Genomic DNA, 144,179 nt, shown 5'->3' with positions numbered 1-144,179 from the left:
TAGATACACAGCTCAGCAGACAGTATCACACAGGACAGGATTAGATACACAGCTCAGCAGACAGTATCACACAGGATAGGATTAGATACACAGCTGGACAGACAGTATCACACAGGATAGGATTAGATACACAGCTCAGCAGACGGTATCACACAGGATAGGATTAGATACACGGCCCAGCAGACAGTATCACACAGGATAGGATTAGATACACAGCTCAGCAGACAGTATCACACAGGATAGGATTAGATACACAGCTCAGCAGACAGTATCACACAGGATAGGATTAGATACACGGCTCAGCAGACAGTATCACACAGGATAGGATTAGATACACAGCTCAGCAGACAGTATCACACAGGATAGGATTAGATACACGGCTCAGCAGACAGTATCACACAGGATAGGATTAGATACACAGCTCAGCAGACAGTATCACACAGGATAGGATTAGATACACGGCCCAGCAGACAGTATCACACAGGATAGGATTAGATACACAGCTCAGCAGACGGTATCACACAGGATAGGATTAGATACACGGCTCAGCAGACAGTATCACACAGGATAGGATTAGATACATGGCTCAGCAGACAGTATCACACAGGATGGGATTAGATACACAGCTCAGCAGACAGTATCACACAGGATAGGATTAGATACACAGCTCAGCAGACAGTATCACACAGGATAGGATTAGATACACAGCTCAGCAGACAGTATCACACAGGATAGGATTAGATACACGGCTCAGCAGGCACCACAGTAAGTGACTGTGGCCAATATTATGGGGACACTCTGACTTGGGACAATGTGAGGGGAGACCCAGCAGAACTTTCATAGGTGCCGGTGGTGGTCACAATCGGATTGATGTGCCGTTCAGCTCTGAATGCTGAATGAACCTCCAGCCCTGGAGAAGGCAGGAAAAGGGCGTCCAGAAGGGTGACTCAGTGTCAGGAAGAGGCCGCTCAGCTGCAAATATCCTCTGAGACACATGGATTTCCTGTCTGGGCAGCCGGTGGTGAATGAGGACCAGGACGTTGGGGATCACTATTACTGCTGAGGCCACTATTACTATTGCGGCCACTATGGGGGGCACTATTACTACTGGGGCCACTATAGGGGATCACTATTACTACTGAGGCCACTATAGGGGATCACTATTACTACTGGGGCCACTATAGGGGATCACTATTACTACTGAGGCCACTATTACTATTGGGGCCACTATGGGGAATCACTATTACTACTGGGGCCACTATTACTATTGAGGCCACTATGGGGGTTCACTATTACTACTGGGGCCACTATTACTATTGAGGCCACTATGGGGGTTCACTATTACTACTGGGGCCACTATAGGGGATCACTATTACTACTGAGGCCACTATTACTATTGCGGCCACTATGGGGGATCACTTTTACTACTGGGGCCACTATTACTATTGGGGCCACTATGGGGGTTCACTATTACTACTGGGGCCACTATAGGGGATCACTATTACTACTGGGGCCACTATTACTATTGAGGCCACTATGGGGGTTCACTATTACTACTGGGGCCACTATAGGGGATCACTATTACTACTGAGGCCACTATTGCTATTGCGGCCACTATGGGGGATCACTTTTACTACTGGGGCCACTATTACTACTGGGGCCACTATTACTATTGGGGTCACTATTACTATTGCGGCCACTATGGGGATCACTTTTACTACTGGGGCCACTATTACTATTGCGGCCACTATGGGGGATCACTTTTACTACTGGGGCCACTATTACTATTGGGGTCACTATTACTATTGCGGCCACTATGGGGGGCACTATTACTACTGGGGCCACTATTACTATTGGGGTCACTATTACTATTGGGGTCACTATTACTATTGCGGCCACTATGGGGGTCACTATTACTACTGGGGCCACTATTACTATTGGGGTCACTATTACTATTGGGGTCACTATTACTATTGCGGCCACTATGGGGGGCACTATTACTACTGGGGCCACTATGGGGGTCACTATTACTACTGGGGCCACTATTACTATTGGGGTCACTATTACTATTGGGGTCACTATTACTATTGCGGCCACTATGGGGGGCACTATTACTACTGGGGCCACTATGAGAGTCACTATTACTACTGGGGCCACTATGGTGGGTGGGGGTTAGTATTACTATGTGTTGGGTATTTTGTGTGTTGGCTCTTTCAATGCCTGTAAAAGGAGTGGTTTTGCATGCTTGTGAGGCGCCATGTCACACTTCAGGTCAGGCAGCCCCCATATATACAGGATAACAGTTATTACACATCTGGTGACTGCTGGCATTTCCTAATGAAAAGGTCAAACTGCAGTGTGGAGGGGGATCACCGGAGGGGGGTCTGTCAATCTCCACCCCCATTCTCCCATGTTCCAGCTGCCCTTTTTGCCAAAGGTCAAATAAAGTTTCCTTTTATTTAGGTGACAGGTAAAGGTGAGGGTTTTATTCTTCTACTTACGTTACAACCAGAGCTGCATTCACACTTCTGCTCTTTTTCCACCCTAGCTCTGTGCTGACAGACAGGTTAGTATCGTCCAGATGACAGCACAGAGATTACTCTACATTTCCCGCATTGTGATGTAGTGGAGAACTCAGTTTACAGCTGCTGAACCAGCAGGGGGTGCTTTCAGACGCGCCCCATGCCTCTATGCTGCCTGTGGCAAAGTACCAAATGTTGCTTATCCCATAAAAAGACCAATCATTTTACAAACATTGAAAGCGCCAATCCACAAGACACGCGGCACATACTTCAACCACTGAGACTTGTCTGAGTAAGGCTGCCTGCCCACGGGCATTGCGGTATCCCACGGCGGATCTCCGCCGCGGGATGCCGCCGCCCGGGAGCAGGAATCGGCAGACGGATCTCCGCTGTCAGCCTATCTGACAGATAGGCTGACAGCGGAGAATCACGGCAATTCACAGCATGCTGCGATTTGCCGTCCTCGAGCAGAGAATCACCATGATTCTCCGTTTGTGGACAAGGAGGATGTGCTTTCCATAACAACGCTATGGAAAGCATGCGTTGCGTTCCCCGTGGCCGGATTATTGCCACGGGGAACGCAATTCAATAGCGCCCATGGACAGGCAGCCTAATAGTGCCCTCAGTAGTGGCCCCAATAGTAAGGGTCCCTCAATAGTAATAGTGACCCCCTTAATAGCCCCAACAGTAATATGGTCCCCCAAAGTGGCTCCAGTAGTAATAGTGCCCCCAGTAATGTCCCTTAGGGCGAGCACCCACTGGCGTTTGCGTTTTCCGCGGGAAAAAAACGCAGCGTTTTCGCCGCGTTTCCCGCGTTTTTCCGCCCGTTTTCCGCGGCGTTTTTCGCGGCGTTTTCGCGGCGTTTTCGCGGCTTTTCCATTAATTTCCATGGAGAAAAATAAGGACACATATGCAACTGACAGCTCCTATGTTAAAAACGCAAACGCAACGCAAAAAAAACGCCAGTGGACAGGAACACATGTTATCTCTATGCCTGTGCAGGAAAAACGCAAAACGCAAAACGCAAAACGCAGGTAAAAAAACGCCAGTGGGTGCTCGCCCTAATAGTAGTATTATTTTTGTGTAGTAGTGACCCCAAAGTGGCTCTAGTAGTAATACTGACCCCCATAGTGTTCCCAATAGTGGTTACCCACTAATAGTAATATTGTGCCCCATAGTGGTCCCGGTAGTGATAGTGACCACATGGTTACCCCAGTCATAATGGTGGCCCCCATAATGGACTCAGTGGTAAAACTAACCCCTATAGGGTCCATTATATCTTTTAGCCCCAAGCTGGGTACTCATTTTACTAAACTTGGAGGGATGGAAGGTTCTCATCTTTGAACTGGCTACCTGAACCAAGTGGGGATTGAACCTGCAACCTTCAGTTTATGAGCAAGAGCTGAGGGCTGCATTTCTGCTGCCTTAACACTCTGTGCCACACAGGGCCCTAGTTTTAATATTGTCCCCCAGAAGGGCCATAGTAGCAATAGTAACCCTCATAGTGGCCATAGTGGCCCCTGTAATAATAGTTAACCTCATAGTGGCCCCAGTAGAAATAGTCACCCCAGTAGAAGTAGTGTCCCCAGTATTAATAGTAACTCCATGGCGGCCCCTATAGTAATAGTGTCCCCTGGAGTAATAGTGTCCCCTGTAGTGGACCTCCATCCACGTAGCAACCCAAGGACATCAATCATTTAACTCAATCACTCCTCCGACATCTGCACTGCATGAAGGATCGCAGACTCTGAGGGGTAAGACGTCAGAGGTCATGGACTCATTGCAAAAGTAGTAGCCTCCGTCGGGTTGCTGCCCCGCTAGCTCACAGCTGGCAATTTTTTTAATGGCCATTAGTATGGCCAGTAAGATCTGAATATTGGCCGGGTGGCAACCCACCACCGCCCCTCTGAGTTTCTAGAGAATGCCGCCTGAGGCAGCCAGCTCAGGTCACCTCATGGTAGGTGGGCCCCTGGATGCTTTAACTCTCGGCCAAAAGTAATTATAGCACTCTTTACACCCTGTCGTAAAGTAGGAATTATGGGAAATGTAGTTCTTTACAACAGCCATCTCACTCACAGGAAGCACTGGCAGCATAAAAGCAGCTGATCCGCACAGAGCTGCTTCTAAGCCGTGGTGGCGCCATCTGGTGGGCACTGATATAGGTACTTTTCTATGACTTTTACAGGTAGTAAGTATTTGTGTTTTACTTCACTTGTACTGATCTTAAAGGGCCACTCCAGTGATTTTTTTTTTATTATTTTTTTTATGTAGCTATCCCCCAGTATTTATAAGTGGCCTAGTGTTATCTTGGTTAGTTATTGCTTTCTATTTGAGACCCCTAGCCTTCTTTTCCTCAGATGGTCATGTGATCTCATTCTCACCAGTTCAGATCTACTTGGCTTTATGTGTTCACTTACTAGTCCATTTCTCAGTCTTTGTGATGCTGTTACATGGATCTACCACAGAAACTTCCCTAGAGGGGGGGCACGGGCACTTCTGTCACAGCTACTGATGATGATCACACAGCTCCTGTCACACAGGTATAATAGAGGAGATTACAGCTCATCCCACTGACTGTAGATTTACAGACTGTAGCTTACTTAGACAAATATAGAAGGTATTGATAATTAAATAGTCCCCCTGGCAGGCAGAAATGGTACAGCCTTTAGCTAATGCTGTGCTGATGTATCACGGAATAGATGTGAAAGTAGAAAATCTCACTCTCAAGACAGTGTCTGATAAGCATCAACAGCGGACTACACTGCATGGGAGTGGCTACAATACACAGAGGAGACCTCTTCACCTGGCTATCAAGTGAGGGGGGCAGGGATGGAAAAACGTGTTTTCATTGGAGTGGCCCTTTAAATTATATGTATCTTCTACTCTAGTCACATCCAGAGCAGTAGATATGCTTCTACTCACTGTGGATTCATAGTAGATATAGCTTTTGTCTTTCAGTTTAAGTAAATGACCCCCGTTAACATAAGAATGAGGCATCACTCAGACTGATGTCATATGTCTTCTTGTAATCTCGAAGTAGAACTTTAGAACATGCATATTTCCAAAATATGAGTGATACTATCCCTTTAAGAAGCTACAACATAAGCATCATTGTAAGCTGTGGTTGCACTAAGTCTATCAGCGCCATTTATAGGGATGCAGACATCCAGTTACCATCTCATCCCAGGACATCAGTCAGCAAAGTGCTGCTACAATTGGGCAACAGACAGACAGGCAAACTGGTTGTGTGTCACAGGATGACAGTGCCATCATACAGAGCGGATGTGTCCAAGTAATGGCAGAAAGGTTACCGCGTCCTCCCAGGTTATATTACAGTCATGTCATCACGACATCTCCAAAGATTGTCTTGTCATCACAGAAACCGCAGGGACTCCGAAATACATCTATAGGCACAGGATTTTGTTCTAAAATGAACCATGCTGGTATAACCTGGGTATCTCCTGTATATAATTATATATGTACAGCTGGTATAAGTTATACATCTCCTGTATATAGTGATATGGAGCATGCTGGTATAACCTGGGTATCTCCTGTATATAATTATATATGTACAGCTGGTATAAGTTATACATCTCCTGTATATAGTGATATGGAGCATGCTGGTATAACCTGGGCATCTCCTGTATATAATTATATATGTACAGCTGGTATAAGTTATACATCTCCTGTATATAGTGATATGAATCATGCTGGTATAACCTGGGTATATACTGTATATAATTATATATGTACAGCTGGTATAGGGTATACATCTTCCTGTATATAATGATATGGAGCATGCTGGTATAACCTGGGTATCTCATGTATATAATTATATATGTACAGCTGGTATAAGGTATACATCTCCCTGTATATAGTGATATGGAGCATGCTGGTATAACCTGGGTATCTCTTTATATAATTATATATGTATAGCTGGTATAAGTTATACATCTCCTGTATATAGTGATATGGACCATGCTAGTGTAACCTGGGTATCTCTTGTATATTCTATATGTACAGCTGGTATAATTATACATCTCCTGTATATAGTGATATGGAGCATGCTGGTATAATCTGGGTATCCCCTGTATATAATTATGTATTCACAGCTGGTATGTGTTATACATCTCCTGTATATAGTGATATGGAGCATGCTGGTTTAACCTGGGTATCTCCTGTAAATAATTATATATGTACAGCTGGTATCAGTTATACATCTCCTGTATATAGTGATATAGACTGTGCTGGTATAACCTGGGTATCTCCTGTATATAATTATATATGTACAGCTGGTATAAGTTATACATCTCCTGTATATAATGATATGGAGCATGCTGGTATACCTGGGTTTCTCTTGCATATTCTATATGTACAGCTGATATAACTTATACATCTCCTGTATATAGTGATATGGAGCATGCTGGTATAACCTGGATATCTCATGTATATAATTATATATGTACAGCTAGTATAAGTTATACATCCTGTATATAGTGATATGGAGCATGCTGGTATAACCTGGGTATCCCCTGTATATAATTATATAAGTACAGCTGGTATAAGTTATACATCTCCCTGTATATAGTGATATGGAGCATGCTGGTATAACCTGGGTATCTCCTGTATATGATACTATATGTACAGCTGGTATAAGGTATACATTTCCTGTATATAGTGATATAGAGCATGCTGGTATAACCTGGGTATCTCCTGTATATAATACTATATGTACAGCTGGTATAAGTTATACATCTTCTGTATATAGTGATATGTAGCATGCTGGTATAACGTGTGTGCCTCCTGTATATAATTATATATGTACAGCTGGTATAAGTTATACATCTCCTGTATATAGTGATATGGACCATGCTGGTATAACCTGGGTATCTCCTGTATGTAATACTATATGTACAGCTGGTACATGTATATCCAGAACCTGTAACTTGCAGGTCTGATGGGATAGAGCACTGCTCTCAGGAGATGCTTCTCTCGTCTCCTTGGATCCCACAGAACGTCCCCGGATACAGCAGATCTGCGGAGTAATGGTGACTCAGGCTGCAGCGGAGCGTCCTGTGACCTGAATGTAAAGCAGGATGACTGTCACTGCTGTTATAGCCTCAGCGATGGGATCGGAAAGACACCAGACATTGTGGGGGAGTGATGAAAAGTGGTACCAGAAAAAGGTGCAGGAGTTACCCGTAACAACCAATCAGATTCCAGCTCTCTCCTATCAGGGGCCCTGTGCAGAATGTAAGCAGCAATCTAATTGGTTGCTATGGGAATGCCCCCACTTTTCTCTTGCACCTGATTCGCAGGGTGAGCTGTAGTTTTTATCATTGATGACCTTTTACAGTCTCCACCTTGCAGGATAAACATTGCGATATTTTAGTAGTTCAGACTTTTACATAGATGGTAATACCAAATATGTGAAGTTTTTTTAACTTAAGTTTTTCTTTTATAGGAAAAATATTTTTTCTTTTAGCTCTTAATATTTTTTCATTTTTTAAATGTAAAAAAAAAACTTTTTCTAAACTTTTCTTTAGTCCCACAGGGGAATTGAACTTGTGATCATTTGATCGCTTGTGCTATGGTATATATATTAGAGATGAGCGAACGTGCTCGGCCACGCCCCTTTTTCGCCCGAATACCGCGATTTTCGAGTACTTCCGTACTCGGGCGAAAAAATTCGGGGGTCGCCGTGGCGGCGCGGGGGGTTGCAGCGGGGAGTGGGGGGGAGAGGGAGAGAGAGAGGGCTCCCCCCTGTTCCCCGCTGCTACCCCCCATGCCGCCACGCCTCTCCCCGCCCCCCGGCGCACCCGAGTACTTTTCACCCGAGTAGTGAAGTACTCGAAAATCGCCGTATTCGGGCGAAAAAGGGGCGGGGCCTAGCACGTTCGCTCATCTCTAATTGCAATACTTCAGGACGTGGAGACAGCTCAAAGTGATCCTGGTGCCAGGGGCCTTAGGGCCACCAAGGGGCCCGATGCAGATGCACCATTTGCCCTGTGGATTAAAACAGTCCCGCTACGGGTTTAAAAAAAATGTTTTTTGGTCACATGACCAGCTGAAGCGGCAGAGGGGAGTGGAGACTTGTCAGACAACCCCCCATATCCCAGCTTCCTTCAGCTCCTGAATGTCTGCTATGGAGGAACCGAGATTTACTGCCATGAGGGTGCGTTCACACGGGAGAGCGCAGTATCGGTCCAAGCAACTCGGACCGATATTGCGCTTATAAACTCGCGATTCCGGATGCGAGCGCGATGTGTTCTTGCAGGAAAAGCAGGTTTTAAAAAAAAAATCCGTATGGCGCATTTGTGAATATATCGCATCACCTTCTCGTTTCGTGCGAACATGCAGATGTGCGTGTCCCGCACAACATACAAACGGGGTGTCCGTGTCCTGTGCGACTGGCGCTCATCCGTGTGAATGCTTAGGTTTTGAGGGGAGTTACCCTTTAAGTCATGATTTTAACCCCTTCCTGTCCCTCCCATTATCTTGTCGCCTCCCCGCCTGTCTCTCACGGCTGCCGCCCCCCATCACCGTTGTCCCCCCCCCACCAGCCATTCTCTGGGGTTTGACAAACTGCGTTAGATTTCCTAAGCCTGAAAGAAATGTGAAAATTGGCTTAGCGCACGCAGACAAGACGGGAGGGAGGCCTTGAGGGAAGAGTATGTTTTCTTCCATCTATGTGCAATGAAAATCTCCATGGCAACTGACGAGTCTGTGTGAACGCAGCCCCTTCTTTTTTTTGATTTACAACCTTTTCGCCTTTGCTAAGCAATATAGACATGGTGGACAACCTCGGACACACGGCCAGACAGACCGCCACCTGTAGGGTTCAATTCAGAGTCAATATGCCCAAAAATGGCTGTTAAGTAGAGATGAGCGAACCTACTTGTTTCGAGTAATTACTCGATCGAGCACCGCGATTTTCGAGTACTTTCGTACTCGGGTGAAAAGATTCGGGGGGCGCCGGGGGGAGGCGTGGTGGAGCGGGGGGTAGCAGCGGGGAACAGGGGGGAGCCCTCTCTCTCTCCCTCTCCCCCCCACTCCCCGCTGCAACCCCCCACTCACCCACGGCGCCCCCCGAATCTTTTCGCCCGAAAAGTACTCGAAAATCGCGGTACTCGGGTGAAAAAGGGGCGTGGCCGAGTAGGTTCACTCATCTCTACTGTTAAGATATAACCCGAAAGGATATAAAAACATCTACTTTTGGGCTTACGCCACCTTGGCCATGAAATATGGGCGGCAAGAACGAATTCAGAGGGCTCGATTGCCCACGGGAAATATTTACTAGGATTGGCATCCAACTGAAAAGGACATTTGGGTGGAGCATTGTGAAAGATCCTTGTGTCCAATCAGTGATGGAGAGAACACTAGGCAATGGTGATTGGCCAGGAGGAGCTGATCAGTAAGCCCCGCCAGCGAAGGGGAAAGAAAAGTTGTAAATTTTTTGTGGAGGCGGGGCTTGTGCAAAAAGTTTCAACTTTTCTACACCAGGATTCTGGCGTTAGTCTTGTTACGAAACGTCCGCCAGGTGAACTCTACCGATCCCTAAACTTTACTGCAGGGGACTGTTAGGCTGGGTTCCCACAGGATGGAAATCCCGCGGCTTGGCAGCACCGAAAAGCCGCAAGATTTCCGCTTGAGACCCGCAGCTTCAAAACCCGCAGGCTTTAGATCGGTTCGGCCACCGGCGTTCCATTGCGGCCTTCTCTCCCCATAGAGAGGAGTGAGGCTGCAATGGAAAAAAAAAAAAAAAGAATTGACATGCTGCGGCTGTCAACTCCGCGCCGCATCCCCGCTTCCGCCCGGCTTTCCCACAACGGATTGGCTGCCCTGTGTGGATGAGATTTTTACAAAGTCTAGTCCACATGGCTGGCCAATCCTGGGATTAGGAGTCACGGGCGCATTTGCCGCACGGAATATCCGTATCGGGTGAACCCAATCTCAGTGCCCATTATTTTAACCCTTCATGGGCTCATGAAAGGTGTATAATATATATGTTCTGGAAACGGTCCCTTAGGCATCCAATACTCCAATATTTTTTAAACATTTTGTTTGAGTTCGATAGAACATGGGTGACAACATTTGAATCCCAAATCGCAGGACTTTTAAACCAAAGAGCACCAGAAAATCCTAGACAGGACCTCTTTTATTCAGAAATTTCATAAGCCCTGTCTGGGATTGTTGACAAACAACCTTCCAGCTCCTTCTCCTCTGTCAGTCTTTACTGTCTCTGAGGCATTTTATTCATGAACCAGAAAATCTGTATACGATATTGTAATCACATCTCCAATTGTGAAAAAAATAATCTGATTCTCTCTGAGGAGCCCCGTGAATAATTCATGGAAGCCTTTATAGAGGTGAGAAAACATTATGCAAGGCGAGGCAAAAGTCTGAACACACCTGTTTAACTCATTTAATAATGGGAAAATTGACTTCCAGTGTTTGAAAGTATTAATTATGGGAGATGGTGGGGGGGTGCATTATCTGGTCATTTTGGCTGACCATTGTGAACTCCTCCATATTGAACTCAACTCAGGTTTTGCAATTGAGAAGGGGGGTGATGTGATAAACCAATCTTGGCTAGAATTGACTCTGAAACACACCGGAAGTTTCGGTTTTACAGTGCCGGCACTTGCTCAGGAATTCACAAAGTGCTTTACATCACATGTGCTAGATACACATAGTTTAACACGCTGGAGAACTGCAGGTGATATTTCTTCATAGAGCTGTAGGATTCGCGACCTTGGTGGCCATTCTACTTGATCTCTATGCCCAATCCAGTGCCCAGGGCATTGTACATCCAGCCATCTGTGTCCACAGTAAAGTGCAAGGGGTGCGCCATTCTGTTGAAAGTAACGTGGGAACTCGCTGTTCTCATGGAGCACAGATGGGAATATGGCGTCCTGTAACTTCTGGAGGAACTTCTCACTGCTAAGTGATCCATCAATGAAACAAGCCCCTGGATGTGAGACACAATTTACCAACTTTACCCTCATTTAACTCCTGAACAGGTGTAGATAGGACAAAACTGACACTCCCAGTGTGTTCCTGAGTAAATTCTAGCCTAGACTGATATATCACATGACCTGCTTCCCATTTGAAAAACCTGAACTGAATTCAACATGGCGCAGTTCAAAATGGCCGCCAAAAAATGCAGCCTCCGTCCCATTTAATACTTTCATATATTGGAAGTCAATTTTCTCTTTATTATACCAATTAAATGGGTGTTTTGTTTCACCCTACATATTGAATAGCTGTATAATCCACTGCCACCTCCTCAGCTCTTCCACCTTTAGGCCTCATGCCCACAGCCAGGTCGGATTCCAACTGCGAAATCTTGCAGCAGAATCAGACCCCGTGCCCTGGCATTGACTCACGCATATCTGCCATCTTGTCTTCTTTCTGTTCTGTGGATGTGCCGCCTGGCGCGCCGACGCACACGCGCAGTGCAGAGAGTCGTGCCAGCGATGACACGGATCCACTGAGACTCGCCACTGGACGGACGGCTTCCACTGACTCCAATGGAAGCCAACCGTGCGAGGCTTGCACTAGAATAGGTCATGCTTTATTTTCTGTAACTCTGTGTCCTGCCATAAAAACCTCAGTCCATAGAGCTCTAAGTGAAATCTTAGGTAGCGTTCGCTCCTGTGGGGCTTGAAAAAAGTTGAAAAAAAACATTTAAAATTTCCAATTTACAAAGTTTTAAAAAATTCTAGCAAATCTATCATTTAGATTCCACCTAGTTATATTAATAGGATCGCCCCGGGGAAATCAATCATGATTGATAACCCCATGAGTGTTGGCGCCAGGGATACCACTGTTCCAGAATAAACAGCTAATTAAAAAAAAAATTCCTGTGAAGTTTTTTGAAGAAATTGTATTTTTTTTCCTTTTTTTTAATAAAAATAAATACTGCATACAAAAAATGAGGATCTTTGGGAAACATCTCAACATCCCCAAGTGTCCGTCATCATTTCCTTCTTCCTCATTTCAATTCCCAGCCCCCTTGGTGGAGTTGTTTTACATGTTCGCGGGAATCCCGGCCGTCATTGGTATTCTATGATCCAACCCACAGTTTCTGAAGCCTCACAATCCTTCCCGTCAGTTTCTTCCAAACATCCGTCTGCTTTAACTTTCTTCTTGTCCTTTTAACCTGCTCCACACAACATTCTCATTTTCAGGCTGTGAACCAGCTTTGCTTCCATAGTCTTCCTCCAAAATTTCCCCTCCCCCCCCCCTTTAAATGGAATGGAATGTCCGGACGGCTGATGGCTTTATGCAAAAATACTGTGGGGAGCAAACAAAAGGAGTAATGGAGAGGGGGTGCACTTGGGTTTGAGCGAACAATGGTGCTTTTATCTCAGGACCTTGAACTGCTGGGTATGTAACGACTGGACGCCCGTCAAACTACAAAATGACTCAGATAAAACATAACATTAAAAAGTTGTGCTGTCAGAGGGGGTGACGATAAAGTTTTAAAAAGTCCTGAATGGACGGCCGGTCTTGTTGGGTCTGTGACAAGGACACGAATTTTAATATAAGTCATTAGAAACTGATGGGTACCATAATTTATACTCTAAGGGGTCTCGTATAAATACATTCAATTCTAGAGCTGGTGCCGCCCTTCAAAGGCGGTACTTAACCACTTCCAGACCACAGAGTTTTCATTTTCGATTCTCGTTTTTTTCGGCCCCGCCTTCCAAGGGCCATAACATTTAAATTTTTTTCCATTGACATGGCTAAATAGTTTTTTGTGGAGTGAACGGTAGTTTTTATTATGTGAATATTGCTTATTAACCCCTTGAGTGGCGGGTTTCCTACCACCCTGTCGTGCCCACCAGGGCAGGTTTTTTAAAATGCTCTAATCATTGAATTTCAACTAATTTTGCAGTTGCGTCTCAAGAGCCATAACTTTTTCATTTTTCCATTGACATGACCATATGAGGGCTTGTTTTTTGCGGGACAAGTTGTGATTTTTGTTAAACAGGGGGGAGGAAAAAAAGAAATGGGGAAAAAAGAAAAAAAGGGGCCATGTCATTAAGGGGTTAAATAATGTATTAACTTCCTTCTCTGGGTCATGACGACGCACACGGATACCACATGTGTGATTGTATTTTTGATTTTTTACAAAGTAAAGGGAGACAAGTGTTTTTATTATTTTTTTTATAATGTTTTACCTTTTTTTTTTTTACCTTTTTTTTTTGTCCCTTTAGGGGACTTCCACAGGGACCCATCAGGACCCCCTGATCACATTCCGGGGGTCCGATGGTGACAGCCCTTTACATGCTGCATGACAGCCCTTTACATGCTGCAGTCACATAGACTGCAGCATGTAAGGGGTTAACACAGCAGAGATCGGAGGTTTTCTCTGATCTCTGCTGTAAGAGCTAGTACCTAGCTGTCCTCTGACAGCTAACAACCAGCTCTCCCTGCCACAGAGACCATCGGCTTGCTTCTGACAAGCCGATGGTCTCTATGGCAACCTGTAAACAAACCAGTGCAGGAGATGGCATATCTGCAATATCTTCTGCTGGTTTTTCAAAGCCCTTGCTTTGTTCTCTGTGGGTCTGTGCAGGCAGAGCACACTGTCACAGCTTGTGGCATTGTGCTCTGCAGCTCCCATAGTGATACATAGCCCGGAAATCTTCCGGGCTATGTTGCTATGAGCAGTGGAGCTCATCCCGGAAAATTTCCGGACGTGCCACTCAAGGGGTTAACTGTTAAATAAAACTTTACCAAATCTTTTTTCTAAACTTTCGTTTAGTCTCCATAGGGGTCTTGAACTTGCGATCATTTTATCGCTTGTACTCTATACTGCAATACCCCAGTATTGCATTATATAGTGATTAATAATTTTCTGTCTTCAGTAGGCTCCAGGCTGCTATGTTAGGCGATCAGCACTGTCCAATCATGCAATGGGGATGCAGAAAGGGGTCTCCCCCTCCGGACTGTTTAGACGCACAGTCAACTTTGACCAGGGCACCTAAACCGTCAACTGCTGCAATCAGAGCTAACTCTGATCACTACAGTTATCGGTGGCTGTCAGAAAGAGCTGATAGCCGCTGGCCACGGGGCGGACTCGACTCCACCTACACTTCAGGACTAAAGTCGTTTGGCGGTCCTGAAGTGGTTAAAGCTCCTGGGATTCAATATAAAATCTGTTACAGGGCCCATCTATAATGTGTCATTTATATTATTGGCATTGGGCCTACTTGTAGGCCTGGGGTATAACTATAATGAGTGCGGTGGATACATTCACACCCGGACCCTGGAGCCTAAGGGGGCCCCATAAAGTATCTCGCCCTCACATAAGGAAACCAGGAATGAGGTATTATATTTAAGGGATCCTGTTACGGATTTTGCATTGGGCCCAATAGCTTCAGGTTATGCCTCTGGTGTGGTCTTGCAAGACATTAATCATCAGCGGGACAGTCACGGATTTTGGGTGCTGCCCCCTATCCTGGCAGTCAGGGGGCCATACCCTTCAAGACCAGATGGGAAAGAAGTAAAAGGAAAAACAGGTGGTAAAAAAAAGTTCTACACTCCCCTGGTCACTGAGGCCCACACTGCTCCGCTCCTCCTGCTCACTTCGGGGTACTGCTGGCATGTGATCACTGCAGCCAATCACTGACCTCAGCCATACCTACACTAAGCCAGGCGATTGGCCACTGCAATCACATGATCTTGCTACCTGGAATAGAGCACGGGACTTGCAGGAACAACTTTACTAAGTAGTGACATCATTACTGAGGGGGGCATGTAAGGACATTATTACTGAAGGGGGCAAACGGGGGCATTATTATTGAGGGGGACATGCAGTAGCATTGTTAATGAGCAGGTGCATTACTATCAAGTGGGGCATGCAGGGGCATTATTACTGAGGGAGATGCAATATGGGGACATTATTACTTAATGAGGGCATTATTACTTGGGGAGGGCACACAGGGCATAAATACCGAGTAGAAGAATTATTACTGAGGGAGGGGGCATTATTAGTGAGGTGGGCATACAGGGGTGTTATTGTAGAGGGAGACATGCAGAGGCATTCTTACTGAGTGGGGTAATGCTGGGGCATTATTACTTAGGCAGGAGGCATATAGGGGCATTATTACTGAGTGGGGTAATGCTGGGGCATTATTACTTAGGCAGGAGGCATATAGGGGCATTATTACTGAGTGGCGGTCTTATTAGGGAAAGGTGGCACACAGAGGCATTATAATTTGGTGCGGGGGCATTATTACTGAGCTGGGACATTGATGCTGTGAGAAGGACACTAAGGGGCACTATTATTGGGACGGGTCACCAAGAGCCATTATTACTGTAGGAGGACACAGTGGCTTCAAGTAAAATGGGCACCGCCTAACAAAAAAGTTTGTCGCAAGAGTTCTCCCTCTTTTCATTGGTCTACAGAATCACTTGAATGGCAATTCCATAATGTGCTCTTTGGTCACAGATCTCTGAAGCCTAAGACCGCCATCGGTGGCGCTGCATATTATATACATTATGTGATCTCCATAGCCCTGCTAGTAATTATGGGGACTAATGAGGGAAACCCGCTAGTAATTAGGGTATTGCTATATGAAGGGCTCCTCTGTGTTTATGTAAATGATAGCCCATGTCGTAGAAGCGCGGTTTGATTTCGCCCCCCGCATGGTGTAGCCCACCCCCTCCATGTATTTCCTGGCTTACTCTAGTGAATGGGAAGCGTCCTCATTCAGGGGTTTGCAGTCAGGTTCGCTGCAAGTCATTTCCTATCTGATGATGGAGATTTTACAGCGATCTGAAAGCATTTCTCCTCCCTCCTCCTCTTCAGTCCCACCGAGCCCCATAGAATTCAGGTCAGAAGAGAGATCTGCAGCACAAGAGTCAGCTGACTCCTTCCAACAGATGGGCTGACACAAGGCATAACACTGAAGGGCTGAGCCTCTAAGCTTCTCAATGCAAAGCCCCATCCGAAAGTGGTACAGAGATGGAGCCGTGCCACCACTGCATCCTGAGACATCTCTGTTCCGGACTGCATGCACATTACACAGGCCTGACCCCTTCTGCAAAGTCTCTGACCCCATTAAACTCAAAACCCAAGCCCACAGCAGCCTATGACTGCAGACTCTCATAAACCAAATAAACTATTTCCATTCCACATCACAGAGTGGCACCATTCACAATACATACACAGAAACAAATGTATGCGGTATAGGCATTATTGCTAAGTAAGATGATAAAGAGAACTTAATATATACTGTAATACTGTTCCTTGTACAAGAGTATTACTACTATAATACTGCCCCTATGAACCAGAATATAACTACTATAATACTGCCCCTATGAACCAGAATATAACTACTATAATACTGCCCCTATGAACCAGAATATAACTACTATAATACTGCCCCTATGAACATTAATGTAACTACTATAATACTGCCCCTATGTACAAGAATATAACTACTATAATACTGCTGCTATGTACAAGAATATAACTACTATAATACTGCCCCCTATGTACAAGAATATAACTACTATAATACTGCCCCCTATGTACAAGAATATAACTACTATAATACCGCCCCCTATGTACAAGAATATAACTACTATAATACTGCCCCTATGAACAAGAATGTAACTACTATAATACTGCCCCAATGTACAAGAATATAACTACTATAATACTGCCCCCTATGTACAAGAATATAACTACTATAATACTGCCCCCTATGTACAAGAATATAACTACTATAATACTGCTCCCTATGTACAAGAATATAACTACTATAATACTGCCCCCTATGCACAAGAATATAACTAGTATAATACTGCCCCTATGTACAAGATTATAACTACTATAATACTGCCGCCTAGGTACAAGAATATAACTACTATAATACTGCTCCCAGGTACAAGAATATAACTACTATAATACTGCTCCCATGTACAAGAATATAACTACTATAATACTGCCCCCTATGTACAAGAATATAACTACTAGAATACTGCCTCCTATGTACAAGAATATAACTACTATAATACTGCCTCCTATGTACAAGAATATAACTACTATAATACTGCTCCCATGTACAAGAATATAACTACTATAATACTGCCTCCCATGTACAAGAATATAACTACTATAATACTGCCCCCTATGTACAAGAATATAACTACTATAATACTGCTCCCATGTACAAGAATATAACTATTATAATACTGCCCCCTATGCACAAGAATATAACTACTATAATACTGCCCCCTATGTACAAGAATATAACTACTATAATACTGCCCCCTATGTACAAGAAAATGACTAGTGTAATACTGCATCCTGTGTACAAGAATATAACTACTATAATACTGCCTCCTATGTACAAGAATATAACTACTATAATACTGCTCCCTATGTACAAGAATATAACTACTATAATACTGCTTCTATGTACAAGAATATAACTACTATAATACTGCCCCCTATGTACAAGAATATAACTACTATAATACTGCCCCCTATGTACAAGAATATAACTACTATAATACTGCCTCCTATGTACAAGAATATAACTACTATAATACTGCCCCCTATGTACAAGAATATAACTACTATAATAATGCTCCCTATGTACAAGAATATAACTACTATAATATTGCCCCCTATGTACAAGAATATAACTACTATAATACTGCCTCCTATGTACAAGAATATAACTACTATAATACTGCCCTCTATGTACAAGAATATAACTAGTGTAATACTACTCCTATGTAAAAGAATATAACTACTATAATACTGCCCCTATGTACAAGAATATAACTACTATAATACTGCCCCCTATGTACAAGAATATTACTAGTGTAATACTACTCCTATGTAAAAGAATATAACTACTATAATACTGCCTCCTGTGTACAAGAATATAACTACTATAATACTGCTCCTATATACAAGAATATAACTACTATAATACTGCCCCTATGTACAAGAATATAACTACTATAATACTGCCCCTATGAACAAGACTATAACTAGTATAATACTGCCTCCTATGTACAAGAATATAACTACTATAATACTGCCGCCTAGGTACAAGAATATAACTACTATAATAATGCTCCCATGTACAAGAATATAACTACTATAATACTGCCCCCTATGTACAAGAATATAACTACTAGAATACTGCCTCCTATGTACAAGAATATAACTACTATAATACTGCCTCCTATGTACAAGAATATAACTACTATAATACTGCTCCCATGTACAAGAATATAACTACTATAATACTGCTCCCATGTACAAGAATATAACTATTATAATACTGCCCCCTATGCACAAGAATATAACTACTATAATACTGCCCCCTATGTACAAGAATATAACTACTATAATACTGCCCCCTATGTACAAGAAAATGACTAGTGTAATACTGCATCCTGTGTACAAGAATATAACTACTATAATACTGCCCCCTATGTACAAGAATATAACTACTATAATACTGCTCCCTATGTACAAGAATATAACTACTATAATACTGCTCCCTATGTACAAGAATATAACTACTATAATACTGCCTCCTATGTACAAGAATATAACTACTATAATACTGCCTCCTATGTACAAGAATATAACTACTATAATACTGCCCTCTATGTACAAGAATATAACTAGTGTAATACTACTCCTATGTACAAGAATATAACTACTATAATACTGCCCTCTATGTACAAGAATATAACTAGTGTAATACTACTCCTATGTAAAAGAATATAACTACTATAATACTGCCCCTATGTACAAGAATAGAACTACTATAATACTGCCCCCTATGTACAAGAATATAACTAGTGTAATACTACTCCTATGTAAAAGAATATAACTACTATAATACTGCCTCCTGTGTACAAGAATATAACTACTATAATACTGCTCCTATATACAAGAATATAACTACTATAATACTGCCCCTATGTACAAGAATATAACTACTATAATGCTGCTCCTATGTACAAGAATAGAACTACTATAATACTGCCCCCTATGTACAAGAATAGAAGTACTATAATACTGCCCCTATGAACAAGAATATAACTACTATAATACTGCCTCCTATGTACAAGAATATAACTACTATAATACTGCCCCCTAGGTACAAGAATATAACTACTATAATACTGCCTCCTATGTACAAGAATATAACTACTATAATACTGCCCCCTAGGTACAAGAATATAACTACTATAATACTGCCTCCTATGTACAAGAATATAACCACTATAATACTGCCCCCTAAGTACAAGAATATAACTACTATAATACCGCCTCCTATGTACAAGAATATAACTACTATAATACTGCTCCTATGTACAAGAATATAACTACTATAATCCTGCATCCTATGTACAAGAATATAACTACTATAATACTGCCCCCTATGTACAAGAATATAACTACTATAATACTGCCCCCTATGTACAAGAATATAACTACTATAATACTGCCCCCTATGTATAAGACTATAACTACTATAATACTGCCTCCTATGTACAAGAATATAACTACTATAATACTGCCCCCTATGTATAAGAATATAACTACTATAATACTGCCCCCTATGTATAAGAATATAACTACTATAATACTGCCCCCTATGTACAAGAATATAACTACTATAATACTGCTCCTATGTACAAGAATATAACTACTATAATACTGCCCCCTATGTACAAGAATATAACTACTATAATACTTCCCCCTATGTACAAGAATATAACTACTATAATACTGCCCCCTATGTACAAGAATATAACTACTATAATACTGCCTCTTATGTACAAGAATATAACTACTATAATACTGCCCCCTATGTACAAGAATATAACTACTATAATACTGCCCCTATGTACAAGAATATAATTACTATAATACTGCCTCCTATGTACAAGAATATAACTACTATAATACTGCTCCCTATGTACAGGAATATAACTACTATAATACTGCTCCCTATGTACATAAATATAACTTCTATAATATTGCCCCCTATGTACAAGAATATAACTACTATAGTACTGCCCCCTATGTACAAGAATATAACTACTATAATACTGCCCCCTATGTACAAGAATATAACTACTATAATACTGCCCCCTATGTACAAGAATATAACTACTATAATACTGCTCCTATGTACAAGAATATAACTACTATAATACTGCTCCCTATGTACATAAATATAACTACTATAATACTGCCCCCTATGTACAAGAATATAACTACTATAATACTGCTCCCTATGTACAAGAATATAACTATTATAATACTGCCCCCTATGTACAAGAATATAACTATTATAATACTGCCCCCTATGTACAAGAATATAACTACTATAATACTGCTCCTATGTACAAGAATATAACTACTATAATACTGCCCCCTATGTACAAGAATATAACTACTATAATACTGCCCCCTATGGACAAGAATATAACTACTATAATACTGCCCCCTATGTACAAGCATATAACTACTATAATACTGCCCCCTATGTACAAGAATATAACTACTATAATACTGCCCCCTATGTACAAGAATATAACTACTATAATACTGCTCCCCTGTACAAGAATATAACTACTATAATACTGCCTCCTATGTACAAGAATATAACTACTATAATACTGCTCCCTATGTACAAGAATATAGCTACTATAATACTGCCCCCTATGTACAAGAATATAACTACTATAATACTGCCCCCTATGTACAAGAATATAACTACTATAATACTGCTCCCCTGTACAAGAATATAACTACTATAATACTGCCCCCTATGTACAAGAATATGTCTACTATAATACTGCTCCTATGTACAAGAATATAACTACTATAATACTGCTCCCCTGTACAAGAATATAACTACTATAATACTGCCCCTATGTACAAGAATATGTCTACTATAATACTGCTCCTATGTACAAGAATATAACTACTATAATACTGCTCCCCTGTACAAGAATATAACTACTTTAATACTGCCCCCTATGTACAAGAATATAACTACTATAATACTGCCCCCTATGTACAAGAATATGTCTACTATAATACTGCCCCCTATATACAAGAATATAACTACTATAATACTGCTCCTATGTACAAGAATATAACTACTATAATATTGCCCCTGTGTACAAGAATATATATGGAACATAAAGAAGATCCTTATTTACACTTTTTGATTTGCTAAGAAACAGAATTGAGAACTTTAATTGTTGCCATGACAGTTGTTCATGCCCATCTTCTCTAATCTGACAAGCAGCCTTCCTCCCCAGCTATAGCTGACCACTTCTTTATTGTTCCCCTAGCATCTGTGCTACTACAAGTAGCCATACAGAAGCTGCAGTGTGTACCTGGCAGAGTAAGCAAAGTTAGAGACTGTGGGGCAGCTGTGGACCCCCTTACAGTACCATAATCTGTCTTTTGGCAGTTTATTGATTCAGAGAATTTCAAGATCTACAGATTGTGTGGTAAGGAACGTGTTAATACTGAGGTCATAACACTTCCAGTTGGGGAAATGCTTTTCAGCTGTGGTGCTGCAGTCAATGCGGGGCTGACACTCATTTTTATAGAGGAAGTTAAATCTGTTCGGTTACTCTCAGGTCTGGCCCCCACTTCCTTTTTAGCGCCGCTTTTCATTTCCAAACCAAAATGCAGTACTTGTTTCAGTCCTGCCCATCCTCAGGCATCTTCACATAAAGACGAGTGCATCTGCCCTGTCCGATTCTTTAATTTGGCGACCAGTAGAATCTGTTGAGAGAATGCTTCTCCCTTTTACAAAAATGGAATCCCAATCTCACTCTGGAATTGAATTTTGAATTGGCAAAATTGTGCCCCATGACACATGACAGATCGGTATTAGTGTATCTTGACGCCACTGGAAGCTAGGGTTTTGAGAGGACTTTCATGAGGAACACCCCCTGTAACACCCCTAGCTCCTGATTGGCTCAAGGGCTGAAGGTCCTGCTACCGTGAATTTAGTCCTAAAGCGGCCAGCTCCACTGATGTGACTGCGGGTATCCTGGCATTCCCCTTGCCCGATGCGCTGCACTCCGTCCTGAAGCAGCGCCCCCCCCCACTAATTACTGCTCACTGCTCCAGCACATGCACCACCTGCTGCAGGCAAACAGGTCCACTCATTAAACAGGGTCCCCCCCGGCGCTCCGTCCGACCGACCGTTCCGCTTACTAGCTTCTAAATGGCAGCTCTCTGTGCAGCGCTCACTGCTCCCTGGCACTGCACCACTGTGAATTTCCGACCACCGCCTCACTGTGCACCGCTCACCACTGCGTCCCACTACTGCCCTCAGAAGTCCTGACCGTCATATCTCGGTAGCGTTCACTGCTGTGTCCCACAGCCCCACTCACAAGTGCATACCGCCGGCTCACTCGGCAGCACTCACCACTGCTTCCCACAACAACGCTGACAAATCCTGCTCGCCGACTTTGTCCGCAGCACTCACCGCTCCATCAGACACCTCACATCCTTCCTCCACGTCCACAGCCGGCGACTACAGGACCTGTGAGACCGCTGCCAGAGAGACAGCCGGAGAGCCAGTCAGCAACAGGGGGCGGCAACCCCCTGTCAAACTGCATGTATCTTGGCTCCACCAGTAATTCTGGTGGCGTCAAGATACACTAATACCTGACAGATCTTGGCTAGTTCAGGACTGACGAATACATATAAAGGCCCTGCAGTTGTGAAGTGTGTATTGGGCGGGCTGAGTAGCAGAATCTGCTCCATACCCAGTCAGCAGCCCTTGCAGTGTGACAGGAGGGTATTGATGGACTAGCATGGCAACCCAGAGCCTACTGAAAGCAGGGCTTTAGGCCTCTTTCACACACACTGTCGTTAAAAAGCCACGTTTCAAACATGGCGTTTTAATGCGTTTTCGAGCAGCGCTTGACAGCGTTTTTTAACACACCCCATCATGACAATGCGTGATGAGGGGTGTTAAAAAGCACTAAAGCAGAGCAGACAGCATTTGAAATGCCACATTTGAATGCTAGTCTGTGAAGCCCCATTGACATCAATGGAGGCGTTAAACAGCATTCAGTGCGGCATTGTAATAAGCAGCGAATGTAAGAGTGGCCTTATAGGAAACAGTAAAATCATTCAGTATGGCAGTATATAGTACAAACACATGATCGTAAGTTCCCTATGGGGACTAAATAAAAGGGTAAAATAGATTTAATAAAGTTTTTTAACATTTAAAAAAAAAAAAAAAGCCCCATGTAAAAAAAAAAAAAAAAAAAAAGAATAACTTTCCCCAGTTTTCCAATAAGATCACTAATCAATTGAAAAACCCCACATATTTTGTATCGCCGAACTATTAAACTATCAAAATATTTATTCCACACGGTGAAGGCTGTAAAAAAAAGTCAGAATATCAGAATTGTGTTGTTTTTTTTTTTTGCTATCTCGGCTCCAAAGAAATTTGGATAAAAGTGATTCAAAAGAAGTTTCCCCAAATAATAATAATATTATATCACAGCTCACCCGACAAAAAGTGAGCCGTCACACAGCCCAACCGAGGGAAAAATCACAGTTACAAGTCCTAAAGTATGACGGCTGAAAGCAATTTTTGTTTAAAAAAACATTTTCTTAACTTTTTGAAAGTAGAAAAACATTTAAAACTCTATAAATTTGTTGCCCCGTAACTGTACCGACCCAGAGAGTGAAATTCTTATGTCATTTTAAGGGTGCATTCAGACGACTGTATATCGGCTGGGTTTTCATGCCCAGCCCCTATACCGCGCGTCTCTCTCTGCAGGGGGAGGAGGCTGGAAGAGCTGGGAGCAGTGCTCTGAGCTCCCGCCCCTCTCTGCCCCCTCTCCACCCCCTCTCCACCCCTCTGCACTATTTTCAATGAGGAAAGGCGGGATGTGTCAGAGCTAATTCCCGAAGCTAACTTAGCCCCACCCCCGTTCCGCCTCCTCTCATTGCAAATAGTGCAGATGGGGTGGAGAGGGGGCAGAGAGGGGGCGGGAGCTCAGTTCCTGCTCCCGGCTCTTCCAGCCTCCTCCCCCTGCAGAGAGCGACGCCGTATATCGGCTGGGCGTGAAAACCCAGCCGATATACGGTGGTCTGAATGCACCCTCACAGCAATGTTCACTGTAAAAACTAAACCCCTCCCTACCGCCCCCCCAAAAAAAATTTTTTTGACACAATTGCATTTTTTTTATTCCACCCCACTTTTAAAAACTTTTTAAAGTTTTTAGTCCATTATATGGTACATTAGATCGCACTATTCAAAAATACAGAAAACAACAAACCCGCAGACAGGGACGTCAATGGAAAATAAAAGACTTATGACTTTTGGAAGTGGGGAGGAAAAACCACAATTGGGGAAAAAAAAGGCTGCATCATTAAGGGGTTAATCATTGATTAGTAATCTTTATGTTGCATTACTTTCCGTACTCCGTTGTATCTCCATACAGAGACATCCCGCTGCAGGTGCGTATGTTGCTGCACTACCTGTATCCAGAAACTCCTGTGGGACTCCCCCGCACACATCGCAGCGCCATTTTTCTCCTCGGGGTAATACATCTTTCCTCACTTTCCACTTTAATGTATTTTTTCGTGATTAGAAAGTAAGAGTTTATTGAAAAACAAATGTGAACTTACAGCTCTGCCACGCAGCGCCTTCCCTGACAACGAGCGAGGCGCAATGACTACTTCCATCAGGAGGACGTGGGAAGGAGATGGGGGGGGGGGGAAATAGTCTTAGGCAGGGAGAGGATCCATCTGTATTCACTGCGATCCGTAATATGCTGATCTCCTGAAATACTCTGTGCTGCAGGGAGGGGTCCTTACTCCTTCGGCTGTGTAGTTCTCAGTCATCAATCTTACATGGCCCTTGCAACATTTCCCTCTTGCCTGCATCCCCCCTCCCTTGTCACATGCAGTCCTGTCCATCACATAAGGTGAACGGGTCACTACATCACTTGAGATCGGCACTCCCTCCCCTGAAATACTCTGTGCGGATGAGGACCCTGTTCTTCCCACTACCTGCCCCTGACCTACCTACCTCTTGTCTCCATTCCCGTCCTCACGTTATGACATTGCGCCATAACTTACTGCACTCCTCTCCTGAAATACTCTGTGCCCAGTGTACAAATAATGGAGTCACTAAGGGTTAAACATGCCGGCACCCACTCACTACATTTTAGGGAAATTACTTTATTTTTAGCTTTCTTGCAAAAAAAAAAAAAAGTTTTCTTCCTCTCCTACTGCAACAGTAAAGAAGTATTAAAGTTATTTCACATCTTGTGGATTCGGCCCGCTAAGAGCGAGGACCAAAGATTTAGAGGGTAACTCCACCTGAAACACAAAGCCATACCCTTTGTATTCACTCACTAATAATGTCCTTCAATGAATCCCTCCACAGTAATAGTGCCTCTCAATAGCCCCGCTCACATTAATGGTGCCCCTCAGTGACCCCCTTACAATAATAGTGATCCTCTTACAATAACAGTTCCCCTTAGTGACCATCTCATTGTAATGGTGCCCCTCAATGACTACCTCAAAATAATAGTGCCCTTCAATAACTCCACTCACATTAATGGTGCCCCTCAGTGACCCCCTTACAATAATAGTGACCCTCTTACAGTAATAGTGCCCCTCAGTGACCATCTCATTGTAATTGTGCCCTTCAATGACTACCTCAAAATTATAGTGCCCTTCAATAACTCCACTCACATTAATGGTGCCCCTCAGTGACCCCCTTACAATAATAGTGATCCTCTTACAGTAATAGTGCCCCTCAGTGACCATCTCATTATAATGGTGCCCCTCAATGACTACCTCAAAATAATAGTGCCCTTCAATAACCCCCCTCACATTAATGGTGCCCCTCAGTTACCCCCTTACAATAATAGTGACCCTCTTACAATAACAGTTCCCCTTAGTGACCATCTCATTGTAATGGTGCCCCTCAATGACTACCTCAAAATAATAGTGCCCTTCAATAACCCCCCTCACATTAATGGTGCCCCTCAGTGGCCTTTTTATAGCAATAGAGTCCTTCAGTGACCCTCTTACAATAATTGTGCCCCTCAAAAGCCTGCTCACAGTAATAACTCCCCTCACTGATCCCCTCACAATAATAGTGTCCCTCAATAACCCCCACATTAATGGTGCCCCTAAGTGACCCGCTTGCAATAATCGTGACTCTCAGTGACCCCCTCGCTGTAATATTGTTCCTCAGTGACTCCCTTACAGTAATAGAGCCCTCAGTGACCCCCTCACTGTAATAGTGTTCCTTAGTGACTCCCTTGAAGTAATAAAGCCCCTCAGTGACCCCCCCCCCACTGTAATAGTGTTCCTCAGTGATTCCCTTACAGTAATAGAGCCCTCAGTGACCCCCTCACTGTAATAGTGTTCCTCAGTGACTCCCTTGTAGTAATAAAGCCCCTCAGTGACCCCCCCCCACTGTAATAGTGTTCCTCAGTGATTCCCTTACAGTAATAGAGCCCCTCAGTAACCTTCTCACTGTAATAGTGTTCCTCAGTGACTCCCTTGTAGTAATAAAGCCCCTCAGTGACCCACCCCCCACTGTAATAGTGTTCCTCAGTGATTCCCTTACAGTAATAGAGCCCCTCAGTGACCCCCTCACTGTAATAGTGCCCCTCAGTGACTCCCTTACAGTAATAGAGCCCCTCAGTGAACTTCTCACTGTAATAGTGTTCCTCAGTGACTCCCTTGCAGTAATAAAGCCCCTCAGTGACCCCCTCACTGTAATAGTGTTCCTCAGTGACTCCCTTGCAGTAATAAAGCCTCTCAGTGACCCCCTCACTGTAATAGTGCCCCTCAGTGACTCCCTTACAGTAATAGTGCCCCTCAGTGACTCCCTTACAGTAATAGTGCCCCTCAGTGATTCCCTTACAGTATTAGAGCCCTCAGTGACCCCCTCACTGTAATAGTGTTCCTCAGTGACTCCCTTACAGTATTAGAGCCCTCAGTGACCCCCCCACACTGTAATAGTGTTCCTCAGTGATTCCCTTACAGTAATAGAGCCCCTCAGTGACCCCCTCACTGTAATAGTGCCCCTCAGTGACTCCCTTACAGTAATAGAGCCCCTCAGTGACCCCCTCACTGTAATAGTGTTCTTTAGTGACTCCCTTGCAGTAATAAAGCCTCTCAGTGACCCCCTCACTGTAATAGTGCCCCTCAGTGACTCCCTTACAGTAATAGTGCCCCTCAGTGACTCCCTTACAGTAATAGTGCCCCTCAGTGACCCCTTTACAGTAACAGTTACTCTTAGTGACCCCCTGACAGTAAGAATGCAGTAAAATTAAAAAAAAGTCTATACCTTCACTTTCACTACTCCACCCTCCCAATCCATCCTGCTTCGGGTAGCATGATCATGTGATCTCTATGGCCAATCCCCTGCCTCTGCTTCAGTATGAGGTCATTGGATGCAGGGATCACATGTTAGAGAGCAGGTGAAGGCAGTAGAGAACCAAAGCGGAGCAGACCAAGCAGTGGGGAGAGTTTAGGCCCATTGGACATGTCTCCATACTCCGGGGACAGCAGGACAGCCCCCAAAATCTGTGACTGTCCCACTGAATCCTGGATGATAGGTAGACACGACTGTAGTCATACTTTAATTTTAAGGTTTTGGATGGAGTTGGGCTTTAAATGGTACAGAATTAGCAAACCATGGCTGATTTCTTCCAAAAACAGTGCCCCACCTGTCCACAGGTGGTGTGTGATATTGCAGCTCAATCGGTATCAGCTTAGCTACTTGTTCTAGGAGGACAAGAACAATGTGAGTGGGAATACACGTTAGAACGTATAGATTCCACACGGAATGACAGAATTGGGCTGTGATATACCTCATATATAGGTCAGGAGCTGCTCTTCAGCTTTGTGATTAATTATCCACATTCTTAAAGGGGCAGTAACCTTTAATATAGGTCACGACCGAGTGCGCCCCCCCTTTCTCCCCTAACTAACTTGTTTCTTCCTGTGCTGAAATCCTCCATTCTCGTGCTTCGCAGTGCGACAATCAGTCTCGCTTCCTGCCGGCTGTATAATACTGGCGTTATCTCTACATGGCCGGCCTGCTAATGTTACACTGGAGGAAGCTGGATGCCTTTAATTCCTTCACTCTCAATGCCTCATTTAACACTTTCAGTACCGGCCCGTGCGCAGCTGCCTCGGGGATACAGGCCGCGTCGGTCACATGCGTCACGATTTTAGTGCATGACAAGCTGTATTTACTGGTGCCATTTTGGGGTACATATAGCTTTTTGGATCACTTTTAGGGCTCTTTTGTTTGTCATGCAGAACAAAAAATGTGTTCACTAGAGATGAGCGAACCTACTCGGCCACGCCCCTTTTCCACCCGAATGCCGCGATTTTCGAGTACTTCAGTACTCGTGCGAAAAAAGATTCGGGGGGGCGCCGTGGGTGAGTGGGGAGTTGCAGCGGGGAGTGGGGGGGGGCAGAGGGAGAGAGAGAGGGCTCCCCCCTGTTCCCCACTGCTACCCCCCGCTCCGCCACGCCTCACCCAGCCCCCCGGCGCCCCCCGAATCTTTTCATCCGAGTACGGAAGTACTCGAAAATCGCGGTGCTCGATCGAGTAATTACTCAAAACGAGTATGTTCGCTCATCTCTAGTGTTCACTTTATTGCGCAGGTTGTTAGGGATGCGACAATACCAAACATTTTTTTTTACACAAGAGTGGAAAGTGTTCACATTATTTTATGTCCCTGTAGGGGACTTGAACCTGCGATCCTATTATTGCTGATAATACACTGCAGTACTTCTGTACTGCAATGCATTATTGCTTATGGTAGCAATCACAGGCTATGGGCTTATTTTGGTGTGCGTATATCGGCCAGGTTTTCACGCCCGGCGAATATTCGCTGTCTCTCTCTGCAGGGGAAGGAGGTGGGCCGGGCCGAGAGCAGTGCACTGAGCTCCCACCCCCTCTCCGCTTCTTGCCACTATTTGCAATGGGAGGGGTGGGGGTGGGACTTAGCTCCACCCCCATCCCGCCCCTTCCATTGCACTGCTCCCGGCCCGCATCCTCCCCCTGCAGAGAGGGACAGTGTATAACTGCCGGGTGTGAAAACCCGGCCGATATACGCACGTCGGAATAAGCTCTATGACAGACGCGGATACCATTGAATGGCATCCTGGTTGAGATGGCAACCCACTAGATCTTCGCACCTTGCCTCTGTGAACTTTTTACATGTTGCAATCGACATTAATCATGGCATGCAAGGGGTTAACAGTGGGGCTCAGTGCTCTCACCAATCCCCGCTGTTGCAGCGGGAGTCTGGCTGTCAGTCACTGGACGTAACTGTACGCATATTCCCAAGAAACCCTATTTCAACTAGGGCATAAATATACACTCTGGGTTGGGAAGGGGTTAATATCACTAATGTACGGAAATCGTTTTGTGGAACGATATTAATTCAACAGGATGCAGAGTGCGGCTCACAAGGGAGTCAAATCTTGTCATTATAGAGTATTATTCTCTAATGGGCGGGGAGGGGCTGCGACTTACATGTACGGTTCTGATTCTGAAGACCAGAATATTATATAGTTTCACGAAACACTCTTTTGTAGCACAAGATTTATTTTGAGGCACAGAATGCCCTGTTGTAGTGCAGGATATACTGCTGTACTTGGTGACACAAAACGCACTGCTTTAATTCTGCAACAGAATATATTACATTGCAACTATGTGATACAGAATGCACTGATGTAATAATGTGATACGGAATGCACTGATGTAATAATGTGATACTGAATGCACTGATGTAATTATGTGATACTGAGTGCACTGATGTAACTATGTGATACAGAATGCACTCATGTAATAATGTGATACAGAATGTGCTGCTGTATAATGTGATACACAATGCACTGATGTAACTATGTGATACTGAATGCACTCATGTAATAATGTGATACTGAATGCACTCATGTAATAATGTGATACTGAATGCACTGATGTAATTATGTGATACTGAATGCACTGATGTAATAATGTGATACAGAATGCACTGATGTAATAATGTGATAGAGAATGCACTCCTGTAATAATGTCATACAGAATGCACTGATGTAATAATGTGATACAGAATGCACTGATGTAATAATGTGATAGAGAATGCACTGATGTAATAATGTGATACAGAATGCACTGATATAATAATGTGATACAGAATGCACTGATATAATAATGTGATACAGAATGCACTGATGTAATTATGTTCTACAGAATGCACTGATGTAATAATGTGATACTGAATGCACTGATGTAATAATGTGATAGAGAATGCACTCCTGTAATAATGTGATACAGAATGCACTGATGTAACTATGTGATACAGAATGCACTGATGTAATAATGTGATAGAGAATGCACTGATGTAATAATGTGATACAGAATGCACTGATGTAATAATGTGACACACAATGCACTGATGTAATAATGTGATACAGAATGCACTGATGTAATAATGTGATACAGAATGCACTGATGTAATAATGTGATACAGAATGCACTGATGTAATTATGTGATACAGAATGCACTGATGTAACTATGTGATACAGAATGCACTAATGTAATAATGTGATACTGAATGCACTGATGTAATAATGTGATACAGAATGCACTGATGTAATTATGTGATACAGAATGCACTCATGTAATAATGTGATACAGAATGCACTGATGTAATTATGTGATACAGAATGCACTGATGTCATTATGTGATACAGAATGCACTGATGTAATTATGTGATACAGAATGCACTGATGCAATAATGTGATACACAATGCACTGATGTAATAATGTGATACAGAATGCACTAATGTAATAATGTGACACTGAATGTACTGATGTAATAATGTGATACAGAATGCACTGATGTAATTATGTGATACAGAATGCACTGATGTAATAATGTGATACAGAATGCACTGATGTAATAATGTGATACAGAATGCACTAATGTAATAATGTGATACAGAATGCACTGATGTAATTATGTGATACAGAATGCACTAATGTAATAATGTGATACAGAATGCACTGATGTAATTATGTGATACAGAATGCACTAATGTACTAAAGTGATACAGAATGCACTGATGTAATTATATGATACTGAATGCACTGATGTATAATGTGATACTGAATGCACTGATGTAATTATGTGATACAGAATGCACTGATGTAACTATGTGATACAGAATGCACTAATGTAATAATGTGATACTGAATGCACTGATGTAATAATGTGATACAGAATGCACTGATGTAATAATGTGATACAGAATGCACTGATGTAATTATGTGATACAGAATGCACTCATGTAATAATGTGATACAGAATGCACTGATGTAATTATGTGATACAGAATGCACTGATGTCATTATGTGATACAGAATGCACTGATGTAATTATGTGATACAGAATGCACTGATGTAATAATGTGACACACAATGCACTGATGTAATAATGTGATACACAATGCACTGATGTAATAATGTGATACAGAATGCACTGATGTAATTATGTGATACAGAATGTACTAATGTAATAATGTGATACACAATGCACTGATGTAATAATGTGATACAGAATGCACTAATGTAATAATGTGACACTGAATGTACTGATGTAATAATGTGATACAGAATGCACTGATGTAATTATGTGATACAGAATGCACTAATGTAATAATGTGATACAGAATGCACTGATGTAATAATGTGATACAGAATGCACTGATGTAATTATGTGATACAGAATGCACTAATGTAATAATGTGATACAGAATGCACTGATGTAATTATGTGATACAGAATGCACTAATGTAATAATGTGATACAGAATGCACTGATGTAATTATGTGATACAGAATGCACTAATGTAATAATGTGATACAGAATGCACTGATGTAATTATGTGATACAGAATGCACTGATGTATAATGTGATACTGAATGCACTGATGTAATTATGTGATACACAATGCACTGATGTAATAATGTGATACAGAATGCACTGATGTAATAATGTGATACAGAATGCACTGATGTAACAATGTGATACGGAATGCACTGATGTAATAATGTGATACAGAATGCACTGATATAACTATGTGATACTGAATGCACTGATGTAATAATGTGATACAGAATGCACTGATGTAATTATGTGATACTGAATGCACTGATGTAATAATGTGATACAGAATGCACTGATGTAACTATGTGATACAGAATGCACTAATGTAATAATGTGATACTGAATGCACTGATGTAATAATGTGATACAGAATGCACTGATGTAATTATGTGATACAGAATGCACTGATGTAATAATGTGATACAGAATGCGCTGCTGTAATCATGTGATACACAATGCACTGATGTCATTATGTGATACAGAATACACTGATGGGATAATGTGATACTGAATGCACTGATGTAATAATGTGATACAGAATGCACTGATGTAATAATGTGATGCAGAATGCACTGATGTAATAATGTGATGCAGAATGCACTGATGTAATAATGTGATACAGAATGCACTGATGTAATAATGTGACACACAATGCACTGATGTAATTATGTGATACACAATGCACTGGTGTAATAATGTGATACGGAATGCACTGATGTAATAATGTGATAGAGAATGCACTGATGTAATAATGTGATAGAGAATGCACTCCTGTAATAATGTGATACACAATGCACTGATGTAATAATGTGATACGGAATGCACTGATGTAACTATGTGATAGAGAATGCACTGATGTAATTATGTGATACACAATGCACTGATGTAATAATGCGATACACAATGCACTGATGTAATAATGTGATAGAGAATGCACTCCTGTAATAATGTGATACAGAATGCACTGATGTAATAATGTGATACAGAATGCACTAATGTAATAATGTGATACAGAATGCACTGATGTAATAATGTGATACAGAATGCACTAATGTAATAATGTGATACAGAATGCACTGATGTAACTATGTGATACTGAGTGCACTGATGTAATAATGTGATAGAGAATGCACTGATGTAATTATGTGATACTGAATGCACTGATGTAATAATGTGATACAGAATGCACTAATGTAATAATGTGATACAGAATGCACTGATGTAATAATGTGATACAGAATGCACTAATGTAATAATGTGATACAGAATGCACTGATGTAATAATGTGATAGAGAATGCACTGATGTAATAATGTGATACGGAATGCACTGATGTAATAATGTGATACAGAATGCACTAATGTAATTATGTTCTACAGAATGCACTGATGTAATTATGTGATACAGAATGCACTGATGTAATAATGTGATACAGAATGCACTGATGTAATTATGTGATACAGAATGCACTGATGTCATTATGTGATACAGAATGCACTGATGTAATAATGTGATACAGAATGCACTGATGTCATTATGTGATACAGAATGCACTGATGTCATTATGTGATACAGAATGCACTGATGTCATTATGTGATACAGAATGCACTGATGTCATTATGTGATACAGAATACACTGATGATACAGAATGCACTGATGTAATTATGTGATACAGAATGCACTGATGGGATAATGTGATACTGAATGCACTGATGTAATAATGTGATACAGAATGCACTGATGTAATAATGTGATGCAGAATGCACTGATGTAATAATGTGATACAGAATGCACTGATATAATAATGTGATACAGAATGCACTGATGTAATAATGTGACACACAATGCACTGATGTAATAATGTGATACAGAATGCACTGATGGAATAATGTGATACAGAATGCACTGATGGAATAATGTGATACAGAATACAATGATGTAATTATGTGATACAGAATGCACTGGTGTAATAATGTGATACGGAATGCACTGATGTAATAATGTGATACTGAATGCACTGATGTAATAATGTGATAGAGAATGCATTCCTGTAATAATGTGATACACAATGCACTGATGTAATAATGTGATAGAGAATGCACTCCTGTAATAATGTGATACAGAATGCACTGATGTAATAATGTGATACGGAATGCACTGATGTAACTATGTGATAGAGAATGCACTGATGTAATTATGTGATACACAATGCACTGATGTAATAATGTGATACACAATGCACTGATGTAATAATGTGATAGAGAATGCACTCCTGTAATAATGTGATACAGAATGCACTGATGTAATAATGTGATACGGAATGCACTGATGTAATTATGTGATACAGAATGCACTGATGTAATAATGTGATACAGAATGCACTGATGTAATAATGTGATACAGAATGCACTGATGTAATAATGTGATACAGAATGCACTGATGTAATAATGTGATACAGAATGCACTGATGTAATTATGTGATACAGAATGCACTGATGTAATAATGTGATACGGAATGCACTGATGTAATTATGTGATACTGAATGCACTGATGTAATTATGTGATACAGAATGCACTGATGTCATTATGTGATACACAATGCACTGATGTCATTATGTGATACCGAATGCACTAGTGGTGATCAGATGGCCACTTGGACCTGAGGCCTGCATTGAGGAGCTTGGAGGGTAGAGTTAGCACTTGTCACGATGGCTCTGACCAGACTCCTCCCCGGAGGGACTACGCCACCTTGGCCCAAGTACCACTAGGCCTCTTCCGGACACCCCTGGGACAGGGATGGCCTATAAACATGCAGTGGACTGTAAATATGTCATGTATGACGCCACCGTTCCTTACTCACCGGAATGACCCTCGGAGGAGAAATAAAGGAAGTCCACGCACACATTCACTTTTAGTACCTCAGTCCCCGGAAACGGTCAAGGCCTGGCAAAACTTTACTTGCAGCTTGACACATTACAGCTTAATTGCGCACCAGTGCAGGCAGGACCGTAAACTTTAGGTCAGGGATGTAACTCCGGATGATATCGGTCCTGCACTCCACGTTATGTGTCAGGTACCGCTCCTGGAAGGGGAACACTCTGGAGGGTGACGGGGTATGAGCTCTCCACAGACACTCATTTGACTCAGACTTGGATCTCTGGTATATCGGCCACCATTTGCACGGCCGGCTGATATACGCTATGTTGGAAGAGATAAAACTGGTGAACGAGAGCACAAATCAAACGTTTGTGTGCCCGTTCAGATGGCATAGGTCCCGGCGCATATACACCGAGACTACCATGCCGTCGCCCCTTTTCCCTTCCTCCCCATCGCAGGCTCACCTCTCCTCTCCTTCCCGCTCGTTCTTTGCGTCCCGCCTTCTCCTATTGATGGCTAAGGACAAAGAACGAGCGGGAAGGAGAGCAGAGGTAAGCCTCTATGGACGGCCGAAAGGAGAGTGAGGGAGTTTAGCAGCCACGCTGCTAAACTCCCTCCCAACTCCGGCTGCTGCCATGGGCTCCCATAGGAGCCCATGCAGCAGCAGGCGTATGCCGGCCCAAAAGATAGTTCCAGGACTATCTTTTGGACCCAATGTAGAAACACCCAGCGCTATATCGGCCGGCTGGGCGCTTTTACGTCTCAGGAATACAGCCATGTGATCTTATGCATTGGAATCAAATGCAACAGATCACAGCAAATATCAGCCGGCCGTGAAAATGGCCGGCAGATATGCGCTCGTGGGAAAGAGCCCGAACAAATGGTTTCTGGAATCAGGGAACTTGGGATACTGCTCTTTCTCCTCCATCACTCTTCACCACATGAGGGTTGAAGGTTCCCCTCTGTGGCCGGCACTCCACTCCCCTCTCTGCCACTGGACTGCCTAAAAAAGACTACACTGGTATTATTGCATCTTGTCACCACCCGGAAACTAGGGTTTGACAGGGATTGGATGGAGGAACGCCCCTGTCACACCCCTAGCTCCCGATTTGCTGAATTCAGTACGGTCCTAGCTGCAGCATGTAGATATTGTGCCCATGCTGGAGGATTAGGGATTAGTTTTCTGCCGCTGTCTTTCTGCTGTGTCAGAACGGCACTGGCCGGTGTCCTATGCCGCCTCTCGCTCTGCCTGAGCCGACGCTCCCAGCCTCGCCGCTGTCCTCCTGCCGTGTCAGAACGGCACTTGGGGGATTATTACACGCCCCCAGCTAATCAGAAGCTGGGGTCGTTACTAAATTTTTCGACAGCTGGTACCTTGTCACCACCCCTAACGTCCGGTGGTGACAAGGTACAATAGTACTGAGTACACTTTGCTCTCATACTCATAGTGTCTAGCATAACACGTGACAGGACATAAATTGATACTTTTCTAGACATATCCCAGCCACATGTAGACATTAACCTCTCACTTGCTGCAGCTGTGCAATACACATAACAGGAAACTAGACACTTTGCACAGAGCATCTACACAAAAGACATGACATGTATGACAATTATGGAGGGGCCAGGAATAAAGACTTTGGGCTGCTACACACTGATGTAATTACTAGCGAGGAGTGAGATTGTTTCTGCCATTGAGAGGGAGGAATAGTCTAACAGCGCCCGGATCTCACGAACGCCATAAAAATTCAGAATGGCTGCGTAGACTAATGAAGGCTAAATGAGCGAAGTTGAAGGGACATTGCAGATTTTGGCTGGAGTTACCCTCTAAGTCAGTTTTGTACTTTCAGCGCCTTCTTAAACACGAAGCACGACTGCTGCCGCCCTAGAGGTGGGCATAAGGTGGTCGTTCTCCAACAAGACCTAGCCAGATCGCCATCCCCTAGGGCTCCGTAGATCATGTGACAGCCCAACTGGTCACACCGAGTCCTCACTAGTGGGTCGCCATAACCTGTGGAGAGGGGCTACACGGAGCCCGGACCTGCCACGTCTTTACATTAGGGCTCAGTCACACGTATGCAGCTTAGGTGGTTGATAATTTCACCACCATGTGTGGATTTAGTGCACATTTGGTGTGTATGAGGTCTTTTGCGTATGCATTCACTACGTTTTTCACTTGCGCAAAAAAAACGAAAACAATTGATGTCACTATTTTTTTAACGCTGTCCTCTGGCTTGAAGCGTAAAAATGTGCTTTTTTTTAATGGTCCCATAGACTTAAATGGGTGATTTTGGTGCGTAATACGGATTTTTTTCACACATGTATGATACATGTAGCATATCAACCAATCACAGCGCAGCTTTTATTTTACCTCAGCAGTATAAGAAATGAAAGCTGTGCTGTGATTGGTTGCTGTTTCTTATACTTCTAAAGTAAAATAAAAGCTGCACTGTGATTGGTTGCCCTGGGCAACCAAGATTTTCTGTTAGACAGCTTTCATAAGAGTGTGCTGTTCAAAGCAACCAATCACAGCGCGGCTTTCATTTTACCTCAGCAGTATAAGGAATGAAAGCTGCGCTGTAATTGGTTGCTAGGGGCAACCAAGGCAGATTTTATTTTACACGGACGGCGTTCATAAGAGTGCGGTGCCGGCCTAGTGTTCCGTGGCGCATCCTGTAGGTGCCCCCATAATGAGTGTTCATATGGAAATGTCACGTCAACCTGAAACTTCCCACCCAGCTTCCCGCCACTCATCACATTGAAGGGCATTACAGTCAGCCAACTTGACAACCAGAACTGGCTGATAACAGAGAGCAATATCTTGTACCTACCTGCTCAATATACAGAGTGGAGCTAGAGAACAACAGGAGGTGACAAGTGGCTCCTAAGCTGCAGTTCTCCTGGACGTCCAGCAGGGCAGCAGACTACGCTGGCACTGTCTATGGGGTTACTTTAGAACTGTTAGGCCTCGGGTCCACGGGCGTTTTTTCACCAAGTAGTATGCATGCGTGGCGCGGCCGCGGGATACGCGGTGAATGGAGTTAATGAAAGTCAATGGATCTTTGTTGCCCCATGCACATGTATGTATGGCCACTGCGTGCCGATACGCGCGGGAAAAAAATGGCAGCTATTTTACCGCATGTTACGTGCGTACAGCCCTATTGATCTCTCTGGGTACATGTGTAACACATGTTGCTAGGATACAAACAATGAAGTGAAAAAAAAAATCAGGAAGAAGTTTTTTTGCGTGTGCATTGAAACGCGGTGCATACGCAGAACATACATGTGCAAAAACACGTGAGGAAAAAAACATTCAGCACGCAGTGATACGCAGCTAATACCACACCGCGTTTTACGCATCTGACCATGGGCATGGGGCCTTAGTGTAGGGACTGTGGCCAGTATGGGGCACCTGGTCTGCACTGTTTAGGGGGGCACTTTGGCAGAGATACGAGATGCACAGTGGCTGCCTCAATTTAAGGGGGAATCTCGGCCCTGTAAGTGCAGTTACTAGCCTGACACTTTTTGTGGGGCGCTCTTTCTGTGTGGAGGCACTTCGGCATTGTTGGTGGATGTCCTCTAGCACTGTTTATAGGGGCACCCTGGCACTTTATAGTCAAAGTCTGGCACTCTTTATGGGGCACTCTTGTGGAAACTGCACTTTAGTCGTTAGTGGAAGGACTGCGGCTGTCACTCTTTATGGGGCACTCTGTGTGGCACTGTTGAAGGGGGCACTTTGACAATTTATTGGAGGCACTATGTCTGGCATTGTTTAAAGGGGGGACTTTGGCATTGTGGGTGTACGCACTGCTATGGTGCCCACTGGACACTTAGTGGAAGCCCCCTGGCAGCTTGACATGAAGGCACTGTGACTGACATGGTTTTGGCAGTCCGTGGAGGGACTGTGGCTGGCACTCTTTATGGGGCATTCTGTCTGGCACTCTTTATGGTGACACTTTGGCACTCTGTGTCTGCCCGTTCTTATATCTATGGCGCGCTATAAGTGTCCTCTACTGAGGGGCGGTCATGCAAGCAAACAGGAAATCCCAGTATCCCCAGTGACAGGACCGGTTTAGGCTTACCTTCCTAAATCAGTGGCCCCACTTACTGTCATATATCCACCCTCATTTGTGGGAATTGTTAACCCCTTCCCACTAAATAACATAGACTATCATGTATTATTAAACATGCTCTCTGCAGTTGTTGTCCTGGCTACACCCTATATACCTTCTCCTGTTACCGTATGTTGGGATCAGTACTCCCATATGGGGTCATGTGATGCCAAGTCACTTGTAGTCCCATTGCCCTTGGAGTGTCACCATTTGGCGGTAAGTACCTGGACCATGACTGCTGCCCCTGGAGCTGACAGTCCTAGTTGAGCATTGCTCAGATATGTTGCAGCTTCTCCTTTAAAATGTGTTGTATTCGGCGCAGTGCATATTTTACCGCTGGATCATGCTCGCTGCGTGCCATTAGCCTGTCTAATATTTATGAGTAACACATTTTACATCCACTGTGCTGTCGGCTTATTTATTTGACGTTGTATGGAACGATCAGCCTCTTGTGTGCGAGCGTGACTCTGCTAGATCAGACCAAGCGTGCTGTAATACTCCGGAGAGTCCATTGTATTTCATGTTCTCTGCTTATAGGAAGTGGGTTTGTCAGCCTGCTCTGTGCTGTCTCCCCATCCCACGCCCAAACTTCCGAATGTGACCAGTGCCTTCATTCTGTAGGACACTCAACTATGTAGCTGGAGATTACTGAAGGGCAGTACTGGGACAGGGAGGAGACGGGTGGGAGCACCTTAACTGGCTAACTGACACCCCAAACTACTTACTATTGTGACAGGTAAGTATCCATCCCCGATGGATTCAACATCATGTCAATATCATAAAACCGTTGTTGAGATATCGGTATGAGACTTCACAGAAACGGGATAGATTTTTTTGGTATCAGACCCACCAGAAACACCATAGAGATATCGGTATCAGAAACAATAGAACGTCATCAATATATCAGTATCAGAGCAGATAGAAATGTCACAGATATAACGATATCAAACCCATTGGAAAACGCCATCGATATATCGCTATCAAAACAGAAATGTGATCGATACTTTGGTTTCAGATCCACCAGAAACATCATAGAGATATCGGCATCAGACCAAACAGAACATCATCGATATATCGGTATTAGACTCAACAGAACGTCATCGATATATCCATATCAGACCCAACAGAATGTCATCAATATATCCGTATCAGACCCAACAGAACATCATCGATATATTAGTATCAGACCCAACAGAATGTCATTGAAATATCAGTATCAGACCCAACAGAACGTCATCGATATATCCGTATCAGACCCAACAGAACGAATATCCGTATCAGACCCAACAGAACGTATATCCGTATCAGACCCAACAGAACGTCATCAATATATCCGTATCAGACCCAACAGAACGTCATCGATATCAAACCAAACAGAAATGCCGTTGATATGACTATATCAGACCCATTCAAAAATGTCATGGATATATCAATGTTAAACCCAAGAGAAACATCATCAATATATCAATATCAGCCTCAAAGGAAATGATAAATGGACGACAACGAGGAATATCAACTTCTCTCCCTTAATGATTGACCTCGCAAAGTCTGCCAGATGCCTTCAAAAAGTTCCTTCTCCCCATCCATCTCCATGAAGCTCCTTTCCTACACCCTTCAAATCATCTGCAACTGGGATGGTAGGTAGACCCAGCCCAAAGAATGTAGAAAGCAGGTCAACTCTTTCATAGCAGGCAAAGAAGAGGCGTCTCAACAGCAAAGTTGACTAACTAAATCCACACACTCAAGGAGACCAGAGCTCCATCGCCTGAACTTCCACCGAAGATGGTTTTGATAGTAAGATAGGACAAGCAGAGACATCAAGGCTGGTTCATGCCAAAGCTGTGCCACTCCCAACACACCCCTCTCATGCCGCCATCCCTTGCCCTGCTTTCCTTTTAGTAACCCTTGCTTAAACCCATCCAACAATCCTCCCCCCAAAAAAAGTCGATCCGTCTTACCGTCTCCTTGTAGTCAAGTGGATAAAGTGTTGTAACGGTGTGTGAAGGTTGGTGAGAACTTCTGCAGCCAAGACCAGGACCAAGTGGTTGCTGCACTCTGCGGCTCCTCTCTGCCAGCTGGGTGGATGTGGCTGATAGATCCTCCTGCTGCTGCTGCTGTCTGCACAGAAATTCCCTTCCCCTACAGACAGAACTGATTTCAATGTGGTCTCCCTCACTCCACCCTTTGTACTGAGTGATGTCACATTGTGCGTGTGGATGTGTGAGGGAGCGAGAGGAGAAGAGAGAAGGCTACAGATGTATTCACTGACTACACACCCATTGTGTACAGGGGAAGTATGCCATTTCACATGGTGGAGGGGGGTGGGATAGACTTAATTGCTAGAGAGAAGGTTCACGCTGGGTTAATATCCTGCCTTTTACATTGCCGCTTAGGCTTGTATTATGTATTAATAGGATGCCGAGTGGTGGCGTATAATATAGTATATATACAGTGTAGGTGCACTATGGAGCTTGCAATCTAATCCAGATACATAGAGCGTTGCAGCACTAGTCTAAATAGTTAGCCTGTGGCCCTTGGGTTCAACGCATCATTACTAACGGCCCTATTAGCAGGGTGTACTGAGACTCGTCAAGACAATGCCTGTGTCTTTCCGGCACTACCATAGGGTATGCTGGACAGAACTAGAGTTGAAATCGGCCGGTAAACCACTAGCCCAACTGGTAAATCATTCGCCTGGCGGGTAAACCAGTAGCCCAACTGGTAAACCATTCGCCTGGCCAGTAAACCACTAGCCCAGCCCGTAAACTACCACCCCGGTCAGTAAACCACTAGCCTGGCTGGTAAACCACTCGATCGGCTGGTAAACCACTAACCTGGCCAGTAAACCACTAGCCCGGATGGTAAACCACTAGCCTGGCTGGTAAACCACTAACCCAGCCAGTTGTTTACTCTAGAGACCAATGCCGGTATTTAATTTTTACCGGCTATATTAACCCTCTCCAATCCAATTTGTATACTAGTTTTCCTAGGGGGCTTACTCTTTTTCTGCTGTTATACAATGGCGCTATCTGCTGGGTAAAGCCAGTACTGCATGAGGTGACACGTTGGATAGGCTCCGACAGCAGAGAGGCTGGCAATATACAGTAAGAGAACTTCAACGGATGTACAGCCTTAAATCATAATGTCTTCAGACGTCAGACAGTGGATTGGAAAGGGTTAATGCCTGGTGAAAAATAATTACCTGGTGTGAGCACCTCCGGCTGGGCAGCAGCCATATCATCAAGTACTATAACTAATGGGGGCACTATTACTGCTGGGGCCACTAATGGAGGCACTATTACTGCTGGAGCCACTAATAGGGGCACTATTACTGCTGGAGCCACTAATGCGGGTACTATTACTGCTGGGGCCACTAAAGAGGACCTTATTACAGCTGGTGCCACTAAAGCAAGGCACTGTTACCACTGAGGGGCTGCTAAAGGGGGCACTGTTATTACTGAGGCCACTAAATGGGGACATTGTTACTATTGGGGCCACTAAAGGCCAGTGGAACTAATACTACTAAGGGCCACTGGAATAATGGAGGTAGAAAACATATGTTGTAATAAGCCACACCAATAACCTCAGCCTCTAACCCAAGCCCCCTTTTTTTTGGTGTCACAGGTGGCGACCCTAGATGTAACAGGGAACCAGAATCCCACGTTGTAATGATTGGTGGTGGCCTGACTCATCAATGCATATGTCTAAATGCTTGAAAACAACAAAGCCCAGATGACCCAATAGTTTCGGGCAAAATTGTGCCCCAGGACAGGAGGGGGAGAGTGGTATATTATATGCATTTATTCTTCTCTCTTGCCCCTCTGATCATGCCAGTTTCAGGCATCCAAGATTGCTGGAGTAATTTTCTGACTTCCTAATGCTCTCTGATTGGTAGAACTGATCACATGGGCAGTGCTAGCCAATCAGAGAGCAGATATAGTGCATTGCTAGCCTAACACTACTAAAGTACTGTGGGGAGATTAAATGGGTTTTCTGGCTCAACCACCATTGATGACCCATGCTCAGGATAGGTCATCAATAGATGATTAGTGGGGTCTGCTGCTTAATCCCCACCAATCGTTTAGCTGAAGTAACAGAAGCACTCAGGTAAGCGCCGCTGTCAGTTCAGTACAAGCCAAGCACAGCGCTGTACATTGTAAAGTGGCTATGCCTGGTATTGCAGCTCATTCCCAATTCACATGAATGGAATTGAGCTGCACTCAGACCATGTGACCAATGACCGTGACATCACTGGCCTCACTCAAGCGCCACTGCCTCTTCAATCAGCTGATTGGTGGGGATCCTGAATGATGGACCCCGCCAATCAACTATTGAAAACTTATCTTGAGGGTCGTTCATCAATAGTGTAATGCCGGAAAACCTCTTTAAGTAGTCTAAAGATTGTGTTGGCCATCTTGGATGGCCAAAAACAAGGCTCAGAAGCAGTAAATCAGTGGGCAGAGAAAAGAAACCGACAACGATATACATTCCCTCCCCCTTCCCAGTCCCACAACAGAATTTTATCCTAAAACCGAAGGGTCGATTTAAAGGGATATTCCAGGACTCCAATTTACATGACCTATCCTGTGGGCATCCTCTGCCGAGATCCTGCCGATTAGGAGAGACTGCAATGCTTGGGTAAGCGCCGCGGCTATTTCTCAGGCCTATGATGTCATATTCATCAGTCACATGGCCTAAGAGCAGTCCAGTCCCATTTACATGAATAAGATTGAGCTGCTATACCAGGCACCACTGCTATGGTATATAATATACAGCACTATGCAGTAAATAAGCCGCAGTGCTCACCCAAGCATTGTGGCCTCTTCAAGTAGCTGATGGGCAGGTGTCCCGAGCAGTGGATAGGACATCAATATTGGAGTCTTGGAAAACCCTTTTAAAATCAAAATGATCCCCCGAAGGCCAGAGAGGAGACCCTGATACTGTTAATACAGACTGCTGTCATGATGTTGGAACCCAGTCTTATCCTCATTGGCACTACCACATTGGCAAGCAATAAAAAAAAGGCAACCAGCCTCGCCCTTACATTTTGCAGGTGAAGAAATGTGGCCATAAGCTCCTATGTGCTATATATGCCCGTAATATATAAGTCATCACCGGGCGTGAAAACTTTTTTCATAATCACATGACTTAAAGGCGTAACAACCCTGTTGTGGTGGTGAATGAGGAGGGAGGACTCCGATTAGCAGTTATTGGTGGTCTAGAGTGAGAGTCCTTCGTGGTAGGGGAGTGGGGACTACCTTTCTCCATTAGCTGCGGACATTCCCGGTTAGCTCATTACTAGCATCTGTCTATCCTTGATGATGCATACCACCATCGATGCCTCGTTACTTAGCGTGTGGGAGAGAGGGGGGGTTTGCATTAGGCTTCATGTTAATAAATTGCATTACGACGCATTTCACCGAGTTACTGATGAATCAGTTCATTTGTCAGCGGGCACTTAAGAGTAAGTGGCATTTCGGATTTCCGAACGCCAGGAGGATGTGCAAGACCTGACATCAAGTTATTTTATGGTTCAGCTCGGCTGTTAGTAATGCAGCAAGTCATTATGTTGGCGCCACCTACAGGCCAAGAAACTGCAGTGACTTCCTGTTTTCATCCTCTTGCAGTCCACCGACGTGTAGAGTACAGTATGTGACTTCATGTATTATGCAAATGACAGTGACATGATGAACAATAACACATGGGGCATTGATAGATTCGAGGGGATTGCGGCGGTGCGATAGCGGCGGCGCGCAGAGGTGAACGGTTTTGTCACCTGTCGGTAGGTTTGAAGGCTGCAGGCATGAAATCTAATTTTGTCAAGGAGAGATGATGATGATGATGAAGATGGATATACAATGGGATATGACTCAGCTTTCTACGTAGCTGGAACCTGCTGCCTCATCTGTGGTGTGTTCAGATACCTACCTGAAGGGGGTGTATGTAACCCGCTTAGCCATAATGGTGGGCGATCTACCACCGGTCATAAAACTAAAATCCAAAATGAAGTGTACCCTATTAGAGATGAGCGAACCTACTTGGCCACGCCCCTTTTTCGCCCGAGCACCGCGATTTTCGAGTACTTCCGTACTCGGGCGAAAAGATTCGGGGGGCGCTGTGGGTGAGTGGGGGGTTGCAGCGGGGAGTGGGGGGCAGAGGGAGAGAGAGAGGGCTCCCCCCTGTTCCCCGCTGCTACCCCCCGCTCCGCCATGCCGCCCCCCGGTGCCCCCCGAATCTTTTCACCCGAGTACTGAAGTACTCGAAAATCGCGGTGCTCGATCGAGTAATTACTCAAAACGAGTAGGTTCGCTCATCTCTATACCCTATATAATGGTCTTCTTGTCAGGGAGCGCTCATTGTCATCCCACAGTCTATGGCGTTATCAGCTGCATAAACTGTACCTCCTTCTAAATGGCGCCCTAAGCAGCCACCTACCCCTCATTATGGCCCATAACGAAATAACAAGTGTGTCCATTGGCTGATATATATGGCCCAGTGACATCATCGTGGGATCGTGGCGTTTCCTGCTTCCAAAGATTCCAAGGGGCAGAGAGGAGTTTTGCATGAGCTGTGTACATAGAGGCCTATATATACAACAGATCCATGTAATATACACTAAACGTCCCCTTTATTAGAGCCCCCAGCCTTTTCACGATTGGCACTTCCCTACATGGAAATTCTCCCCATGACCCCGGAGTGCGGCATAAAATCACGTGACAAGTTTTCCGTGGGTCAGTTTAGTGTGAATTCACATTAGATGGGAAAATCCAGCGATCTGAGCAACTTCCAATGAGGCTGGGTCATCGGTGCTAGAGTAGCTGGGGCCTCACGGCCAACTGCGTGGGATTTTCTCATGTAATGGCGTAAGAGTATACAAAGAATGGCGTGAACGAGGAAAACATCCAGCGAAAGGGGATAAAGTGGATAGAAGCAACTTATCACTGAAAGGGGTCAGAGGAGGATGTCAGGAATCGTTCTGACCAACAGGACCTGCACAGTCAGCGAATAAAAAGCTGAAGCTACAACAAATGTGTCCGCATGCACAACTCACCGTTCCTTAGCGGGCAACGAAACTCCAGCGGGAAAAAGAGAGCAAAACTTGTATGACTGAGCAGTGGAGAAACATCTCCTGGTCAGATGGATCCAAATTTCTGTTGCTCCGTGCAAATGGGAGGTCAGAATTTGGTGCAAGCAGCATGAATCGCAGACCCCTTCCTGTCAGCCGGTCAGAACATGTCAGCACCTCCAGACTGCAATTTGAGGGAGCTAAATTTTCAGTGCAGACTAATGAACAACCACTCAACTCAACCCAAGATTAGGGGAGGGGTGACTGCAGACAACATAGTCGGCACATAAAAACTGATACCAAGGATGCCAGGCATAGATGAGTGCGCCACACCACGCGTGGTAGCCTTGCCGTGGCCCGTAAGCTTACGCTTTTTGGCCAAAATGCAAATTAATACCCACATTTATCAGTGTGTTTTTTTTTGCATGCAGTGTGCTATAGATGCCTGGGGAGCCCGGAATGCCCTGCCAGTGTGGCACATGATGGTGATGCAGGGCAATCCACTGCTTTGCTAGTAAGGGTTGTATTCCTGTACGGTGTGGTGCATCCTTGGTATCAGTTCACATGTGCAGGCTATGTTGTCTGCAGTCACCCCTCCTCCAATCTTGGGTTGAGGTGAGTGGCTGCTCATTAGTCAGCACTAAACATTTAGCTCCTCCATATTGCAATCTGGCTCTCTGCATGCTACTAGGGTATATGGTGATTGAGTCTGCCCTGCAGTATCAGCTGGTGCACATTTGGCTTCTTTTTCTGCATGTTATGTCTTTGTACATTGTTCCTCTCACTTCTGTGATTTCATGTCAGCACCGCTATTTAATCTGCAGTAACTACAAGAAGCTTCCTGTCCGCAGGGGCCGATATTCCTGCATAATGATTTCATCAACTAGTGGAATCTACGCCACGATGAATGGCTTACGGTTCTGAAGACCAAAGGAGTCCAACGCGGAAGAGGAACTGGCCCGAGGAGCATGTCCCTACAAGAAGAGGGGGAATGTTGCAAGCACCAGGCTGACTTTGTAGCCCAGGGATGGAGGATACCAGGACCGAGATGAGACCCAGGCCCGTAACTCACCCCTCCATTTTATTACGTACTCCTTTCCCCTTGAATTAACCTCCTGCTCTTTCCTCCACCCCACAGCTGAGTTCCCAAACATTTGACTTGCCTCTCATTGTGATTAAGCTGTTGCCTGATAGGAATGAGATTTCATATCTCTTCTCTGCAAATGTCAGGAGTCTCTGTGATGCGACTGCGAATAACGTACGTAAACAAAATCGCCTTCCCTCACCTTTTCACTGCCGCTAATGTCAGAGTATAAAGGGTAGAGGGGTTATTTGGCTTGATTTTATATAAACCCACGATGAGTTCATCTCTGTTATCAGGGCATAGTTATAAAGGGAGCAGAAGTGGCAGGTACACCTGGGTCCTGGTTCCTGACAGGGCCAAAAAGGGCCATTGGCCACATAAAAAGGCGCTGCTGTACTAAACAGCATACAAGATTTGGGTGTCCAAATTTAGCTCCTTTCAGACATCAAAATATTCCATATCCTGTTTTAGTAATCTTAAACCATCTCAATAGATACCCCCCCCCCCCCCCATCATTAGGATCTTACTTAAATTGCTTGTGCCTGCAACTTAAAATCTGATCTCATTTAAGTATCTATGTCCTTAAGCCACACTTTCAGGTAAATGATGGCGCAGAATAATCATTCCCCAATTTCTTTGTTTGTTTATTCCAGCTTACCTCTATTGATGTATCCTGATTAGGACCTAATGAGATTCATTCTGTCCCCAAACACCAATTATACCGCACCTATTAACGCTCTCACTGCTAGATGGCTGCTCTTCAAATCATTGCCTCCGGTATCGTCACCAATCTCTGCTATGTTTTCCTGCAGAGTACGCCATCAACTTCGTTGGACTGGCCACGTTGTGCGAATGCCTGATCACCGTCTACCAAAGCAATTACTATGCTCTCAACTCAAGAATGGGAGACGGAATGTTGGTGGACAGCACAAGAGATTTAAAGATGGGCATAGACATCGAGAACTGGGAAGCCCTGGCCCTCGAGCGCTCAATTTGTGGGTCAGCCGTTACCGTCAGTGCCTTGAATTTCGAAGAGGCAGGAAAGGAGGGCGAAAAGAAGAAACTTATCAAGAGGAAGGCACGTCAAGCCAACCTTTGTCGGGACGATCTGCCACTTGGAAACTGATGTCCCCACTGCGAAAGAATCTGCGAATCAAGAATAGGTCTCTATAGTCATCTATGGACCCACCCATACTTTGAAGACAATCATGCTTGGCCATGAGTGATAGCCTATGATGATAACTTCCAGTTCCTTGATATAAGTATGCCAGAATATAACTACCATAATACTACCATAGTACAAGAATAGAAACAAACATGTAAAAAAGAGAGAACCTGCACTTGGAGAGTTATCAATTACAAGTGACTTACTTGTGCAGGAAGTCCCCGCCATGGAGACCCCCTATCACCAGAAGGAACGTCCAGGGATGCTTTGGCCCGTGTTTTAGATCAATAGGTTAGTATTTATGGGAAAAACATGGTAACATGTATGTTTTGTATGTTTGCCCACTGTCAAAGACATGAACAGTCTATACTTTTTAGGGTAGGTTAATTTTAACAGTGAAAGATAAAATATCCCCAAAAAATCCAGAAAATCACATTGTCTAAATTATATAAGAAAATGGAAGACATACAAAATGACTGTCAATCGGCATTGATCTGGGGCTCCATGCAAAATCTCACCTCGTGGGGTATCCTTGATCATGAGGAAGGTGAGAGATCAGCCTAAAACTACACGGGTGGGGGGGGACTTGTTAATGATCTCAAGGCAGCTGGGACCACAGTCACCAAGAAAACCATTGGTAACACATACGCCATAAAGGTCCTTCTGCTCAAGAAGGCACATGTGCAGGCCCATCTGCAGTCTGCAAATCAACCCCCTGGATGTTTCTGAGAGTGATTGGGAGAAGGTGCTGTGGTCAGATGGACAAAAATTGAGCTCTTTGGCATTAACTCAACTCACCGTGTTTGGAGGAAGAGAAATGCTGCCTATGGCCCAAAGAACACCGTCCCCACTGTCAAGCATGGAGGTGGAAACATTATGTTTTGGGATGTTTCTCTGCTAAGGGCACAGGACTACTTCACCAGATCAATGAGAGAATGGATGGTGCCATGTACCGTAAAATCCTGAGTGACAACCTCCTTCCCTCCACCAGGACATTAAAAATGGGTGGTGGCTGGGTCTTCGAGCATGACAATGACCCAAAACATACAGCCAAGGCAACAAAGGAGTGGGTCAAAAAGAAGCACATTAAGATCATGGAGTGGCCTAGCCAGTCTCCAGACCTTAATCCCATAGAAAACTTATGGAGGGAGCTGAAGATCAGAGTGGCCAAGCGACAGACTCGAAATCTTAATGATTTAGAGATGATCTACAAAGAGGAGTGGACCAAAATTCCTTCTGACATGTGTGCAAACCTCATCATCAACTACAAAAACCATCTGACTGCTGTGCTTGGCAACAAGGGTTTTGCCACCAAGTATTAACCCCTTCCCGCTCCAGGACGTACATTTACGCGGGGCGACCTCTCTGCATACAGCGCAGGCGTCAGCTGTTTATTACAGCTGACACCCGCGGGCAATAGCCGCTATTGGCCGTTCAGCCGATCGTGGCTATTAACATTTAAAATGCCGCTGTCAATTCTGCGGTGAGATCAGGGGAGCCATACAGGTGTCATGGCTGCCGGGGGCCTTTCCCCAGGGCTGCCTTAGCAGACTGCCTATCAAGCCATCCCTGTGGGGTGGCTTGATAGGCTGCTGGTTAAAAATTGCAGTATGACATAATGCTATAGCATTACGTCATACTGCAGGAGCGATCAACGTATCTCATATTGTAGTCCCCCAGAGGGACTTTAAAGTAAAGTTAAAAAAAAAATCAATAAAGTTTTATTAATTGTAGAAAAAAAAACTAATAAAAGTTTAAATCCCCCCCCTTTTGCCATATCTATTATTAAAAAATCTAAATCATAAAATAAAAATACATATTTGATATCGCCGCGTCCGTAAAAGTTAGATCTATTAAAGTAGTGCATTATTTTTCCCACACAGTGAACGTCGTCCAAAAAAAAAAAAGAACCCCAGAAATGCACTTTTACAGTTACCCTATCTCCCAGAAAAAAAAAACGCAATAAAAAGCGATCAAAAAGTCGTATGCATTCCAAATTGGTACTATCGGAAACTACAGGACATCACATAAAAAATGAGCCCTCGCTCAACCACGTAGACGGAAAAATAAAAAAGTTATTGCGCGCACAAAATGACCGCAGAAAATAATTGAAAAAAATGAAATGTCTTTGAAAAAAAAAAGAGTAATACATAAAAAAAAAAAACCTATACAAGTTTGGTATCGTAGTAATCGTACCGACCCATAGAATGAAGTTATCATGTCGCTTTTGTTGCCGTTTGTGCTCTGTAGAAACAAGACACACCGAAAGATGGCAGAATGTAGTTTTTTGTTTTTTTTTCATTTTGATCCACTTAGAATTCTTTACAAGTTTTTCAGCACATTATATGGTACATTAAATAGCACCATTGAATAATACAACTCGTCCCGCAAAAAACAAGCCCTCATACAGCGACGTCAATGGATAAATAAAGGAGTTACGGTTTTTTAAAGGGGGAGGAAAAAACAAAAATGGAAAAAAAAAAAAGGGGCCGCGTCATTAAGGGGTTAAATATATATAATTTAGACAATGGATTTTTGGGGGGATATTCTATCTCTCACTGTTAAAATTAACCTACCCTAAAAATTATAGCCTGTTGATATCTTTGACTGTGGGCAAATGTACAAAATCAGCAAGGGATCAAATATTTAGGCCGGCTGTCCACGGGCGATGCGGTATCTCGAGGCGAAGCTCCGCCGCGGGAGCCGCCGCCAAATCTCTGCCGGTCAGCCCTATCTAATAGATAGGCTGACCGCGGAGAAATGGGGCAATTCACAGCATGCTGCGAATTGCCCGCCGCGAGCAGAGAATCGCAATGATTCTCCGCTAGTGGACAGGGGGCCTTATTACCTTTACTATATCTATGTGTCTAATATGTTTTTGTTATTGTTACCATTGTTACTATTTATCTAAAATACAGGCCAGAGCATCCCTGGACGTCCTGGTGATTGAATACGCGCAATATTCATCTTTTGAGGGGTCTCCATAGAGGGGACCAACCGCACGACTAAGACCTCCTGCAGACGGCTGGGTCGGATCCTGCTGCAAGAATTCTCGCAGCGGGATGCAAGCCGTGCCCCTGCAGTGACCACCGCGGCTCACCTCCTCCCGGCGTCTTCTCCGCTCTGCTATGTGCCGGTTGCCACCCAACTGACATGTATGCAGAGCCGGCACGTCAGCCATGACGTTTCTTTGCGGGCCTCTGTGAGGCTCATACAGAAATAGGACACTCCGCAATTTATTTACCGCGGGAGTTTTCACACGGACAAATCGCGGCCGTCTGCATAGAATTGCATTATCTTGCAGAAATTCTGCGAGAAATCCCGCCGTGGAATTTCCGCAGTGTGCAGAAGGCCTAAGTCACTTCAATTGATAACTCTCCAAGTGCTTTATCTATTGCTCTCTAAAGAAGCGCAGGATCTCTCTTTTTTAGTTTTTTTCTATCATCCCCTTGGGAATCTATTTTGGTATCTGCTGAAATGTCCAGCACCTCGCTACTACACTGCTTTGGAGGGAGCAAAGAAACTTAAGTTTTGTCTGCTAACAGGGGGCATTTTTGGGTGCAACGCTCAATCCATAGCTTTCAGATAGACCATGTGCACTAGGTGAGTCCCTTGTTTTTACAAATTTGTGTACTTCACGTACTGCATATATAATTTCTGCACTAAGATGGTTCACCTAAGCGCCACTATTAAACTGTTTGTACAAGAATATAAACATAATACTGCTCCTAGGTACAAGAATATAGCTACTATAATACTGCCTCCTATGTACAAGAACATAACTACTATAATACTGCCCCCTATGTACAAGAACATAACTACTATAATACTGCACCCTATGTACAAGAATATAACTGCTATAATACTGCCCCCCTATGTACAAGAATATAACTACTATAATACTGCTCCCTATGTACAAGAATATAACTACTATAATACTGCTCCCTATGTACAAGAATATAACTACTATAATACTGCTCCCTATGTACAAGAATATAACTACTATAATACTGCACCCTATGTACAAGAATATAACTGCTATAATACTGCCCCCCTATGTACAAGAACATAACTACTATAATACTGCCCCCCTATGTACAAGAACATAACTACTATAATACTGCACCCTATGTACAAGAATATAACTGCTATAATACTGCCCCCCTATGTACAAGAATATAACTACTATAATACTGCCTCCTATGTACAGAATATAACTACTATAATACTGCCCCCTAAGTACAAGAATATAACTACTATAATACTGCCCCCTATGTACAAGAATATAACTACTATAATACTGCCCCCTATGTACAAGAATATAATTACTATAATACTGCCACCTATGTACAAGAATATAACTGCTATAATACTGTCCCCTATGTATAGGAATATAACTACTATAATACTGCCTCCTATGTACAAGAACATAACTACTCTAATACTGCCCCCTATGTACAAGAATATGACTTCTATAATACTGCTCCTATGTACAAGACTATAACTACTATAATACTGCCCTCTATGTACAAGAATATAACTACTATAATACTGCCTCCTATGTACAAGAATATAACTACTATAATACTGCTCCCCCTATGTACAAGAATATAACTACTATAATACTGCTCCTATGTACAAGAATATAACTACTATAATACTGCCCCTATGTACAAGAATATAACTACAATAATACTGCCCCCTATGTACAAGAATATAACTACTATAATACTGCCCCCTATGTACAAGAATATAACTACTATAATACTGCCCCCTATGTACAAGAATATAACTACTATAATACTGCCCCTATGTACAAGCATATAACTACTATAATACTGCCCCCTATGTACAAGAATATAATTACTATAATACTGCCACCTATGTACAAGAATATAACTGCTATAATACTGTCCCCTATGTATAGGAATATAACTACTATAATACTGCCTCCTATGTACAAGAACATAACTACTCTAATACTGCCCCCTATGTACAAGAATATGACTTCTATAATACTGCTCCTATGTACAAGACTATAACTACTATAATACTGCCCTCTATGTACAAGAATATAACTACTATAATACTGCCTCCTATGTGCAAGAATATAACTACTATAATACTGCTCCCCCTATGTACAAGAATATAACTACTATAATACTGCTCCCCCTATGTACAAGAATATAACTACTATAATACTGCTCCTATGTACAAGAATATAACTACTATAATACTGCTCCCCCTATGTACAAGAATATAACTACTATAATACTGCTCCTATGTACAAGAATATAACTACTATAATACTGCCCCTATGTACAAGAATATAACTACAATAATACTGCCCCCTATGTACAAGAATATAACTACTATAATACTGCCCCCTATGTACAAGAATATAACTACTATAATACTGCCCCCTATGTACAAGAATATAACTACTATAATACTGCCCCTATGTACAAGCATATAACTACTATAATACTGCCCCCTATGTACAAGAATATAATTACTATAATACTGCCACCTATGTACAAGAATATAACTGCTATAATACTGTCCCCTATGTATAGGAATATAACTACTATAATACTGCCTCCTATGTACAAGAACATAACTACTCTAATACTGCCCCCTATGTACAAGAATATGACTTCTATAATACTGCTCCTATGTACAAGACTATAACTACTATAATACTGCCCTCTATGTACAAGAATATAACTACTATAATACTGCCTCCTATGTGCAAGAATATAACTACTATAATACTGCTCCCCCTATGTACAAGAATATAACTACTATAATACTGCTCCCCCTATGTACAAGAATATAACTACTATAATACTGCTCCCCCTATGTACAAGAATATAACTACTATAATACTGTCTCCTATGTACAAGAATATAACTACTATAATACTGCTCCCTATGTACAAGAATATAACTACTATAATACTGCTCCCTATGTACAAGAATAAAACTACTATAATACTGCCCCCTATGTACAAGAATACAACTACTATAATACTGCTCCCCCTATGTACGAGAATATAACTACTATAATACTGCTCCCGCTATGTACAAGAATATAACTACTATAATACTGCTCCTATGTACAAGAATATAACTACTATAATACTGTCTCCTATGTACAAGAATATAACTACTATAATACTGCTCCCTATGTACAAGAATATAACTACTATAATACTGCCCCCTATGTACAAGAATATAACTACTATAATACTGCTCCCCCTATGTACAAGAATATAACTACTATAATACTGCTCCCCCTATGTACAAGAATATAACTACTATAATACTGCTCCTATGTACAAGAATATAACTACTATAATACTGCCCCTATGTACAAGAATATTAGTACTATAATACTGCCCCCTATGTACAAGAATATAACTACTATAATACTGCCCCCTATGTACAAGAATATAACTACTATAATACTGCTCCCTATGTACAAGAATATAACTACTATAATACTGCCCCTATGTACAAGAATATAACTACTATAATACTGCCCCCTATGTACAAGAATATAACTACTATAATACTGCCCCTATGTACAAGAATATAACTACTATAATACTGCCCCCTATGTACAAGAATATAACTACTATAATACTGCCCCTATGTACAAGCATATAACTACTATAATACTGCCCCCTATGTTCAAGAATATAACTACTATAACACTGCCCCCTTTGTACAATAATATAACTACTATAATACTGCCCCCTATGTACAAGAATATAACTACTATAATACTGCCTTCTATGTACAAGAATATAACTACTATAATACTGCTCCTATGTACAAGAATATAACTACTATAACGCTGCCCCCTATGTACAACAATATAACTACTATAATACTGCCCCTATGTACAAGAATATAACTACTATAATACTGCTCCTATGTACAAGACTATAACTACTATAATACTGCTCCTGTGTACAAGAATATGACTACTATAATACTGCCCCCTATGTACAAGAATATAACTACTATAATACTGCCCCCTATGTACAAGAATATAACTACTATAATACTGCCCCTATGTACAAGCATATAACTACTATAATACTGCCCCCTATGTTCAAGAATATAACTACTATAATACTGCCCCCTTTGTACAATAATATAACTACTATAATACTGCCTTCTATGTACAAGAATATAACTACTATAATACTGCCTCCTATGTACAAGAATATAACTACTATAACGCTGCCCCCTATGTACAACAATATAACTACTATAATACTGCCTCCTATGTACAAGAATATAACTACTATAATACTGCCCCCTATGTACAATAATATAACTACTATAATACTGCCCCCTATGTACCAGAATATAACTACTATAATACTGCCCCTATGTACAAGAATATAACTACTATAATACTGCCCCCTATGTACAAGAATATAACTACTATAATACCGCCCCTTATGTACAAGAATATAACTACTATAATACTGCCCCTATGTACAAGAATATAACTACCATAATACTGCCCCCTATGTTGGTGAATGTAACTACTTTTTCACTCCCCTTTTTATGAAGGCTTTGACATAATTCCTGTATTTTGGGGGACTTACTGCTGTGAGAACCAGTGTTATAGGTGTTAGAGATATAGTGTCCCTTTTTCATCAACATATGAGTAGTCTCCTCTTCTATCAGTGCAGTGAGCTCGTGGTCTTCTGGTTGCCCGACTTTCCATGTTTCTCATCTGCTCATCATGGAGTCTCATACTGGGCACCTTATATAGGATTCTGCACAGCTGGACAATGCTCAGGAAGGAAGTACTATTTATACACTGAAATACTGACTGTCATTGCAAATGTGTTTCTCACAACATGAGCAGCGATGACATCAAATGTATATTCTGAGCTCCTGTGGTGTCATCTCGCCAGGGGAAACCTATCTCATGATTTGCCAGGTAGAGTCACAAAGTGAGAAGTCAGACAACCTCATGCCAGGTCTGTAATTCTCCAAATGGGCATAAATGGTACTTCACAACTTGCAGTGAGTGGGATGAACGAGCTTTATAATTGAAAGAAACGGCAAAGTCTCGATAGTCTAGGTTTCGGATAAAAGAGGGAAAAGTCTACTAGCTTTGGCTATAGGTGGAAGTCATTGTCGAAGGTTGAAGTCAGCTCTACCCTGGAATATACGTTGAGTGGGCACCTTTGTCCCCAATATCTCTTATTGCCTAAGAATCTGGGAAGAACTTTTTGCCTCCACATTTTTGGTAACATTTCTGGAAGGCAGGTTCGTATTTCCCAAGGTCCATATAAAATGATCCTCCCATGGCCAAGATACATTTAGATATTGGAGAACTTGGTGCCCATGGACCACCTTCAGAATGAACAGAAACATGTCTTTAAATATATTTAAAGGTAATAAGTCTCAGGCTGGGACAATGATAAAATTTGATAAAATGCCAAATTCTGATACTACCCGATGATGTCCAGTACGGTCAAGGGTTTCCTTGGACTTGGAAGAAGCAGTACCTGAATTGACCAATTATGGTCCTAATCCGCTAGTGATAATACACTGTACATGGGTGTCTTTGGTGATGATTAATGTTTTTGCCCTATCATGTCCTGCTCATGTGACCCAAGATGTTGTACCCAACGATAATTCGCAACCAGATGTCATGAAACTAAGAAAAGAATCTGAGCTTCTGAGAGTTCATTAGCTCCTGGCAATGTCAGGTCACTGGCTCGTAATACACATCACATTGATCTACGAGACAGCCTACCGTGGTCAGCGAGTCTCTTCTGGCTCCTGACTCTGTTTTATTTATAAACGCTAATGGATGGGCATCTCTCTAATTTATAGATTCCTCTGCCATTCCCGTAGCCTTAATCCGCCCTCATTACAGTCTTTGCAGTTAACCCACAATGCACCTGGCTATTTGGCTAATATTTTAGCATCTGTCGAAAAAACAAATGGGGAGATCAAAAAATAAAATATGAAGCCCATTACCGAGACCGTATTCACTTCACCATCCCTTCCTCATTCTCAAGAGGACCTTCCTATCCTCTCTAGGAGTCACGGACATTGTGACCCCGGTAGACCTGCCAGTTTTCACACCATCAACGGGAAGGGGAGCCAAACAAGCTTCTGCCAACACTGAGCCCCACAGTAGTCAAATGTTGTCTTCATGGTACTAGGTGCTCTTGTCTTGTGTCTCAAAGATTCAGCTGGACCAGTGGTGTACAGTATTGTGCAAAAGTTTTAGGCAAGTGTGGAAAAAAAGGCTGCAGAGTCAGAATGCTTTTGAATATAGAAGGGTTAATAGTTTTTTTTGTCAATTAACAAAATGCAAGGTGACTGAACAAAAGAGAAACATAAATCCCTTCAGTATTTGGTGGGACCGCCGTTTACCGTCATAACCGCATTAGTTCTTCTAGCTACACTTGCACACAGTTTTTGAAGTGACTCAGCATGGAGGTTGTTCCAGACATCTTGGAGAACTTCTGTGGATATCGGCTCGCTCCAATCCTTCTGTCTTTTCATGTAATCCCAGAAAGACTGGATGATGTGAGATCAGGGCTCTGTGGGGCCAAGTTATCAGTTTCAGGACTCCTTGTTATTCTCAATGCCAAAGATCGTTCTTAATCTTAACCTCTTAGTGACCAAGCCTGTTTGCGCCTTAATGACCAGGCCAGATTTTGGAAATCTAACATCCAAGTGATTCTGATATTGTTTTTTTTGCCACATATTGTACTACATTTAGGTGGTAAAAATAGACTGGTAGAATTTCATGTATATTTATTAAAAGTGCCAAAATTGGGAAAATTTTGAAAAAATTATCATTTTTTCACATTTTCAACTGCAATATCTCAAATATGTACAAACATACTGTACAAAGTTTTGATAAGATATAGATTTCCATCTGTTTACTTTATTCTGGAAGCACATTTGAAAAACTTAAGTTTTTTTTACCCATTTAGAAGACGTATACATTTAACATTAATTTTTTTTTTTTTTAATTATAATTTATTATTATTTTAGGGAACATTTTGTTTTCCGGCACCAAGCCAAGATTGTAAAGGCTCATAGGTGTCAGAATAATAGATACCCCCACAAATGACCCCATGTTAAAAACGACACCCCTTAATGTATTCACTGAGGGGGGTCAGGAGTATTTTGATCTCACAGTTTTTTTCAGGAGATAATGCAGGAGAAAAAATAAAATGTAATATTTTTGCAAATATGTCATTTTAAAGACAGGATTTTTCTATAATGTACATAAAAATGAGGATTTAAACCCCCAAATAGATACCCCTGTTTGTCCTGTGCTCATAAACATACCCATTGTGGCTTTAATATTATTTCTGTGTGTATGACGGGGCCCAAAATGAAAGGAGCAGCCGGTGGCTTTCAGAACAGACATTTTGCTTAAAGGGGATTTAGGCCCCATTGCCCACTTGTAGAGCCTTTGAGCCGCCAAAACGACAGAGAACCCCCACAAATGAATTTTGCAAAAATTATTATAAAGCAGGTGAAAAATAAATAACATTTAATTTATTTTCATAAATGTCACTTTCATGACAGTTTTCTTTGTTTCAAGCAGAGAAAACTGAGAGATGCAGCCTAAATTTTATAGCACTTGTTCAGCAATACCCCCATTGTGGCCCCAATCTTCTTACAGGACACGTGGCTCGTCCTATAATAGAGGGAACGCCCGTTAGATTTCAGGACTAGAGATGAGCGAACGTACTCGTTTCGAGTAATTACTCGATCGAGCACCGCGATTTTCGAGTACTTGAGTACTCAGGTGAAAAGATTCGTAAGGGGGCGGGGGGAGGCGTGGCGGCGCGGGGGATAGCAGCGGGGAACAGGGGGGAGTCCTCTCTCTCTCCCTCTCCCCCCCACTCCCCGCTGCAACCCCCCACTCACCCACGGCGCCCCCTCGAAAATCGCGGTACTCCGGCGAAAAAGGGGCATGGCCGAGTACGCTCGCTCATCTCTATTCAGGACACATCTGAATAAATTCCAGGCCCATTGCTCATTTGTGCAAAAAAAAAAATTGACTCCCTAAAAAAAATACCCGCCCTCACCTTTATGGCATTCTCTGTATATCAGTTAAAAAGTAATAATGTAAGCTGTGTCGTATGTCTCAAAAGAGGGGTAATAATTACGGATGCCGGCTGGGGTGGGCACATGGGGCATTAAAACTGGGTATCCCTCCTCCTCCCATGCTTGCTGCAATCCCAACACTTTTTGGGGGGAGTTTCTTGACCTCAGTGGCAGGGATGAGGTGTAAAAAGTGGCGCTCTGTGAGTCTCCGTAATCTTGCTGCGGTGCGGCGGTCTCACACAGAAGGCGCTCAACAAGCTTCTCCTGGAACTGCATGAAGGCGAGCGTTCCCGGGGCTTCTTGTAAATTACGTATTACAGGTAGGGGTATGTGAAATCCGCCTATGAAGGCCCGCAGTGGATTCCAGCTGTGAGCCCGGCCGTGGCGCTGCGTACAGCCATGTAATGTACTGCGCATAACTGCCTACTCACACAGGCGGTCATGCGCGGTACACATTTTTTGTTTGTTTGTACGTAATGTAGTTGCGTATGGGCTGTGGGTATATCTGCGACCATAGAACACAATGGGCTCTATGTCGCAGATATCCGTGGTGAAATACAACATGCTACGTTCCGTTTTTTTGCAAGTTGATTACATAATTCCGACCTGCTAATGTGAGCGGAATTGTGTAATCCAATGCATTTAATTGATCCGCGTATTACCGCTGATCAAGCGCTCTCGGAATCCGCATTTCCTATCCGGTTGTGCGGGACCGGCCAAATGTAGATCGCTACCTTTTATCTGTCAATGCTTTAGTAGCTGAGAGCAAGGAGATTTAATATTTCCCAGGCCCTCCCTGGCTCCTGTGCATGTGTCCATCATTTTGCCAGTGGACACATGTGCAGGAGCCAGGGAAGGTCTGTGGAGGAGGATCGCATCGGGGTTCAAATGCGGAGGCTCATCGAAGTTTCATCTCCCCTCACTGATACAATCAAAGATTTTAAATTTCCCGGGCCTTCACCAGCTTTTGCGCTTGCGTCCGCCATTTTGCCGATGTGCAGTAATTTCACCTGCCCTCATGCATGCGATCGATAAGAAGAGATAAAACTATAACATTTTTACCTTTTTTTTTTACATGTTTTTTTTAATTTTTTATTTACCTGATCACCGTTATCTATTGGATAATGGCAAACACTGGGCCGGGGACCACATACCGTGGCCCTCTGTGACATCTCCTTGCTCTCAGCTATCTTTGCTAGCCAGGAGCAGGGAGATTTTAAATTTACTGAGTTCTCCGGCCTACTGCGCATGCGCCCGACATTTTGCCTTGGCGTACATGCACAGAAGGCAACAACACGTTCTTGCAGGACCACATCGCCGCGGGACATCGCGGAGGCCGAAGGTGAGTAGTTTCATTTCTCCTCATGGATCCAAACCTTTTAAAAACTTTTATGCAATCGCCGTTATGCAGGGGATAACGGTGATCGTGTGACAGGGGGCCACATGCTCCACTGCTCCACTGCTGCCTGCAGGCACTCAGTATTGTACCGCTCTCCATCATGCTTCACTGCTGCCTGCAGACACTCATTATTGTACCACTCTCTATCATGCTTCACTGCTGACTCCCGACACTCATTATTGTACCACTGTCCACCATGCTTCACTGCAGCCTGCAGACACTGATTTTACTTCTCTACCATATGTTTCACTGCTGCCTGCAGACACTCAATATTGTACTGATCTCCACCAAGCTCCACTGCTGCCTGCAGATACTGATTGTACTTTCTCCACCATGCTCCACTGCTGCCTGTACACACTCAGTATTGTACCACTCTCCACCATGCTTCACTTCTGCCTGCAGACACTCATTATTGTACCGGTCTCCACCATGCTTTACTGCTACCTGCAGACACTCATTATTGTATCGCTCTCCATCAAGCTCCACTGCTGCCTGCAGACACTGATTGTACTTTCTCCACCATGCTTCACTGCTGCCTGTACACACTCAGTATTGTACCACTCTCCACCATGCTTCACTTCTGCCTGCAGACACTCATTATTGTACCGGTCTCCACCATGCTTTACTGCTACCTGCAGACACTCATTATTGTATCGCTCTCCATCAAGCTCCACTGCTGCCTGCAGACACTGATTGTACTTTCTCCACCATGCTTCACTGCTGCCTGTACACACTCAGTATTGTACCACTCTCCACCATGCTTCACTTCTGCCTGCAGACACTCGTTATTGTACCGGTCTCCACCATGCTTTACTGCTACCTGCAGACACTCATTATTGTATCGCTCTCCATCAAGCTCCACTGCTGCCTGCAGACACTGATTGTACTTTCTCCACCATGCTTCACTGCTGCCTGTACACACTCAGTATTGTACCACTCTCCACCATGCTTCACTTCTGCCTGCAGACACTCATTATTGTACTGCTCTCCCCCTTGCTTTACTGCTACCTGCAGACACTCATTATTGTACCACTCTCCACCATGTTCCACTGCTGCCTGCAGACACTCATTATTGCACCGCTCTCCACCATGCTTCACTTCTGCCTGCAGACACTCATTATTATACCGCTCTCTAGCCCTTTGGCCAAAAAACTGCCATTTGTTACAACTAAATATTTCACATTGTGACTTTTCAGTCCAGAGCACCTGCTGCTATTTTTCTCCATCGTTGTTCCTATGTTTTCATGCATAGTTGAGTTGCTTGGCCTTGTTTCTACATGGAAGGTACGACGTTTTGGCAGCAATTCTTCCATGAAGACCACTTCTAGCCAAACGTCTCTAAACAGTAGATGGGTGCACTTGGGTCCCACTGGTTTCTGCCAGTTCTGAGCTGATGGCACTGCTGGAGATCTTCTGATTTTGAAAGGAAGTAAGGTCCTTGGCCGACCAATGCTTCTACAGTCCTCAACGTTGACCGTTTCTTTGTGCTTCTTTACAGTCTGCTGTAAAATCTTTTGCCCGGCAGAAACCTTGTTGATGCAGTTTAACTACCTTGTGTCTTTTTGCTGTGCTCACTCTTGTCGTGGTGTACGACCTGTGACATGACGCTGAGTTTGGCTGTCCCCCAACCAGTCTTAGGCCTCCCTCATGCAGAAGTTTTTGTACAGCATTTAACGTTCTCATTCATTTCAATGGGGCTTTTCACACAAGCGTCAAAGTGCAGCTTCTCCAACGCTGCGCTTTGACAGCGATACATGTTCTATCTTTGACTATTTTCAGCCCTGCGTTGCCCATGGAAAACATGGCACAACTTGGTACCACCTATTTGGCAGCGCTAAATGCAAGCATTGGCTGCACTCTCAAAAAAAAAAAAGGAACACTCACATAGCTAGCACTGTTGGGGTCCCCGCTGCTGTTCACTGGAGCTTTGGGCTGGCTGCCGGGCACTTGTCAAGCCGACAAAGCATGTATTGCTAATGACGATGATTGAAATCCCCACCTCCCAGCGAGAGATTGGTCTGATTGGTTCAGGAGCGCCAGCTCCGCCTGCAAAAAACTTTTGCACAGTACTGTATATACCATAGATGTCGGCTACTTCTTTGCTTTCAGGCTGATAGATGATTGGGAGTGGCGTACTCTAAAATTTTGCCCTTTACTGAATCATTCCTAGGACTTGCACCACTTCATAGCTACAGAAGTCTACTCCATATTGGGGTCAGTTGACCGAAGAGCACCAAACACCCTTCTCTATATTATCATGCATATTGTCAAACATAATGTGGTGGAAATGGGAAATTTGGCATAAAAGTTGAGTAAGTTTGGGTGCAATTCTGTGTGTAGACGTCATGTGGCAAGATAATCACCATCTAGCAGATATCTAACCTCCTCAGACACGGAGATGAAAGTCTTCTGCTAGACTCGAGGAAATGAGGGCGGTTTCAATTTCTTTGGTAATTAACTAGCTCGTCCGTATTGTCTTTCCTCTCCATCGTCAGTATTATTGTTTGTAGAGACTCGCTTCCTCCTCTTGGTGTCCCATTTCCATAACATAGTACGTACGCCTTCAGTAGAAACGGTCGTCTGGCTATAGTTACCATATCAGGATTTTCTGTCTAAATGGATACCAAGCAACAACGAAGCTGTGATGGACTGAAATGAGCCGAGTTAGGTTCTATCGGGTTCTTTCGCCCTGTGCCATCTCTTATCAGTCTCAGCTACGATGTAGATCATGCAATACCTGGTGTAACGTGGTGGAGGAAGCCTACCTTTACACCTGTATCAGAGAAACAAGCAAAATGGTGGATACCTTAACAGTAGCTCGTCTGACCCCACTAGCTAATATGGTCCGTCAGGCGCAATTTGTATCTGACATGTGATAAATCTGATACTGCTGATAGATAGATGGATAGTTAAAAATGAGATAGATGGAAAATAGATAGATAGATAGATAGATAGATAGACAGATAGATAGATAGATATGAGATAGATAGATAGATAGATAGATAGATAGATAGATATGAGATAGATAGATAGATAGATAGATAGATAGATAGATAGATAGGAGATAGATAGATAGATAGATAGATATGAGATAGATAGATAGATAGATATGAGATAGATAGATAGATAGATAGATAGATATGAGATAGATAGATATGAGATAGATAGATATGGTATAGATAGATATGAGATAGATAGATAGATAGATAGATAGATAGATATGGTATAGATAGATAGATAGGTATGAGATAGATAGATAGGTATGAGATAGATAGATAGATAGATAGATAGATAGATAGATATGACATAGATAGATATTAGATAGATAGATAGATGTAAGATAGATAAATATGAGATTGATAGATAGATAGATAGATATGAGATAGATAGATAGATAGATAGATAGATAGATAGATATTAGATAGATAGATATGAGATAGATAGATAGATATGAGATAGATAGATAGATAGATAGATAGATAGATAGATAGATAGATATGAGATAGATAGATAGATAGATAGATAGATAAATATGAGATAGATAGATAGATAGATAGACAGATAGATAGATAGATATGAGATAGATAGATAGATAGATAGATAGATATGAGATAGATAGATAGATAGATAGATAGATAGGAGATAGATAGATAGATAGATAGATAGATATGAGATAGATAGATAGATAGATAGATAGATAGATAGATAGATAGATAGATAGATATGAGATAGATAGATAGATAGATAGATAGATAGATAGATATGAGATAGATAGATATGAGATAGATAGATATGGTATAGATAGATATGAGATAGATAGATAGATAGATATGGTATAGATAGATAGATAGGTATGAGATAGATAGATAGGTATGAGATAGATAGATAGATAGATAGATATGACATAGATAGATATTAGATAGATAGATAGATGTAAGATAGATAAATATGAGATTGATAGATAGATAGATAGATAGATATGAGATAGATAGATAGATAGATAGATAGATAGATATTAGATAGATAGATATGAGATAGATAGATAGATATGAGATAGATAGATAGATAGATATGAGATAGATAGATAGATAGATAGATAGATAGATAGATAGATAGATAGATAGATAGATAAATATGAGATAGATAGATAGATAGATATAGGTAAGAGCACGTCTCCATTATCAGTTTAATTTCGTCTCTGTACTGAGGACACTATTGTATGTTGCACCTGTCAGACAGGTATCCTTTTTTTGTTGCACAGGAGCCTGAATCATAAGCTGTGCAGATCCCCAACTAGAGCTGAGGGAAGACATATAATTATAGCATAAGCCCAGACTCAGAAGTGGATATTATATATAATTATTCACCTTGTTGTTTACAGATAGACTGCAGTCTGGTTTAACCCCTCTGTGTACAGTGCATTGTGGGCAAATAATTTTTTTTTCAGTTTTTTAACAATTTATTAACCTAATAACCTTCCAAAAAAAAAATCAAATATAAATTTCACGATGAATCATCAGTGATGAAAAGCGTCTTGGAATGCCAGTGTTGCGGGAGACCCCTGGAAGATATGTTGACAGTTTTAGTGGGGGAACATGTTATATACTTCTCTGATATTACTATTAACCCTTTATATCTGTTACATTCTCTTTTCAATAATCCCACTGTCTTGTGCCAAAGCTCGATTGACAATCTGCTCCATGGAATAGTAGAAGGGGTGTGGCCTGTGGGCTGATTTAAGCAGGGGTGGAGCACAGTAGGATTAAAGAGGTTTTCCTTGACTCAAAGACAGGGAATCATGTACAATAAAGACATAAGCAATATTCACCTCCTTAAATGGCCCCCTATCCAGCACTGGAACCTTAGTCCCTACTTCTCCTATGGTGTAAGAAGCTGCAGCGGTCACGTACCATTCATTGTATACGTGATCACTCAGCCAATCAATGGCTTCAACTGTGCTGTGCTTCTTTATGGCATTGTCACCAGTTAGTGATTGGCTAAACTCTTGTGTAGAATGAACTATATGTGAGTACTGCAGCTTTTTCTGGGTTGAGAGTGATAGGAACCGATGCTCCTGCACTGGTTTGGCGGGCCATTTAAAAAAAGTTGAGCCAAGATGCACAGCCCCTCCCAGAATGCAAGGCAAACAGAGCGGAACCTGGGGCACTGATCTGGCTATTCTGTAATACTAGGATGGCACAAGGTCCACCAGAAGAAGACTTGTTCTTACTTAGCACAGTTGGTTCATGGAGGGAGGTCCCTGCTGTATGATTTTCATTTGCTCCAGCAGGACATGAAAAGGGGTTGTGCCTTTGGGACATCCCCTTTAAGTAGGTGAATTTTGCTTATTTATTTTTTTTTTCTACCATTCCTTTCCCATTAGATTTTTTTAGACCTAGAAAACGCCTTTAAAATGAGCAGCTACTGACAGGGACAAAAAATCAGTTTGTTGCCCTAGTCATGTAACTGTATGTCGTGGCCATGGCCAACATATAATAGCTTGCCCCTCTCATCTGTATCCAGCATCCATCCTGCATCCAGCAATATGTTACACAAGTCCCATCATACACCATGGCCTTTGTATGGCTCCAGCCCCTACATCCTCTATAGTTACACCTATAGCAAACAGCATTAAGGCCTATTTCTATTACTCACGATAGACGAGGAGAGCCAATGAAGGTAGAAGACTCTTCATCTATCTCAGTCGTGGAAATCTCTTAGGTCACAGAAAACTCCATCAAGACCTAAAGTTTCAAGGTGGAGCTCCCTTTTAGGCTGGATCATTGTGAGCAGTTAATGCCGGATAGCTATGATGTATCCTAGTTTCACTGGTAATCCTATTTCACTCGCCTACTATAATACCAAATATGAGAAAATCCTCCAGCTTCCGTTAGTCATTACCATGGCATCTGTGCTGGCAAGGAGTCCCATGAATCTACTATCTCATTAGTCCTACGCAGTTCATATGTGTATGTATTGGTAACTAATGCCAAATGAATAGAAAACATAATAACGGCCAGAGTCCTAGCTTGAAGGAATAGCTATGCCTGCAACTACCGGTGAACTACAAATTGGTGACAACCACTCACAGCATCATTCTGTATAGCACCTATATGATGTATAGGATGACTATATTATTGTGCCTTTAGCTTAACAATGGTCTATGGTCCTGCTCAGTAGGCCCCAACTAGTACCCAGTACCCATTCATAGCTACTCTACCACCACCCCATTCCCCATGAAAGACACGTACCTAGATTTTCTGTTAACATTTCTCATTTTTCCAAATAGAGGGAATTAGTCCATGAGCTTGCCCAGTAGGCCCCAACTGATACATCCATGCCTTTAGCTTAATAATGGTCTATGGTCTATTGCCTAGTAGGCCCAAACTGCCAACTTGATGCCATTAGCTCAATAGAGGTTTATGGTCTTGCCCCGTAAGCCCCAACTGGTACCTCCATGTCTTTTGCTCCTTAGCTGTCGATGGTCCTACCCACTAAGCCCCAACTAGTACTTCCATGCCTTTAGCTTGATAATGGTCTATAGTCCTGCTGAGTAGGTCACAATTGTTACCTCCATGTCTTTAGCTTAATAGTAGTCAATGTTCCTGCCTGCTAAGTCACAACTAGTACCTCCATGCTTTTAGTTTATTAGAGGTCAGTGGTTCTGCCCACTAGGCTCTAACTGGTACCTCCATGTCCATTTATACCACTACTCTACCACTACCCCTCACCCTATGAGATACATACAAGGTTCTGAGTGTTATCATTTTTCAATTTTTCCAAATAGTGGGAATTGGTCTAAGGTTCTGTTCAGTAGGCTCCAACTGATACCTCCATGCCTTTAGTTTGATGGTGGTCTATGTACTTGCCCAGTAGGCCCCAACTGGTACCTTGATGCCATTAGCTTAATAGAGGTTTATGGTCTTGCCCAGTAGGCCTTAACTGGTAACTTCATGTCCTTAGTTTTAAAGCAGTCTCCTCCTGAATAGGCGCCAATTAGTATTTCCTTGCTTTTATCTTGATAATCGTCTATGGTTCTGCCTAGTAGGACCCAACTGGTACGTCCATGCCGTTTTCTTAATATTGGTCGATGGTCCTGCCCAGTAGGACCCAACTGATACCTCTGTGCCCATTTTTAGCTACTCTACCGCCACCCCAATTCCCAATGAAAGACACATACAAGGTTTTGGGTGTTATCATTTTTCTTTTTTCCAAATAGTGGGAATTGTTTTGTTTCCACAGAAGTCACAGTAGAGAACCTTTTAAGACCTTGACAGTGATGCATGAATTTCATAGACTGGATTCTTTTCAATATGAATTTTGTGCAAACATCAAATGTCCAGAGGAAACAATATTTTGTGCAAAATGTCCAAATTTGTATTCGCGCCAGATACAGGGGGAAGGGTATGACATAAGAGGTTGATGTCATATTACAAAAAAAATATTTCCTATACTGTGGGATAAGGGTTAATCACTAGGACTGGCTTCTTTATGTTAAGACAGATTATTGATATCCTAATATTGGCTGCAATTGCGAAGCCCCACATAACCCCCAAAGTGCCAGTCAGGAGGTTGGAAAACAGCCTTTGAATTAAGCCCCTCCTATGAGGAGTCAAATGACCTACTTCCCTTTAGCCTTAACTCCTTAGAATCGGGTTTCAAAGGAATTGGAGCACTTGACCCCTTGATTGGCACTTCAGGGGAAAACTGTGTTCTCTAGTCTGGCTTTGGCATAATTGAAATGGAGTCTGTCCACCTGATGTGTTCTCTTTAGTATATGGGTATTTATGCTGTTTTGAGCCTTAGGTGGTTATCCAAAGTACATAGTCGTCATGAGGTCATGAAATTTACAGTTTAGGGTAGCCCTGGTTGATTATAGAAGATATCCTGAGAGATGCCCTTTGCCCACAGCACCGGGTAACCATGTTGGTTGAAGATTTGTATGATTTGAAGTCGATGTTAAATTATTGGGATCAATTTAAAGCTTCCAAGAATTCATATAAAAATATGTTGTTACTAAAGTTAGATTTCTGACGTGTGAATAACGTACGTATAATCTAGTTAGATGCTAACGACTTAATCAATGACCGTTTAGTCATCGTCATCATCATCGTCATCGTCGTCATCATCATCATCGTCATCGTCGTCATCATCATCGTCATCATCATCGTCGTCATCATCGTCGTCGTCATCATCATCATCATCATCATCGTCGTCGTCATCATCATCATCATCATCGTCATCATCTTCAGTGTTGATATCTCCATCTAGAACATCTTCAATCCAGTCTTCCAGTTCATCAACTGTAGGCAGGTCTTCTTCATCATCCATGTCCATCCAAACACTATCGGCCTGTGGGAGAAATATTAAGTTCTTGTTAAATCTCAAAACGCTCCACCATTAGGAATCACAGATTCTTGCCATATCAACCAAAGTATCTACGCTTAGAAGGGTTGTCCATGTCAGACAATCCATACTAGTTAGAAGAGGATGAAATGTTCCCTAAGCTGAGATCACTAGCGAACAGCTGTAATCTGTGAGAAAGTCTGACAGTAAATGTTCAATTTTCCCTGCAGCGCCACCATATGTGAAATTAAGCATTATACATCATTTACATCAATGGGTTTTCCTTCTAATGCAGAACAGGACAAGTCCTTCAGACGAGAAACGCTCCTTTTAACTGCTCTCCAATCTGGTCAAGAGACTGGGCTCCTGAATGGAGGACTTCCTAATAAGGTTTTGCGCTTTCTAAACTGGACAATTTGGACAAGCTTTAGTTGATACCATATGTGGTGTAATAGTTCTGACTGGACAATAAGGTCTAGGACTGTGTATGGAAAGCTTTTGAGAAACTTTGACAGAAGAGATTGTCAAAAAAATAGAAGGATCAGACTCTCAGACCCCCCACTGTGCAGTTGGCACGGTTGGCATAAAGAGGGCCTGAGAACCATGAGATCTCATTGATTCTCACCATCAATGGTCAATTTTGATGGAAATCAAGTAAAGTAGTCATTCATTTGCTTGTCTCTGAGGGTAGTTGTTAGGTACTGCAGGCTATTACTGCTGAAGATTGTAGATGTGGGATATGAGGTTTTATGAATTTTGATACTAAAACTTCTTCGTTTTAGACTCAGCATGAAGAAGTAAATCTGCCGATCACTGCCAGATTGTTAAATAACACAGCTGTGTAGTCTGAAGATTATAAGTAGACCTCAGTGTGCCGCACACTCACACACAACATTACAGGACGCAGCCGGAGAAAGCAGTAATTATGTTCCACAGAAAGGACACAATATGGAATGAGGATAATAGACAGTGGAGATGGGAGTCATAAAGGCAGGTGGAACAAAAGCTTTACATGCCGTAAACCAAAGGAGACAAAGACTTTAACTCATGGCTAACTTGAAAGGGAAGATGTTACATAGAGGATGGGGGGAGAATTGGTAGCTGAACAAGAACATGTGAAGAGGAAGCCCAATCTCGATGGTGGTGAATCATGGATAAGCTAATTCATTAGATACAAGGATTGAAGGATGGAGCTGGATGCAGGTCCTAGAGCTTGTGAGAGATGTTAACCATATGGGTATATCGAGTGAATGTTATAATGAATAATTGGAAGACAGCCCAAAGGAGCAGCAGTTAGGTTGTAGCAAATGGAAGATCTGAGAGGAGACTATACAAAGGAGAATTCTTAATAGTCTGCATCATGTCTTACTGTAGCTACGCTTGCTGTTTGCCCGGTTTCCTGAAATGTGGGAGTCTCAGAGGTGAGGAGTATAAAATGTACCCTAAATAACAGTGACTTATCAGGTGTGTAGCTAGGAAATACTGGGCCCCATAACAAACTTTGGAAAGACATCCACAATCTGTAGTTTGGACTGTCTGCAGTCCCACACAAGTGTATGTGTTGATATCATTGCATCGGAACAGCCTCCGTGGAAAGCAGAAGCTTGCAGCCACCAAGTAGTCGTTTCTCTCAATCCAGTTGTGAGTTTAACAATGTGATTGGAAAAGCAGGCTTGAACAGGGTGGTTGGGGATGGATGGTTTCTAAAGTGGTGGAAGCCCCAGAGCACCTACCCTTCCTCAAAACAAAATGATGACCATGACAAGAAGTTACAATTCAAGAACGGAAAACATACAAGACAATGACTGTACTGTCTGTAGCTTACTTACATCTGACACATTCACCACGCCGATATGAGGGCGAGACAGGTCAATGCCAAACTTCTCTTCCCAGTATGGAATCAACTAAAAAAAAGCCACGAAACAAAAGAAAGAAATTGAATAAAGAACGCACACAGATACAATTCTCCACACGTCTCTTCTAATTCGCTTCTCCTTACTATTCCCGCACCCGGTTACAGAGTTCTCACATTCTGAAGATACACTCAGGGTGTGAAGAACGCCAAGGACATGCCGTTCAGCTATTCCAAGTGTGCAACCATCTTGGACTGCATCTTATTCAACTAAAAATACAGCCTTTGTTTCAGAAACTCCGTTCCAAGTCCTTGTGAGCTAGGCAGAGATTATGGCCTGCTTGTCAAAGACACCGTCGCCTTCCCAGTACTGTACCAGTGGGAATGACGAATTCTACTGTATACTTAATATCTCCTAAAAATCTAAACATTTTATTTAATTTGAAAATCAAAAATGCCTAATTCCAAATGCTAAGCAAATGTGACACCTCAGTTCATCAAATCAGTAGTAATATATCCAAATACTTGGAGTTTCCTACCAATGGGAAGTCCTCGGGGTCGATCCAGATAATGCTGAGGTCTGGGTTATCTGTATTGTCTTCTGCAACATCTTTGATGATTTCCAGGAACTCATAACCATCTGAAATACAGATTAGCAATAAGACATTTTCTATAGTTACAGGACTTTTATCTTAGTTCCACCTTTAGAGCTAGTAAATGCTAATGATGTCATTAATTCTTAGAAAGGAGAACCATGAGGTCTTTGTAGCCAAAATTGAAATTCTAAATTTCTTTCTTTTTGGAAATTTCAAAAAGAAAAACCTTGATGCAGAAGCTGTCTTGGTTTCGCTACTTGAAAAGATAAGAGAGGGTAACGTTAACTCCAAATTTTAGATGCTCTTTCGCCTGTCTATCAGTAAAGATAGCCATATACAAAACTGGCAGCCAAAAGTTGAATTTGTTGAGATGTTCCTATTCCTTGTAAACATCCGGTTTATGTGTGACTGTGAGAAAACGTTTTTAATGCCTCTAGTGTCTTGAAAACAGGAGAGACAGTAGGATTGGGTGTGCTCTTCTCAAAGTGATTTCACTGTGGAATTCTCTTTTAATGTTTTGCTTGCAACATTAAAATCTGAATTACTTACCGGGATCGTCTTCTTCTGCAAAAGCTACAATGTGGACTCCATTCAAATCATCTTCCTGTGCAAAGAAAAAGAGTGAAAACAATGAAAACAGGCAAACCGTCTCATTTTCTTAGGTTACATACAACAAAAAGGGTTTTCATGCATTCAAAGAGAAGGAATGACTCCCTAAAGATTGTACAAGTGAATGGTGGAGCTGTGTTGATCTGAGCTAAAGGGATCCAGATATGATTCTTAGAAGCCTGAGAAAAGCTTCTAGCTTCTTAGGAGCCTAAGGGGTGAAAAAATCTGATACATGAGCCCACTAAAAGTCACTGACTGGAGTCATTTTGTGGAAACCATGTCACCTCCAGTTATGAGAAATAGATCTCCATTGTGGCTGTGGAACGTTAATGGTCTACCGGACCTGGGGCAGGATTCTCTAACGACCTTCTGTTTATAGGGTCTGGTAGACCCACACTAAAGGCCCCCCATACATATCATTTAGTCTTCTGAACCTGCCTACAGCTCAACTTTCCCGCAACAGATTATGAGATGTTGAATTTTAATGCCTTTTAATGATCCTTTTCTTCCAAGGAAAATAGGCTGCCACGAGAGCTAAATTTTCCATCTTGAGCCCTCCCCTGAGAAAAGGATCATGTAGCAACCAATTGTTCTATGGGGTCTGATGGACAAATACTAGGGGTCTTGCAGATCTTCAGATAAGAGATGAAAAGCAAGAAACCAACATTATGGATTTTGATTGTCTAAGCCTTTTCTTCTAGAGCAGTGATTCCCAACCGGGGTGCCGTGGCTCCCTGGCTGGAAATCACGTCAGTACTGTTGTACCTTGACACAGTGGCATAGCAAAGTGGGTGTGGGAGGGGGGGGGGGCGGCCCCGGGTGCTATCAGTGAGGGGGTGACAGCTCAGCCAGTCAGCTGTGGTCCTGGCGCACAACAACTTGGCAGGGGCGGGTGGAGGACCTACTACTGGAATCTGCCATAAGCCCATCACAGAGCCTGCACTGCCCCCTAGTGCCGGTTAACCCTCCCCCAGCAGTCCTGACATGAGGGGACACACAGACCTGCAGAGCTGGCAGCTTCCAGGACCTCTGATGATGTCATGTCATGTGATACCCTGTGTGGGAGGAGTCAGGGATCACATGACCATAGGGAAGATCAGTAAATGTAGGACTCTGCTGTGTTCTGTGTGTGTGTGTTGGAGCTGTAGGGATCAGGTTGGATGGATGGAGTGAGTGAGTAAGTGGTGCTGTGGGGGTCAGGGTGGATGGATTGAGTGAGTGAGTGGAGCTGTGGGGATCAGGATGGATGTAGCAGAGCTGTGTGTGTGATATCTGGGGATCAGGATGGATGTAGCAGAGCTGTGTGTGTGATGTTTGGGGATCAGGATGGATGTAGCAGAGCTGTGTGTGTGATTTCTGGGGATCAGGATGGATGCAGCGGAGCTGTGTGTGTGATGTCTCTGGATCAGGATAGATGTAGTAGAGCTGTGTGTTTGATGTCTTGGGATCAGTTTGAATGTAGTGGAGCTGTGTGTGTGATGTCTGGGGATCAGGATGGATGTAGTTGAGCTGTGGTTATGATGTCTGGTGATCAGGGTGGATGTAGTGAAGCTGTGTGTGTGATGTCTGGGGAACAGGATGGATGTAGCAGAGCTATGTGTGTGATCTCTGGGGATCAGGATGGATGTAGTAGAGTTGTGTGTGTGATGTCTGGGGATCAGGATGGATGTAGTGGAGTTGTGTGTGTGATGTCTGGGGATCAGGATGGATGTAGCGGAGTTGTGTGTGATGCCTGGGGATCAGGATGGATGTAGTGGAGCTGTGTGTGATGTCTGGGTATCAGAATGGATGTAGTGGAGCTATGTGTGGGATGTCCGGGGATCGGGATGGATGAGTGGAGCTGTGTGTGATGTCTGGGGATGAGGATGGATGTAGTGGAGTTGTGTGTGTGATGTCTGGGGATCAGGATGGATGTAGTGGAGCTGTATCTCCTGTATATAATTATATATGTACTATTGGTATAAGCTAGACATCTCCTGTATATAGTGATATGGACCATACTGGTATAACCTGGGTCTCTCCTGTATATAAATATATATGTACTACTGGCATAAACTAGACATCTCCTGTATATAGTGATACAGAGCATGCTGGTATAATCTAGGTATCTCGTGTATATAATTATATATGTACAGCTGGAATAAGCTAGGCATCCGCTGTATATAGTTATGCCCTGAGGTCAAATAATATGTCCTAATAAGCCACACCCTAGCCACACCCCTGACCACATCATAGCCACACCCCCTAACCACACCCCCTTTTGGTAGGGGTGCACGCCATAAAAAATTTTTCTCAAGGGTGCTCTAAGGCTAAAAAGGTTGGAAAACACTGTTCCAGAGATAGGGATTTTCTAACAATCTATTGCTTATGAACCCTTGTGAACCGATACTGGAAACCTGGTGGACCCTCAGCTGAGAGCTGCCATTGGGGAAAGCAAGAATCCAATAGGTCAGCTTTTCCTGTCCGTGTCTCACTTTATCTCAAAGATAAGGAACAACCCAGTGCTAATGATGGCACATACTAGAGGCCTAGCAGTCCGTCCGCTGAGTTGCCAGTTTGTACTCTGCTCTATAAAAATAATGCATGCAAGTATTAATGGAGGGCATAGGATTGATAACTATTGGCTATGTTTATATTATGTCTATGGTCAACGTTCATTACAAGCATCTTTCTCTTCGCTTGCCTCTTGCTGCTTGTGTATATCTTATCTGTCCATATTTCATCTGTTACTTATTACTTTCATTAGTTCTGCTTTGTATCCCCTATATTAATCTCTGTAATGACACATCATGCTGTACAGAGCTGAAACTCCTGACACAGATAACACCTTCCATTGCCTCAGTGAGTGATTGCTATGTGAACGCAGTGTATACCGCAACATAGTGCACATTAATAAGAACATGAAGATTTAATGAGGGAGATCAGCTGGGACTCAATGTATTGATCTATTTCATACCAAATCAATCCGAGGAAAACTTTTAATTAAAGTCACAAAACATGCAGTGCAGTGTAAGATAAGGAAAGCTCATATATACTTATGTGGCACATTGTGTTCATTATAAGCCCCATCCACATCAATGTCCACAAACATACAGTGCATATGGAAAGTCTTCAGACCCCTTCACTTTTTTACATGTTGTATGTTGTGCTCCATCATTCTGCACTCAGTGCCCCATAATGATAAAGTGACAACAGAATGTTAGAAATCTGTGTAATTTTTTTTAAAAAAGGAAAAACTCCCATGTTGCATTGATATAAGTAGTCACACCCTTTGGTACGACACGTGACAATTAGTTTTGGGGCTCCAATTTCTTTTGATCATCTCTGAGATGTTTCTACACCCTGATTGGAGTCACCTGTAGTAAATTCATCTGATTGGACATAAAAGACCTCCCCGTCTATATAAGGTCTCACCGTTCACAATGCATATCAGAGCCAATACCAAGGAGGCGAAGAGAACTGTATGTAGAGCTCAGAGACAGGATTGTGTGGAGGAACAGATCTGGAGAAGCTACAAAAACATCTCTTCTGCCCTGGAAGTTCCCAAGAGCCCAGATGCTCCCATAATACTTACATGGAGGAACAATCAGGACTCTTCCTAGAGCTGCTGACCCCCAAACTAAGGGAAGAAGGGTCTTGGTAAGAGAGGTGACCAAGAGCCCAGCAGCCCCCATAATACTTACATGGAAGAACAACCAGGACTCTTCCTAGAGCCACGGACCCCCCAAACTAAGGGGGAGAAGGGTCTTGGTAAGAGAGGTGACCAAGAGCCCAATGGCCCCCATAATACTTACATGGAAGAACAACCAGGACTCTTCCTAGAGCCGCTGACCCCCAAACTAAGGGGGAGAAGGGTCTCAGTAAGAGAGGTGACCAAGAGCCCAGCGGTCCCCATAATACTTACATGGAAGAACAACCTGGACTCTTCCTAGAGCCGCTGGCCCCCAAACTAAGGGGGAGAAGGGTCTTGGTAAGAGAGGTGACCAAGAACCCAACAGTCACTCTGGCTGAGCTCCAAACTTCCAGAAGGTCAAACATCACTGCAGCCTCCACCAATCTGGGCTTTATGGCAGGGGGAGGGCAGAAAGAAGCCTCCCAAGTAAGAACTATGAAAGCCACCTGGAGTTACCAAAAAGACCTTAAAGGCTCTCAGACTGTGAGAAACAAGATTCTCTGCTCTGATGACACCAAGATGGAACTTGTTGGCTTCTAAGCGTTCTGTCTGGAGAAAACCAGGCGCCGCTCATCACCGGCCTAATATCATCCCTACAGTGAAGCCTGGTGTGAAGCTGGGGGAGGGGAGGCCAGTCATGGTGGAGGGAAACTAGGCGCTGCTCATGACCTGCCCAATACCATCCTTACAGTGACATCTGGTGGTGGAGCATCATGCTGGGGGAGGGGAGACCAGTCAGGGTGGAGGGAAACCAGGCGCCACTCATCACCTGCCCAATACAATCCTTACATTGATACCTGGTGGTGGAGCATAATACTGGGGGAGGGGAGACCGCTCAGGGTGGAGGGAAAGCTGAATGGAGAAAAGTACAGAGATAATGACAACCTGATCCTGAGCGCAAGGAACCTCAAACTGGATAGAAGGGTCACCATCCAACAAGACAATGACCTTAAGACCCCAGACAACGCTGGAGGGGCTTAGGGACAACTCTGTGAATGTCCTTGAGTGGCCTGCCAGAGCCCTGAACCCAATGGGACATCTCTGGAGAGAACTGACAATGGCTATCCACAGACGGCCCCCATCCAACCTGACAAAGGGCAGAAAATCCCCAAATCTAGGGGTGCAAACCTTGTGGAATCATCCGCAAGAAGACTGGAGGCTGGAATCACTGGCAAAGTGACTACGTACTGAGGGGTGTGAATACTTATGCCACTGCAGAATGGGAGTTTTTTATTTTTAATAAATTTACAAAGATTCCTCCCGTTCTTTTGTCTCTCTGTTATTATGGGGTACTAAGAATGATGGGGGGGGCACAAGGACACAGCATAACAACATGTAAAAAAGTGAAAGGGTCTTTCAGACCCCCCTGTATATGCAAAACCATCACTATGTATGCCAGTTAGGGTGTTAACACTGACAACAATGGTGATTTGGCTCCTCATAATAACACTACAATAGAGTAGAACAGGAAGTGTTATCACAGGGACAGCTCAGTAAGGAGGTGATTATTGGTAAAGTACACTTACCCAAGTTTCATACATGCTATCAGGCTGGAGTTTTCTCAGTGTTGGTCTGTAAGGCAAAAGAAGTATTTTCAAGAACAGTAACTTTAGGAAACATCGGAAGTTGACCCTAGACATTACAGGAAAGTATGACCTCTCACCCACCAAGAACCCTAAGAACATATTGGACTATCGACTCAGTAGAGATCAAATTATGGCTTCCTACCTACGGACTGGAGCCCCTCTCTACCTTACAAGGTGCTGCTATTTGCCCACAAACCCAAGTCAAGACACCTCCATGGAAGAGTCCAAAAAGGCCTGGCTGATCTAATGCTGAAGGAAATTTACTGTGTGTGTGGTCCAAGAATCGCCCTTCCTTCCTATGGCCAGAGGCGTAACTTGAAGCTCCTGGGCCCCAATGCAAAACCAGGAACGGGGCCCTTAACTATAATGCTTTATCCATAGTACTGGGCTCCCTATATGGAGAAGAGAGGCCTTATGGGCCCCCGAAGGCACCTGGGCCCGGGTGCCACCGCATCCCCTGCATCCTCTATAGTTACGCCCCTGCCTATGGCCAAGACTACGGCCGGGTACCTCTTTAGTTTTAAAGACTTATAGTTTTCAAGAATATTGTCCATGTGTGGATAAATATACTATAACTTTAGAGCAGAGTGTGTCAATGTTATGGGGGGCACCATGGCTATTGTTATGGGGGCACCATGGCTATTGTTATGGGGGCACCATGGCTATTGTTATGGGGGCACCATGGCTATTGTGATGGGGGCACCATGGCTATTGTTATGGGGGCACCATGGCTATTGTTATGGGGGCACCATGGCTATTGTGATGGGGGCACCATGGCTATTGTTATGGGGGCACCATGGCTATTGTTATGGGGGCACCATGGCTATTGTTATGGGGGCACCATGGCTATTGTTATGGGGGCACCATGGCTATTGTTATGGGGGCACCATGGCTATTGTGATGGGGGCACCATGGCTATTGTTATGGGGGCACCATGGCTATTGTTATGGGGGCACCATGGCTATTGTTATGGGGGCACCAGGGCTATTGTGATGGGGGCACCATGGCTATTATTGGGGCATCATTACTGTTGTTATGGGGCAGCCATGGTTATTATTATGTGGACACCACGGTTATTGCTACATGGACACCATGGCCTTTTTAATGGGAGCACCATTGCTATTGTTATGGGGGCGCAGTAGCTTTCATGGAGGTACTATCACTTTTGCTATTTGGGCACCATGGATTTTCCTACAGCTGCACCATTGCTATTGTTTTGTGGACACCATGGTTTCTGTTATGAGGGTATAATGGGTTTTGTTATGAGGGAACCATGGCAACTGTTCTGCGGACACTGGGCAGGAAATGTCCATATACGGCCACCTTATTTGAAAATGTGCTCCTTTTGCTACTTTCTCCGTCTTAAAAAGTAAACAAGTGCGATGTCTCCGTCGCCGCTTTCCTCGGCCTGGGGATCGTGCGGCGCTCCGACTTAGTATTAATGATGTGATATATAAGAAACAACAATAATAACGTATTTGCTCTGTGCACGGTGTAAAGGCCTCGCTGTCATGGCAACCGCGGTCTGTGAACTGCCAATATTTAAAGTGTGTCTGTGGAGCGCCGCTTTCATCAGCCAGACTCAGAAATAGCGAGCTACCAGAAGTCTCTTATCTACGGTTAACCCTCCAGAGATCGGGGAGCTGAGACACCTGCTACAAAGAGACGGCTCGTATGAATGCCGAGCTCTGAGGGGCATCACCAAGGCAGACGTACGGTGCATTCACACGGGCCAGAAAATCGTGCGAGTTTGGCGCACTGCGAGACCCACGAGACTCTCATGAAAACACAAACGGGTCTATTTACAAAGAGAGATGAAAGGATTGCGGAATGTTCTGTTTCCGTGAAAATACGTTCTTCCGCACATCGAACGGCACACGAATGGAGTATCCGTGTGTGGTGAGATACCGGTCGCGCCAAAGAATAACAGATGTGACAATAAAAATGCTACTGTGCCGGAGGCCTTAGACCCATATTTTACATGCCAATCTTAGATAAGTGTCAACAGAGTAAGTTGCGCCAAATTTAATAAAAAGCGCTAACCTAAATAATTTTTGCGCATCCTGTGGCGGCCATACATCACTTTCGCAAATTTATGGTTGATCAAACTGACATACTGCATTTGACATGCTGCGGCCGGCCACACCCCCTTTCACCAAGCCCCGCCCACTTTTTACAAAAGACACAGAGGCAACAGGAAATGCCAAAAAGTTGCACATTTTTGCGCAAGTGAGACCTGCACAAAGTTTTCCGACTATTTTACGCCACGTAAATGCTTCTGTGTTTTTTTTTTTTAAGCATAGAGCCCATGTTACACCTCTCGTTCCAGTTTTCTAAAGTGTCTAGAAAAGGGGGCGAGATTTTAATGGGGTGAGGTTTTTACACAGATCTTTAGAATTGCGACTTTTTAAAAATTTTCTAAATTTGTTGTGATCCGACTTCAGTATCTGGGGGCGTACAGGGTGACTCCGCAGCTCTAGACATATTGAACGGAGCGACAGATCATCACACAACATTTGCTAACTTTGTGGCATTTCAGGGTATGTTTACACGTAGCAGAAATTATGGGAAATTTACGCAGTGGACAATTTCGCAGCCAAAACAGAGTCAAAATCTGTACCTTCGTGTGGATTTTGACCCAAAATCAGCTGCAGTTCCGCATCTGATTTTAGAAGATACCGTGTTCCCCTTCACCATCGAAGTCTTTGCACTCTCAGCGCTTCGTTCATTGGGCATAATGCAGCCTCAATTAAGCGCAGTGCCGCTGCTCACTTTCGTGACTGGTGGCAGTGCGCTAAGGAGAAGCTGCCGGGTGCCCAATGAAGAAAGCGTCGAGAGCGTGAAGACACATCAGAGGTGAAGAGGTATACGGTATCTTCTGCAATCAGCTTTGGAAGCCCCGCTGATTTTGTGTCAAAATTCCCATTGCTGTGACTTTTGCGGTAATGCTGCAGATTTTGCCACAGAATTTTCCGCCGTGGGCAAACATACCATTACATAACTGTAACATGAAAGGAAAGCTGCCAGAGAAGTGGCATCAAAAATTCCCCTGATGATAAATTCTTCCTATGCCCCTGAGTTACTGCAGTAAAACTGTGACAAAATGTTCAACTTTTCAAGATGTGACAATTCCTAAATGAATCCAAGAATCTCACCCCACTCAAATCACACTAGCGAGTACCTGCCCGCTCGAGACAGAAAGTTTGGGTGCCGGCGGCGGGCAGGGAGCTGCGTGGAGAGCGGGGCGGAACGGAGGGGAGATCTCTCTCTCCCTCTCCCCCCCCCGCTCCCTCCTGCTGACAGCCGCTACTCACCACTCCCCCACGCCGGCACCCGAACCTTCTGTTTCAAGCGGGGAGATACTCGCTAAAGGCAATGCTCGCTCAAGCAATTGCCTTTAGCTAGTATACTCGCTCATCTCTAATAGTAAATCTATTTATATTAATTTACGCCAAAAAAAGGGATAACTTACGCACAATTCTGGCACAACACCAGTAAGGTTCCTCAGTAGAGACGAGCGAGCACCAAAATGCTCGGGTCCTCGTTATTCCAGACGAGCTTTTCCTAAAATTCGAGAGCTGTATTCGAGTATCGAACCCCATTGACTTCAATGGGAGACTCGAGCATTTTTGTACGGGACCCGCCGGTTGCCGAGCTTTTTTTTTTCCTGTGTTCGTGTTCTCTCTCCTCCGCCAAGCCAGCCACAAACTAGCATTGACATGCACAGCGTCACAGCGGGGAGGGGTCAAATCAGACACATCAGCGACGTGGAGGGGTCGAACACGGCGTGATGCTTGCTCGAGTAGTATGCTAATACTCGAACGAGCATCAAGCTCGGAAGAGTACGTTCGCTCAACTCTAGTCCTCAACTCTCACTCACCACCTGAAGGTTGCAGGTTCAATCCCTGCTTGGGTCAGGTAGCTGGCTCTAGGTTGACTAAACCCTCTATGACCAAAATCCCCGAAACATGACAAGCAGAATAGATTCCTCCCTGCTTGGATCTCCCGTTGGTATCATTTACAATGGAAGCAGGAGCATTTTTGGATCTAATCTCTCCTATTTGTCCTCTTGAGTTGTTAGGAGATTTCGTACGCTTTCCCTTATTTTTCATTTAATAGGGGGGAAGGTGATGATGTCTGTTCCCCTTTAAAAAAATACACAGAATATTCCTGCAAATGCTCATAAACAACAAAGGAAAACGGTGAACTAATGACTAAATAACAGGGCAACTATGCCCCAGGACCCAGACTATTGTCACCGAGAGGGAGGAAAACACATTGGAAGCCACTTATTTCACTGTTGAAGAGCCAGGCACGGCGTGATATGTGATTGTCTTGCTGCAGACTCCATGATACAATGATGTAGGTCTGTGACCCAAAATAATAGGACAATTTCACTGTCAACCTACTTTCCAAACTCAGAGTTCACACTGAATAACACACTTGTATAGAGAAAACCCACCCCAGTCTTATCATTACCGCTGCAAGAATGTGTCTGGTGTTAAGTGGGGGAAGGAAGCGAGCGCTGTTTCATTACGGCTTCTTCACACGACCGTATTTTCCATCTGCATTTCTTCCATATTTTGGACCCCCCTCCCGGGTTTTGGCTTACAAAAAACTGATGAAAAATACTGACGTGTGAATAAGCCCTACAGGCTGCTTCACACTGCCGTATACAGAACAATGCTCGCTGCTACGGAGCATAGTTGCACATAAAGAGTTTTTTTTTTTCTTCTCTGGCTTTTCAAACTCTGCGCCATAACTCAGGAGTTTGAAAAGACCCAGCAGAAAGATAGGTCCTGCCCTACCTTTCATGCATATACTTCCTACATGCCAAGTCCTATCTTTTTTCCCCCTTTCAATTAATGGGTGAGAAAAACAAATTCGCTAATGCCAAATAACACGCCTGTGAAAAGAAGCACTAAAGCTGGGCCCACACAGCGATATGGGGATTCCAGCTGTGAGCCTGCGCAGTCATGCGTAGTACACTTTTATTTTGTTCCCACGCTGTCGCTTAGCGATAATCAAGTACCTGCAGCCTATACGCAATATAATTCCGCAAGTAGATTATGCAATTCCTAACTGCTCCCTCTAAGTACAAGAATATAACTACTATAATACTGCACCTATGTACAAGAATATAACTACTATAATACTGCCCCCTATGTACAAGAATATAACTACTATAATACTGCCCCCTATGTACAAGAATATAACTACTATATTACTGCTCCTATGTACAAGAATATAACTACTATAATACTGCCCCCTATGTACAAGAATATAACTACTATAATACTGCACCCTATGTACAAGAATATAACTACTATAATACTGCCTCCTATGTACAAGAATATAACTACTATAATACTGCTTCAATGTACAAGAATATAACTACTATAATACTGCCTCCTATGTACAAGAATATAACTACTATAATACTGTCCCCTATGTACAAGAATATAACTACTATAATACTGCCCCCTATGTACAAGAATATAACTACTATAATACTGCACCCTATGTACAAGAATATAACTACTATAATACTGCCTCCTATGTACAAGAATATAACTACTATAATACTGCCCCCTATGTACAAGAATATAACTACTATAATACTGCCCCCTATGTACAAGAATATAACTACTATAATACTGACCCCAATGTACAAGAATATAACTACTATAATACTGCCCCCTATGTACAAGAATATAACTACTATAATACTGCCCCCTATGTACAAGAATATAACTACTATAATACTGACCCCAATGTACAAGAATATAACTACTATAATACTGCTCCTATGTACAAGAACATAACTACTATAATACTGCTGCTATGTACAAGAATATAACTACTATAATACTGCCTCCTATGTACAAGAATATAACTACTATAATACTGCCCCCTGTGTACAAGAATATAACTACTATAATACTGCCCCCTATGTACAAGAATATAGCTATTATAATACTGCTTCCTATGTACCAGAAGATAACTACTATAATACTGCCCCCTATGTACAAGAATATAACTACTATAATACTGCCCCTTATGTACAAGAAAATAGCTACTATAATACTGCTCCCTATGTACAAGAATATAACTATTATAATACTGCCCCCTATGTAGAAGAATATAACTACTATAATACTGCCCCCTATGTACCAGAATATAACTACTATAATACTGCCCCCTATGTACAATAATATAACTACTATAATACTTCCCCGTATGTACAAGAATATAACTACTAAAATACTGCTCCCCCTATGTACAAGAATATAACTACTATAATACTGCCCCCTATGTACAAGAATATAACTACTATAATACTGCCTCCTATGTACAAGAATATAACTACTATAATACTGCCTCCTATGTACAAGAATATAACTACTATAATACTGTCCCCTATGTACAAGAATATAACTACTATAATACTGCCCCCTATGTACAAGATTATAACTACTATAATATTGCCCCCTATGTACAAGAATATAACTACTATAATACTGCCCCCTATGTACAAGAATATAACTACTATAATACTGCTCCAATGTACAAGAATATAACTACTATAATACTGCTCCTATGTACAAGAATATAACTACTACAATTCTGCCCCCTATGTACAAGAACATAACTACTATAATACTGCCCCCTATGTACAAGAATATAACTACTATAATACTGCCACTATGTACAAGAATATAACTACTATAATACTGCCCCCTATGTACAAGAATATAACTAATATAATACTGCCCCCTATGTACAAGAATATAACTACTATAATACTGCCCCCTATGTACAAGAATATAACTACTATAATACTGCCCCCTATGTACAAGAATATAACTACTATAATACTGCTCCTATGTCCAAGACTATAACTACTATAATACTGCTCCTATGTACAAGAATATAACTACTATAATACTGCCCCCTATGTACAAGAATATAACTACTATAATACTGCCCCCTATGTACAAGAATATAACTACTATAATACTACCCCTATGTACAAGAATATAACTACTATAATACTGCTCCCTATGTACAAGAATATAACTACTATAATACTACCCCTATGTACAAGAATATAACTACTATAATACTGCCTCCTATGTACAAGAATATAACTACTATAATACTGCCCCTATGTATAAGAATATAACTACTATAATACTGTCCCCTATGTACAAGAATATAACTACTATAATACTGCTCCCCATGTACAAGAATATAACTACTATAATACTGTTCCCTATGTACAAGAATATAACTACTATAATACTGTCCCCATGTAGAAGAATATACCTACTATAATACTGCTCCTATGTACAAGAATATAACTACTATAATACTGCCCCCTATGTACAAGAATATAACTACTATAATACTGCTCCTATGTACCAGAATATATCTACTATAATACTGCTCCTATGTACCAGAATATATCTACTATAATACTGCCTCCTATGTACAAGAATATAACTACTATAATACTGCTCCCTATGTACAAGAATATAACTACTATAATACTGCCCCCTATGTACAAGAATATAGCTACTATAATACTGCCCCCTATGTACAAGAATATAACTACTATAATACTGCCTCCCATGTACAAGAATATAGCTACTATAATACTGCCCCCTATGTACAAGAATATAACTACTATAATACTGCTCCTATGTACAAGAATATAACTACTATAATACTGACCCTATGTACAAGGATATAACTACTATAATACTACCCCCTATGTACAAGAATATAACCACTATAATACTGCTCCTATGTACAAGAATATAACTACTATAATACTGCTCCTATGTACAAGAATATAACTACTATAATACTGCCCCCTATGTACAAGAATATAACTACTATAATACTGCTCCCCTATATACAAGTTTCTAACTACTATAATTCTTCATCCTTTGTAGAAGAAAGTTGATCTGCAGAGGTAGATGAGTTCTCTCTTCCGCAGAAATAGAAATCTCTTTTGTGGCTGTCGGAGAATGTTGGGTTAAATCGACCTCGATATAAAGTAGGTGACACTGTCCCTGTTATTTCAAATGTTTCTATGGCAGCTAAATTATTTTGCCAGGTGCCATGGTAACTTTCCCAGACAATTGCCTCTCGGTCCTCGATGGAGATGGACAGATGATGATTCTACTTTATTGCTTCTTGTGTTGTTTTATATTTGAACCTCTGAGATTCGAGTGTTGAAGGGTTGAAGCTAAGATCTCTCTATGTTCTAAAACTATGGTGGATAAAACTTTCTAGGTTCCAACAGATCTTACCAGCTATGGAATTGATACCAGACCTGGCATGTTCATGGACACAATGCTACAGTTCTAACTCACTTATCTCGGGGGAGCCTGTGAGCAGTTGAGTCTGATTCGTGATGCTTGGTCCTTCACATGATATCATCTATGGTTGGCATTGGTGATAGTAATGGATATCAGTTAAGAAGATGCTAGGTCATAAACCTTCTGAGATCTAGCCGTGACTTACCTCTTATGTTGGTGCAGGAATTCTACAATCTCCTTTTCACTGTTGGGTTTGTTGGGAATTGTAACGGGCTCATCATGGAAAGGTTCATAGTAGTCAATGTCATTGAGCTTCAGAGTCAACTTCTTGGCAACCTGGATTCAGGAACAGAGAAATGTACTTGTCATATGTGAAAATCTAATAATTGTGACAATGGTTTGGCTGACAGCTGTTTCCCTTGGCCCTCTCACACACTTGAACATTTGACTCTGCCAAACATTTGTGTGTTTAGGGAAGTAAGCCATAGTCAGATAGCTCTGGTGCTAGCTTATCTCCCAGGGACCAAAATGATCAGGTGTTGAAATTCAACCTCTCCAAACTTTCTTTTCTCTGACATTTTCTGTTGGGAGAATGTTGAGCTGCCCCCATACATATTGGAGAGTGGTCCGGCCCTGCTATAATGGGCAGGTTCAGTTGATTAAACATTTGACTTTAGACTCAACACAGGATCATTTGACCAGCCCAATTGGGTACTGCAGTAAAAGAGCACCAATGATTGGTGGAAGCCTAGTTGGTAAGGTAAGGGTCCCTGGTGCAAGCACCAAGTCATGAGTAACTTCACATTGTGACATCTTTTTGGCAGACTGTTTTTGCCATTACCTTCCCCAGTCATCTTTACCCCCCAGCAAGCTGGTTACTCAAGGATGGGAGGCTTGGTCAACCTTGAGCTGGCAACCTGACCCAAGCAGGGATTGAACCTACAATCTTCAGGTCATAAGCAAGAGCTTAGAACTGCATTTCTGCCGCTTTAACACTCTGCGCCACTTTTTTTTCATCTCCACTTTTCAAAAGCTTTATCTGTTATTTTTCCGTCCCCGGGGCCATATGGGGGCTTGTTTTGGTGAGTTGTAGTTTTTATTTATTTATTTGGTACATATAATGAATTGTCTAACTTTTATTAATGTTTTTTTTGAGGGCAGGGAGAAAAAACACCTCAATTCTGAGCCAAACACCTAATTAACATAATATATTTTTTCTGCGGGTCGGTACGATAGCAACAATAAGAATTTTTTTTCCACTTTTGCACAATTAAGACCCCTATTTTAGTTGTTTTTTTTCCCAATGCTGTATTTAAAGTCCCGTAACTTTTTTATTTTTCCACTGATGCAGCTCTGTGAGGGCTTTTTTTTTTTTTGCGATGAGCTGTAGTTTTTATTGGTACCATTTTGGGGTACATATGCTTTTTTTGATCACTTTTATTGCAATTTTTGGGAGGTGAAATGAACAAAAAGGCATTTTGGCTCAATTTGTTTCAACTTTTTTAAATAGTGTTTGCTGTGCAGGATAAAAACTGTTTTCATTTTATTGAACGGGTCATTAGGGATGTGACAATACCAAATATGTGGGCTTTTATGTGTTTTTTTGTTTGCTATTTTTTTTTTCACTTTTTTTTTAATGTCCATGTAGCGTATGTGAACCTGTGATGCTATGATTACACTACTAATAATGCATTGCAGTACTTTTGTACTGCTGTGCATTATTGCTAATGATAGCAATCACAGGCCATGGCAGACTGGGATTATCTGGCATCAGGTTACCATGGCAAACTATCGACTCTCCACAATTACATAGCGCATGTCCGACAACATCACAAAGGGGGGCGCCCTACCTCTGTAAACACTTTACATGCCGTGAACAATATTGATTGCACCATGTAAGGGTTTGACAGCGGGGATTAGTGTTCTCACCGATCCCCACTGCCGATGACATGGGCTTGGTTTTTGAGCCCACGTCATCCATAGGACATAAGTTTACGTCCATCCGCATGTACCACTTCCCAGCCAGGACATAAGTTTACATCCGGGATTGGGAAACGGTTAAAAGGGTTCTCCTTTTTGGACAATCCCTTCTTGTTAGAGGAGGTCCTTAATGATAAACTGATCCCAAGCTGGGACTTCCTTCAGTCAGCTGTAATCTGTGAAGAAACCTAGCAAGTCTTCAATTTCCCTACAGCACCTCCACGGGAACAATTATGTACTGCACATTGTCTAGAGCCTTTTCCTGTGTAATACAGGAAGGATCCTCCAGAGTGAGAGACGCTCTATGTATCCAATCTGCTTTCTGGCCAAGAGATGAGGATACTGAAGAGAAGGCCCTTCTTGAAGCATCTAATGGGTTTTCTAAACCGGAGGATTATAACTGCTGGTAAACACTCCATAAACTATGCTTCCTAGGCTTAGGGTTCCATTATCACTATAATGACCATTATGGATGCCACTGGATCACTGCTGATGACAACCAAATATCCTAGAGGTCCTTAAAAAATATCTTTAAAAACTCTTCTAAATTTTGAATCATTTTAATCTGAACCGTCTGGCCACTTTGGTGTCACATATATAATGAACATCAAGATAAGATGTCCCTGGACCATTCTGCCCAAATTTCAAGTCTCTCAGTGACTTGCCTTCCTTCGCCCCTCATGTATAGTCCACGGATAAGATGTCTACTCCAATACCTCATGTGTAGTTTGAGCCTAAAGCAGAAATCAATTGGAATGCAGTACAGCAATTAAATCTGCTTATTGCGTACATGTTTAGGATATTAGCTGTAACTTGTGAAGGCAGACGGTATTTTTATTGGATAGTTATACTATAAAGTGCGTCAGAACTAATCTTGCTGCTGTAGTGTCAACTTTTTTAACCTCTTCCGGATCTAAGCTTGCCATAGTCCTAAAGATATTCCACCAATTACATGAATGTGAAGAACATGCAGTCAAGTGGAAGGAGTCTTCCATGAAGTCATTCAGGTCATCCCAAAAGTCAAGACTTTTTTATGACTTATCTTTGTGGTAATGTGGGATTTTAAGGCGGTTAAGCCAATACCATGACCAATTACCCACCTGTCACCCAAGGCTGTCTCCATATATGACAAGCCGGTGACTAGTCTCATGTTACCATCTAATGGGTCATTAAGACTGGTCAGAAGGCAACATCAGTGGTGGCTCATGATCTGGGACATCTTACTAACCATTCAGTGAGGGGTTGTGCCAATAGCTATTCACTTCTGGTTAGAGTTTTCTATGATTTGGAATCCCAAAGTTGGCACTTCTATGAGAGTGCCATAGATTTACATGGGACTTTACAACACATACCCAACATAGAGCCATTAAAATCAATGGTGGCAGATGTCTGTTGGCCATTATGGCACATAATCACAGTGGGTACTTTCTTTATCTCACCCTCAGCTTGACAAGTGGAAAGCATATGTATCCAGATCACCATGGGGCCAACCATATTCTGTAGCCCCTGTCATTTGCCTGGGCATGTGCTGACCCCAATTGTCCATGGGACAATTTGAACTTTTACATGCATCATCAATGTGTCTTTTTTGGGGGTGGGGGGTGGGGGGGCATACTGTTCAAAGTGGGGGGGGGGGCAATGTTTTTTACAAGGGGCACATACTTTTGGAGACAGCACATACTTTTCAGGGGCAAATACTTTTATGGGGGCTCATACTCTTCAATCCAGAGCATTTACTTTTTGTGGGGCATATATTCTTCAGGAGACACATATCTTTTGGAGAGCATGTACTTTTTGGGGAAACACAAGCTTTTCAATGGGTTACACATTATTTTTTGGGAGGCACCTACTTTTTGAGGGGTACATACTTTTTGGGAGGCATATACTTTTCAGGGATCTTATACTTTTCATTGGAGAGCATATACTTTTTAGGAGGAACATACTTTTCAGAAGGCACATACTTTCGGGGAAACACATACTTTTGCAGGGGGCACATTTTTCAGGGGTTACACATACTTTTCAGTGGGGCACATCATTTTTAAGTTTTATACATACTTTTTGAAGAGCACATACTTTTGGAGGGCACAAACCTTTCATGGGCACATGTAACAGGGTTTCTCTCTTCCCCCCACTGTTGTTTTTGCTATTGTTGTGTGTAACTTTGTGGCCACTGTGCCTTTAACAGAGGAGCACATGGTGGCGTTGGGGAAGGGATTTTTCTGCTTGCGGGTTCCAGAAATGAAGATTGAGTAGTTCTCTGAAAGAGTAACTCGGTTTGGCTGCACGTTTATTGTGTCTTTGACACCTTGGCTATTGAGGTTCCACTTACAAAGCTCCAACATTGTACTGGACTTCGTCTGTGGCCAAGCCCTTTCTGAGGGAAAGACACCCCATCTGCAGGGAGTCTAAAAATCTGCTCTGGAACCTGCGTGCTAGAGAGACGCTGCTGGTCCTGCCGCACGCTCTATTGCTGCAAGCCCCGACCATTTGTGACGTAACAAGTGGTGAGAGACTGTTGGTTGTTTGCATTAAAAGTTTTGAGCAATGCAAGATGTGGTTGCGTTTTGTTCTCCCCATTACAGCTTTGCTCCATGTTCGATATCTGGGCAAATATTGGCAGGGACCTGATTTCCAACTATACCCATGTCCACTTGGCTGCTGCCCTCACTTCCATCCATACTTGCCCAGCCAATTGGACTCTTCAGATACTTTCTTTCTGAGAGGAACATACTTTTAAGAAGAGGGCAGATACTCTTCGTTGGAGGCACATACTTTTCAAGAAGAGAGTCATCACCAATAGTCCTGGCTTTATCTATATATATAAAATTGAATGTATGTATGTCTGTGTGTCTGTCTGTTTGTCCTTTATGCGCTACTACACCATTCATCCGATCGCCATGAAACTTTGGGAAGTTGTTGAGTACACTCCTGGGAAGATTATAGGCATAGTACAACTATCGTACGATAAATGGCGCACGTGCGAGCGTCGTCGACAGTTACGCCCCCCCCCCCACGTAGATCGTTCGATTTCCATCATTGCCACTAATTCTCTCACTTCCCGAAAGCGTAGAAACATGAAATTTGGCAGGAGCATTGATTATGTCATAAATAGGAAAAGGTAATTGGTCCCAACTGCAATATTCAATTCTAAGCGCCAAAGAATTAGCATCCACATTTTACGTACGGAATCTAATTTTCTCACTTCCCAATGTCATAGAAACTTGAAATTTGGCACGAGCATTGATTATGTCATAAATGGGAAAAGCTAATGGGTCCCAACTCGATTTTTCAATTCTAAGCGCCAAAGAAATAGCGTCCAAATTGTACGTACAGAATCTAATTTTCTCACTTCCCAATGTCATAGAAACGTGAAATTTGGCACGAGCATTGAATATGTCATAAATAGGAAAAGTTAATGGGTCACAACTTGCTTATTAAATTCTAAGCGCAAAAGAATTAGTGTCCAAATTTTATGTAAGGAATCTAATTCTCTCACTTCCTGATGTCATCTATATATAAAAACGAATGCATGTGTGTCTGTCTTCGCAGCAACGTGCGACGGGTAAGCTAGTACATATATATAAAGGATACCTTGATGAGTTTTCGGACTGGCATCAACTGACTCTTACCTTGCTGTCAAAAGTAGCGAAGAATGGTATGTAGGGGTGAAATTCTTCAGCTGCATCCTCATAGGCCTTGTAATCTGTAAGAGAAAGAACATACATCTTGTAACTACTGTCTTTAGGTCATAAGAACGCTCTCACCTGTTGGTAGAATCGATTATAGAACAGCACAGGGGACTGAACATTCCACCAGCAGGCACATTGTCAGCGAAGAAGCCGCCATGAAGTTCTGGTTGGCCTCCTTGTCTGACACCATTGTAGTGGCCAGATTCAGGCCTCACTACAGCAGCCGGCTCGCAGATCATTCTTGATCTACATATACATGGCAACTGGCTGACGATGATAAACTGGGTCTTCTGACTCCCTTGGCTAGGCCTACGTAGCTGTGGACGATGATGACAGCTTCAAGGACATTGAATTTCTGAAGATTTTGCCTTCCTCATCCTTCTGTATATTGTACTAGGGAAGTACTATGGCCACCGCGTCTCACAGGGAGCCGCCAACCATTTTTATTGGAGTTTTCTTTAGAAACATTACATTAGCCTCCTCCATTATTAAGCGTGGCACGAGCTGCGTCAGCCTCTCTCTTATCATCGGATTACACATGTCGGAGCATTAAACGTTATGCTGGAGACACTGATAAGAGGACACTGGGCTGATTGACTAGGTCAGTATAAAATCCACTCCATCTTGCCTTTGATAATAGACGGTAGCTGCTGGTCCGGGACCATTGTGGTGTTTAACCTTCAATTCATCCATTGTGCATTTTTGGGAATAGTCCCCATGATAGGCCTCTTTAGCCCCTTCCCACCCCAGGACGTAAATGTACATCCTGGCTGGGCAAGAGTTCCCACGAATGGGCTTAAACTTATGTCCTACGGATGGCGCTGGCTCAAAAGCTGGGCCTGTGCCATCCACAGAGGAAGCTGCTGTGACTGCCGAAACAGTGAGGATCGGTGTATTTGCCGGTTATCCCCTTACATGCTACGATCAATGCTGATCGCCGCATGTTACGTATTCACAGAGAGCGCGCTCCGTCTGTGACATCATCGGCCCTCCACTGTGTAATCGTAGAGGGCCAATGGGTTGCCATGGAAACTGGACACCAGTCAATGGCGTTTGGTTCTGCCATGGTTTGTGATTGCTATGAGAAGTGATAAAACATTGTACTACAGATATGCTGAAATGTACAATCAGTGCGATCATAGCTTCACAGGTTCGGCTCAAATCCCCTACGGAAACACAACTTGTTTGGCATCATTGCATCCGTAGCGGCCCGTACAAATAACTATTGAACACAATTTCTATTCTGCACAGCAAACACTAAACAAAAAAAAAAAAGTTTAAAAACTACCTTGTGTTTGTATCATCATACTTGCATTAAAAATGTTGTTGCTTTACCACTGTAAATCACGTTTGAAGTGTCTGCCACTAGGGGTCACTGTTCCGGCTTCTCTGCAATCTGCTCTCTGACTTTAGGTATAGGGTTTCCTTAGTAACTAGAACACATGGATGTTTCCACAGCAAAAGGCAGCTCCTGTGCCCTCATAGGCTGCAGGCTGACGGATCTGCAGACACCGTGATAATGATCTCCACAGTCTCTGACTCTCTCGCTGTTACAGCATGTGGGTGTGTGTCTATGTGCACACATTATAGTGGGTTTACTAACCATTTGGCCAGAATATCTCTAAAAGTCTGATCATCCTGAGAAAGCAGAAGAGACAGTGCAATGTAGGGACATAAAGTCAATGGAGTTCAGGACAGTGAACTACTAGTAGAATGCTAGGCTTGCTTCATGCCCATCCCTGAAAATGGATTGTAAACTGCAGAACCGCAGAAAAATGGGCAAGAGCAACTGAAAATCAGAGCTTACAGACATGAAACAGGGAGCAAACAGCAGCATATGGGGATAAGGAGAATCTAATATATATATATATATATATATATATATATATATATATATATATATGAAAAGTTCAGTACAAGTAAACTTATGCCCATTCTGGAGTCAGGAGTCCAGTGGCCAGTTCTACTCAGTGACTAGCAGCCTTCCCTATAAGGCTAAGTCCACCCACAGGACTCCTAAGCTTAGAATGAGCAGGGATTTATTTGTATACTACCGTGTTTCCCCGAAAATAAGACAGTGTCTTGTAGTGCTATTGAATCATTTCCCATATATATCAATCCATTCAGCTCAGAACGGGGGGAGCCCTCTCTCTCTCCCTCTCCCCCCCCCACTCCTCGCTGCAACCCCCCACTCACCCACGGCGCCCCCCGAATCTTTTCGCCCGAGTACGGAAGTACTCGAAAATCGCGGCGCTTGGGCGAAAAAGGGGCGTGGCCGAGTACGCTCGCTCATCTCTAATCATCATTATCCATTTCAAGGTCATTACTCAATAGAGGGCAACAATGTGCGCATGAGAAAGTCCCTCTTATGTCAAAAAGTATCCCAAATCTGTGCTGCACCCTGAGGTGTGATGGTTTGAGAGACTCCACAACCACTTTTTAGGGGGTTTGCAGGTATGTTAAGTTTCATGATTTTCCCAGAAGTCATCCCGGTTTTGTGCTCCCTTACCCAGTCACCTGATGACCCCCTCTATTTGCTTGGCTAATAAATTGGTTTCCTTCTTCCACTGCTATGCGATTTCTTAAATCGTAGCCTTCTATCTGTGCTCCTCATGGTGCAATTTCTTCTGTCTGCTCCAGGCAAAGGAGGACCATTTTAAAGAAGAACGCAGAGGAAGGAAATCACACCAAGAGGAGCGTAGAATATTAAACAATTAGAATTGCAGCCAGGGAGATGCAGAGAGTCTTATGGAGAACACAAGGGGGAGGGGAGGGGGGGGGGGGGGCACAAAAAGAGACTATTTCTTTGTGGGGAGCACTAAGGGGGGACTATTACTTTATAGAGACTTAGAAGAGATACTATTGGGCACTACTTTCTTGAGGGGGTATAAAGCAGGCATTATTACTTTATGGGGGCGTAAAGGGAGCACCATAACTATGGAGTACTAAGGGGGCATTACTACTTTGTGGGGGGCACAACAGGGGATAATTACTGCACAGGGCAAAAAGATGGTCACTGTAACTGTGGAGCACTAAGAGGAAGTATTATTATTTTGCAGTGGGCAAAATGGGAAGATTATTACTATGGGGGGACACTATTGCTCTTTGCGTCATAAAAGGTAAAACTGAGAGAGTTAAAGGTAGCAAGCAGGATAGCAAGTAAGTGTGCAGAAATAAGTGGTGGCTGAAAACAATCGACATGGCGATCTGGAACCAGAGAGAAGAAAAACAAAAGTGGACAACTCCAGTCAAAAAAGACATCGCCTGTGATCACTAGAGGTAAGTGCTCTTCCAGGTTGACGTCTCCATATTTGGTTGGATGGAAGATTCAGACAGATATTGTCTCCTCAGCTGCATAGATAATATAGAGGGGGTTCTATAATGTAATAGGCCACTAGATATGATGATGCTGGGCTTTGCCAACCAGGACAAAAGGACCTGGTGATTGTTTCTTCTTTCTCAACCTTTCCTTGGCCCTTAGACCGATGCCTGTTTAGTAATAGTGCCATTCATGGTTCTCACCGCCAACAGCAAGGGGCATGGAACTAACCAAAGCTGGGCCCTTTCTTCCTAACTGTAAGTCTTGGCTCTATGGTCTGCAAGTCATTGGTTCTCCCAAAGGGTGCTTTCAGACGAGCGTGTGCGTACATAGGTGTGTACAAAACCACACCTCTATTAGATTCATTGGTTTCCTATGTTGTGTTCACATGTTCGTGTGTTACAGGCGTACAAATGCACGTACCTGTAAAAGATAGGACATGTGTGCACAATAGGTCCGTGGTGCATGTCAATATTCCCCGCGAGGAGTCCCCTTGTCACTGAACACTGTGACAGCACTGAATGGCCGAGCGCTCCCTTTAATTGGCTGAGTGCTGTAACCAATCACAGGCAGCGCTCAGGTGTCATTCAATGAATGGCTGAGCGCTGCCTATGGTTGGCTGAAAGAGATTCTGAGCAGTGCAGGGAGAAGACGCGGCAGCTGAGGAGAGGTGAGTCAATTTTTTTTAAACACATTCTAGGGATGATTTTCAGGGAAGAGCTTATATTTAAAGCCCTTCCCGAAAAATCCCTGCAGAAGCGCCAGCCCCATTGAACGCAATAGGAGAACATCGCAATCCTCTGCCACAGCTGTGATTCTTTATGGGGAGTAGCCTTGTCACAGTGTTCAGGTGAGTATATATATATATATTTTTTTTTTTTTTCTTTTTACATAAACCGGGGATGCTTTTCAGGGAAGGGCTTATATTTCAAGCCCTTCCCTGAAAATCACTGCAGGGGTTGCCGGCATCCTATTGCGTTCAATGGGGCCTCCGTCAGCAGCCGGGGCCCTGTTGTAAGCAATGTTGCACAGACCTGCATTTACCTGTGTTTGTGCATCGGTTCACGGTTTTTGTGCGCACCTATGAATGCACACGCTCGTGTGAATGTACCCTAACACTAATGGTGACTAAAGCAAAAAACGGAAGTCCCACTATAAGTAACGGTCGGCATCCCGAGGATACAGTTTCTGGCAGTTTGCCAAATTTCAGCAACTATTTAGGTTTGAGCTTCACCAATAACCCTAAAACTTAGGTCACCTAGAAGTGTATCTAAGTACTTCTGAGCTGTTTCTAAGGAAAGTTAATGAAGAAGAAATGAGGAGGAGAAGGTAAAATAAGAACAAGGAAGAAGAATTAGGCCACTCTCACACAACCGTTTTCTACCGCGGTGTTTGGATTTCAATGGAGCCTCGCAGACATGCACTTGAACGCGGTGCTTTCTAGCGTCCGTGTTTTTTGAGTGCTGTCTGTTCTATTTTGCCGCATTTTTTCCCCTCTCTAAAGCACCTCATCACCCATCACAATGTTGGGGGCCATTAAAAACCACGACCGGACGCAATAACCTGCATTCAAAAATGGTGGCAAAATCATGGCAAAATGCCACGATCAAAATCGCAGCGTTTTGCCAATGTTATGTGTGAGAGTGGCCTTAGAGAGAAGAATGTAAAAACGAAGAAGGAAGAATAATTTTTTCCTTCTCCTCCTTCTTTCCCCTTTTTTTCCTTCTCCTCCTTCTTTCCCCTTTTTTCCTTCTCCTCCTTCTTTCCCCTTTTTTTCCTTCTCCTCCTTCTTTCCCCCTTTTTTTCCTTCTCCTCCTTCTTTCCCCTTTTTTTCCTTCTCCTCCTTCTTTCCCCTTTTTTTCTTCTCCTCCTTCTTTCCCCTTTTTTTTCCTTCTCCTTCTTTTCCCTTTTTCTTCTTCCTTATTCTCCTCCTTTTTCTTTCTTTCCTTTTGTTTTCCTCTTCTTTTTCTTTCTTCTTTACCTTCTCTTTTTTTCTTCTTTTTCTCCTTCTTCCTCCTCCTTCTCCTAGTGGGTTCGGCCAAGATGAACCACCTGAGGTTTGGCTACTTGCTGAACCAAGCTTGTAGCCTGTTTATATGAGGTTTTGGGAGCTTGGAGATACATTATACATCTTGCGGGTATTGGGTTTGTTGGGTTCTCCGATGATCCATCACATGCTATTACTGGTATCGGAAGCAGGTACAAGTCATGCAGTTGGTTGCTCATTAGTCAGGGACTGCGCTTACTCTGCACGCTTGTCAGGACTGTGTGGGCAGCGGGAGGTAAGCGCATGCAAATATACCAGGGTTAATGTGCTGTGAAGCTGAATGTACAGCCCAATGTTAGGGGAAGCAGAGGAGCCTGGCATGGACAGGGGAGACGGGTGTATCATTAACCCTTAATATGAATCAGATGACTTTTTATTTCAGAAGGCATATCATGAAACTTTCTCTCATGATTGCACTTGGGGAACAGGATTATGACATTTGGGGTGCAGGATGATGACACTTGGGTACAGGGTGATGACATTTAGGGTGCAGGATGATGACACTTGGGGTACATGATGATGACTTTTGGGATGCAGGATGATGACACTTGGGTACAGGATGATGACATTTGGGATGCAGGATGATAACACTTGGGGTACATGATGATGACATTTGGCATACATGATGATGACATTTGCAGTACAGGATGATGACACTTGGGGAACAGGATGATGACACTTGGGGTACAGGATGATGACATTTAGGGTGCAGGATGATGACACTTGGGGTACATGATGATGACTTTCGGCATACATGATGATGACATTTGGGGTACAGGATGATGACACTTGGGAAACAGGATGATGACACTTGGGGTGCAGGATGATGACATTTAGGCTGCAGGATGATGACACTTTGGGGAACATGATGATAACATTTGGCGTACATGATGATGACATTTGGGGTACAGGATGATGACATGGAGTACAGGATGATTGCACTTGGGGAACAGGATGATGACATTTGGGATGCAGGATAATGACACTTAGGGTACAGGATGATGATATTTGGGGTGCAGGATGATGACACTTGGGGTACAGATTGATGACATTTGGGGTACAGGATGATGACACTTTGGGTACAGATTGATGACATTTGGGGTACAGGATGATGACATTTGGGGCACAGGGTGATGACACTTGGGGTACAGGATGATTACACTTGGGGTACAGATTGATGACATTTGGGGTACAGGATGATTACACTTGGGGTACAGATTGATGACATTTGGGGTACAGGATGATTACACTTGGGGTACAGAATATTGACACTTGGGGAAGAGGATGATGACATTTGGGGTACAGGATATTGACACTTGGAGTGCAGGATGATGACATTTGGGGCACGGGGTAATGACACTTGGGGTATAGGATGATTACACTTGGGGTACAGATTGATGACATTTGGGGTACCGGATGATTACACTTGGGGTACAGATTGATGACATTTGGGGTACAGGATATTGACATTTGGGTAAGAGGATGATGACATTTGGGGTACAGGATATTGACGCTTGGGGTACAGGATATTGACACTTGGGGTACAGGATTTTGACACTTGTGGTGCAGGATGATGACATTTGGGGTACAGGATGATGACATTTGTGGTGCAGGATGATGACACTTGGGGTGCAGGATGATAACATTTGGGGTACAGGATGATGAAGGCCTGTAATGATTTCTCGGTTCTTTCACACAACAGTTACAACTAAAGTTCTATGACTGATCCAAGTAAACAAGGGCGGTGGGGGAGGAGATCGCTGTGACACAGGGCCGGGGTGCTGTGGAAGCATGTTCTGTGTACTGAGGCGATGAATGGAGGGGCAGCGAGCGGCTGCTGACTCATTAAATCTCTTAATACCCCCATTAAATGTGTCTTTCATTTGAGCAATTAACCCTTAAGTGAACGGCTGGTACTTGCAGCGACGGTGGGGATACTTCTCATACAATGCAGAACCAACTATGGTTGTGTCCAGCAATGAATGCATGCATTATACAGCACCCCTGGCACCCCTATAGAATGGCCAGGAGGTGTAACGCCACACAATAGTGTTGTTAGAGGGGAACCAAGGCTAAATGGGAACCTACCAAGACTGTTCTGTCCCAGAAATACAATCTATACTTATATATAGTACATTAGGATGTGGAGATAATATGTGAGGACATATAGATAGTACATGAGGACATATAGATTGTACATGAGGACGTATAGATAATACATGAGGACATATAGATAATACATAAGGACATATAGATAGTGAGGTCATATAGATAGTACATGAGGACGTATAGATAGTGAGGTCATATAGATAGTACACGAGGACGTATAGATAGTGAGGTCATATAAATAGTACACGAGGACATATAGATAGTGAGGTCATATAGATAGTACATGAGGACATATAGATAGTGAGGTCATATAGATAGTACATGAGGACATATAGATAGTGAGGTCATATAGATTGTACATGAGGACTTATAGATAGCACATGAGGATGTATAGATAGTAAGGTCATATAGATAGTACATGAGGACGTATACATAGTGAGGTCATATAGATAGTACATGAGGACGTATAGATAGTGAGGTCATATAAATAGTACATGAGGACATATAGATAGTGAGGTCATATAGATAGTACATGAGGACGTATAGATAGTGAGGTCATATAGATAGTACATGAGGACGTATAGATAGTACATGAGGACATATAGATAGTACATGAGGACATATAGATAGTACATGAGGACATATAGATAGTACATGAGGACGTATAGATAGTGAGGTCATATAGATAGTACATGAGGACGTATAGATAGTGAGGTCATATAGATAGTACATGAGGACGTATGGATAGTGAGGTCATATAGATAGTACATGAGGACGTATAGATAGTGAGGTCATATAGATAGTACATGAGGACATATTTTTTCCTGTTTTCTGATGAGTAAACCTCGGGTGCAACATATGGTAGATAGTAGATGAGTATGTATAGACAGTAGGCAAAGCCTAGATAGTGTGCGGGGAAGCATAATTAATAGATAGTTGCTCAGTATATTTAGATAGTACTTGATGTATAGATAGTATGTAGGAAGTATATATTGTAGATGGACATGTATAGATAGTACCTAATGACATATAGACAGTACCTGAGGACATACAGATAGTAGATGAGGATGCATTAACAGTAGCTGAAGTAAGATAGTTTAGATAGTACCTAAATATACATAGATATGAGAAAGTATACCTTGTAGATGAGGATGCAAAGATCGATGACATATAGATAGTACATCAGGGTGTATAGATAGCCGATAAGGAAATCTATATAACACCTGAATGTGTTTATATCGTATTTTGGGGTGCCAAAATAGTATGTGAGGGAGTACAGATCACAGAGGAGTTTAAGTACAGATAGTACATAATGACATATAGACAGTGCATGGGGACATATAGAGACTATAGGCCCATTTACACTGGAAGATTATCGCTACAAATTTGCTAATTGGCGATCGTTTTAGCAATAATCGTCTCGTGTAAATGGGCACGGGGCACCCACTTTTCGGGCACTTTTAGCTCATTAAAATCAAGCTCACCTAAAAATTATCGCTCACTTTTATCAGTAGTTCTCCACGGGGGGGGGGGGGGGTGGAGGAGTGCTGATAGCATTGTTTTCCCCTGGAGAAATCTTTGGGCGATTATCTGCTCGTGTAAATGGTCTATAAGTGAGGATAAACATAGTATAAAAGGACATATATACAATATATAGCAAGGATGTATATATAATGTGAGGGTGTATACACTGCAGATAAGGATGTGTAGATAGTACATAATGACATATAGACAGTGCATAGAGACCACATGAAGATATATATTTAGTGTTTAAGGACATATATATTGTATGTGAGAACATATTGATAGTATGTGAGGATGTATACATTGTAAATGCTATATTAATTGTATGTCAGGAAGTATAGACGGCAGATCAGGATGCATAGATAACAATGATATACATAATGATGTACATAATAACAAATAAATAGTGCATAGAGACTATATATAGTACATAAGAACATATATACTGTATATAGTGAGGACATATAGATAGTACACAAGGATGTATAGATAGTATGTGAGGATGTATAGAGCGCAGATAAGGGTGTATAGTACATAATGACACAGTATGTGAGGAATTATAGATAGTAGATGAGGATGTATAGATAATATGCAAGGAAGCTTAGATAGTTGGTGAGGATGTATAGATAGTTGGTGAGGATGTATAGATAGTTCCTAAGTATATATAAACACTACTTGAGGGTGTATGCAGTAGATAGTGTAAGGAAGTACAAATGGTAGATGAAGATGTAGATAGTTGACATATAGACAGTACGTGAGGACATATAGATAGTGAGTGTGGATGTAGGGCATGCTTCGTAGAGGAAGCATAGATAGCATGTAAGAAAATATAGGTAGTGGATGAGGATGTATAGATAGTACTTGGGGATGTTAAAATAGTATGTGAGGTAGTACAGACCAAAAAGGAGGACTTATAGAAAGCACATAATGACATATAATTGCAAGGACATATAAATAGTATGTAAGGATACATACAGCACACTGGACATGAGGACATACACATATATACATCATGAGGATTTATAGTTAGTACAAACAGTACATGAAGATGTATAGATAGTGTATAAGGGTTTATAGACAGTACTTCATGACTAGAGATAAGCGAGCATACTAGTTTCGAGTAATTACTCGATCGAGCTCCGCGATTTTCGAGTACTTCTGTACTCGGGTGAAAAGATTCGGGGGGCGCCGGGGGGCGGGGGGAGGCGTGGCGGAGCGGGGGGTATCAGCGGGGAACAGGGGGGAGCCCTCTCTCTCCCTCTCCCCCCCACTCCCCGCTGCAACCCCCCACTCACCCACGGCGCCCCCCGAATCTTTTCGCCCGAGTACGGAAGTACTCGAAAATCGCGGTGCTTAGGCGAAAAAGGGGCGTGGCCGAGGAGGCTCGCTCATCTCTATTAATGACGTGTATGTTTATATATACAAATATATTACACTAGGACAGATATTAAGTGAGGATGTATAGATGGTATATGTGGAGGTATAGATAGTATGTGAGAATAGAAGAACAACCCCAATTCCAAAAAAGTCGGGACGCTGTGTAAGATGGACATAAATCTTAAGAAAAAAAGAAAGTAATGATTTGGAAATCTCATCTAACCATATTTTATATTATTTTTTATAATATATATTTTTATTGATTCCTCTGACCACAGAACAGTTTAACTGAGCTTTGGCCCTCAGAAGATGCCAACGTTTCTGGACTGTGTTGATATATGGCTTCTTCTCTGCATGACACAGCTCTAACTTGTATTTGTGGATTGTACAAAGAACGGTGATCAGACAATGATTTCTGGAAGTATTCCTGAGCCCATGCCGTGATTACATTACAGAATCATGCCTGTTTATAATGCAGTGACGCCTGAGGTCCTGTAGATCTCGAGCATCCAATATTTATCATCGGTCTTGTCCCTTGTGCACATGAGTTTTTCTCCAGATTCTGTAAATCTCCAGATGATATTATGTACTGTAGATGGGGGGTTATGCAAAGTGTTTACAATTTTATGTTGAGGGACATTTTTTTGAAATTGCTCCACAATTTTTAGAGCAGTTTTTCACAGATTGGTGAATCTCTGACCATTTTTGCTTCTGAGAGACTCTGCCTCTCTAACCTGCTCTTTTTATATACAGTCATGTGACTTAGTAGAAAATTAATCCTCCAGCTGTTTTTCATTAGTACCACTTACTTTTCCAGCCTTTTGTTACCCCTTTCCCAACTTTTGTGAAATGCATTCCTGCTATCAACTTCTGAATGAGTTATAATAAATTAAATGGAGAAACGTCTCACCTCTGATATGTGCGTTATGTTCTATTGTGAAGAAGATATGGTGAGCTGAGATCTCCCAATCATTGCATTCTTTTTTTCCTTACTTTTTATTGTACCAAGTGTTTTGGAATTGGGGTTGCATATTACACAAGGACAGATAGTATGTGAGGATGTATAGATGGTACATATGGACATATAGATAGTACATGAGCATGTATAGGACATATAGATGGTAGATGAAGACTATTTTGTAGACAGCGGTCCCCTCGCCCTCATTCTCTGTCTCTCTCCGTGAAGCCATTGTGCTGTGGATCTGCTGAGCATCATCATATAATCTGGATTCATCCCCCACTCACAAGGCTTCATGGATAGAAAATTCTTCCAACAGACCGGCCTGAAATCCTCTGTCAGCATTTTACACGCATCAATTTGTACCCCTGTTACTAGTGAATGCTTGTAGCCAACAGACAGAACGCCTATCAGGATAGATAAGCATCAGATATAACACAATACAATGCCCGAAGCATTGAGACCATGCCGGATTAACAAACTAAAGCTTGTAATTGAAGCACTTGTCTACATCGTCTCCTTTTCCAGAATCTCGGCATGGCAAGACAGATTTATAAACATTTGTGTTGAAAATTGAGTGACCACCTCTATGTTGAGTGACGACCACTTATGGCAGTACTGCTAATACATGACCAACTCATAAGTAAAGTTTAACTTACGCTCTGAGTCCTCATTCTTGAAATATCCAATCAGTTTTGGTTCATCTTCAATATTCTCAAAGGCGGCAAGTTCATGACTTCCATCAATGAATTCTACCGGGTCCTCCAGAACCTGCAGAAGATAATGTCCACTTTAGTTAAGAACTTCTCTTACATTAACCACCATTGTCAAAGATCTTGATGTGTCAGCTCTAAAAGGGGTGAGATGAAAATGTTTGGTCTAATGGGAGGAAGCTTTATGCTACAGCAAGCTACCTCCCAGCCAAAATTGCTCTCCTAGACAACTCTAGACAAATTCTAAGGAACCCCATTATATCCCAGCGGGAAATTACTATACAAACCAAGAGAGATGGGGTTAATTGTATTTTTTGAACGTTGCAGTATATTTACTCAGACCCTGTAGAGTACTTGAACCTGCGATGGTATGATTGTTGTGATAATACTTCTGTTCTGCAATGCATTGTCGCTATTCATAGTGATCACAGGTCATGGCAGAACCCGGATGCTATTGTCTGGCGTCTAGTTGCCATGGCAAACCATCGGGTCTCTGGGATTACATGGTGGAGGGCTGTTTTGCCAACTCAAAAACAACAAGTTCGGATATAGCTTTAAAGAAGGACAAGTGGGTTGATGTAACACACTTTATTAATACAAATGTATAAATGATAGAAATAAAGCAAAGTTACATAAAAATAGGTGATATTGCGTAAATGTTTTAAGTGCCCTCCCTCTGTGTACCCTTTACATGCCAAAATCAACATTCATTGCAGCATGTAATGGGTTAACACTAGGGATTGGTGTTCTCACTGATCCCAGCTGTTTCAGCTGGAGGCTGGCTGTCAGTCGCCATCCACAGGACGCAAGTTTACATTCATTTGCAGAAACTGCTCTCCAGCCAGGACGTAAACTTATGTCCTCAGTCGAGAAGGGGTTAATACACTTGTCGCTTCTAGCAGTACCTCCGTACGTCAAAGTTGAACTCTACACCAGGTAGAAGCTACGTGGGTTTCATCTATAATGTGCATCAGTTTCTGGCCAAATTATAGTAAATCTGAAAGTCCGTACCCTTTTTCCTGGCCCCGCCCATTTTGGAAAAGCCAACATAAGAGGGCAAAAAGTTGCAAATTTTTGCATGCACCGTAACATGTGACTTCTGAAGAGCTGAAATCTGGTGTAAAATAGTTAATACATATTCCCCATTGCTTCCATAGTGTTGAACTCTGATAAGGGCTTTTTTTTACCTTAATGCCAGGTTCTTTTACAATGTGGATGGGGCCTAGCTTAAGGGGGTGTGGCCAAACACGCCTTACATTTACTATAATTTGCACCAAAAACGGATGTAAGTTATAGCTAGAACCTATATTAACTTGCGGTTGTAGGTTTTAGTCTGGAGCACAGATGTGAGAAATGTATTACATGACACAAGCTTCTTAATATATTTGTCGCGATTAGCTAGGCGCAAGGTTTACTTACTGACTTTTGAAATGCTGGTCTAAGTAAATAAGGTGTTATTGGGCATATCTATTATGCTTTGTAGGCCAGATATGCATATGGGAAAATGGCAACTTTCTGGAGATTTACGCCAGGGCCCGTCACTTTTTTAAAAAAGTGGGTGGGACCTATCTTTAGAGGGTGTGGCTACAAGTGACCCTTCACATTTACCATGTTTTCCAAAAACTGGCATACATCATAGCTGAAAACCTTACGTCAGCTCGGAACTGGCATAGGTTTCACTTTGGAAGTGCCGTCAGATGCAACGTACCCCTCTTAGTCCATTCGGGGCATTTACCCTGGTGCACAATTTACTTAGACCCATGTGTGAAGCGTGAGTAAATGCACCTCTATCTGACAAAATCTACAATGTGGAAAACGCAATTTATTTTGTCTCCCGACTTGTGAAGCGCAGTGAATATGTGACCTGGAGGACCTTCAAAAAGAAAAGAGTAATTGTTAGTCTTCGGTGTAATAACCTCCCAGGATCAAATCATGTTATTCCAAACGTGGCTCTTCCTCCGGGAAGGGATTTCAATTGCTTTTTCTGATTGCTCTGTGCAATCTTTCAGATGTCGTTATATTCTGCAGCTGTAATTGGGGTCAGCCGGGATTTAATTCTGTAAACACTGGATTTACTGTCTGTGCCAAGCAGAGTGTGTCCTCTTTAAATAATGCCGCCAGTAACTAGTGGCAAGAGGCATCTTAATTATGAAAAAGAGGTATTAGAGATGCCACAGTGTCGCTGATTTAGCTTGAAATGTAGAATCCAAAGTCTTCCACCTGCAGATGAAGCCTCTTCCATCTTCAGCTCAGGTCTCTTCACCCTCCGAGTCTCCTGCCCTCCCCACCGTCTTCCATCTCTTGACTACCAGGCTGGGATTGTATGTGTTATACCTCTCCTGCTAATGTCATGTTTTTATGTCTTGGCCTCCTGTTGCTCTTGTCTTTATTCCTCTTGGTAGTCTTTGGTCTCCTCACCTCCTCGTTAGCTTTCTCTTCACTGTATTCTTTTCCTTGGCATCTATATTACATCTGTTGCCTCTTTTTACTCCATTCTCTCCTGGTAACTTTTGCCCCCCGTCTTCTCTAATATCTTAGTCTGCATCATATAGTCCATCACCTGATTTTCTAGATTGTTCCTTTCCTTCTTGCTTTTCTCTGTTGTATCTCCTGTTCTTCTTCACCTTCTGTGTCTCTTGTCATCTTTCTTCCTGTTCTCTTTTCTCTTTCACTCCTGATCTTCTCTGCGTATGGGCTATCCCTTTCTTGCCCATCTCTTTTCTCCTCCATTCGGCACTCTCTCTTATTCTTCTTCTCTTTCTTGTCATCATCTCCTCCTCTTTATTTACCTTCTTGTTTCAATTTTCCTTCTTACCTTATTCTTTCCAGCTCTCCACTGCTTGCCATTCTTGTCGTAGTCTACCATTTACCTTGTTTCTCCTTTTCCCTTCCATTCTTGTCCCACTTCCTTATTCCTGCCTTCCAGCTCACTTTTATCTAGTCCACTCTCCTACTAGTCACCTTTAGTTACCGTCTATTCTTTTTGTACTTCCATCTCTCGCGTTACATCTTTGTCTTTCCCTCTAGCTCCCTCTTGTTACCTTAAATCTTCATATTTCCTTATTTCTAACTTCCATCTCTCACTTTACATGTTCAACTTTCCATTTAGCCCCCTCTCGTTACCATCTGTTCTCCTTCTACTTAATTACATTCTAACTTCCATATACCTCTTGCACTTTCTCTTTGGTCCTCTCTTGTTACCTTATGTCTTTCTTCTTCTTCTTTACTTCCTAATTTACATCTTTACCCTTTATCTCTTGCATGTTCTCTCATTTCTCCCTCTCATTACCTTCTGTCCTCCTTCTATTTAATTACTTCCTAAATTCTATCTCTCACTTTACTCTTCCAGTTTCTCTCTGGTTCTTTTTTGTCACTTTATGTTCTTCTTCAGCTTCTTTAAATCCTAACTTTCATTTCTCTCTATAGCTCTTGTACTTTTGCTCTTCTACCCTCTCGTTACCTTCTGTTCACCTTCTGCTTCCTTACTTCCTAAGTCAAATTTTTCTCACTTCACCTCTTCCATTTTCCGTCTGGTCCTTTCTTGTTACATTTTTCTTCTACTTCCCTACTTCCTAACTTCTGTCTCTCACTTTGCCTCTTTCACTTTCCATCTGTCCTATTCTTGTTACCTCATGTCCTCTTTCACCTTCCTAATTTTCATCTCTCATTTTCCGTGTTGTCCCTCCTCGTTACCTTCTGCTTCCTTACTCCCTAACTCCCATCTCAGTTTCCCTCTTCCACTTTCCCGCTGGTCCTTTCTTGTTACTTGACACCCTCCTTCTACTTCCTTACTTGCAAACTTCCATTTCTCAGTTTATTTCTTCCATTTTCTCTCTCTCTCTGTTCCCCTTTCATTTCCTTCTGTCCTTCTGTTTCTTTAGCCCCCCTACCCCCACACACCTGCTAGTTTAACGTCATTGCCTTCTCTTCTTTCCTCATTCTTTCATCACTTCCTGTTCTCTTCCCTTTCCCTTCTGTCTTCTTGTTTACTTCTTTTCATCATAGCCTATTGTAACACCCCAATACACTTACAGTTGGCATGGCCAGAGGCCTTTGGTTGTCACGGTGATGCCACACTCTATTTGGACACTCCGGATGATGATGACGCAGAAATAACGGAGACGAGTCCAGTATGTTTAGTAAACTGAGAGTGAGCAGTTTTACTAACTTTGATATAGGTAAAGAACAGGTTAACTTTACAACTTTCTGTGGAGGACTTTATCTCAGGTGAACAAGGATGCAATACAAGACAGGCAAGATACAGTAAGATTGATTTGATGATTCGCTGGTTCTCAACACTCTCTTTATTATTTAACTGAAGACTGAATTATTAGACAATTTTCTCCACAAGGGAAGTTAGATGAACAGATTTGAGCTTGCCTTAACTGAAGGTATATTTGTGAAGCAGAGAGACTAGTGACAACATGCTGATCCTGGCTTTGATTTCACCGGGTAGCTGTAACTCACTGTTTGATGAAGTTGCACCTCAGAAAAGGTCTTCTGGAACTCTGCTGTGGAATAACAAGGGAGCGGGTTGTATACCTCACTCAACCTTGGCTAGGAATTACTTGCTGAATATTCCTCCTCGTCAACTACGGAAACTGCAACCTCTTCTTACTTTCTCCTGGCTGAGTCTGCTAACTGCTCTGCGTCACTTCCTTTTATCACCTCTCTCACTACCCCGCCCACTTGCATAGGGACTTGTATGTTTGTTTTCCGCCCTTGGGGCTCTGCACCAGTGATATTAAACCTGACTGTCAGCCAATGAGAGGCCAGCTGACGTCAGAGATGAGCTCTAACTTAGAGCAGAAGGGGAGACACAGGGTCTCACTCAACAGATGGCACCTTCTATATACAGGGATGGTATCCAGACAGGTGAGACAGGACAAGTGTGCTGCTAGTGTTCTGTAGTACCTGCTGGGTCACTACACTATTTCTCTCTTTTCCTCCAGCTTCCATTCTCTTTAATTCCCTCTTTTTACCTTTAGTTGTTCTACATTTAATTATAGTCACTCATCCATCTCTCTTTCCTTTTTCTACTTTATCTCAATCTCCTTTTTCTGTCGTCCTTCTTTCTCTGTTCTTTCCTCCTCTTCTACTACGGCTGGTTGCATTAACGTGTTGGTCAGTGATAAACAAGAGGCGATGGTGAAATCCAAAACGGCGGACTAGTCTGATAGCCTGATAGGTTTTTCTTGGATTTTGACATTACACCCAAATTTGCTGCTGGTAGTTGCCATGTTTTTACTATCACTATGAAAGCTGGAAAGATTCCTTGACTACAGTTACCAATTACTATGCACAATACATTTTTTGAACTTTTGTTCGTAGATTACTTGACCTTAGTTTAGTAAATCTAGATCAAAAAGTGTTGGTGCAACGCATTTTATTTAAACCTAGTTGAACAGCTGATCACAGTTTTACTGAACCGGGCATAAATGGCATAATTGGTGCAAGCGGCCCACAGTCAGTCTGAACCCTAGAAATCAGCTTAACTTCAGTACCTAAATGGGAATTAGAAGTTTATTATAGGAAGACTCTATTTAGGGCTCCCATTTCTTAACCAAAGCAGAACGTGTCTGCCAAGGAGTGTCTCTCATTTTGGAAGACCCAGCATATCCATACACTAAGGGCATTGATTATGTTGGGAAATGTGTAATGCTTCATTTCTCCTGTGGAGGCACTGCAGGGGAATTGAATACTTGTTCCTACATTCCTCAAAAGTCTACAACTGTTGATAGATTCTTTTAATAACAACTAGAGTCTATACCAAAATAGAAAAACTTCTAGAAGACCAACTAACATCCTGAAATTGTCTAATTCTCTAGTTTTTCCTAAAGTACTCCAAATGGTCCATTTATTGACCATCTGTGACCATGCCCAGCGTGCCAAAGACTTCTGTTAGTACCGTGTTACAACTCAGAACTTGTATGGAGTTATAATACTGTCATGTGATGCACACATCATCCTTATACCAAAAAATGACTCTCAACGGACTTACATCAAGTAGGAACTCCACCAGAGTGTCTGCTGAAAACTCTCCGTCGTACTCAATCAGCTCGTCATCCTTAAACACATAGATGCTGTCTTCTTCATGAAGTCCTGAATAAAAGAAGTGAGAAAAATAGAGGCCACGTGACTCATTGTGCAAAAACATTCAAAAACTGTAAATCTCGAGAACTGATTTTTTTAAAACTAATTACTATATATTTTTATGGATTTTACTTTTTAGTTTGTGTTTCATAACATGTGTTTTAGAAATTTGCCATGTTTATTTTTAGCAGTTTTTCACACGCTTGCTCATTAACACAGAATTTCCCCGCTGATGTCCCTATTTATTAAAAATATTGCCATACTTTCAGACATGAAACTGATACGTTACAGATTTTAGCTTTCACATCGCACTTGAAAGATAAAATATCATGATTTTTTTTTTTAGACAATTTATAGATTTTTCACATTTTTTTTATAACCACCAGTTGTGGGCAGATTAACTGTACCATAGGCCCAGGGCTGTTTAAAGAACTTGGGCCCTCTCAATATCTTCTGTGCTGTTGTTCCTCCGATCTACCACGGTTCTGGGCCTCAGTCTCAGTTGTTCAAGATGCCAGCCACAATTTTCTAACTTTTTGCTCTGCTGTCTGATTTACCGCCTCTGATCACGTGAGCGGTTTTGGCCAAGAGAGCAGATATAATGCGCTGGTAGTCTAACATTACCAATTCACTGCATGGATTAGGTAGAAGACTGTGGCAGCCATCCTGGGCCCAGAACTGGTGGAATCCAATCCAAGGACAACGGTACAGAAGACCAACAACAGCTAATATAACTTCCACCACTGGTCCCAGGACAGAATTTTATTCCGGGACCAGAAGGTCACTTTGGCAACTCTATAGGCGTTGTCCAAGAGTTACAAATACAGAAAATGTCCAAAAATGTCCAAAAATGAAAATATCTATGGCAGATGCTTTGGGGATTGTTTGCAGGTCTTTGTTTACAGGCTGCCACCGTTGATGTGACCACAGTGGCCATTTTTACTGGCATCACCGCTAAAGCATATGACCTCTAAAGTGATTGGCTGCAGCTGTAAATTAGCGGGTGGTGTTGGATAAGAGGGGGAAGATGGGGTTGAAGAGGTGAGTACTGTTTTAGCATTTTATAATATTTGCTGATACTTTTTAGTTTTTTAGAATGCTAGGACCACCCCTTTATGTAAATGTGCACACCAATAGCCCCAGTTGTATAAGAACGGTTTAAAGCTACAAAGCCCAGCATGCACTAACAGTCTGTAGCTGTTGGCAATGGTGCCGCAAATAGTAATAGCCCCAATAGTAGGTGTCCCCCCTTAGTGGCTGCAATAGTAATAGGGACCCCCTTAATGGCCCTCTCAGTTTCCCCAATAGTAATAGTGTCCCCAAAAGTAATAGTGTCCCCCATAGTGGCCCTTAGTGGTCCCAGTACTAATATTGACCCAATAGGAGCCACAATACTAATAGTGACGCCTGTTAATAGCCTCAGTTCTAATAGTGAATCCCATACTAGCCCCAGGATTATTAGTGACCCCCATAGTGTATCTCCAGCTGGGCCTGCCCAGATAAGCATTTTACTCACTTAGTATGTAGCGCAGTGATGGTGGCCATTGCTGCTGTAAACAGAGTGCAACATCTCCACCCAGCGCCTCATTGCATATAGGCCAGTGTCTGCGTGCAGGAACGCAGACAACGGGGGGAGAGGTCAGCGGTCACTGTGATTACAGCAGCTGCCGGATTGGAGGTACAGAGCAACTGAGTTAAATGCTTGTTGGATTGCTGCCTGGCCGGCTCACTAATATGGCCATTAAAAAATAAATACTGTACAGACAGCAACTCTAGTGACAGCCCTTTGAGATCCTGCTGCCTTAGACAGCGGTCTCAGGTTGCCTCATTTTAGAGACCCTCATGGCTGTTGAGACATGCTGGAAATTGTGATTTCCCAACAGGTGGAGGTTCATGCAGTTACCAAAAGGGTTAGGCCTTGTTCAGACTGGTGTTTGAATTCCATTACAACTTCTGATTTTTGTTAACAGCAGTGCTGGAACAGTCATATGCCGGACACTGACTGCACAACGACTGCACACGACTGCTTTACTGACATCAGTAGGAGGGCAGGTGGCTGGTGACGGGAAGTGATCAGAAGATACTGCCCTGGGGGACGTGCTAGCGCAGGGCAACAAGAAGATTGTTAAAGAGACCAGAGAGAGGGGTGGAGTAGTGTAGTCACAGCCAATCAGCCATGGCGGTGTGGGCTGCTGCTTTTAACTGTCAATTTCCATATTTTAAGATGATGTTCTGATTGGACGGCTGTGTTCTCTTCTGAAGCCTTGCAAACCACCTATATTGTAATCCGCCAGTGCTACCAGCGATCAGAACTTTGGTATTCTATCTCTATGTGGATTGTGGATTAGTCATTCAGTTTCCCCTCAGCTCTTTTGGACCCATTTGCTGCAAGGTATACCAAATTGAGAAAAAAAAATCTTATAGGTATGGCCATCCTTCAGAAGTTCTGTATACTTTTGCAATACCTATTTTTTAATTTCTCCATTGCATCCAAAATAAGAAATGAAGAAACTTTGTAATAGCCTTGATTTAAAAAAAAAAAAAAAAACACTTTCTATGTATCTCCGTAGTAACAGACTACAAGTAAACCTGTGTAGTCTGATCATGCATCAACACTCTTTTTACATATATATGCAGACCTGGAGCTCTGTAGCAGAAAAATGGAGCTCCGATCACTATGAAAATAGATGATGGAATAAATCGGCTAATTTTCCTTCCTACTTCATAAGTATGTAAACATTGCCCTTCTTTCCCTTTGCCCTCTCTAGATTGCAAGCTCTTGGGACAATTTTTTTTATATCAGCCTATTAGCTTCTTTCTTAGCACAAATTGTCTGAAACCAGCTGGGCCGTGTATCAGAAACATCTTCCTGCGGCTCCGCGGATATTTGTTATGAAGTAAAATATTTGATCAGATGGGTGATATTTGGATAAATAAAAACTCCCCTCAAGGTGCCGGCAGAAATATAGGAAGCTATAATCGAGGGGAGCCACGCAAAGGTGCTAACACGCAGCTGAGCAACTTTCAGGAGGAGGCTCAGGCACCATAAAGGAGGGGTGGCCGCTGTGATCTCCTTGGCATCTTACACATTCAAGGGGTTCTCCACTTTGGACAATCCCTACTTGTTAGAAGAGTCAGGTGATAATAGGCTGATCATAAATTTTCCTCCTGCTGGGACACCCAGTGATCAGCTGTAATTTGTGGGGAAACTTTTCATCAAGTGTTGAATTTACCTACAGCACCACCAGAGGTGAAAATAAGTATTACACTGTGGTCATTCAGAACAATCAGTTGTCTGGGTAATGCAGGACAGGACAAGACCTCCAAACATGTTCTTTGGAACTGCTCTCCAATCTCATCCAGCCAAGATGAAGATTTTGAACAGGGGATCCCCTTTATTAACTCAGAATCCCTGATAAGGCATTGGCAGAAATAGACAGGGGCTAATGAGCGTAATCGCCCTCCCTAGGTTTGCCCAGCCAGAAGGGTCATGCAGTCGCATTGCTACTTGCTTTACTTGTTTAATTTCTCTCAATCCGTCCGCTTGAAGAACCAATCCTCCTTGGTCCTGTCTTCTTCTCCCTATGTTGAGGCACCAAAGTAGGCAAAACAGGGCAAGGTGGGTGAATACTTTAAGCTACAGAAGAAGTTGCCACATGGCACAAAGAAGAATTGATGGCTATCACAAGTAACGGGACTTATGTAGAGCAAAGTGGACACTACTATCTTATGGGAGCACTATTACCTTGTGGTGGCACAAAGGGGGCACTATTAGATATGAGGGGTGGTATTGCCTTATAGGGGAGGCAATATTACCTTATGAGGGTTACAAAGAGGGCACCATTACCTTGTGGTGGCACAAAGGAGGCACAATTAACCTGTAGAGGAGCTATTGCCTTATGGACGGGGCACTATTACCCTATGGGGATAACAAATGGGGCACTATCACCTTATGGGGAGGCACAATTAACTTATGAGGGGCACAGAGGGAGCACTACTACCTTGTAGTAGCAAAAATGGGGGTACTATAAACCTATGGGGGCACAAAGGTGTCACTGTTAGCTTGTAGAAATGCTATTACTAAGTGGAGACACAAAGGGGGCACTATTACCTTGTAGGGACATTGTAACCGTGGGGCACCAAGGAGCACTGTTACCTTGTAGGGGGCACTGAAGGGTATTATTACTATGGGGAACAAAGAAGGCATTACTTTGTGGGGGCACAAAGGGGGCATTATTACTGTGTGGGGACACGTATAACATTCAGGAGGGATGAGGCCTTCTTTACCTGAGACTGACAATGTCCAGTAGGCTTCTCTGTACCTAAAGCTCCCCCCCCAAACACATACAAGGAAACCTAGGATCCCCGCTGTGTTAGAGTGTATGAAACCGGTATATATGGCTGCACATACAGCAACTTAGTACATGGGACTCAATGAGAGGTTTACCCCATTCCCCTTCACGGTGAGAGGTGTCAACCCCCATTGGGAGAAAGGAAGCAAGGTCCATGCCCTAGGGGGGAGGCCAAGACTTGTTTTTTTTTATTGGCCCCTCATCTTCTCTATGGAGATGGCCTGTGGTTCCCGCATTGAGGCTCGTGATTTTGTGTTCACGTTCTTATATTCCGGCGACAGCACTAGGAGCCGCACACCTCCCCCGCACTGTTTATTGGAGTGTCATTCACCCCTCATCTCTAATTACAAACCGACTTGGGAAATAATTATTTTAGCTGTCAAATCAGGTGCGAGCGCAAAACTAAAATGACTCTCAAAACAAGGGTTTTTTTTTTTTTGCTGTTATTAAATTCCCCCATCTGGGTGCACAATAAGACGCTTTCTGGTAATTGTGTTTAACAAGCAGCCTTGTCTTTTGTGGAGTCAGACACTAGTAAAATGTTCGCTGCACAATGGGAACGGCTGGTGGAGCGTCTGCCCATCCCCCGTCCCCGTATTGTACAGAGATATACAAAAATAAAGAATTAAAAACTGAAAAAAACTTTTTTCTACAAACGGCAGCTCCATCCACCACATAATTCCGCACGGACGTTATCGGCATCCCCATGTTAATAGAGCATGAACGTAGTTTTTAACCCCTTAGTGACACGCCCTATTCTGGTCCTAAGGACTCAACAATTTTTTGAGGATTTTCATCTTGGCTCTTCAAAAGCTGTAACTTTTTTTTTTTTTTCCATTGACATAGCCATATGGGGGACTGTTTTTTTGAGTGGCGAGCTAGAGTTTTTATTGGCACCTTTTTTTGGGTACATATAGTGTATTGTAGAACTTTTATTGGTTTTTTTTTGCAGGGCAGGGAGCAAAAAAAAAACATTCTGTTATTGTTTTTATTTTTTTTACAGCATTAATCATGCAGCATAAATGACCCAGTACATTTTTTTTAGCAGGTCGGTGCGATTACAACACTACCACAATTATATTTCTTTAGGTTTTTTTTTTTGCTTTCGCAGCATAAAACCCCTTTTTTTTTAATTGCTTTTTTTTTTTCAAATGCTGCATTTAAAGTCCCATAACTTTTTTATTTTTCCAGCTAAGCAAGGGTTTGTTTTCTGTGCGATGAGCTGAAGGTTTTATTGGTATTTTTGGTTACATATGATTTCTTTTTTTTCCCCAACGTTTACCGTGCAGGAACGGGTGAACAGGTTTTTAGAAATGCAGCGATACCAAACGGGGTTTTTTTAAAAATGATATAAACAAATAGGTCAAAATATGCAAAAATTATTTTTTTTAATTATTTTTATTGAATTTTTTATGTCCCTGTAGGGGAGCTGAACCTGAGATGCTATGATCACACTGATAATACACTGCAGTACTTCTGTACCACAACGCATTACCACTTTAAAAAAAAGCGATCACAATCCATGGAAATCCGGGACAATATTGCCTGGCATCCAATTGCCAGGGCAACCCGTTAACTCTCCACGACGACATGGCAGTGCCGCTTTTTAACCGCTGTCCCTCCATCCTGGATCTGTTTGTGAATGCCCCAGCTCCCTATTCCCCTCCCCTAACTTGTTGCCTGTGCCCACCCCTGTTTCTAGTACCAAGCGCACTATTAAGGCGTACAAAGGGCATAGCTTAGCATAAAAAGGGCATGGCCTAACAGAAACATATGCTGCGGTGCGCTATGTGCGCTGCTAAGGTTGTACTTCTTTTCGTTGTTCAAAAGTTGGAAGGTATGCATGAGCTCCACCTGCCCCGACCTCGGCTGGTAATTATGACCACGTCCTTGCTTGCTCCTTTGATACAACGCTTCAGTACCCTCCGGCCCACCCAGGTCAGCTATCACGACACCAGGATACTTTTGCGGAAATAACTTGGGGGTTCCCAGCAGCGGAGACCAGATCCCTCACAAAGGGCTTAAAGGGTGAAAACCAAGGAACCCCTTAGAGCAGCCCAAAGCCAAATCAGTCGATGACGCTGTGGGTCTATGCCTGTCACATTACACCCAGTAATTTGCCTGGCAAATCAAGTGATTGGAAGACTGGCATCAGGCCGTATGGAATTCTCCTTTAAGAGATCGTCATGAACACTTCCTACAATGAGTTGCTGCTTAGAATGCGATCCATCATCGCCGGGCAGCACCTCTGACACCTACAAGGATGTAATCGGCTACTTAGCCCAGCAAGCTCAATCATATTTCATGTTGCGGGCCATATAATGAGGACGGTATTTATAGTGATGTCAGCTTTGGCAGCAGACGGTGACAAATCAAGTGCGTGCAGGTCCATGCATGTCACAGCGGCTCCCATGAGTGTGCCGCGCACTTCTGATAATGACCCGTCCACATGCCGCCAGCAGCCGGGAACATGATGTAGTGGAACTCCACCGGCTCTTAATTATGCTAATGAACTGTAACTCAGCCTGAGCTCGTTGAACACTGAGCATAACAGCCAGAAAAATGTGAGCGGGCCGCAGGGGCACAGGGGACCGTCCGGGGCACACGGCTATTTCTGTAATAGCAAGGCTGAACAGGTATCAACAGCGCTCCGTACCTACCAAGAGTGGCTGACAACTGCAGCGAAGATGTGTCACTAGATTCTGTAATATCCAATGACTGCCAGCTGTGCCAGGCAGGATGTATCAACAGTAACCAGCATGTGCCAAAAGTATCTACCAGATACAGTAACCAATATACCACCAGTACACATCATAGCATATCAATAGTGCCCAACATGTACCAGCAGGGTGCTACAAGAATAGTACCTAACATATGGGCAGTGCCCATTGGAGTGTTTCCATAACCCCAAATGTGCCAGCAGTGACTACAGAAATAATGCTTAACATAATGCCAGTGCCCATCACAGTGTATCCAGAACCCAGCATGTGCCAACGTTAATGTAACGCCAGTGCCCATCACTGTGTATCAGTAGCACCCAACATATGCCAGCAGTGTGCTACATAAATAGTGCCTAACATACTGTCAGTGCCTATCACAGGTATCATATCTATCTATCTATCTATCTATCTATCTATCTATCTATCTATCTCATATCTATATATCTCATATCTATCTATCTATCTATCTATCTATCTATCTCCTATCTATCTATCTATCTATCTATCTATCTCTTATCTATCTATCTATCTATCTATCTATCTATCTCCTATCTATTTATCTCATATCTATCTATCTCCTACCTATTATCTATCTATCAATCTATCTCATATCTATCTATCTATCTAACTCATATCTATCTATCTATCTATCTATCTATCTATCTATCCATCTATCTATCTATCTATCTCATATCTATCTGTCTCTCTATCTATCTATCTCATATCTATCTATCTATCTATTTATCTCATATCTATCTATCTATCTCATATTTATCTATCTATCTCATATCTATCTCATATTTATCTATCTCATATCTATCTATCTATCTATCTATCTCATATCTATCTATCTATCTATCTATCTATCTATCTATCTATCACATATCCTATCTATCTATCTCATATCTATCTATCTATCTATCTATCTATCTATCACACATCTATCTATCTATCTATCTCCTATCTATTTATCTCATATCTATCTATCTCCTACCTATTATCTATCTATCAATCTATCTCATATCTATCTATCTATCTCATATTTATCTATCTATCTCATATCTATCTCATATTTATCTATCTCATATCTATCTATCTATCTCATATCTATCTATGTCTCTATCTATCTATCTCATATTTATCTATCTATCTCATATCTATCTATCTATCTATCTATCTATCTATCTATCTATCTATCTATCATATATCTATCTATCTATCTCATATTTATCTATCTATCTCATATCTATCTATCTATCTATCTATCTATCTATCTCCTACCTATTATCTATCTATCTATCTATCTATCTATCTCATATCTATCTCATATCTATCTATCTATCTATCTATCTCATATCTATCTATCTATCTAATATCTATCTATCTATCTATCTATCTATCTATCTATCTATCTATCTCTCTCATATCTATCTATCTCATATCTATCTATCTATCTCTCTCATATCTATCTATCTATCTCATATCTATCTATCTATCTATCTATCTATCTATCTATCTATCTATCTCCTATCTATCTATCTATCTATCTCCTATCTATCTATCTATCTATCTATCTATCTATCTATCTATCTATCTATCTATCTATCTATCTATCTATCTATCTATCTCATATCTATCTATCTATCTCTCTCCTATCTATCTATCTATCTACTAAAAAGGGGACAATTACTAAGGGCGCCATCTAATGCCAAGCAGAGGAAACACAACTTGCAATGGCCTCTCACCACCCATGAATCGGTAGCAGTATGCGCCAACTTTACTTTGGGTTGAGGATTTTTTCAGACCAGTGTTTTGCATCATGGTCATTGTTCCCAGTTCACTGCGCATGTTGGAAAGGAAAGAGTTAAACCGACATATTAGTGAGGCTTAATGAGCCCAATTCTCTGCAGAGTTTGGAATTGCTACGTCTGTCAGTCTCAGAGAGCAGTTGTATGTAAGAGGGAAGAGCAGACATGGACCCAAAAATGGTGACAACGGCGATAAAAAACCCCAAATCCTGTGGGATTTTGGGATTGTTATTCCTCAGGTCGGGGGGCTGGGATCTCTGGGTCACAGATGGAAGAGAGTTCTGTTTTTCTGCAAGTGTTGATGAGGGTTTGGCAGGGAGAGCGTGCAGATTGGGGGTCATTCTCTATGCACTTCTGTGCAGTTGGCAGGGTCATCGCCATTAGGATACAGTATGTATTGTGTATGTGTTTGTGGAGCCAGGTTGTACATCTCTATAGAAGCGGTTTCCATGACGATGCGTAGCGATGTAGACCCCCCCTCCCCCCAATTCCTGAACTTGAAATGGTCCTTTGTTGAGCAGAGAAGCAGAGACGGCGCATTATGTACAATGAGTCCATTCTAAGACGTATCAATCTAGTGTTAACCGAAGCAGCTGATACATTGTAACAGGTTACACAGACCTTGTACCCCATAGCATGATACAATCCCAAACTGTCATCACACACCATGCCGTCACAATTTAACTCCAGCCAGCAAAATCGCCACAAGTGTCTCGTGCCGCGGCTTTTTCCGCTCGGATTCCACATCAACAGCAGTTATTCTATGGATTTCTTCCACAGATCCGCACGCGGATGTAGATCTTTTCAATGGGCAAATCTGCGTGTGGTTTTCCGGGCATGGAAACCGCGTGACACCTATTGTTTTTCCACATGTGGAATTGAAATCCGCATGCAGAAAAATCCACGTCACAGACTTTGGCGCAGGTTTCCATTAGAAGCAATGGGACTTTTTAGGACACGGATTTCCCAGTGGACTTGTTGCAGGATCCGTGTGACTTCATTGTTTGTATACATCGCAATACGCCCTTTTCACGCTAGCGTTTTACCAATCCTTTGTGGAACAGCAAGATGGAAAGCAAATGTTTATACTCCAGAGCTGCACTCACTATTCTGCTGGTGGAGCCAGCTGTACTGATCCTGAGTTACATCCTATATTATACCCCAGAGCTGCACTCACTATTCTGCTGTGGAGTCACTGTGTACATACATTATTTATCCTGTACTGATCCTGAGTTACATCCTGTATTATACTCCAGAGCTGCACTCACTATTCTGCTGGTGGAGTCACTGTGTACATACATTACTTATCCTGTACTGATCCTGATTTACATCCTGTATTGTACTCCAGAGCTACACTCACTATTCTGCTAGTGGAGTCATTGTGTACATACATTACTTATCCTGTACTGATCCTGAGTTACATCCTGTATTATACTCCAGAGCTGCACTCACTATTCTGCTGGTGGAGTCACTGTGTACATACATTACTTATCCTGTACTGATCCTGATTTACATCCTGTATTATACCCCAGAACTGCACTCACTATTCTGCTAGTGGAGTCACTGTGTACATACATTACTTATCCTGTACTGCTCCTGAGTTACATCCTGTATTATACTGCAGAGCTGCACTCACTATTCTGCTGGTGGAGTCACTGTGTACATACATTACTTATCCTGTACTGATCCTGAGTTACATCATGTATTATACTGCAGAGCTGCACTCACTATTCTGCTGGTGGAGTCACTGTGTACATACATTACTTATCCCGTACTGACCCTGAGTTACATCTTGTATTATACTCCAGAGCTGCACTCACTATTCTGCTGGTGGAGTCACTGTGTACATACATTACTTATCCTATACTGATCCTGAGTTACATCCTGTATTATGCTCCAGAGCTGCACTCACTATTCTTCTGGTGGAGTCACTATATACATACATTACTTATCCTGTACTCATCCTGAGTTATATCCTGTATTATACCCCAGAGCTGCACTCACTATTCTGCTGGTGGAGTCACTGTGTACATACATTACTTATCCTGTACTGATCCTGAGTTACATCATGTATTATACTCCAGAGCTGCACTCACCATTCTGCTGGTGGAGTCACTGTGTACATACATTACTTATCCTGTACTGATCCTGAGTTACATCCTGTATTATACTCCAGAGCTGCACTCACTATTCTGTTGGCGGAGTCACTGTGTAGATACATTACTTATCCTGTACTGATCCTGAGTTACATCCTGTATTATACCCCAGAGCTGCACTCACTGTTCTGCTAGTGGAGTCACTGTGTACATACATTACTAATCCTGTACTGATCATGCGGTACATCCTGTATTATACCCCAGAGCTGCACTCACTATTCTGCTGGTGAAGTCACTGTGTACATACATTACTTATCCTGTACTGATCCTGAGTTACATCCTGTATTATACTCCAGAGCTGCACTCACTATTCCGCTAGTGGAGTCATCTTGTACATAAATTACATTTCTGTCAATGGGAGAAAATCGGACGCCAACTGTAAAACTTCTTGTGGTCATTGCGAGTCGCCCTCGGTTTTTGGTCTGATAAGGAAACAGAGAGGTTACAGTAATCGGCGATCATGCGACGACCGACTCATTATCCAAAAGTCACCCCAGCTTTATAGCTACACCGTAAGTCAATAGTCGGAAAATCCCTTTAAGTGGGCTGAGGGGATTTGTCCAGGAAGACTCCTTAGATTTCAATGCGTCAAGAAGACTTCCGAGAATTCTTCCTTTAGGCGCGAGGACTGTAAACCGCATAAACCGCGTCCCCTGGAGAGAGTCTCATCCCCACAATGAGCACTGGCGGAGGGCTCCTAACCTCGACATGACGACACTCCGGCGGTGCGGCGGCTAATCAGGTCCGCTTGAGATGTACTCAGGCACCAGGCTTTTCATGTCCGTGCCGGGCACTTCTCGCAGAGAATTACGCCAATTTACCACTAATGAAGAAATGTTTGATCAGCGAGGTTAACGCAGTCTGGTCTGTTTGTGCTCCATTCCGACAAAACATCGTGTTCTCCGCGAAGCCTCGCCGCTCCGAGCCCCCCCGTATAATCAGAATAGAGATCTCTATGGCAACCAGGTGCTTCACTTTTTAATTTAATTGGACTTATTCTTTAACGTCTATAACCTGCTCCTTCTGTAGGATTGTTTACGAAGACGGAAAGAAATCTATGACATAAATAGGAAAGATGAAAGTTTACGCCGAGCCGCTCGCTCAGAGGGAGGCAGCCATTCTGTGGGACATTACCATACAATTGGTGTTGATGTTTGGGGTTCACTTAACAGAAATAGGGCAACATTAAAATGAAGGTGTCTGTTGCCCGTAGCAACAAGTCAGGTCACTTTAATTTTTCACAGTTGGTATCTCATCAGTTGATATTGATATAGGGTTGCCACCCGACCGGTAGCCCACTGGCTTGGCCGGTAATATGTCCAGAGTGCCGGTGCCGGTATTTATTTTTTACCATCCCTATTAGAGGCGGGTAAAAAATTCTTACCTGCACAGAGCAGCTCCAGCCCGGCAGCAGACAGTTTTGTTCCCTCATGTACCTCTCCTCCCGGCATCTGCGTTCCAGACACCGCTCACTCAGGGCCCTGGACTCCCCCCAACATCTGCGTTGTGTTCAATACATTTACAAACACCACAGGAAAGAGTCCGGGGGGGGGGGGGGGGGGGTCACTATTATTACTGGGGCCATTGTGGAGAGCACTATTACTACTGGGACCACTATGGGGGTCACTATTACTACTAAGACCACTGCAGGAGTCATTATTACTACTGGGACCACTATGGGGGTCACTATTACTACTAAGACCACTGCAGGAGTCATTATTACTACTGGGACCACTATGGGGGTCACTATTACTACTGAGACCACTGCAGGAGTTACTGTTACTACTGAGACCCCTATGGGGGTCAGTATTACTACTGAGGCCACTGCAGGAGTCACTATTACTACTGGGACCACTATGGGGGGTCACTATTACTACTAAGACCACTGCAGGAGTCACTATTACTACTGGGACCACTATGGGGGTCAGTATTACTACTGAGGCCACTGCAGGAGTCACTATTACTACTGGGACCACTAGGGGGGTCACTATTACTACTAAGACCACTGCAGGAGTCACTATTACTACTGGGACCACTATGGGGGTCAGTATTACTACTGAGGCCACTGCAGGAGTCACTATTACTACTGGGACCACTATGGGGGTCACTATTACTACTGAGACCACTGCAGGAGTCACTATTACTACTGGGACCACTAAGGGGGTCACTATTACTACTGGGACCATTATGGGGGTCAGTGTTACTACTGAGACCACTGCAGGAGTTACTATTACTGCTGGGACCACTATGGGGGTTACTATTACTACTGGGACCACTATGGGGGGTTACTATTACTACTGTGACTAGTATGGGGGGCACTATTACTACTGGGGCCATTGTGGAGAGCACTATTACTTCTGGGACCACTATGGGGGTCACTATTACTACTGAGACCACTGCAGGAGTTACTACTACTACTGGGACCACTATGGGGGTCACTATTACTACTAAGACCACTGCAGGAGTCACTATTACTACTGGGACCACTAAGGGGGTCACTATTACTACTGAGACCACTGCAGGAGTCACTATTACTACTGGGACCACTATGGGGGTCAGTTTTACTACTGAGACCACTGCAGGAGTTACTATTACTGCTGGGACCACTATGGGGGTTACTATTACTACTGGGACCAGTATGGGGGGCACTATTATTATTGGAGCTTACTACTAGGGCTACTAATGGTGGCATTATTGCTACTGGGCTAACTATCAAATCACTATTACCATTGGGGCTACTATAGGGGCACTATTACTACTGGAGGTACTAACAGGGGCACTCTTAATATTGGGGTCACTATTACTATTGGGACCACAACTGGGGCCACTGTTGCTATTGGGGCCACTAAGAGGGGCGCAATTACTAGTAGGGGCCACTAGAGTTAAAAACATACTGTGTGGTAAGCCACGTCCCCAACCACTCCCCATTTTACCTTGGCTGGTATTTCTTTATGACAAAGGTGGCAACTCACATTGATTTTAGGTCTTCAATGCGTTACATTATAGGAAGGAGATTGTCCAACACAATGTGGGCTGTCCTGGATGGAGCAGACGGAGGACCTAATGTTGGCTTCATTGTGTGTATTGGGATAAAGGGGCAGATCTATGAAGGTATCTGAAAGAAGAACCATCTTTGTTGCCCACAGCAACCAGTCACAGAGCAGCTTTCATTTGACCACAGCAAAATATGACATGAAAGCTGCGCCGTGATTGGTTGCTGTGGGCAATACGTTTTTTCTTCTAAATACTTTCCTATATTAAGGATGTTGTTGAGAAACGTTGGGGACGAAGTGTCCAACTCGGCCATGTCGGGGACACAGAATGGACTATGTAGTTGACACAATAGCTATCTCTACTACAGACAGAGGATATCATTTCTGCCCCTACTGTGGACGGAGGAATAAATGTCCGCCGCTATTGTTGAAGAAGAACAAAGGGGAAGATTCGGGGCTTATTCACATGGCTATATTTTCGGCCACATGTGTAACTGACTGCCCCCGTCTGAATAGCGCCTTATTCTTCTTGTTGCGCCACAAGTGAAGAGTGAGGGCTTCTTCACATGGCCGTATGCGCCACTACGCTCACTGCTACGGAGCGTAGTTGCGCATGAGCGGGTCTCATTTTTTTTCTCGGAGTATTCCAACGCCGCACAATAGTGTGCGAGTTTCAATAAAGCAGTGATAGCATAGGTCCCGCCTTATCTTTCCCGCCGTCTCATTCAGGCGGCCATATTGCCGGTTGCATTCGAGAATCTGAAGCGCATCTCACATCGCACAGCACACGGACACCGATGTCCACAGACATTACGCATCGCATGTCCTATTCTTGACTATGAATACGGTCGGCAATACGATTTTTTTTTTCACACGGATCTACGGTTGATAGGGGTTGCCACCTAGCTGGTAACTCGTCGGCACAGCTGGTAATCACGTCTCCAGGCCGATGCTGGTATTTATTTTTTACTTACCATATTAATGCCCAGTAAAAAAATATATACCTGCGGCGGGCAGCAACCCCACCATCCAGTATGTCAGTCACTCTATTTCCCATCCAACCGTGGCTGTTGTAAGCAGACTATATGACCCCTGACGTATCCTCCCGTCATCCACATCTTCTGCGCAGCACAGACACTGGGAGGAGAGGTCAGGACAGGAGTCATATAGTCTGCTTACAACAGCGGCGGTCGGGAAACAGACAGAGTGACTGACATACTGGATGGTGGGGTTGCTGCCCGCCGCAGGTATATACCGTGTTTCCCTGAAAATAAGACAGTGTCTTATATTAATTTTTGTTCAAAAAGGTTTAACTTTTTTACATGTATAGCTGCATGGACACTATTTAAATTGACTTTTTTAATTAACTGTTAGCAGGGCTTAATTTTGGAGTAGGGCTTATATTTTAAGCATGAAAAATAATTTTGCATCCTCAAAAATTCTGGAAAATCATGCTATGTCTTATTTTCAGGGAAACAGGGTATTTAGAGGTGTATATATATGCAAATATATTAAGAGGTAAAAGCAACACCCCTGTGCGCCAGACGGAAGCTGACAATAGATATAAGCTATTGTAGGTTTTAGCTGAAAGTTTCGGGAATACATTATAGTAAATCTCAAAGTCTGTGCATGGCCACACCCCATATTGCTAGGCCCTGCCCACTTTTAAAAAATGTGGCAGAACCTGCTGCAAGCCATCCAAAAAATTGCAATGTTGGTGATTGCTCCAAAATTGCCACTTTTCTGCACCAGAAATCTGGCATACAAAACATAATACATATGCCCCAAAATATCTGCTTCTACTAGACTGAAGATGGGGTGGGTTGAATTTATGTTACATGCCCCATATTGACGAAAACCAGTTGCAGGTTTTGGCGCAACCCAGCAACTATTTTCGTTTTTCGGCTATTCTCCCCCAAAAATGTGCGGGGCTTGGCAGGAGAGGCTTTTTGCAGCAGATTTATAATAATTTAGTCTAGAAACTGATGTAAATTATAGCGCAAACCTACGCAATTGCAACACAAAACTAGGTGGCATAAATTTCCTTTTCTGGCACATGCAGCAAGGCAAAAGTTGCGGCAACTTTTTGAAAAGATTCTGCACCCCCTAATACAGTTGGCGCACCTCCCTCTAGCGCACATTAGATTAAGACAGACATATAAAACGCTATTTTAAATAACTCCGCCTCCTTAGTGTTTGCCTCCATTGTTTGTATGTAGGGTGGGACAACACATCTGCCATCCACCATATTGGCCAGATCCGCCTGGAATATCTGGGATGCTCCAGGGAAAAGGGAACACCTCCCGGATTCCTAAGAAGCTTCATGCAACCACCCACAATGCAGCGCTCCACGTTGGACACCGGGCATGGCATCATCTGACTCAATCCCTGTGTCCAAACGCAAACTCAAGAGGAGGCGTGGCTTGTGAAGAGGAGGTGTTTATGTGCCAAAAAGTTCTAATAATTCTGGGTCACAAAGACAAGTAAAAAGCACAAAATAGGATAAGTCCATTCAATTAAGGAATTTGTAAGGGATCAACCTCATAGACATCCAATAACTATGGCTTAACATGCCACCAGAAAAATGGAAGACCCCTTAAGGGGATTTATCACGGCCAATCTTTAAAGTTTTATTTCAGTTTTACCCACTAGAGGGCAGGTTAGGGCTGCTTTCACACTTGTGTTAGAGCTCAGTTCACGGTTTCCTTCTCTCTGCTCCATTTTTGGAGCGAAGAAACTGGAATAAAACAGAAAAAAATGGATCCGTTGTTTGCACCAATGATTTCAATTGGGATTCAAAAACACGGGAAGCTTCCATACCATCAGGTTTCCGTTTTTTGATAGGAAAATAATGCTGCGGACTGCGATATTTTCCCATCCACAACAACGAAAACGTAATGGAAGAGAGGAAAACTGAAACCTTTTAGTTATTTTTAAACCAACGTGAAATTAATGGGAAAAAACATCCATTCTTTTCTGTTTTATTTCATTTTCTGCCCTCCAAAAACGGAGAAGAGAGACAGAGACTCTGAACTAATGCTAACGCAGGTGTGAGAGCAGGATTAACTGTTGAAACATCAAGCATTATATTGTAGCACATAAAGCCATAACAATCTGATAAAAATAGCTATTATGACACTCACCTAACTTTTTGGCTACACCGGAATCTTCTTCAGCGTCCACCAACCCAAATCCCACCCCTTTATCTTCCAGGACTTGGGCAGCTAACTAGGGAAAAAGACGGAAAAGGGGGAAAAAGAGAAAAAGAGAAGAAATATAATGTTTTAGGACTGTAAAACCAGTCATAGCAATCAGTACATATATTGTATTCTAATATAATGAGATCTCAGCCTCCTAATAACATTAGATCTTGTAATAGCTATGTAAGAATTATTAGTAAGTCACGAGATAAAGGTATTTCATAACGCACTATGAATGAACTAATACTGCCCCCTATGTACAAGAACATAACTACTATAATACTGCCACTATGTACAATAATATAACTACTATAATACTGCCCCCTATGTACAACAACATAACTATTATAATACTGCTCCCTATGTACAAGAATATAACTACTATAATACTGCCCCCTATGTACAAGAATATAACTACTATAATACTGCCCCCTATGTACAAGAATATAACTACTATAATACTGCCCCCTATGTACAAGAATATAACTACTATAATACTGCCCCCTATGTGCAAGAATATAACTACTATAATACTGCCCCCTATGTACAAGAATATAACTACTATAATACTGCTTCTATGTACAAGAATATAACTACTATAATACTGCCACTATGTAGAAGAATATAACTACTATAATACTGCCCCTATGTACAAGAATATAACTACTATAATACTGCCACTATGTACAACAATATAACTACTATAATACTGCCACTATGTACAATAATATAACTACTATAATACTGCCCCCTATGTACAAGAACATAACTACTATAATACTGCCACTATGTACAATAATATAACTACTATCATACTGCCCCCTATGTACAATAATATAACTACTATAATACTGCCCCCTATGTACAAGAACATAACTACTATAATACTGCCACTATGTACAATAATATAACTACTATAATACTGCCCCCTATGTACAAGAACATAACTATTATAATACTGCCACTATGTACAATAATATAACTACTATAATACTGCCCCCTATGTACAAGAACATAACTACTATAATACTGCCACTATGTACAATAATATAACTACTATAATACTGCCCCCTATGTACAATAATATAACTACTATAATACTGCCCCCTATGTACAAGAACATAACTACTATAATACTGCCACTATGTACAATAATATAACTACTATAATACTGCCTCCTATGCACAAGAATATAACTACTATAATACTGCCCCTATGTACAAGAATATAACTACTATAATACTGCTCCCTATGTACAAGAATATAACTACTATAATACTGCCCCTATGTACAAGAATATAACTACTATAATACTGCCCCTATGTACAAGAATATAACTACTATAATACTGCCCCCTATGCACAAGAATATAACTACTATAATACTGCCCCTATGTACAAGAATATAACTACTATAATACTGCTCCCTATGTACAAGAATATAACTACTGTAATACTGCCCCCTATGTACAAGAATATAACTATTATAATACTGCTCCCTATGTACAAGAATATAACTATTATAATACTGCTCCCTATGTACAAGAATATAACTACTATAATACAGCCCCCTATGTACAAGACTATAACTACTATAATACTGCCCCCTATGTACAAGAATATAACTACTATAATACTGCCACTATGTACAAGAATACAACTACTATAATACTGATGTTATCTACAAGAATATAACTACTATAATACTGGCTCCTATGTACAAGAATATAACTACTATAATACCACCTCCTATGTACAAGAATAAAACCACTATAATACTGCCTCCTATGTACAAGAATATAACTACTATAATACTGCCCCCTATGTACAAGCATATGACTACTATAATACTGCCTCCTATGTACAAGAATATAACTACTATAATACTGCCCCGTATGTACAAGAATATAACTCCTATAATACTGCTCCTATGCACAAGAATGTAACTACTATAATACTGTCCTCTATGTACAAGAATATAACTACTATAATACTGCCCCCTATGTACAAGAATATAACTACTATAATACTGCCTCCAATGTACAAGAATATAACTGCTATAATACTGCCTCTATGTACAAGACTATAACTACTTTAATACTGCCGCCTATGTACAAGAATATAACTACTATAATACTGCTCCCTATGTACAAGAATATAACTACTATAATACTGTATCATATGTACACGAATATAACTACTATAATACTGCCCCTATGTACAAGAATATAACTACTGTAATAAAGCCCCCTATGTACAAGAATATAACTATTATAATAAAGCTTCCTATGTACACGAATATAACTACTATAATACTGCCCCCAATGAACAAGAATATAACTACTATAATACTGCCCCTATGTACAAGAATATAGCTACTATAATACTGCCCCCTATGGACAAGAATATAACTACTATAATACTGCCCCCTATGTACAAGAATATAACTACTATAATAAAGCTTCCTATGTACACGAATATAACTACTATAATACTGCTCCTATGTACAAGAATATAACTACTATAATACTGCTCCCAATGTACGAGAATATAACTACTATAATACTGCCCCCTATGTACAAGAATATAACTACTATAATTCTGCTCCCTATGTACAAGAATATAACTACTAAAATACTGCCCCCTATGTACAAGAATATAACTACTGTAATACTGCCCCCTATGGACCAGAACATAACTACTATAATACTGCCCCCTATGGACAAGAATATAACTACTATAATACTGCCCCCTGTGTACAAGAATATAACTACTATAATACTGCCCCTATGTACAAGAATATAACTACTATAATACTGCCCCTATGTACAAGGATATAACTACTATAATACTGCCCCCTATGTACACGAATATAACTACTATAAAACTGCTGCTATATACAAGAATATAACTACTGTAATACCGCTTCTATGTATAATAATATAAAAACTATAATACCGCCCCCTATGTACAAGAATATAACTACTATAATACTGCCTCCTATGTCCAAGAATATAACTACTGTAATACTGCCCCCTATGTACAAGAATATAACTACTATAATACTGCTGCTATATACAAGGATATAACTACTATAATACTGCTCCTATGTATAATAATATAAAAACTATAATACCGCCCCCTATGTACAAAAATATAACTACTTTAATACTGCCCCCTATGTACAAGAATATAACTACTATAATATTGCTCCCTATATACAAGAATATAACTACTGTAATACTGCCCCCTATGTACAAAAATATAACTACTATAATACTGCCCCCTATGTACAAGAATAGAACTACTATAATACTGCCTCCTATGTACCAGAATATAACTACTATAATATTGCCCCCGATGTACAAGAATATAACTCCTATAATACTGCCCCCTATGTACAAGAATATAACTACTATAATACTGCCTCCTATGTACAAGACTATAACTACTATAATACTGTCCCCTCCGTACAAGAATGTAACTACTATAATACTGTCCAATGTACAAGAATATAACTACTATAATACTGCCCCTATGTACAAGAATATATCTACTATAATACTGCCCCCTATGTACAAGAATGTAACTACTATAATACTGCCCCCTATGTACAAGAATATAACTACTATAATACTGCCTCCTATGTACAAGAATGTAACTACTATAATACTGCCCCCTATGTACAAGAATATAACTACTATAATACTGCCCCCTATGTACAAGAATATAACTACTATAATACTGCCTCCTATGTACAAGAATATAACTACTATAATACTGCCTCCTATGTGCAAGAATATAACTACTATAATACTGCCCCCTATGTACAAGAATATACCTACTATAATACTGCCCCCTATGTACAAGAATATAACTACTATAATACTACCCCCTATGTACAAGAATATAACTACTATAATACTGCCCCCTATGTACAAGAATATAACTACTATAATACTGCCTCCTATGTACAAGAATATAACTACTATAATACTGCCTCCTATGTGCAAGAATATAACTACTATAATACTGCCCCCTATGTACAAGAATATACCTACTATAATACTGCCCCCTATGTACAAGAATATAACTACTATAATACTGCCCCCTATGTACAAGAATTTAACTACTATAATACTGCTCCCTATATAATTACTCAGTTGCTGTATATCTTTAGGCTGCCTGTCCACGGCCGAGGCAGAATATCGCTACCGATATTCCTCTGCTGGTGGAGCAGGGGGGAAAACTGATACGTGTCCGCGGCGAGACCTATCTAATAGATAGGCTCACCGTGGAAAATTGCGGAAAATCGCAGTATACCGCTATTTGAATCTCTACAGCAGAGAATCGCTGTGATTCTTCGCTCCTTTACATCGGGCTGCGCTTTCTATAGTTAGCCTATGGAAAGTGTTCCCTGCGTTCCCCACAGCCGGATTATCGCCACGGGTAATGCAATGACAACTCGCCCGTGGACAGGCAGCCTCATATGTCCATATGACATTGGTGGATACATACTGTAATCTGTGGTCTCCAACCTGTGGCTTTCCAGATGTTGTGAAGCTCCAACTCCCAGCATGCTTTGACGAGTAGTTTCACAAGATCTGGAGAGCCACAAGTTTTAGACTGTAGCATGTGCTCCCCTGACTCTCTGATGGTCGGTGCTCTGTGACTTATGTCTCATACTTCGGATTTCTTACATTTTTTGTGACTTTTTCTTATTTTAATTATTATTTTGGCTCAATTCTCCATAAATGCAATAGATGAAAAAGTGAGTAATTCTCCAGGATTCCTGCGGCTCGTTTCTGTTAGTTGGCGCTAGACTATTTCTACACATAGGTAGAGATATTTCTGTAAGGCCGCCTTCTTCTGAACTCTGTCTCCCTTCTGTCTTCCATGACACTTCGCTCCTGCCGCCCACGTAACAATCTATTATGTTTTGATGCAGTTAGTAAGATGAGCAGATGCTCAAAACGCGGAAAAAAAACTCCTGTGATCTCTGCAGTAAACAGCAGTTGGTCAGAAGTATACGATGGATTTGCAGGTTGTGATGCCATCTAGTGGAAGAACCGGCTATAGGTTATAGCCACATCAAGTAGCTCTACATATCGATCCAGCCCAGTGTAATAAGCAATGTTATGCCCAGATTGGTGGCCTATTAGGGTTAAAGGGTGGAGTGAGCGATTTGAAGGATTTGGTTTTTGGGTGGCTTGTGAACACGGCATTGTCCATGTACTCTAAAAGCAGATGGTTGGTAAGAAGAAGCTCACAGTGCTGACATCCATCATCCTTATGATTATTGGGAACCTTCACAGGGCTCCACCAACCATAAGATTGGGAGCAAACCAAGAGTCACACGTCCCTCTAGATGGGATTGGATGGAGAGGGATGAAGGCGCATCAGGCTTTCCTTTTTTGAGCTGCGGTGGTCGTGTGATCTCCATGTTTATTTCTTAAAGGAGGACCAGAACCAAGTTTTTGACCTATAAAAGAAACACTGTGGAGGTCAAAGGTTTTCTAGGTCATTGATTTTAACCCATGACTCTTCAAGGGGGACAGGAATCCTTGCTCTAAGAGGAGCCCCTTAGTATAAGGAGTCTTGAGCTAAGGGGAGTCCCATGGTATAAGGAATCTAGGGCTGAGAGGAGTCCCATGTTATGAGAAGTCTTGGGCTAAGAGAAGTCCCATGGTAAGATCGGTCCAGGGTTAAGAGGAGTCCTATGGTGTGAGGGATCTTGGGCTAAGAAGAGTCCCATGGTAAGAGGGTTACAGGGCTAAAAGGTGTACGACGGTATAAGGACTCTTGGGCTAAGAGGAGTCCAATGTTATGAGTAGACTTGCACTAAGAGAAGTCCATGGTAAGATGGGTTTAGGGTTAAGAGAAGTCTCATGGTATGAGAAGTCTTGGGCTAAGTGGAGTCCCATGGTAAGATTGGTCAAGGGTTAAGAATAGTCCCATGATATAAGGAATCTTGGGCTAACAAGAGTCCCATGTAAGAGGAGTCCCATGGTATAAGGAATCTTGGGCTAAGAGGAGTCCCATGTTATGAGAAGTCTTCGGCTATGAGGAGTCCTATGTTATGAAAAGTCTTGGGTTAAGGGGAGTCCAATGTTATGAGAAGTCTTGGGCTAAGAGAAGACCCATAGTAAGATGGATCCAGGGTTAAGAGGAGTCCCATGGTATGAGAAGTCTTGAGCTAAGAGTAGTAACATGGTATGAGGGATCGAACGCTAAAAGGAGTTTCAGTTAAGAGGAGTCCTATGCTAAGACGTGATCCAGGGCTAAGAGGAATCTTGGACTAAGAAGTCCTGAGCTAAAAGGAGTCACATGCTAAGAGAAGTCTGATGGTACTGTAAACGGACTCATATGGTAAGAGGAGTCTTGGACTAAGAGAAGTCCCATTCTAATGGAAGTCCCATGCTAAGTAGAGTCCTGAGCTAAGGGTCCTTCTACAGTGAAAGATTATTTGTGGATCACAGCAGTCTGAATGATAATTTGTTCATCGTTCAATTACTGCAGGCATAAAAATCAAATGACGATAAACAGGCAGTCTTCATCTACAAATGACAACCTGTTCACAGTGAATGTAGACAAGGCGCCTGGAAGAGATCCATGGCGCATTCCGCCTCGATTCCCTGAGTGATGATTACTCCTGTGTGAAAGTATGGGAGTGATTATCACTAGGATGACCGTTGGACACTGAGGCACCGAATGGTTGTCCAGTGTAGAAGGACCCAAAGGGTTAGAGTGTTCCATTTTCCTGCTGCGTTTGGGGAGCAGGAGAACAGCACCCCCTGGTCGAACTGCTCCGTCGTATAACAGAACAGAACAGTGCGAAACAGACAGCCATTGACTATAATGGGGTTCGTTTGAATTCCTTCCAGCGGTCCAGTATTTTGCAGGAATTTTCGGGCTGAAATAGCGCAACTTGCTGTGCTATTTTGTCCTATTTTCTAGCGGATATCAGCAGCGGAGAACCTCCAACACTGATGTGAATAAACCCTAAGAGGAGTTCTATGCTAAGATAAAAGACGTCCTGGTTTTAGAGGAGTCATATGCCAAGAGGGGTCCAGGGCTAGGAGAAGTCCCGTGCTAGGAGGGGTCCATGGCTAAGAGGGGTCCTATGCTAAATTAAGAGAAGTCCTGGGTTCAGAGGAGTCATATGTTAAGATGGGTCCATGGCTAAGAGGAGTTCCATACTAAGAGGGGTCCTATGCTAAATTAAGAGAAGTTCTGGGTTCAGAGGAGTCATATGCCAAGAGGGGTCCATGGCTAAGAGGAGTCCCATGCTAAGAGGGGTCCTATGCTAAATTAAGAGAAGTTCTGGGTTCAGAGGAGTCATATGCCAAGATGGGTCCATGGCTAAGAGGAGTTCCATACTAAGAGGGGTCCTATGTTAAATTAAGAGAAGTTCTGGGTTCAGAGGAGTCATATGCCAAGAGGGGTCCATGGCTAAGAGGAGTCTCATACTAAGATGGGTCCAGGACTAAGAGGAGTCCCACGCTAAGATGGTCCAGGACTAAAAGGAGTCTCATGCTAAGAGGAGTCCCATTTTAAGAGTAGTCCAATACTAAGAGAAGTCTCACTCTGGAAGAGTCCCATGAGTATAGGAGTCATGTTTCCCGAAAAGAGTGCAACAGAGGATTGTCTACACGGGATACAAATGTAACATGTCCTCAGCTGTGAGAAGTATGAGGTGTAGGTGGATTAAAAAGAAACAAATGTGATGCTATGTGTATTCTTACCAAATAGTCATCCTAAATAGTGACAATAGCCTATTGCTTTCTGTTATCAGCCATTAATCAGCTGAATACAACATATTCTTCCTTATAGTCACTTTTTCAAGGAGAGTCTGGCTGTAGCACTATTGTCTACATGCTATTGCTCCCTGTTGTCAGACATTTCAGGCTGTGGACAAGATGACTGTGAGGGTGTGTTTACACGTAGAGGTAATGCGGCGCACTTTCTGCAGCAGAAAATCCTGCGGCATTTCCACATCCAAAACAGAGTCAAAATCTGAACCATCAGTGCAGATTTGACTCAAAATCAGCTTCAATTCCGCAGCTGATTTCACAAGATACCGCGCTCCCCTTCACCTCCAAAGGCTCTGCGCTCTCGCCGCTTCCTTCACCGGGCACCCGGCGGCATCTTACGAGAGCAGCACTGCTGGTCACTTTCACATCATCTGACCAGCGGTGGAGCACTCACTAGAGGCTGCCAGGTGCCCGGTGAAGGAAGCACCAAGAGCGCAGAACCTTTGGAGGTGAGGTGGAGCGCGGTATCTTCTGAAATCAGCTGCGGAAGCGCCACTGATTTTGACTCTGTGCCTGACAGACGTCCCAGCACCAGAGCGATGATCACTGAGTGAATGGGGACGGAGCGCGACGGAGATGGCTTCCACCCGCTCACCTGCAGTCACAGTAAACAAGCCGCCATTGATAGATGGATTACTGCCTGTTTACACGGCTGGCAGCCTGCAGGAGCTGAACCATGGACAATAAGCCAACCAATCATCATTAGTCGTTCAGTCGCCGGCAGCATTTACACGGAACGATTATCAGTCACACCGCCCAGCGAATTATCTGAAGGCGAATCGTTTAGTGTAAAAGGGCCCTTAAACAGGATAATATAAGCTATTGCTCCCTGTTATTAGCCATTTAACCCTTTGCAATCCAATTTTGGTTTTGGGGTTTCCTAGGGGGCTTTCTCTTTCTGCCATTATACAATGGCACCATCTGCTGGCTAGAGCCAGTACTGCGGTATGGGACATGCTGGAGAGGCCCCCAACAACAGAGCGGCCAGTAATATACGGTAAGAACACCCTGCCGGACGTCTTCCGACATCGGATCTGTACAGCCTCCAATCAGAATGTCTTCAGACGTCAGACAGTGGATTGGAAAGGGTTAAAGCCGGGAACAGGATGATTGATGGACAGGGGAATACAAGCTATTGCTCTCTGTTATCAGCTATTCCCAGCTTAAAAACAGGATGACTGTAGAGCAGGGGAATATAAGCTAAGACTTCCTGATATCAGCCAGTTCAAGCAGTAGACAGGATGATTATAGGGCAGGGGAATACAAGCTATTGCTCCCTGTTATCAGCTATTCCAAGCTGCGAACAGGATGACTGTAGGGCAGGTGAATACAAGTTATTGCTCCCTGTTATCAGCTATTCCAAGCTGCAAACAGGATGACTAAACGGCGGGGGAGTACAAGTTATTGCTCACTTTTATCAGCCATTTCAAGGTGTATAGAGGCTGACTATAGGGCAGGGAAGTACAAACCATTGCTCCCTGTTATCAGCCATTTCGAGTTGTGGACAAGTTAACTGTTGAATAGGTGACTACAAGCTATTGCTCCCTGTTATCAGCTATTCCCAGCTGCGAACAGCATGACTATAGGGCAGGGGAATACAACGTCTTGCTGCACTTCTGACAGTTCAGACTGGGGTACTGACTGTGGGGCTGGTGACTACAGTCTATTTTCTCTGTTGTCAGTCATTTGAGGTTGGGAAGAGGCTGCCTATGGGGTTAGTTGCTTTCTACTACAATTAAGCATTGGGGGCTGAATATGGCCACATTGATACTTTTATCCGGTGTATTTTGGGCTCTGTTAGTGCGCCCGGGGAGCGGGCATCTGAGCGACGGGCGAACCTTATAAAGAGTCTATTTTTGACCCTCTAGGAAGGTGCTGCTTCAGTGTGAGAGGAGCTTTCGTCCCCTCTAAGCCTCCCGAGAGACGACCATATGGAGCAGTACTGCGATTCCCCTGAATGTGCACTTCAGCCTGTAACCTAAGCAGTGCCCGGGTGTGGTATGCCAGCCAGCGCCACTCAACACATCTCCCGTTCCAGTCCATCTGCCCCAGGCCGGCCCATTCTTGGCCACAGCGATTGCTCTCCTCCAATCCACTGGGAGAACTGGGATTTTGTTTTTAGTGGAGTCAGCGAAGACGCTGTGCCCAGACCCACACAACATACCTTATAAAGGTACAGGCGCTGGAGCGTTATAACCGGCAAATCCCAATACATTAAATTTAGAAACATCTGTGGCCGACATTAAGTCAGTCTCCTATACGGCTGAACTCCACCTATGGAGAATGGCACAGAGGGGTCACTATCACATATCCCCCACTACTACCACCATCATCTCTAGTAGGAGTGGAGCTGGGCGTCTGCAGCACAGGGTGATATAACAATGTAAGGAGCACACACTGTCCTGTAACATGACAATCACCACCTCACACCCCGGGAGCACGTCACCAGCACATCTAATTATACCGGGAAATAGGAACCCCCTGTAATCGCCTGAGCTAAGAATGTGTGGACATGGAAAAGTACCGAAAATAGGGTGGGGATGTGTCCTGACAAATCTATCTATCTCCTATCTATCTATCTATCTATCTATCTCATATCTATCTATCTCATATCTATCTATCTATCTATCTATCTATCTATCTATCTATCTATCTCATATCTATCTATCTATCTATCTATCTCATATCTATCTATCTCATATCTATCCATCTCATCTATCTATCTATCTATCTATCTATCTATCTATCTATCTATCTCATATCTATCTATCTATCTCATATCTATCTCCTATCTATCTATCTCCTATCTATCTATCTATCTATCTATCTCATATCTATCTATCTCATATCTATCTATCTATCTATCTATCTCATATCTATCTATCTATCTATCTATCTATCTATCATATATCTCTATCATATCTATCTATCTCATATCTATCTATCTATCTATCTATCTATCTATCTATCTATCTATCTCATATCTATCTATCTTATATAATATCTATCTATCACATATCTATCTATCCATCTCATATCTATCTATCTATCTATCTATCTATCTATCTATCTATCATATATCTCTCTCATATCTATCTATCTCATATCTATCTATCTATCTATCTATCTATCTATCATATATCTATCTCATATCTATCTATCTATCTATCTATCTATCATATATCTCTATCATATCTATCTATCTCATATCTATCTATCTATCTATCTATCTATCTATCTATCTATCTATCTATCTATCTTATATAATATCTATCTATCACATATCTATCTATCCATCTCATATCTATCTATCTATCTATCTATCATATATCTCTATCATATATCTCTCTCATATCTATCTATCTCATATCTATCTATCTATCTATCTATCTATCTATCTATCTATCTATCATATATCTATCTCATATCTATCTATCTCATATCTATCTATCTATCTATCTATCTGTCATATATCTATCTCATATCTATCTATCTATCTATCTATCTATATATCTATCTCATATCTATCTATCTATCTCATATCTATCTATCTATCATCTAATATCTATTTCATATCTATCTATCTATCATCTTATATCTATCTCATATCTATCTATTTATCCATCTATCTCATATCTATCTATCTATCTATCTATCTATCAGCTATCTATCTCATATCTATCTATCTATCTCATATCTATCTATCTATCTATCTATCTATCTATCTATCTATCTATCTATCTCATATCTATCTATCTATCATCTTATATCTATTTCATATCTATCTATCATCTTATATCTATTTCATATCTATCTATCTATCATCTTATATCTATCTCATATCTATCTATTTATCCATCTATCTCATATATATCTATCTCATATCTATCTATCTATCTATCTATCTATCTATCTATCTATCTATCTATCTATCTATCTCCTATCTATCTATCTATCTATCTATCTATCTATCTATCTATCTATCTATCTATGTCTATCTATCTATCTCCTATCTATCTATCTATCTATCTATCTATCTCTATCTGTTTTAACACGTCAGCCATCTGTTTCTCTTGTGATACTTTCATCGGGATTTAATAAAGAGGTTTAGGAGCCACAAGGTGCGGTCGGCTCTCGTGTTTTTGGATTGCAGTAATTAGTAGATACTCCACCATGTAACTGTCCTTTGTAGGTGTGAAGGTATCACATGTCACGTTTACGTCAGATGGGTTAGGCCCTCATGAGATGAGACCCGCTTGGCCACCATTAGCTGAGATGTGTTCTGTGTTTTGCACTGTCCGTAAGGAGGTGATATTTGCGTTTATCACTTTTTTTTGGTTTCCTCGTTGATTGCAAAAATTGCCAGTTCCTCTAAGGTAATCGGTCTTACTATGTAATCTTTCTTAACCAAATTGGCCTTCAGTAAGGGCTCCGAAGGGACTGCATGCAACTCTAGACTTAGAATTGGAAACTACTTTCCGCTAATGATAAGGGCGGCTCATTCCATCTGCCCTCAGAAAGATCTAGTATGTCCAATTAGGCTGAAGATGCGGCCAAAATTGGTCACTGGCAATCAGGATAAATGACAGGAGTATAATCGCCATTGACCTATTTGAGAGGGTTCACAATAACTCTACTAACAGTCCTTATTGAATAAACAGGTCACTAAAGGTGCTGTACCAGATTAGAAAAACCTGGCTGCTTTTCAGAAACAGCGCCATACCTGTCCACAGGTGGTATGTGGTATTGCAGCTCAACTTTATTCACTTCAAGGGAGCTCAGCTGCAATACCAGACACAACCTGTAGACAGGTGTGCTGATGTTTCTGGAAGAAAGCTGCCATGTTATTAAGAACAGTCCCTTTAAGTGACCGGTAGGCCAAGAGGGTCTTTACCTCTCAGATCACCTAACTTAGAGTAATATCACCTGCGATATAGTTTCAAGTCATCACCAATACCCAAGATGCAATAGCTTATTGGCACCCCTCAAGTATTCAGCACCTGAGGTTAGATAGAACTGAGGTTTACTAAACTACACATCCTAACACTGGTGGCTATGAGACAAGACCTTTCAGTAGTCATCAGTGACTCGGACTACAACTCCAATGAGGCTCATCACACTCTTGATATACGGTAGTGTCTGTGTCATACTCAGTGTCGATAAAGGCTCTTTCCATTCCTGAGGAGACTTCATTTCAAATATCAAGTAAAGTAGATCAGTGGGGGCGCTGTTGCATTGATTTCTATAGTAGATGGTGATGTCTAAAAAGTGGTACTGCATGCAAAAAAAGAAAAATGTATGCAAACATTTAAAGAATTTTCCTGCTAGAAATGGATGACCCATCTTTTAATTAACAAGATGAGTTCTGTAATATTTTATATTATATAAGCGGAGAAGATTTTTGATAGTTGCTGCAATCCCTTTAAACATCATATGGACACTACATAGGCTGAAGTAATTAGTAAAGAGACAGATCTTCTACGGTATGTTGTCTGTGTACCAAATCATCCCCAGAAAAAGCACATATTCAGGAAAAATAGACCTTGCCCAGTTGTAGCTGGAAGGGTATAAATATTTGTGAGACAGACATGGTCACCTAAGTCAGAAATATTCAGAAAATCTGTCCTGCCAGCGGTCCTAGGGATGTGTGGCATCTGTCACTTCAATTATTGCAGAGCCCAGAATACAGACTAGTCAGGTCTAACATCTCAGCAGAGTTTCCACGTGTTTATGGGAGGAGAGCTGTCATTGGTCGATATCGCTTATTGGCAATCGCTTGATGTAAATCGACCTGAAGTAATTGCATTCATCAAAAGCTAATTGCTGATTGGACCTTCAATGATTTTGCCAATAGGCTTAAACTCTTTGGAGCATATGAAGCACACATTGTCGAAGGGCATCGATATCATATGATGTCACAGTGGGAGGAGCTTGTCAAAGCAAACAGCTGATTATTAGAATGGAACTAAATGATAGTCAAAATAAAAAAGAAGTACATTTGGCTGTAATGAGATGCTATTCTCCAAAAATTAGCATGCAGTTGCCTATTACGTAATATGACACAAATATTCATTCATTGCATAAATATTCACACCCTAATTACTTCATTAATATTTGTCTATAGCAAAAAAAAAGACTTTGTGTTGCCTTACCATTCTAAATCCTAAGTCAAATAACGTCTTTTGAACCCTCCGACAACTTTAATACATTGTTTGACTCAGTCCTACAACACAAAGTGGGTTTGAGTCTAACTGTATATATGTCAAGCCATGATATCACTAAGTGATATATCTGCTTGACAAAACAAGACACTGATGAAAAACACAGAATGATAGCACCCAAGTTGAGAGATAGGTAAAAGTTGCGGGAGGGCGCATCAAAAGCAATAGAAATAACAGGTACAGCAAGTTGTAGTACCTTTTAGTGGAGCAAGACTCAAGAATTGGGGTTCTGATCCACTAAATGGTACCATAAGTTGGACCATAACTATTTTTTTTAGGTTTTTGACTCCTCTTTTGTGGTTACATGCAACCATGACATATACAATAAGTATCTCCTTGAGTCTCTTGGTACCTCCAATATCAGCTCCTCCATCTCAAACTGTCTTTTGGAAGCTTTGTCATCCTCAATAGGTTCATGGTATAGCAAGGCCAAAACTTCGTACTTCTTTAGGGCAGCTTTATAGTTTTTCAAGTTGATGTGGATGACTCTGTCCTCTCCGTCATACTCTGGGAAGTCCAGTCCGTCCTCAGCCCTAGCACCCAGGTTGGCTAGGGCCAGGCACAGAGCTGCCAAAACCAGCCACAGCCCCTTCATCCTCTCGCACGTTCCAAATCAACAGGTCACAGAGTAGGGTCCCAGTTTAAAGTCAGCGTGGCGGGGATGGAAAAACTCTGGGAGGATTGTACCAAAACCCCTTCTCCGCCCCTACAGGTAAAGGAATAGTTTCGGAGGGACAGGTATCTCCTCTTGCTGAGATGGCTCCACTCTTACTTAGGGGTTTGGGGACAGCTCCTTGAGCTGGTTGAGATGGAGGCGAGAGTCTGGGAACAAGTGGTGGAGGCTATCCCAGTGTGCACAGACTGAAAAGCCAAGGGAAAATCTGACACCCAGTCCATAAATGAGGATGAGGGGGCTGGATAGGAGGAGGTCAAGAACTCGGGAGGGACATCCTATCCTAACAGGATTGCCAGTCTGGACATTCGTCACTTGAACCCCCCTCCTCCTGTAACCACTGTCTATATATGTCTACATGAGATCGGTCTCCTAATATACTACGAGTCCTCAAGTATCCTACTGCCAGAAGCAGGACAAGGGGGAATACGGGCAGCCGACTATCAGGGTCTTCTGCCTAAGAAAGCGCCTGATAAGTCGATCTTGTACGCAATAGTGGGATCTACTCAGTTCTGCTCCCTGCTCGGTCTTTGGGACTTGGAGATCTGGAGATCTTGACGACCTTGCAGCAGAGCTTAGGCTAGTGGTCTCCATCCTGTGGATCTCCAGCAGAAGACAATACTACTGTATGCCTCCGATGCTGGGAGCTGTAGTCCACAGTGGTTGAAGAACCAACTCAACACCTTAGTTGGGCTATAATGCACTACATAGCATTGCTAGGGACATCAGACCTCCTAGGTAAAACCCAAAAGGAGCCTTGGCCCTCAAGGAGGCTTCTTCATAAGTGCTTTTTCACAGGGGCGTTTTTTTTCCCGTAAGAGTACGGTCCGAAACACTTTGGGGCTTATTTATCAATACAGGTGTAATTTGCGCTGGTTTTCTACTAGTTCCCGAGAGGTGTAATCTGCGCCATATTTATGAAAGAGGTGAACGGGGCTCATAAAAATATGGTGAAGGTCTAGCGAAACTAGTAGGCGCACCAAAAAATGTTGATAGGCGCCAAATTTTGACAAAGCTTACAAAAGTAGAGGCACGCAGGCCAGGAAGTAGTCAACAGAGGAGGCGTGAGAAGCTGAGACGCGCTGCAATTCATGCTAGATGCGACGAACCGCGAATTTGCTTCACTTCGCTCAAAATTGACATCAGAGTGCGAGCTGCGGTGATTTTATACCGAGTGGCCGAGCGTCTGGATTCACCGCCGTAATAAAGCACGTTATCCCACTGAAGTAATAAAAAATGAGGGCTAAGATGGGGGGAGAACATGATTAGTTGCGCCAAAAACCACACAGAGGCACCAAAATGAAATAGCTTTTCTGAATACGCTCAAAATTTGCCTTAGAAAATTGTGCCAAATTTTGCAAATTCGTAGCAAGCGAAGAATCGAGAATCGCCCATTTGTGTCAAAAAGTGTTAAAAAAAACAAATTGCACTCACATGATGTGAGGGTGATCCATTTTTAATGCTTGTAACTAGGGGGACCAAAAAACAATAAGCGCAGGCCAACTTTAATTTTTTTAATGCGTGGAAAAAAAACGATTACACTTTGATAACTGTTGTGCATGAAAATAAGCAAAAACACTGGAAAATCGCACTTTCACAGATGGCAAATGTACTCAATAAGTGTGAATAAGGCTAGTCTGGGAGGGAGATAATCGGAGGTACACTTTAATGGGTTCTTTGAAAAAAACAGTGCCACACCTCTTCACAGGCCGTGAGTGGTATTGCACTTCTGAGCTCCAATACCAGCACAGCCCACAGGTGTGATTGCCAACTTTTTCATGAAAAAATACCGACCATGGTAAAAAGGGGCATATCGGTGTGTGTGCTGCTGCCTTGGGGGCGTGGCTTATTGTGGCATTTTTTTTTCTCCTTTATCTCCTGGATCCCGTCCAGTGGCTGTGTGCATGCGCAGGATCCAGGCCAGCGTGTTCTTGCGAGTAGATGACGTTTAGTGTGACTCACAGTAAACGTCATCTAATCGTGAGAACACGTTGCAGTCTGCAGACGCTCGCATCGCATACAATCTACACATATATAATTATATGCATAAGATACCCAGGTTACCAGAGCATGGTCCATATCACTATATGCAG

General features: G+C 42.5%; 2 protein-coding genes across 2 annotated transcripts in view; both read right to left on the bottom strand.

The window, feature by feature from the left end:
• The window catches only part of PEA15 (proliferation and apoptosis adaptor protein 15), a 68,206-nt gene extending 26,601 nt beyond the window's left edge, over positions 1–41,605 (bottom strand). The window contains exon 1 of the mRNA XM_066609037.1: positions 41,474–41,605. The gene's annotated coding sequence lies outside the window, so the exon portion shown is untranslated. The remainder of the gene's footprint in view (positions 1–41,473) is intronic.
• A 26,928-nt stretch (positions 41,606–68,533) lies between these two features.
• On the bottom strand, positions 68,534–142,283 carry CASQ1 (calsequestrin 1). The gene is made up of 11 exons (XM_066609036.1): positions 141,766–142,283; positions 127,323–127,407; positions 110,059–110,159; positions 104,004–104,115; positions 91,951–92,024; positions 86,547–86,677; positions 77,952–77,997; positions 72,693–72,747; positions 72,087–72,187; positions 71,525–71,599; positions 68,534–69,701 (listed from the first exon to the last, which is right to left on the bottom strand). Exons 1-11 carry the CDS (start codon positions 142,006–142,008, stop codon positions 69,441–69,443), a joined length of 1,284 nt encoding a protein of 427 aa, XP_066465133.1. The 5' UTR covers positions 142,009–142,283; the 3' UTR covers positions 68,534–69,440.
• Between the last annotated feature and the right edge of the window lie 1,896 nt (positions 142,284–144,179).

Source organism: Eleutherodactylus coqui, chromosome 6 (genome assembly GCF_035609145.1).
Source record: "Eleutherodactylus coqui strain aEleCoq1 chromosome 6, aEleCoq1.hap1, whole genome shotgun sequence".
NCBI lineage: Eukaryota > Metazoa > Chordata > Amphibia > Anura > Eleutherodactylidae > Eleutherodactylus > Eleutherodactylus coqui.
Note: the sequence above shows the minus strand (reverse complement) of the source record. Positions and strands in the feature narration are given on the sequence as shown.

Bases quoted from the DNA above. Each gene is read 5' to 3' on its own strand.
- CASQ1 (XM_066609036.1), bottom strand. From the start codon at position 142,008: ATGAAGGGGCTGTGGCTGGTTTTGGCAGCTCTGTGCCTGGCCCTAGCC. The intron at 86,678-91,950 runs GTAAGAGTCAGT...TCCTGAATCCAG, and splicing joins TCGCTACTTTTGACAGCAAG to GTTGCCAAGAAGTTGACTCT. The intron at 69,702-71,524 runs GTAAGTAAGCTA...TTTCTCCCACAG, and splicing joins GCGTGGTGAATGTGTCAGAT to GCCGATAGTGTTTGGATGGA.